The sequence below is a fragment of the Genypterus blacodes genome, unplaced genomic scaffold, assembly GCF_046128005.1.
Source record: "Genypterus blacodes isolate CSIRO-AG114 ecotype Tasmania unplaced genomic scaffold, CSIRO-AGI_Gbla_v1 ptg000003l_1, whole genome shotgun sequence".
In the NCBI taxonomy this organism is placed as follows: domain Eukaryota; kingdom Metazoa; phylum Chordata; class Actinopteri; order Ophidiiformes; family Ophidiidae; genus Genypterus; species Genypterus blacodes.
In genome coordinates, this window is record NW_027466817.1 from 4,859,654 (window position 1) to 5,003,832 (window position 144,179).

At 42.7% G+C, this 144,179-nt stretch overlaps 1 protein-coding gene across 3 annotated transcripts; it reads left to right on the plus strand.

Annotated features, from left to right (window-relative positions):
- Positions 1 to 30,320: 30,320 nt before the first annotated feature.
- Positions 30,321 to 93,492, plus strand: clmpb (CXADR like membrane protein b). 3 transcript variants are annotated; one of them, XM_076145050.1, is made up of 8 exons: positions 50,711 to 50,824; positions 53,083 to 53,137; positions 77,526 to 77,677; positions 81,705 to 81,906; positions 84,345 to 84,512; positions 85,822 to 85,944; positions 87,337 to 87,481; positions 88,487 to 93,492. In XM_076145050.1, the coding sequence occupies exons 2-8, from the start codon at positions 53,110 to 53,112 to the stop codon at positions 88,821 to 88,823; spliced, it is 1,155 nt and encodes a 384-aa protein (XP_076001165.1). In that variant the 5' UTR covers positions 50,711 to 50,824; positions 53,083 to 53,109; the 3' UTR covers positions 88,824 to 93,492. The 3 variants fall into 3 exon arrangements, with proteins under 3 accessions (XP_076001157.1, XP_076001165.1, XP_076001174.1); XM_076145042.1 differs by lacking the exons at positions 50,711 to 50,824; positions 53,083 to 53,137 and adding an exon at positions 30,321 to 30,747; XM_076145059.1 differs by lacking the exon at positions 53,083 to 53,137.
- The last annotated feature ends 50,687 nt before the right edge of the window (positions 93,493 to 144,179 follow it).

Sequence of the window (144,179 nt, forward strand, 5' to 3'; positions counted from 1 at the left end):
CCAAGCAGCACTCGCTATGGGAAAATGACCCAATATTAGGCTATGCACCGCACCTATCATATTGTATCTCCTGCAAAACTGATGATGCCCTGACACCTCTGTTGACAAGCGTAGATTCTGTCCCACATGCTTCAGTCCTGACGAGATCCTGAAAATCCTGGACACATTGTCTCCAGCACGCCTTTGGACATCCCTCAGAGGCTAGCTGAGGGATGAGTGCAGAGAGGCAAAGAGCCAATGAAGAAAGACTGCTACGAAAAAGGCTCTTAGCAGCTCCTTGTGTATGCACTTTGATGTACACAGGGAAAAGTGAATAACAGAGAGGTTTTCTGAGAGGTAATCAGTCGGAAAGAACCTCTGGGGTCAGAAAAGTGAGAAAGTGTAGTTACTTTCCCAGGGACATTAATTCCATCCTCTCTGCCATTTTTTTGTGAAGGGCACGTCAGATTCACTTTGTTATCATCAAATGACTCTGTTTAGCAGTGGGCAGAGTATCCGGCTGAGGGCCAGTCAGTCATAAATGCACATACAGCAAGAAACAACCATTACTACACCAAAACAGCCCTTGTTGATTACAGGGAGCATTTCATTCCAAGTGGTAAAGCCAATGAAGCCGTTTAATTAATGATGATCTATAATGGCGGTGGTTCCCCAGTATCCCTAACCTGGGAATAAAGCTGTCATTTTCTCACTTGGGGTGATAAAAGCCGACATAGTCCACATTTACTGTAAATGAATACTGCATATGGCCCTGCAGTGGGACTGTGGGCTTTCAGTGGCTTTTTGCCTGAGCTAACAGGGAAAACACTGATCCCCTATGCTGATGACTGTAGGAAAATGCAAAGGGGGGGAAAAAGCCCTTCAGAGAGAGGTGCTTAGTGTAACAGTATGTTATCAGTGAGCCCATCAGGCCAACTTGACTGTTTACTGCAATTACGATGTAAGCTGTAATTTGCTATGTCGTTCTGCAAGTGTCTTCTTTAGTTTGGTGCCATGCGGTAGCAAGAAAGAAAGAAAGAAAGAGAGAAAGAAAGAAAGAAAGAAAGCATCAGTATTATAAGCCTTATGTTTACCATGAAGCCCCTCCTTGTTTTGGTGTTTTGAGCCCCAGAAGAAGAAGAAGTGCCCCATTTGCCAGATCCACACATGGGTATGACTCATAGTAATGATTTCCTAAAGCATGATTCAGAACTAAATGGGCAGAGCCAAAAGGTTGAACTCCTTGCATTTGCATTTACTGCATTGCCCCGTGATATCATACAAGTATCATCATAAGACATCTTATCTGCTTTCTCTCAACCAGGCTAAAGTGTTAAGACATAAACTGCTTATGGATGATCGCCACATCTCTCTCTTTCTCACTTCACACACACAAACACACATACACAAACATGAGCAAACACAATTCAAGTGTGTGAGACTGAAATGAATTTACAACCCAGAAATCTAGAAATACAACTTTATTTATATATTTTGTATTTAAGGATGAATTTGAAGGTCATGCCTATAGAATCCAGATTGTCACACACACTGGTCCGGAACTGCTTGTTGTCTGTCTTGTAACATTCTTCAGTCAACATGTGACACAGTAGAACGTACCTACACACGGTAGCCTCTAACGTGAATTGAAAAGACCATCTATCATGTAATCTCCATATAATAATTAACGGGGATAACGGCAGACACTTTCACTTCACTCACTTTAAAGTGAGATGGAGAGATTGAGAGTCAAATGAAATCCCAAATCCATTTCACCCGCCACCGCATGCAGCCAATCACTGCATCTGAATCTGTGCGCACAACACAAAGGAAAACACGTTATCTTTTCTCCTGATAATGCATCCATTCAATTCATATTCAACATATCACACCCTGTTTATTTTTGTGAGATGAGTGTTATATTTACAACACAGGCTCAAAAATTGGCTCGACTTCAGGGTTGAATGTGTAACTTGGCTGGCGCTGCCGAGTAAACAACAAATAGACGGCGCGCATTAGGAAAGGTCAAACCTCATTAATTGGCTGTTTAAGAATGCAGACAGGGTTAATGTCAAGGTTGGAAAGATTTCTATCAAAATGTAATTTTCTGCAGATTACTGATTATCTTATGGAAATTGTAATTACTTTAGTCACCCACCAGAAAGAGTCAAACTGGGAGAACATATGATGACTCTCTATTGCTTTTGTAATCATCTTGGAATAAACGGAGAAGAGAATAGAAACATTAACACAGAGATGCTCCCCACTGAGGCTAATGTATTCTGTCAAATTATACACATTCATTTATACAATATTACTATCTCAAAACCTTTTCCCTGCAGAAATTCCACCAAATAATCACTTTAAAAGCATCTGTCTCCTGATAGGAGTTTATATAATAATCACAATATATCACAATTACCATATGTTCTAATTGCATTTCATCTATTTCCTTTGACCTGATGTGTTTTCATCACATTACTTTCTGCAATGCAAGAAGTGCAGCATCTCAAGAGAGTGAGAAAGCCTCAATCTGAAACTCACCAGACCTCAGCCTGAATGCTTCATGTGATACAGTGTAACATGATTAGAGCCAAACATCCGAGTTTACGCCGAGCGGATCCACGACTGAAGTGTAAACAGAAGATTTCCTGCCGTCTCTGCGGGCTTGAAGCTTTGGTTTTTGTCACATTACCTGTCGTGTAAACTGCTGTGTACAGAGAACAGCTGCGTCTCCTCTGCTATTATTCTTTCGTAAGTGCGTGACAGAGCCAAGGACAGAGACAGAATGGTGCTCCGATGCCTTTATAAGCCGATGGAACGGGCTCTTTCCTCAGTCCACATACGTATGAGCCCAGGCAAGACCTTAGTTTTATCAACAATCCCATGTGAGCTGCCTTGCCTGCTGAGTCTCTGTGTCCTCTGTAAGCGCTGTCATATGCCATCAGTGCCACCAGCTTCTCCTGCTTCGCACAGGACGTCACCTGTCATCGTCTCGTGCGGGCGTCCAACCAAAATAAACATTACATTACATTACATTACGGTCATTTAGCAGACGCTTTTATCCAAAGCGACTTACAATAAGTGTGTTCAACAAAGGTAGATAAAAGAACTTCAGGTCACAAGAAATCGTAAGCGCATTTCCTTCCTAAACCAACAGCTAAGAGCATAACTAGAGCTAGAGTAGAAGTGCAATAAGTTAGGTACTATGATGAATGAGAAAAAAAAAAAAAAAAAAAAAAAAAAAAAAAAAAAAAAAAAAAAAACAAAAGGACAGATTAGAAATGAAAGATTAGAAAACAAGAGCATCAGAAGAGCTAGGACAGAGTAGGTGATGTCCTAAGAGGGAGGATCCGGGTAGTGTTTCTTGAAGAGATGGGTCTTCAGCCTGCGGCGAAAGATGGGTAGCGACTCCGCTGTCCTGACATCAGTCGGGAGAGCATTCCACCACTGAGGTGCCAGAACAGAGAAAAGCCGTGACCGCATCGATCGCAAGCAGGGGCCGCTGAGCGCCGGGGCAGCCAGTCGCCTGGAGGCAGCAGAGCGAAGTGGTCGGCCGGGGGTGTAGGGCTTGACCATAGCCTGGAGGTATGAAGGAGCTGTTCCTTTCACTGCCCTGTAGGCTAGCACCAGAGTTTTAAACTGGATGCGAGCAGCTACGGGGAGCCAGTGTAGAGAACGGAGAAGGCAAGTTGTGTGGGAGAACTTGGGAAGGTTGAACACCAGACGAGCAGCAGCTTTCTGGACGAGCTTCAGAGGTCTGATGGCGGAAGCCGGGGCGCCAGCAAGGAGGGAGTTGCAGTAGTCCAGGCGGGAGATGACAAGAGCCTGGATCAGCACCTGCGCTGCCTTGTCGGTGAGGAAGGGACGGATCCTCCGGATGTTGTAGAGGAGGAATCTGCAGGAACGCGTCACCGAAGCGATGTTTGCCGCGAACGACAGTTGGTCGTCCAGGGTCACACCCAGATTCCTCGCGGTCCGAGTAGACGTCACCACGGAGTCATCTATGGTGATGGCCAGGTCTCGGTGCGGGCAGCCCTTCCCTGGGAGAAACACCATCTCAGTCTTGTCCAGGTTGAGCTTCAGGTGGTGCTTCGACATCCACCCCGAGATGTCTGCCAGGCAAGCAGCGATGCGCGTCTCCACTTGGGCGTCAGAAGGAGGAAACGACAGAATCAGCTGGGTGTCATCAGCATAGCAGTGGTAGGAGAAGTTATGGGAGTGGATACGTCCATACTTTCCTCACCACAGGCTCATCTCCGAGGATGCCTCACCAACAGATGTCCAGGGATTACCCCATCCCAGTGGAAAGACGCGGGCCTTGTTTTTGTTTATGCCTTTGCTTCACTCATGAGAGAATGTCAAGTATTTTTAGATAAGCTGCGGCAGGACGCTGAAGGAGTAAACTGAACAGGACTCCCACACACTCACACACACACACACACGCACAAGATGTTTTTTCCCATTCTGACAGCAGGTGAGCCAATGTGGTATGGCTCTATCTGCTTGTTAGACATGTGAACATTGTGAGAATGGAGGCACACGATGATTCACTTGTGCAGACTTTATGGAGCCGGGCCGCATCAGTTCCATGGCTGTATATTTCCAAAAAATACCCAGACACCCTGGTTATAAGTCTATGAATAGACACACCACAGGTATTATTATAGGTCATGCAGCTCGGAAATTTAGTACGATCCACGACCATGCTTGCTATTGTTGAGATGCTGTAACACAATTCTTTCTTACTATGTTGCCAATGAACACCGTTAATTAATGTCTCATCAGTTAATTACATAAGTGTATCATTTGTGTACACATGCTACAGATTGTGATCTGATCTGATCCCTGCAAATGAGCTCATATTAAGACACACAGCTGTAAACCAATTTCATTCAATTCAGTAAGATTGACATAATGACATAATCCGATTCTTACATTGCCCAAGTATGTGTTAGTGAAGATACAGCAGTCAATGTTGTTGGTGTTGCATATAATGCTTAACATTTTAACCCAGTAAACAGCAGGTACAACATGCAAAACATGTGTCCTCTCATTTACATTTTAGTCATTATACTTGCAAAGTACTTCATTAGTTGTACGTATGTCTTATTTTCAAAACATGTATTTAAATTATGCCGTATGTCTTGCACATGTCATTTATGCTACAAAACACAGTGTAGTGTACACAGTGTATCTGGCTCTGGCTCTTTGTGTGTTTTAAAAGCTCTTTTGTCAGTTATTCCTCTCCCACAGGGAAATGTGGTCAACGCTATCTCACTTTCCTCCACAAACTATTTACGTTGCCTGCCTCCCACACGCAGATTGACCCTTTGTTTCACTCAATTGAATTTGCAAATGATTCAATTGTGAAGGTAAACCCAGAGATAAATATTTCCAGACTGAGGTAATTGCGTATCGATGGAGATGTAACAGTTGTCCTGCGAGGAGGCAATGCTTCGGCCACTGTGATAGAGGTTATATGTGTAATAGAAAAACACACACACACACACACACATCAGACATACTCTTATGGCCTGCTGCTTCAATGCAGGCAGACTGGCCAAGGTGACCCTCTTAAATGCATTTGCTGCTCCTAAGTGTGTAAGGCTACGAGCTATGATGAGCTCTAGAGACACTTGTTTGCTCACTTAATGCGGCGCTATTTGGACAGGTACACACACACACGTCTACCTCTCAGAAACCCTGTGTCCTGTTGAAATCTTAGTGCACTAACATATTATTAATTACAGGAAGACTTGCGACTGCGGATCCTGTGGTCGTTCTGAGCTCTGTTTGTTCACGTTTGGAAGATCTAAAGGAAAGGATATTATTTTTAATCCTTCAATTACACAGAAAGTACACAGGCACATTTGTGAGGCCTGCGCATATTGCCACACCTTAATCAGTGATGAATAAAGCAGACTTTTTCTATCAGACGTGAGTTCAAAAACATCTGTTGTGACATCATGGATTCGGGTGTGGCTGAAAGCATCACATTCTTGACCAGATTTGACCCATAGAGAGCAGGGTTTAACAGTTTTCTTTTGTGTCTTATACCCTTGTCTCATGTCTATTGCTATGTTGCTGTCTTTGAGCTGGCCATACAGTACATAACCCCAAACCAGGTATCATCTATACATGACCAATCTATACATTCAATTCAAGTGTAATATTAAGGTGCAGTCTGAGTTTGTTAATTCCAAGCTCCTCTAAACAGAATGCACTAGACACGGAAATGAAGAAAGCACCAGTTAACTCAAACATCGACACATATACAGTATATATACCTTCCTAATATGTAATTTAAATGCTTATCCATTGGGACTTAAAGACAAGCTGTCTTTCTCTGACATGGGGCTAATTAGGACCACCATCTTATATTTCAAAGGTCACAGGCTTCCCTCCCTCTAGTGCTCCCACAGCTATAGAGAATTATCCTTCATGTATTGGCATTACCTTGTTGACGGAGGAATGAGAATTCATTCAGTGAAGCGTGACACCTTTGGGTCAGTTTGGCTGATGAGGCCCGTTCTTGGGTTGCCCTTGAGGGAGGACTCCCATAAATGGCGGCTCTTTGTCTTCACTGATTGCTTAGTTAGTTGCTTCACACAAAACAATGTTCAGAAGCCAAATTCAGTCTCATTCCCTCTTACCTCCCTCTGGCAGAGCGACAGCTCTTTCCTCTAGTTGCTTAGTGCAGGCTAATTACAATAACTACACCTGCGGGATCCATTTTTCAATTTGACACTTTGGGTAATAGAGAGCGGCGATTAACTGCTGTGATTCATTGTTCACTACACTTAGTCATGTGACAGGATGGGAATTTCCTCTGCCTGACCATTTAAAAGGATGAGCAGGTTGAGTCGCAATATGCTGATGGTTTTTCCTTTGATGTGAATTGTGGTCAGTAAGGAACAATGATGTAAAGCTCACACAAAATATTTTCTCACCAATGTATTTATATATATTCTTAAAACGGATATGTACACAGAGAATGCCATGACGTGAAATACACAAAGCATTTTTATATTGTACATGGAGACAGCTCATTGCATATTATGGCCACCACTGAGTACAGTTATGCTAAGATTGGAACGAGTTTAACATCATTTTTCTCTTGACAGTAATTATGGTTAAGTGTTCTATTATACGTTGCTTTTAACAGACGCCTGCCAGCCAATTAGACATCTTCCACAACCATTATATAAACCTTGCTCACTGTCTGTCTCTGGTGACATTGGCCACTAATGTGTTTCGAGTAAACACACCAGCTGAGCAATTAGCCAGAGGAATCCATACACCAAACATGTCCCTAAGCATGTTAGCCCACCTCCTAACCAAAACTAATTATAACAAAGTTTGACTTTTTCATGAATCAGTCTCCATGTGTGCCTGTGAGTGACACCTGCCAGTGGAGCAGGTCTGTCTCTCCATTTACAGATTCTGGAGGGCAAACCTGCCTCGGCTCTCTGCTCAAAATCCTCCCCTTCCTTTGTCCTTTAAAACCAGGGAGAGGGGTTAGAAAAAATCAATGTTGCTTTATTGTGGCTCCACATCCACACATACAATAGGATGGCGAATGCTTTGTGGGAGGACAGCACCACTCAGGGAGGGGCTACTCAGGATATCTACAGGAGATCAATACTAAAGCGAGAGGGAGAGATGGAACGATCACTAATAGTATTAATAAGAAAGTCACTGTATTAAGTAACAATGAATTTCTGGAGCACCGCTTTGTTGAAAACTCGGCTTTCCGGTTCATTGAGTTATTATGATGTTGTCGATCATCTTAACATTCCAGCTGTTTGTTTGAAATGAACAAGAATGTACCTAGAACCACCGAAAAATAACATTTCAAAACCATTTCCCTCCCTGTGATCTCATTTTACTGCTTCAGCAATTGTAAAGGGATTAGATTTGGCTGTGCTACGGTCATTCAGAGGTCCTATTATATCAAGAGTTGAAGAAAACCCCTGGGTATGAAGGGGAAAGGGTTTGTTCCCTTGCTGAAAAATGAAAACGCCAAAAGTAATCACCCCTTTGACTGACGAGCGATAGAGAGCAGAGAGGTTTTCCTTACTGCCCCATTTTAGATCAAGGAGGCAAAGTCAATGTGTGATGCAGGAGTCAAACCACCTGAAGTCTGGGGATAGTGTTGAATAACTACAAGAATCGGAATCAAACTTAAAGTAAGCAAAAAAATAAAAAAAAAGTTGGTTGAACAACTCTTTTCCAGAAATGTTGGGTGGCTTGGAGATGAGCAACATTGTGTAAAGTCCTTGAAACCTAGTTGTTTCCCAGAGTTAGGGAGTGCGCTGTCAAAAGTGTCCTGACGCAAGACACAGAACACCTACCTGTTACTGCAATGTAAACCAATGTCAGCTTGCATAATGTTGAAAATATACAGCATGTAGGAAATGGAAAATGTTACACAACTTGGTTTTCAGAGTTAAAATATACAACCCCAGAATACCAAATACAGTTCTGCAGGGATCTGATGTGAGAGAGAGAGAGAGAGAGAGAGAGAGAGAGAGAGCTGTTGTCATTTTTAGTTTTATGGAGTTTTTTTTATAGCATTTCTACACTCTTTATCACAATATGATGAGACATGCTTTAGAAAACACAACCAATGGTGTTCAAACGTCCACAATAGATTTTGCAAGTGACATCACCAATCACTTGATGGTTCCTTTATAAGCCATAATTGCAGTCAGTTCTTTACAAATGGTATCACCTGATGTTGTCGTAGAGGGAATGTGTTTTGTGATATTACTATATCATATGAAATGTCTATTATGTGCATATTAGTTTTTAAGATTAGTGCTTTAATGGACGGCATTTAAAAAAAAAGAGTACAGTGTGCACTTCTATAGTTCATCATCATCAAACATTTTATTTTTAAGCCATTCATGTTGAATTTAAAAGCAAATCTGATGATGAAGCAATGATAGATGCCAATTTGTTTATTTCACATGTCAAACTAAAAAGCAGACTTTTTTGAAATACTTTTTACTGCATTGAAACTGCAACTTAGAGTCAAATTTAATGACTGTGTCTGCCTCCCATATTTATCTACAGAGCCACAGAGTTGCCTACTTTTCCTTTACACGACTTAAATCCTCCAGTGCCCAAGGACATCAGCTGCCCTGTTTAAAACCTCCATCTGTCCCGTCCCATCTGTGAAGGAACCAGGATGTGTTCACAGGTGAACTTGAACCGTGATCAAGGTGAGCAACCACCTGCACTGCTAAGAGAGTTGGGTTTGAGCAGATTTTGGACCAAAGTCCTGTTCTCCGGCGTTATCATTAAAGTTAAATTTCAGAGCAGAGAGCATCCTCATGTAACTAAATGACGATCAGGTTTTTGCAGCAGAAACTGTCAAATATACATACATTAACACACACGACACAGTAAAAGATCATTTTCATGCTTGCCTTTTCATTATTAATAGAAGAACCCATTTTAAACATCGACATTTCCAGGAATTCCAGTATGCTAACCAGTACACTGACATAACCAAGAACTAGAGACAAGAAATAGCTCTTGGACTTAAATTAGAAAATCTATTACAGTACTAATCAATGTAAAAACGTTCAAATGTGGTGCCACACACACAAACTCACACACACACACGCACACACACACACACACACACACACACAATCAAACACACATAGACACACACACGCACGCACGCACACACACCCACACACACACACACACACACACATTTAATGCTCAGTTTGTTTTGTTCTCCTGTGGCATGATCCACATTTAAAATCATATTTTATTTACTAGTATAAGCCATCTTATACTGCTGCTTCCCTCTTATGTTATTTCACGCAGATGACTGCTTTGTAAAGATATTTGAAGTCGCTGAAATGAAAGAAAACAGCGTAGGCCTCATACTCCTCTACACCCTGTTTTTATTTTATTATGCACTCTTTGTTTTCCACATTTTCCATTGTGTTTGAGCAAAAAAGCAGTGAAAGAAAATGTGCCCACACTCATGTCAACCTTGCAACTTCCTTTTTTGCTCGCTATGTTTTATTAACGCTGCTGTCAATCACACACTAGTGCCAATCACTACATCTACATGCACATTAAAACTTTGATTACACTCAAACGAAGGCAATAAATACAATTTTCAGACCTCATATAAACATCATAATTACACTGAAATCAATAAAAAATCAGCATATACTTGATCTGAGTAACAGTTATGCATTTATAAAGTCATTTGCAGACCAAAAAATTATGCCGTGCACGTAATGAGTGAAAAAAGGCTAAAGACAGAGATAATGAACCTTTCCTCCATCATTTCCCTTCATGTTGTAGGATTGTGTGAAACTCTGACTCCAGCATGTCTGCGTTAAAGACGATCCTACAAGATTTCTAATCTCTCCTGCCTCCTGTCTTCTTCTGAATATCAATCTGCCATCCCACAGGCGAAATGAGACGTGTAGCTCTTATAGGATTTCTTTTTTGTAAAGAAATGCAAATGCAACTATTCAACTGTTTGATAAACCACCCACAGCAGACAGGCACACATTGGAAACAAGCCTCATTAAATGCCTTTAAAATCATAAAATAGCAGCAGCTTGAGGCAACAGGAATTAAAAGTAGATTAAAAGAAAATACTTAATGCATCTTCTTCTCATTCCCTTTGTGGTTCTAGTTTTCCAAACTAACGTATATGTATGACCAGTACGCAACCACACACACACACCAGAGGTCAGATAACCCAATTCACTGCACGTGTGTTACATGAAGGGCCATCTAATCCTGTTGAAGCCTGCTGACATGGACAATTCATAATGCATATGAATTATAAGCAGAGATCTTTAATGTTGTCATGTTGGCTTTTAAGTCAGAGGTTAAATATATCTACCTTTCAACATCCAAATTTTATATATGTGCCATTTGCTCATTACTAATCCATATAAGGAACATGCCAACATGCTGAGAAGACAAAGTGCTATCAGGCATTTCTTTTTCCTACTGTCAGCAACATACCAAGGAGGGATGAGTTCATTAAGTATTCCTCCTGAAGCCATAGTTCCTCTGACTAAACCTTCTGACCTTTATAATTCAATCGACTCATTCATGCAGATGTTTGTTTTCTTCGGTCGACTATGCAGGAAGAAACCAACTAGCCTTCAGGATAGTGCATCAATCCATTATTGAAAATGCTCCAAACCAAGCATTGTCTTAGTCTTGGCTTATGTCCTATTAAATAATAACGCTAAGTCATTAAGCAGTCAGACCCATTCAAACTTCTCTGGTTTATCCATGTTTAATGATGATCCCAAGGAAATTGTTAAGACTTGCAAAGTAAAAATCGATCTCAGCAGCTATGCCTGTGTAAACATCTGTCTTTCTTTGCCGTAAGATGCATTCAGGTGCATGTGAATTAGTTTATAAATTCTGAGGCAAAAAATATTGCCCTGTAGTCTGGATTCTGTTTTTAGCTTTTAATCTTTAAAGTGTGCCTCTGTTGTTCTGTTGTCAATTTCATTCCTCCCAGCAGCCTTTCAGATGTAAGTGTGCCTGTTAGACACAGAAAGCCCTAAGAACTTCAAGAAAGTTCCTGTCATCGTGTAAAGTGAGTGAGTGATTTACAGCACATGAGCTGTGGATTAAAGTGCAGGTGGTGGAACATAGCCTACAGAGATCTTACTCATAGCTATAATCTTCTGTATCTTTCAAACGTCTTTCCGCAAGTGCTGTGCGTCCCACTTTACAAGATACAGAGAGTTCCTGAGGGGGGATAGAATGAAACATGTTATGTTAGACTTTTATATCACATAGAACTTGTAGGTAGACACACACAATCTCTCAATCTATCAATCTATCAATCTATCTATCTATCTATCTATCTATCTATCTATCTATCTATCTATCTATCTATCTATCTATCTATCTTTCTATCTATCTATCTATCTATCTATCTATTTATCTATCTATATATCTATCTATCTATCTATCTATCAGATCAGATCTCTTCTTTAATTTAACTGTATTATGACTTCATTTCCACACTGGGTGAAAACTCTTGTATCTCACCACATAATTCAATGATGACAGGAGCGCAGTGCTTTTACCAGCTTTTACAGTAATACTACAGTAAGCATACTGACAGTAGTTGCTAAGTCAAACTAATGAGTGAAACTAATATTTTCATCTGCACTATCTTTGTGATTCTATTATGCTGATCCCCAACTATATTTAATGTTTAGAATTGATTGGACCCTTTATATTTGTATGTCCACACTGAGATTGATCAAACCAGCAGCTTTGCCCCTGGCAGTTGGAAATACAGTCTGTTTATCAGGAAGTGAAGTTTTAAGCCCTGCAGAGGACCAGACTGGAGCCTCGTGGCAGCTCTGCAAAAGGGGTTTTTATTTTTAGCAGCCGAACAACAGGAAGGAGAAAAGGAGGCCAATTCTACCTGGCAAGATATGTAGGAATGATGACATGGGCTCAGTGGAGCGTAAACTGAACTGGAGGAGGTTGGTGCAGTTTGATAGGACGAACACGGGGGGGAAAACGTGACGTAGAGAGGAAAGTCAAGCAGCCACAGAGGTTCCTCCAGCATAAGACTCTCCTCAAAAAGTTCTGTGAAGGGAAAATGCCCCGTGGAGCAACTTACTCCTGACTTTATTTCTTCCTGCTGAGACTGAGACCTGAATTCCCCATCACTTGCATTACTGATTTAAAAGCCTGGTTGGTGAATTTTGAAGATACAGGAGATCATTTAAAAATGATTTACGACCAAATGTTCTGCTTGCTTCATCTTGCTTCTTATTATACTTAATGATGCCTGTGTTCACTGAGCAGTACATTCTAGCTTCCCCACAACCAAACTCCAAACTCAGATCTCTTGTGACTATGGCATACTAAGTCATTTGACCACATTCAAATAATCAATCAACAATATTTTTGATTATAATTATACTCCATAAACACATATCCTCATCCTAATAGTTCAAAATAGCCTAGATACTTGGAACTATGCATGCTGTAAAGCCTTCTTACTCCTGAGTAGCGATGCCTCTCATGGCTGAGGCCCGGTGCACATCTTTGCTGAAAACATCACAATATTATATTGTGGTAATTATGTTTATTTGGTATAAATTATTGACGATCAGCCTCCCTTAAAAGATAAGTGAAAAAAATTGAACATTATGCTTCCTTAAGATGTCTGCAGGCTGCACCTCTGCAGGTTTCTGCACCTCATAGTTTTGTAGAAGCATAGTTTTGCCCATCCGAATTAAAATGGAACCCCAGCATTTTCTGATTTAATCCAATCTGAAGAACATTTCTGACAAGCTCGATTTGGGAGGCGCAAAACTCACACAGGGCTGAAACAGAGAGGAAAAGATATGTTTTCAGATTTAGCCAGCTCACAGTGGACATGGCCCGAGGCTGTTCCCCTCACATATGAAAGGAATCTTTCACAAGCAGACTGTCTGAACCCTAAAGTTAATCATTGACATCTCCAAGGATTCTCCAGAGCGAGGAAATGGGCTTTCCTGAGTTTTGTATTTCTCATATTTCCACAAAACTCTTTTGGTTAAGAAAAATAGACCTGCTGGGTTGACAGTATCACTTCAATATGTAGAGCACATGCATACTGTAGAACACACAGTAACTCCTCATCACACTCAAGGTCCATTTCTGGATAAAATATTTGGATAACTCACAAAACTTTCACAAACAGTAACTTTGCTTATGTGATGTTCACATTCTAGATAATATCAGAATATATCAGTTTTCATGTTTGTATTTACAATCTACATCATCACCTATTACAACAGAGCATTGCAAACTTATTTGTTGAAGGCAAACCTACTCTATTTTAACCAACTACTAAGTATTAATTAAAAATGCTTGTGGATCACTGTAATAGTAAACTTCACTACATAATTCTTAACTCTACGACTTTAAATGTAATAGCAGCACAATGACTAATAATCATCAATACCTGTTGCTCACCAACACTTTGTTAGAGACTTGAAAAATAGTCAAAATTCAGCGTTCACCTCCATAAAAAATAGCCACAGTGTGTAAACTCTTCACACGCTGAGTGAGATATCACAACACTGTGTGAAACCCTGACTTTGAACTGTATGAGGTTTCTTAGAATCAATACAGAAATATCCGCTTGACGCTCAGCAGGTTCCAATGTGTACTTTAAAGTAGGCCAGGAAAACTTTTACAAAGCACTCGCCGCTCTTTGTAACTCTGGTTTGTAATAATTAGGAGACAACCCCCCTTTATCAAATGGTCTTTGCAGTCAAGTTCAGACTTTAAAGATGTAGGCAAATGTGATTCTGAAGCCTTTTCATTCAGATAGATGAAGGTGGGACAGACAGCCAGTGCCAGTGGTGGTTAATCGGAAAAAGGTGGGAGGAATCCCGGTGGGCCGCTGGTTTTTGTGATATAAAATGACTTTAAAAATAGATCATATTGCAGCAGTGGGTTGCATGACTTCTCCTTTCTCTCTCTGAAGCAGCCTTTCCTCTAGTCATGAGAACAGGGCCATACTTATACATTTAATTGTGTTGCCAAGCGACAGTCATATGCACTGAAAGGAGATGATGATGTCTCTAAAGGAAGACTGTATAACATGTATTGTGTATTTTTCTATGATTTGACTATGACTTTTGGACCAAAATCATTTATTTGCATGTAACACTACCATTTCACTGATGACTTGATTCAAATTTCACTCAAGGTGCGTGACGCAACTATAGGACAGAGGCTTCTCAGTAGCATTATCTGCCAAAAGGTTTTTACATGACGAAATGTCAGCAGTGAGACGGCGTAAACGACAACATGTGCTTGACTTGACATCAGTAAGGTCCTTGTACTAAAACACGTGTGTTTCTGGGAAATCGCACTCCTGTTTGACATCACACACACAACACTGTGCAGCCTTCTGAGAAAAAACAACGTCTCAGCCCAAATTCCACTTGGTGTTCCCACCACCTGTATCTTGCGCAGGCCATTGCCAGAAGCTCCTCTTTGAAATACTGCAAGCACTTAAAATGCAAATAACATATCAAGCTGAAGTATACAGCAGCCTGTTTAGGAGGCATTTTTGTAGATAGAGATTAGTGAATAATTTATTGGCACATCCAATCTTTAAGTCACAGGGGGAAGCGGCGTGAATGCGTGTATACTTGGCATACAAGGCAATGCTGAAGAGGAAGGGGAAGGCCTCCTCTTCTTTTCATTACGCCGGCAGATGGGGAAATGGATCAGGCCCTGCATTCATTAGCGTACAAGCAGAAGCCACGTAGACCTCCGGTTCCTCACCTGTCAGGGGTTTCACACAGGAGGGTATTTATTAAGAGGAAATGAATGTTCCCCCTCATAAACACCCCTGATTTCCTCTTTCTCCAAGCATGACAACTATTAGCAGTAAAATGGCATTAGGCGCAATTAAAAGAAATGATGGGGAGGTAATCAGTGGGTGCCCATGAGCTATCGCCTCCATAGATGTGGCTGAAATATGTATAAGGAGAGGAAGGCGGTGGCTCTTGACCAGGTTCAGCCTCTAATTAAGAGCAAATGTTCTCACTAAGTCAGCTGTCATGGCAACAGCTTGATAGTAAAAGTTCAGGGGACGAAAGGTCTAGTTAGAGACTCGGAACAAGGTGATATATGTGCGTGTGCATGCGGTCTAAGAATCACACAGAAGACTAGGATTTCTACTTCGAAATGTGTTCTCATGCTCGTGCACATGCTTAAATTCATAATGTGCATTGATTGTACTCTTTTTTTCGTTTGTTAAAGTGCCTTTCATCTCTCATGGAGATTAATAATAGCATTTGAAATCAAAATACATGCTGTACTAATTAATTAACATCTTATATTCCATAACTCTCCCTCACTTGTGTATTTTTCTTGTTTCAAAGTGAAATCGATAAATAATGCTTTCGGCACCCAGAGTGTGACTGAAATGTAAATGGGATTTGTTGTTGGTTTGCCATGTTCCTGCGTCACTATCTGGTCTTCCAGGCAGTTATATTTGAGTCTAATTTGGGTCACGACTTGCAAGGTGTTATTTTTAAACATCAACCCCTTCAGCCAATGTCTTAGCAACAATAAACAACCAGGCGTGATTTGCATTTCTGAGAAGACAAGTAGGGCGATTGGTGTACATTCTTGGTCCTATTGCTGTCTTCATTTACCTCTTAGATGCTTAAGTTATTTAGAGGATGTTTTGTGTCGGACTTTAGTGGATTGATTGCAATGTAGAGCAACTATAGGGCAGGAAGTGCTTCAAGCTGCCGCGTGTCTGAGCACCATCACTCTCATTTTGTCACACAAACAAGTTTTAATGTGTTTCTAGGTTCCTTGTTACAATCCTGTGTCTATAATTGGAAGCTGAAACCTGCACTTGTCATACTTGCTCCAGAATTTCACTTAGCCATTATTGTTTGGCTCTGGTGACTTACCACAGTTCATCACACTGAAATGTGAAGAATTCCTTCTAAGGCCACAGTAGTGCCTGTGTTCCACTGGTGGTGTTTCTACTTGACCCCTTTTCCTTTACAGAATGTAAGTAGGTATTTAATAGCCTGCTACTATTCAGGGCATGTCAAATCCAATTAGGCTGCTGAATATACTGGAGTATGACCCCGGACATTTGAGATTCAAAAAGCCTCAACTCAGACTTTCAGGGGGAGAAATATAAAAATTGTGATTTTGTAAGATTAAATGTGATTTTCTCTATCTTTTTGTGTTTGTAATGTCCACATCCAGGCAAACTAGTTTCATTAGAATTACAGTATGGTAGTTCACACCTCCTCATTGTAACATATGCTAATGTCATTCCATTCTTTAATGCATCTGGCTTCCAGAAACGCCCTCAGATATGTTTTTGTGGAAGCACCAGTTGGAGAAAGTGTGACCCACGTGCAGCTAACAATGGCCCCCAGGTGAAATGTGCATCCAATTTACGCCTTCCAATGTTTTATTTTGAAACAGTATCTCTTTGAAATTACCAAGGCGGAAAGCAAATTAGAAATTATATTGCAGATGACTGGTTGTATTTGTTTTCCTTTTGCATTCTGAATATCATCATCATGCCGTGTTTGAGTGATGCATTTTTATGTAAACAAATCATGTCTGCCTCTTCAAGTGGGACAGAAGCCCACACACCTTTTGTTTGAGATTCTTCAGTATTGCTGCACACCGTCTACCACATCTAACACATTTTGCTTCCTGGATTGCATGATAACCGCTGTCAGTTCAACGGGAATCCCTCAGGATCCATCCAGGAAATAAAAGTATTCCTTCAAGCATGAAGGATGTCAATGCAATGTCCTGATATATTTGCAGCTGTTTGGCCTGCCAGAGGAGGAATACACATGTATTCACCACTCACAAACTGCAAGTGACAGTGTATTACACATCAGTAGCCAGATATGTAAAATTTCTGGGAATCAGTTCCAACCTACACAGAGCCAGAATCATCTGCAAGTCTAATGGGTCTGGCCTGGGTTTTTCCAAAGTAAGGGATGTCTTAAGTGAATTTAAAGGACCTACTTAGCATTACACAATTTTGGAATACATCATTTGTTGAACTATTCCCTCTCTGTGGTCGTGACGCGTCTATAGTTGTACTTGAAATGGATGTAATTCGAGTCGTTGCTGTGGAAGGCCGCAGAGTCAAGCGGGCCAAGAATCTGACGCTTTCCTCCGTGTTCTCTTCCTCTCACTCGGCCCCAACTTCATTCTAAACCGGCTCAAGGTAAATTCTCGCAGCGTGTGTTTAACGGTACATGTCTGGAGACGACTCCCGTTCGCCGCGGACGAGCCGGCCATATATCACTGTGCCATATTTGCTCTCCTCTTCCTCCTCCGTTTACTTCAACCCTGTCTGTTGGAGCTCATTAAATAGGGATGAGGGACTGGGTGAAATGAGCAGCGTGTCCTACAGAGGAAGCTTGTCTTGCAGAAGCATTACCATAACGTAGCATATTTATCCTCCAGGCAGGTTGGTCGTGCCGCTCCTCGCTGTGTTTGCTGTGGCCCTGAGCTGTGTGTGTGTATTTTTCGCTATTATTAGGAGGAGAACTGCTGGAAGCTATAGAAAAATGCGAGTAAGGGCAACTATTTTTAATGCCTGGTGCTTGGCCTTCATCCTTTTTTTTCCTCCCCCCCTCCCTCTTTTTTTCATTTCCATGCATGCTGTGTGCTCTGTTGCACCATGTCAAATCAAACCGTGTGCTGGCTGGGCATGGCTGCACTGCCCCCTCTATCAGCCCCATCTGCCCTCTACACCTTCATCCCTCTACATCCGTGCGTCCTCCCATTACTGCTTACAGTCTACGTGGCAAATATAGGCACTCACGTCGGCTGCCGGAGGAAGAGGAAACAAACATTTGGAAGGTATTTGTGTGCTATAGGTGCTATTTTTGGGAGCTGTATTAATTTGTCTTGGCCAGCAGTAATTGAATGTGACTGCTGAGCCAGGTGTTTAAATAGTTTCTCGCTGGAGGTATGCAAAAAAAATCATCCATTCATACAGTCAGTGATATACATAGTCCTGGTTGACATTGCAGAGCTGATGCGGGCAAATGCACCTCATCCACTACGAAAGCGCCACAAGCTGAGAACTGCAATGGCTCTCCCCCTCTCTCTTTCTTTCTCTCTCTCTCTCCCTCTCTCTCTCTCTCTCTCTCCCTCTCTCTCTCTCCCTCTCTCTCTCTCTCTCTCTCTCTCATCCCTCATCTCTCATCTCTTCATCTCCCTTACACGTGTGGACTCTCGTTCCCTCCTGCTCTACTCAAACATGTGTCCTCTCAGTTTTGTTTGACTATCATTTCCTCCTCTTCCCCCCTCTAGCTACAGAAACACTTCTGTTCTCGACCCTGTTTTGACTCCCAACCGTCATTTTCGCGTCCTGCCTAAAGAGAGGAAACAGCACCACCGAACTCACCCCCCGCACTCCCCTCACACCCCCTCAGCCTTCTCACCCCCTCCATGTTTCAGCTGCTTGCTTCTGACATAAAGGCCATAGCGGTATCAAAAACCTGTAAAAGTCATTGGATAAGATCGTCTTGTGATTGTCTTGATCGTACCGTTTCCGGCAGACAAAGACTGGAGAATGATACGACTGCGATCATATCAGCCTCTGAAAATATCGGATTTGTGAGCTGTCAGAGCAGCGGAACAATGGAACGCTCCTCCATTGTACCTATTCATCTGTAGAAGATAGAATGGTGTATTATTATGTAGCCTAACTGTTCTGCATCCGGTAAGTTATTTTTGGTGCTGAGTGTGACAGGTGTAATTATGGCCGCCATATGGTCTTATCTGTATTTTGACAGCGACACAGAGGTCATTCTGCCACCCATGTTCCACGGTGAAGTTAACCGTGTTGTCAAGGCTACCGCATCCAGAATGTGCGCCCGGTGCAAAACACATCATTTCCCTGCTCTATATTTTCTTAAATCCATCGCCACAACCTATGATTCATGCCTCGGCTAACATCTCGCTCCATATTATTACTACCTTCTCTACCTCTGATTACCAATCTGTTTCTCAGGTGGGTGGTGACTGGAGTTGCCAAGTGTTAAAAAAACAATTCAATAATTCTTTCCTAATTCTGTTGTTTTGCCGGCATCAATTGTCGCACGCTCTGAATGACACAATGAACGTTTCACCCGACAAAAAGCGGCGACGACGGAGAGAATGAAGGTTTTGAAACACTGTAGAGAGAAAATGAAAGATGAGAGAATAGAAGTGACAGACTGAAAAGACGGGGGAAGTGCACAGCTGGCGTCAGGCCCGGCGAATTCATTCTATGAGCCCAGAAAATCTGTGTGACGAGGGAGACTTCCAGAAACTTGTGTATGTGTGAAATGTAACGGCAGCAACGGGCGGCGTTAGAGCACAATGGAAGCGAGCCACCCGTTTTAGTGTGAAGCATCTCCTCCATTGACTCAAGTTTGGTTGTTTATAGCCAATTTGATATGCATGTCTGTTAGCAGCATTAAATACAGGCCTGTTATCCACCTACAGCTCTGACCCCGTGTGCTGCAGACCAGTGCAGTCATGCATAAATGCCAACTCTCCCCGTGGGGCATGTTGTGTACTAAAACTACCTTACATTCAGTAAAACTAACCATCATGATTTTATAGAAGGTTGTAACAGTAATGTAAAAGATAGAGCAATTTAACTGTGTTTGTTTTGGTTTATGCATTTATATGTCTTCATTCATATGAATCTGCCTGGCGGTTCATTCCGTCTGATGGCAGATACATAGAGGATTTATCTGTATCTTCCCTCCGTATCTCTTAAATACACTTGATGTTGCTGTTTCCGTGTTCAGCAGCCATGACACGTTGTGCGATAATGAGGGAGGTGATATTTAGTGGGTGGCTCTCCTGACTAAAGCAAAGTGACAGCTACATGCTAGGTTGTAATTTGTTTCTTATAAATCCCCAGTTTAGTGTCAAAGCGCATTACATGTGAAATTATGTCACGTGTTGTAATTCACCGGTTGGAAAACAGCAGCTTTAAGCACACAGGTCACTCCGGTCTCAAGGACATCAGTATCTCCACATATGAGACATGGGTGTGTCATGCATAAGAAGAATGAAGCCACTGTGATGTGATGTGTTAATTCCACATACAATGAATTCATTACTGTCAGGGTTAAATGGTCAAATTCATTAAACAGCCTGATCTGAAGCCAACAAGGCCGCTGCAACATTTACTGTCTTAGGCTCAGGGCCAGAATTCACCTGCGACAACAAAAGAGTCAAGAGCTGCTTCTCCCCCGATGTATTTAAGTCACATGCGTCCATGAGGTGCAGAAGGCCACAATTCCTTAAAAGTATTCAGGGAACTGCAGAGCCAACCCATGATTATGACATCATGCACTCCACCTGTCAATCAGTGAGCCCCGTAGAGACACAGGTGTCGCACAGTACCTCATCTCAGCCATCAACATACATAGACTTGTAATCAATCGGGTAAGGCACGCAATTAGGACTTGACAAACAACATCCGACACATGTGACATGTTCAGAGTTGAGTTGATTCAATTATGACTGTGCCTCTAAGATGAAATAAGGCTCAACAAAATGTGCAGTGCAACTTTTGACAAAAACATCCCGAGGCGTCTTAATAACACGATTTCTTAAAGAAGCGCTACTTGATTATGAAGTAGACTTCATGTTTATCATTATTGAGGTGCAGCCGTGATGATGATGTTTTGTTAAAGATGCCACAGCCAAGTTGAGGCAAAAATAGAAGAGTACTTTGTTGTTTTATGGTTTTGTTATTCCTCTCCTCAATCCTCAGAGATTGGAGTTGGAATGTCCTTAACGGTGGAGGACAAGATCGATTTCCAGGTCACAAAAGGATCCAGGAACAATGAAATAAAAGCTTAGGAATGTACCCACAGTTAACAATTTGGGTTTCAAAACATCAACAGTGAGCCAGAAATAAACCGTTGTGAAATCCTTTGGAAGTAAACATGTTTGGGAAATTGTGCTTTTACTTTTGTGCGGTTTGAGCGTTTGAAAGATTGAAAATAGACACTTCAGACTATTTTTGTGGGGCGAGGTTGAGGCAATCTATATTTATCTTTAGCTGCATAGGAGAAACATCCCAGAGGACTGTGGTACTTGTAGCTGCATTTGATTGTGTTTCTCTTGTCCACATCTCTGGAGCCTTTGCATCAACTCAAGCGTGATAGTTTCCACAGCGCATGCCACTTTCCCTGATTGGAACATGATTGACATAGGACAACGACCGAACTTCCATTATCATATTCATTACCTGGGTTATTGGAATCCACGCGTGTAGGGCTGAGTTTCCACCCCCTCCCACCAGGGAAGCAGGCCGGTCCTCCCTAGGACACCTCAAGTTCGCTCTCACCGGAGACTGTTTGCCTGTCATAGTTCCACTCTCAGTACGACATTGTGACATCCAAGCTATGATTGGTTGCACACATACACAGCGAGATCCCATCAGGACAAATTAAGAAGACCATGAATAAAGTTTTGCGATGATGAAGGAGCAGGAGAATCAACTCAGACATGACAGCAGCACCTCCAAGGCCTGAGCTTGAAATGATTTGATTTACCACAACTGACCAACCTGGACTCCACAGGAATGGTGGTGATTGCTGTTGTTAGAACCAATAACTGAAGAAGAAAATGGGGTGATCTATCAATATTTCAGTGATGAATGAAACCTGTACCTGGGGTCAAAAGGTCATGGCAGAGATGGAGGATTTTTTTTATCAGTGATCCGTGTGCTTCCACCGAGGTCAAAGAAAGGAATTGTGTGCAAGTTTGGAGTAAAGCGACTGTATGATCTGTCTGTCTAAGTTCATGAATAGACAGATCAGTTGATTGATTTGGATAAATGTCTCAATCCTGGTTGCCTGCAGAGGGTCCTGAAATCCCCTCAGCATGATTAGCAGCTACCAACTGAGATTGCTAAGCAGCCCAAGCGACACATACAGTATCTTACAGCTCAGACAGAGAGGGATTTGTGTGAATGTGTGTGTGTGTGTGTGTGCGTGCGTGTGTGTGTGTGCGTGTGTGTGCGTGTGTGTGCGTGTGCGTGTGTGTGTGTGTGTGTGTGTGTGAAGTATGTTTATATTTGTGAAAGATAAAAGGCTTAATAACCTTTGATTCTGAGCCAGCTGTTGTAATTGTTTGATCCTTGTTGCGTTTTTAGAGGCAATGTCACTTTACATAGAAATGGCTCCCTTCTTTAACCTTGATGAGACAGAGAGATTTATCACTGATGTTTCATGGGAGTAACTCGGGCTCAGTGAGGTGTAGCAGAGACATATGATCTGTATCACTAGAAATCCCTGCACACTGAGACTTCTGTTTCACATGGTTTCGCGTTTCCCAATAAGAAGTGTCATTTCTTTCTGCCGAATTTTCTCCATTTCTCGTCATTCTACCTCGGTCAGGCTTGTCAAAAAAATGATCTTGCTTCACTGGTCACCGCATCAGTCACGCCTCAGCCCACCGTTGCTCTGGAAAATTGCCTGGGCTTTAGAATAGTCTGGCAGCTCGGGGCATATAACTTTCTGTGACCAATACCTTTTTTTTCCACCTTTGAAAATAATTAGTTTTTCCCCAATTCTGAGGTTAGTCTGGCAGATCATTCAAAGCATTGACCAGCATAATCCTATAACAGTTATCGTGTCTAGTCCCACACTAAAGCTACTTTTATCCCTGTTCTGTTTGTGTGGCTTTGGCCCTGTCTGCAAAGTGCAAAGTGCTTCACTAAATCACTCAATCCTTCTCATAGGAGTAATACAGTGTAATCTATAGTTTGTGACTACCAACCTGACAAATGTAAATATGCTACATTTCCTATATTGCTTTGTTTAATCAGTATTTAATCAATTAAAATGAGTAAAAATTGCATTATTGTGAAAATGTAACCTTAACTATGAGTATATTATTTCACATTAGCAAATAAATGTCATTGATTCTTACTATTTGTTGATGATAGTGTTTGCATTCTTCAATGGAAAAAGAAGGAAGGTAGTGAGGATTTCAGCAAATTCTACAAAACGTGTAAATGTTTCCATACTGTAGCTTTATGATTTGTAGGATTATTATCTGTGTGAATGTCAGTATGAGTGATCGTTCCCATTACAGACAGTCATTTGATTCAATGCTGAAATATTGGGTAATGCAGATTTATGCACGTAACACGAACACTTCTCCCGCTAATGGGAGACCGATATATTATCATTACAATGCAAGCAGGGACGTTCGATTATGCAGATTTTTCAAGAACGTAAAGCTTCTTTCTACATGACATCACTCCGTGCTGACAAATTGAAACAGAGTCCCTTTGGCTTTAACTGAGCGAAGAACCTTATGGCAGAAATAATCCTCTGAAAAATGCAATCACACATTTGACCTTGCAGGCTCTACCGGCCAAGAGACCATAAAGAGGATAGAGAAGCATCCCTCCGCCATTTAACAGACAAATGGAACGGGTTTGTTCAAAAGCCCCTTGACATGACAAAAGGAGCCTTCACCCTTTAACACACAGCATCCATTTGAGTGCCCTTCATCATTGGAATGAGAAGCGTGTCTTTATGTGTGGATTCACGCTCGGAATTCTGTTGGAGGCAGATTACTCAAATAGTGCCACTTAAATCATTAACACCCAGTATGGATATGCTGAGGGTAATTTTAAAATATGCCCCGAGGAGTTACAGTCAAAGTGTTTATCAGCAGCCCCGGTCATTTCCCAGAGTGATGAATACAGATCTGTGGGAGACAGATGCCCCCCAGCTACACCAACACCTGACATACAGTATGATGCAAAGCGTCTGCTGATTTACACCAGCTCTCTGCCACCATAAGGCTCACATCACTCATCCCCCCCCGCCGCCCCCGATCGTCACGATGGAGCGCACTTTATCAAGGAAAGGGCAACGTTTGGGTGGCGGTTGGGAGGAATTGGAGAGGGAGGCGGCAAAAGGGTGTGTGTGTGGTGGATTTCTACCTCAGCGGTGTAACAACCACTGTGAACACATTGACCCCCCCTGCTCCCCTCTGCTTAATCCTCACTGAAGATAGCCTTGTTTGTTCAGGAGATGAAAATGAGCGTGCAAGTGCTCTGTCTCATGTCAATAAACCTTAGAAGGCAAAAAAGATCAATGACTGAGAAGGGTTTCAATTTAGGTTTAAATTGAAGTCTACACAGCTAATTCACTTGGTTCACTGTGCTATCCTGAGCTCATCACTGATGGCAAAAGCTGCACATACACACACACACACATACTTGTGTGCATTAACATGGTTTTCTTATTTTATGTTTCATTGTTTCATTAAGAGTTCACTTAACAGAAGATTCAATTCCTTAAATAAGAAATGCATTGTTGTTTTCTGTGAGGAGTGGATGTGCAAAGTGAGAGAGGATTCAAATAAAGCAGTAATAATTTGCTTTTTATTGCTAGTAGATTGTGTAAATAATGTATAATACCAGTCATTATTTGTATTATTTGCAATTGCAATATTTCCTATATATCAGTGAATAATTTCCCCCAGGGGTGTGCCATTAAGTTCTATGCTCCATCTATATGCAGTCGATTAACCCCGGTTCATTTGTGATTCTCCTATATCTTCAATATGTTTATATATAATAGGCTGTACACGTTAAGCTATAGTGTTGGTTACCCGCCGTCGTCTCTCCTGCAGCCTGGAAAATGTTCTCTACCAAACATTTACATTGAAAGTACTTTGGCACTTCTGTAAATGAAGCGTTTTTCGGTAAAACTTCCATTGATTTTTGCCAATGGTATATTTTTCAGTGATATCCACTTTCTGCAAGTGAAGTTAAAAGTAAATGTTGATGATCAAGATAATGTTGGAGCAAATAGGGATTTTACAATAAATGTGATTGAGAATATGGAAATGGTTTGGTTGAATATAGATGAGGTAATTACCACTCAAATGTTAATATAAACAGACTACAAATAGACTAATAATCCATAAAATCTGTGATAAATGACGAAGTGCATGGCAGTGTTAAATCTCTCCACAATTCAGCAAGGAATAATGTTGTCATGTCCTTTTTCTTTTATGATTATTGATGAAGGCTCTGTATCTTTCACAAAGGATTGGAAAAAGCTTTTTTTTTAAAATGGCTTTTGGCTTTTTTCACTGATCTATGACAATACAACAAACAAAGATGTTGTAAATTTGCCATTGACATCTGATTGCAGGGTGATCTGCACCATTTTTGGCTTCTTTAGTGGCCCAAGACAGATTTCAATTTCCCTGTTATACTCAAAGTTAAATCTGGTATTTATTGAGCCAGTATTAATATGACACTAATTACTTCTGAAACCAAATTTGCAAGCAGAAGCAACATCTTGGTTGGAGGCTTCTCAAGGGTGCTGCCCAAGTCAGGGCCCCGTTTCTCTCGCTGTGACAGTTTTGACTCTCCCACAGGTAAACGCCTGCTCTTGAGGTGATTCATATTCATTTTAGCTAATGCATTACATAACCCAAAATAACAGATTATTGCACTTGTTAGACTTAAGGAGAATTAAATCATTGCAGAGAGACTTTCTGTTATAAAATGCCAGGAAGTGTCAGTTGGTGTGTTTACATACAGCGTGACACTTTTGTTGTAGGGGTGCTGGGTGCTCATTTATGCCCTCACACTGATGAAAAACATGTTTCTGAATTGACTCTAATTAAATTTTTGTCAATTTTTGATGACTTCTGTAGACATTCAGGATGCAACATTTTCCTGTGTGTGCTGGGGTGTAAAATGGGAATGGATTCCAATGCAGCATGCAGCGCGGTGGAAATTATATTCAAACATGATTGATCTGTTTATCCTGAAATGGAGCAGGCGACAATTTAGTATTATTACCCTTCGAAAAGACAGTCATGAGATTTAAAAGAAACAACTATCAATCTTATCAGGCGCTTTGAAATGACGTCGCCATGTTTGTTTGCTTTATCCACTCGTTCACTCTTGATCTGGTTGATTAGGTCATTCATTCACTCATTCATTCAGTCGTTCCTATTCAGCTGATTCATTTACCTATTCACAAGGACAAACAGCAGACGCAGAGTGGCAGATGGAAGCGAGTATGCTGTTGGAATTCTGCTTCCCCTTTTAATTAGAGCATGAAAACATGCTTTTAAATTCTCCCCATCTCTGCCTCATGTTCCACATAAACAGACTCACAGATGAATTGAGAAACATCTACTTTTGAACTCACTTGGCCTTTCAGTACTCTGCGCCCAGAATATAGAACAGTCCCCGGGTGCTCCCTCTTCCTGGTCATAGTTAGTGACTGATTGGTATGGATGAGACGACAGAGAAGTTAGGCACTGATATTAATATTAATACATTATAGGGGAGAGGTCAGTATTAAATCAGCCTTCATTCGATTTCCAAAACGAGCTGACACACAGTCCTCACATATTATCCCTCTATATGATGGTGTAGCCACACATTCAGCATGGCGCAGCCGTTTTAGCCGTCAATCATCAAAGTTTTAGTCTCCATTGACGTCAACATCTCTGCTAAATGTTTGACTTTCTTCGCCTACTTCACCACTCATCATTTTTGTCAGTTGTTTGGCTCAGTGAATGCCATCAGCTTCTAAAAGTCTCTCTCTGAATGAAAACAGCTGCCGTCTGCTGCTGGAAAGAGGCCTTATAAGAGCATATACCACTAACCTATATGGCAAATGGGAACTAAATGGTAAACAATGAAGTAAAAGAGGCTGAGAGCTGCACAGGCCTGCAGTCTATCTAAACACTGAGCAGACAATGGATGAATGTGAGTACGATCTCAAAACTGACAAAAAGGGGACGAGAACAATAACAACACAGCATAATAACATACTAAGAAACTGATCGATGTCAGCACTATACCTGAAATGCTAAATAATCATTTAGAAATTGACATATATAGTGTATAGTATATAGTATATAGTGTTTTGTGTGACTTTGTGTTTGTGTGGATCACTTAACTTAATTAATTAGTCCTCATGATGTAATCTAACATTGTTATATGCAAAAGAAATGAAATATTTTTGTGTGTGAAGGCTCCTAATTGACCACATGCAAGTACTGTATTGTAATTCTGCAACATTGTTCTACTGTTTCAATGCATCTCCTCGCGGCTGTCAAGGCCTGAAGAGAAACTGAAATAATGAATCGGAATACATTTCTTTTATTGGCATAAGAAGAGATTGACAGTTTGAAGACTCCCGAGGTGAGGTTGCTTTGTACAGGAGGGAGAGAACTTTACTGACCCATAAACAAACATCTGATTTGGATCAATAAGCTGAGTGGCCGGTGCCGCCGTGAGATACTGTCCATAAATCTCAGAGGGTCACCCATTCCCTCATTAAATTATAAAGGAGCTGTAAGCCATGAAACACAGATGTGAAGCATCTAAGAATAGGGACGCAAAAGCAAACAATTTATTTTACAAGCCATATTGTTAATCAACAACGCTTCAATATATAGGCGTTTGTCAATCCTGGAGGTCAGGACAGCTACAAACCCTTGCAACATGTGCAAGATTTGTGTGTGTGTGTGTGTGTGTGTGTGTGTGTGAGTGTGTGAGTGTGTGTGTGTGTGTGTGTGTGTGTGTGTGTGTGTGTGTGTGTTTGTGCGTGCGCGTGTGTGCGTGCGCGTCAATGAAACACTTACACCTGGTTGTGATTTCATGATGAAGGAGGTGCAGCTGCTCTAAAGTGTGTGAAGTAAACACTCTCCAATGGTGGTCCGTCTCAGCCACCAGGTGTAGTTGTCCGTTTTATTGCGCGCATTTAAATTGCAAATCAAATCCAATGTGCGTAAGTAAAGAGAGCCTCAGGCGGGACATACAAGCCGTGTCGTATGTCTGGAGGTTTTTAAAAAAATCATGGACCTTGCACTTAGTAGGATTACAGTTTCATGCACTGAGGAAAGAAAGACACAAGAGAGGAGAGTCTGGAAACATCGCCATCATCACCTCATCCCACACAACAAACGCTATTCATTTTTAAACAATACACCAGCGCGTTTCTTGTAATTCCTCATAAGAAATGGTTGTATGCTTTCAGCACACTGACAAATGGGGGGGGGGATAGAGAGTTGTTGTGCTCTTGGTGATGTGAAACTAATCAGGGAGAAAGAGCAGTTTCCACGCTGGTGACTTTTCAAGGCCCCGTGGTATAAATATCAACCATCTGTGAGGCCATCTGCATTGGGGTGCTACATCATGCAGCAAGGCCAAGCCACCAAACGCAGACAGGTCGCTTCCCGTGTGGTACAATCTACACTGCATATGAGACAAGTAACCCGGGGCAGCCGAGTCGCTACTATCAACACCGACTCCATCCGTCCCATATCTCATGTAGTGTTGTCATCTGTTAACACACGAGTGAGGTTATCCTTTTAAAGGAGTAATCACAATGACCCCCGGTGCTGTGTAACGACTTGCACAGCTACACACTTGCACCCTGGCACCAGATCCTTTCCTCCTTTGGGAAAACATTGAACATAGATGTGATATGAGTGTATATTTTGGCAATCAAACGCATTCTCAGTCCAGTGTTTTCATTTAAACTTAGATTACAGTGCAATTATGGGGCTGTTCTGCACGTTGTGGTGATTGCGCGAGCAAATAAGTCTGTTATAACCACCCATCCATCATAGCTTGACAGCTGATATTGAAAGAGCGCACAGCAGGATTTGCTTTTGTAGTTTGTGGCGTCGCGCTGTAGCTTTGTTTTCTGTGAGTCTTTTCGGAAGAAATGAGCCGCAATCCGACTGTGACTTTCTATTTTCGTCTGCAATTACAGAAAGGAACGGAGAAATGCAAGGAAAGAACCCTGTTGTGTTGCTGTAAAGAGAACACAACACAATACAGCGCGGTACACAGGACAGGAAACAAAGACGTCCCTTTCGCCAGTTCTTATCTGAATCCTGCAAAATTAGTTACTTGGAGCCTTTGCATGTATTTGATGCTCTCATCCCTTTGGGTATGTTTGTGCGTGAGAAAGACTCAAAGTCGACAGGGCAGAGGGGGCCAGAGAGAGAGAGAGAGAGAGTAAAAGAGAGAGAGGGAGAGAGAGAGAGAGAGAGATCTGTTGATTGTTGAGACGAGGAAGAGGAAAACCAGCATATAGTCCTGAGGTAAATGAGGTAAACACACTCCCGTATGCTAACCTCATTTAAAACACACTGCTTTTTGATGTATTCTACACAAACCCAGTGACAGTATTGAGGATGTTGGTATTAGTAAATACATTGAATATAAAGTTGATAGATTAAAGAATACGTTCTGATGTGTTTGCGAGACAAAAGTGAAACCCAAAGGAATGCTGACTGATTGGATGTAATTCACAATAACACAGGCTAGGGGGCGCTGGAAATGACATTAAAACAAACTAACTGAGCATCTACATATTGTTTTTAATGAAAACTGTTCTTTTGTTAGTGTTAGAACCAATCACAATATATCCGCAGATTTCAGACATTAAAATTGTCCGCACAAAACTCCTGTCACTGGGAACGTGCCACTTATGGTACACGTAGCACAGTTTGAGAACCCTCCCATATCAACGCAATGTAGTAGGTTTGATGGTTGTTGTTGTGCCATTCTACCACAAAACAAGTGTTTATATGTAAGGCTGTATCTAGTTACACATGGTTACACAGTGAAATGAAGCGTGTCAAAGGAGCCTGAACGCTCCACAGGACTGCAGGAGGATCAGGCTGTGGGAGAGAACTTCAGACTCTAGAGGTCTCCATCCTTCAGCATCCCTCACCAGCCACCACCTCCTCCTCCTCCTCCTCTCCAGCATTTTGTGCCGCGGAGGCGTAAGGGAGGAGAGTACTGCCGAGGAGGAGACAGGAGGGGGGGAACCCGGAGACAACACGTCCCACCGCCAGAGCAGACACGAGAGAGACACAGCCACGGAACTTTGATTTGACGCCAAGTACCATGAGCAGGACGACGAAGTGGACGATCCGCGTTTGTTGTCGGGAAGGTGCAGACGTGCGGGGCGTGTGTGTGTAATATGTGATGTCCCTGGACTCACACACGCTGAGTGAAGATTTATTTATGTCTGATTTGTCTCTTCGCTTGCCGATGGCGCGCCGCTTCGCCGTGCCGCGCTCATGAACGTGAAGGCAGCAGCCTGAGCGCATTGTTTCCAGCACCGTTACATGTGGGATTTCCAGCCGTGATGTCTGCAATATTTCGCTCTTTGTTTCTGGGTAAGTCACTTCCCATTCCTATAGAAATAACCTTAACATTTTTAAACAATCAGCAAAGCGTCTATATGTTATTATTACGATTATCTAAGAATGTGGCTCAGGTTGTGTGTTCTGTCTGTCGCGATCATATGTGATTTTTTTTTTCTTCCCCCCTTTGTTTGTTGTCTGGAAAATGTTTCCAGCCTGCATCAGAAATTGGGAATGATGTCAGAATTTGGTTTCATGTGGCACGCATGCAGGGATCCCTTTATGACTTTACGAGCACGAATTAAGAAACTGCTGTTAGAATTTAGGCGGATCTTACAGGCACCAGTTAGACTTTATTCCAAAACCACAGATGGATTTAATAGTAAAACCTCTGAAAAGGTGGAAACACGTCGGGGGTAAAAGTTCACTGGATGAAACGAAGACCCCTCCCTTTGTTTGAGACTCTATCCAGTTTGGTTAACACTCATGGATGGATGAATGGATGAATAACATTAATGAACAATTGAAAATGTATAAAAATAGGTTTATTTACACTAACCACCCAGATCACATCGTTTGAATATCTCTTACCAGATGTTAAAGGTTTGTCAGAATAATGCAATAATGACTTTGGCGTTGGAGGTCCCCCGCCTGCACACAAGTCTTCCTAGTTGTGTTTTTGTAATGAGAGTCTACAGGTTATAGAGTCCGTTTTTGGACAGAGCACACACCCCAAGATTTCCAGCCTTGTCTGCTTTGGTTTGGTTCCAAGTCGTGCTGCTTTACACGCCATTTGTGGTATCAATATTTTCATCCCAGTGGATCATCAGCCTAAATTGGATAGTAAACATATAGAACTGAAGTCATTCCATTCTGGCTTCTTGTGTGGTTTAGGACAGATGCCAAATGAAACTTTAATCACATAATATCCTTATTTGAAGTTATTAACACATGTGGAATTATATATGCTTTAGTTCTAATGATGGTCATTATTGTGTGCTGGTGGTGCTGGTCACTGATCCAGGCTTATGTGAACGAGCTGAGTCGGCACTGAGTGTTCCGCAACCACGTTTTTTGGTTTACTGCATCAGCCACGTTCTGTTTGCTATTGATTCAAGCTCAAAGAGGTAGATTATCTCAATAACAGAGCTTGGATGATGGCGGTGGTGGTGATGATGATGATAAACGCCAGCAGTTGTTACTTGGCGTGGTTGTGCATGATCTGGTAGGTCAAAGATGGTTTTCCCTCTAAATTACTTTCTATTGCTGCCATGGTAAAACATTTCCATCCTGAAACACTAGAAGGTATAGTTATGTGAAACAATATATCCTTTTAACACAATATTATAAGGAATAATATCCAGATCCAGATCCAACCTACGTCATGTGTCTCATTTGAGAACAACATTTCTGCAAGTCAGCCAAAAGAGAATTTTAACCGACCAAAGTAGAGATTTATTAACTCCCCAGGCTAAGGAATGTGCTGAAGGGCATTTTCCGAAAGTTTGTCTATATTAATTCAAGACCAACACTGAGGCAAAGCAAAGAGACAAAGTGGCTGTTTTGTTTGAAAAGAATCAATAGTAATTAATTGGGCCTCATTTCCTTTTCATTTGGCTTCGGCCTCTCAAGCACTGAGATATCCTCAATTTAATATCTGTCGGAGAAGTAATATCCACTGTCCACATTACTGATAAGGACCGCAATTAACCGACCCACAGAGTTCCGTAGCTCCTGCCTGTAACTGTGCCTTTGTAAGAAACAGAACAAGGTCAGATGAGTGAGAGACAGGTTCAGCAGGTAAAAGAGCCTGCTGATGGACTGCCCAGCCCGGTCCATGTGCCACTGTTAAACCACTCACAATCAGGGAATGTAAAAATGACTGTCCTGGAAGTAATAACGCACTATAAGGCACCTGACACAAATGTTATAGGGATGAAATGAAGCAGCTTTGCAGCCATGGCACCTGCTCCTTAATCTGAAAGTGAGTGGATTGCCATCGTGTGTTATTTTCATTGTCTTCATTCTTCTTTCGGCGTCGCACGTGCATATTAGCGAAAGATGCAGATAAAGAGCAATGGCTCTAAACAAATTCTGTCCCCATTCTATATTTAGCGTGTCTGCCGGAGTAGGCAGGGGATCTCTGAAATGTGAAGATGACAGGAGGCTCCGGAGCCAGAGGTTATGAAGTGACATGGTGATGTGTTTGTGTGCCTGAGTCGCGCGCTAGCACAACACCCAGCCTCAGACTTCTGACATTCCTACAGTTCAGAGTCCTTTTGATATTCCACATGTAGGTACGATGCATTCAGGCTACATCAGGATATTTTTACACACCTTGTATCTGAGTGTCACCTTGTGGCATGCATTTAGAATAATCAAAGTGTATATGCTTAGGTAATAATTGGTTATTTTGAGTATGTTTTGTATTCTGCATTATTTATGAAGGGGACATTTCACTTTATGCTTTCTGTGTTCTATTTCCACTTGTACCGTCTCTCACTGAAGCATCCTGGGACAAGAGCTGCAAATGAGCTAATGCTAGAAGCCTCACATACATGACTTCCGGCGTTACATTCTATGTGACACTGTTTATGTACAGTAAAAACATTTTGCACACTGAGTGAAAACAGACTGTTTTTGATGGCGGTCTCCTTAAGGTGCCCTCGCAAAAAAAGCCTGATGTGTTATGATTGGTCAGCTGCGTCAGGCCTGAGCCGGCAACAACCACAGACTGTTAAACATGGACGCAGGCCAAACATTCTCTCACTAGCCTCGCACTGCGTGGGCGTGTTGATTTATCCATGTTACCGGCAGTTCAGGACCTATTGGTTTGTTGTTTCTCAATGCAATTCATGACTTCCACTCTGTCTTTCTAAATGGTAAAAACAGATAACTTCCTGTTAATTTGGTGACCTTGGCATCTTGTATGTTGACAGTCTGTGAGCAGGCGTCAGGATGCATACTGCATATGTATTCACCAATCAATACTGAGTACATATTGCATTCAAGCCGCATGACATGACTGTACAATTCAGCCTCTGCAATCTAGCAAAGAGCTGGCGGCGTTATGCTCCCAATAGTTTAAAAGACTTCCCTTCCACCTTCAATGTCAGCGATTTGACATGCAGAACAAAGTGTAAACACATTTCCATTGAGACAGGATTGTGTTACTCAAAAAGCAAATTCTGAATGGCTCAGCAAGGGCAGGGCGTTCTAGAAGGCAAAACACCGATGGAGGGTGACTGAGTAGCCCCTCAGATGAGCCCAGAGGTCTGCTCATCCTACTAGACCACTGACCCGTATCATTATCAAACCCCGCTTTGCCTCTCAAGTCCTTCTCCCCCCCCGATGCATGCGGCCTTTGAATGACAGCGATGCCTTTCTGAATAACAAGGCGTCCTTTTGTGTACCTGAGGGATTCTTCATATTTCATTGATCGCGTTGCTTTTAGTCAGAAGGTCTTTCCATTCTGTCGCAGCAAGCGCTGTGTGTCACGCTCAGAATGAGAGCGTTTGTAGGTAAGAGCCTACCTGTTTGTACAGCCTGCGCTTTCATTCTTACAGTAGAGCACCTAGGCATGCCGTATTTTTATAGCGGGACATTTTCATTCAAGCACTCATCGCCTATTTTTACAATCTCTCCTTGTTTGACGGTTTCCACATCGCTCTGCCGCACCCGTCATTCCCAAAGCTTTATTCTGTGTAGGCCTTTTGTCACTTTGTAACTTGTAAAACTGAAGACATATGCCCAAACAGAGCCGGGTTTGTGTAGCGTTCCTGACCTATAAACCCTTCCCCTTTTCATCCTTCACCGGCAAAATCATTGCCAGATTATTTTGGAACGTACGAACAGGAACTGCCTCTTTCACTTTACTGCTAATCTTTGACAGATGTTCTGGAGAGGCTCGTGTTCACATTAACTGGAGACACATGCGCAGGCTACACATGACGCCACAGTAAACAGATATGCTCGGGGCACACAAATGAAATGTGTCTCTAGAATCCATACATGTTACACCTAACTGCTCTTTCCATATGGGAATGCTGTTAAAGAACTCACTCACTCACTCATTTCTTAACATGGATTTGGTTAGAAAGGTCAAATGTGGACAAGAGAAGAAAACTTTCCCCTTATTTGCTTCATGAAGACATATATTGTTCTTTTTTTTAAGGCAGTCTTGTTTCATTCATTCATTCAGTGACCACATATAATGACTACAAGATGCCAGTATGGACAGAAATCCGTCTCACTTCGTCAGATAAATAAGTCAACCCCTTCGCCTCAGAAATCTCCAACCAGCTCCTGCTGACCGAAGCAGAAATTGATTCACTAAACCGTCGAGATTAACTCTAGAATAATTTGGCTCTGTGTTTTTCAAATGATCTTTACCAATTTGAAATAGGACCGAAGAGGAATCATTCATTTAACTTCGCAGAAATAGAACACAAGATCAGATACTCAACAGCTACAATAGAACGCTGTGTACAATCTATACAACCATACTGCACTGGCCTCTAGTCCTCTGTAATCTCATGGCTGTTTCTCTCCAAAGGCGGGGATTTCTGCCTTATTTGCTGTCGTGAATAACCATGAAAGTCAATGGAGCAAAGGGAATTACAGTGTTAGTATTTTTATTTAATTTCTTTCATTTAAATCAAGCGTTTTGCAGTTTGCAAAGCATAAATAATTAAATGACGTTACGTGATTGTGATCAAAACGAGGAGATAAATGGTTGTGTTATCAGCGGTGGGGGGTATGGGATTGATTCCCTCTGCTAGTCGTATTTGCAGATATTGTCAATGCAGCAGATCCGATTCTATCTGTCACGCCCGTGTGCTCTTCAACTGTGTGATGTAAATCCTACAGAAGTTTTCAAATTGTTTGTTTATCAGTTGTGGGGGGTTGAGCTGCTACCATCTGAAAGCTGCGGTGCGTTCAAACGCTCTCTGCTTTCCGCAAAAAAGGGCGGCGTGGAAGAAAGCTGCCATGCTTGTCTTCACTAAGCAGAACATGCTTTTGATGTGTTCCCCCTCTCTCAAACCAGGTATGTCTGTGTTTTCTGTGCAGCCGGTGATCCGACTGTGCCAGGAAATAAAACTGCTCGGAGAACAAAAAAGCAAAAAAAACCCGTTGCTGAGGCGTCTTTCACCTTCAAGCAGCTTTGCATCCGCTTGCATCAATGACACAAAGGAGTAAAAAGCAAGCAAATTATGGATTAATCATTTACATGTACGCTGTGAGCAGCACAGGACCTGCTTCAGTTGTGTTACAGTTGCACTCAAGCATTCCTAATCTCCAAAAAATAGCGTGTGTCTCATCAAAAACTTCCCCTGTCACCTGAAAACCATTTTAACATGTCCAAAGTTGGCCAAGCCTGAACACCTCACGACAAGCTGATATATTATCGTTCTACTTTTGATTAGACACTTTGTCATTTTTATTTCTGGACACCCGACGACCAAATTCCTCAGGATTACATTTTTCAGCAAATGACAAAATGTCTTAAGCCCCAGCAACTAGTATGCCAATAATTGTTCATGTCTTAGCAGTCACTTAACACTATAATTGGTCATGGGGAGCGTCTGTCAGAACCCAACCTGTGTGCGGTCTCTCGTCTCACAGTGTGATTATTGATCGTTATGTCCAAATATCGGGTGGACATTCAAACAGTATCATACAGCTTGAGATGAGAATCAGCGAGAGATTACGGCTCACAGCCAGGCTGCGGCTGCGGGGAGGCATCCCCATAAATCTTAAAGCCAAGGATTTTTCACGCAGCCAGTGAGGAATCCGGGAACATACATTTATTTTCTTTACCCAGTATTGCACAGATGCACAAAACATTGGCGTTTTTTCCGCTCTGCATGACATTCAGCCGTAATTCAATTCCTGCAATTGATTGCAGATGAACAAGAGCAACTTGTGCCGCATCAAACGACGGCGGCCCAGTAGTTTCTTTTTTTTCTCCTCCCTCTCTTGCTTTTTCAATTGGAAGCAGACTGAATGAACAGGAGGAAATGTTCCACGTCGCTCTATTTAGACGCCTGCTGTTCCTTTCAATTTGAGACAGTCTATTAGCGCAGCAAGCAGGACACTCCATTACGTGTTTTGAACCCACATGCTCCATTGTCTCACTCCATTTCCCCTTTTCCTTGCCACTCTCCCCGAAAGCATTAGCGCCTTTAATCAGCAGAGGCCCCTTCTGCCCTTCAGACATTTATCTTCAGCCCCTTTTGGTCGTCAGTGTACTGCCTGGAAACATGTAAAGATGGATCGCGGTTGAAAGGGAGAGAATTCCGTGGTCATTGATTAGAATGGTGGAAAACAAAGTGGTTTACCTGCAGAAGACCTGAGTGCCATCTGGAGGGTCTGGAGCTGCTTTCTGAGTGTGAGATTGCTGAAATCAAGACTTAGCCACAAATCCTTTTTTTAGATACTTAACTGACCACGGAAATTTACATTTAATTTTATTTTGGTTAGAAGAAAAAGTTGATGATGCTTTAACTTTGAATACTGTCCTGAATCTGTTTATTGGAAATGACCTCTAAACACTCTTAAAGATGTGTGTTTATTGTGCTGATTAAATCCTTTATAAAAGCGAATTCCTTGCTCATCACAACCACATAACCTCATTTAATTGCTGTTCAGCGTCAGTAGGAGCTGTATAAAGCAACAACGTGGGTCCTGGTGTGTTTGCCAGTCCTGTTCTCTTCTGGTGGAACGTGTATGACGGATGGTTTAATTACGCAACCACAACACCAGCCATTTGGCCTTTTCATGCCACAGTGAAAACATCGCACACTGGATATCATTGATCAGCTGCAAGGTTGTCCACAATTAAGTTTGCAAATGGCACTGATTGCCGTCCGGTTCTCCACCTTCAGTTTGTCATTTTAAAGAGCGCCGCGCCCTTTAACAGCCCGGGAGACTCTGTTGCACCTTCTTAAACTGTGATCGGCCTATCACGGGTGCTGAGGAAGCTTTTTCCTTCTCATCCTTTTCCCAGCATAGCAGCTCAGAACAGATGGCACCACCACCTTTGTTTTTTTTCCAAGCTGTTAGTCTTGACTTGTTGATGAAATGGAGCCTTTACGGTCCACTGCCCATGCAGATGTGTAAATGTATGAGCTTTCCTCCCTGCAGTCAAGTGGGATTTGACCTATAAGCTGCTAGTACCTATAGATGCTACAGTTATACCTGACTGACCTCATGATGTTATCAAGGAAAGAGACACTCAAAGACACTCTGTAGCCCTTGGGTAGTCCTGTTCCTTTGGTTGTCTGAGCTCACTCCACTACCGTAGAGTTCCTCAGGGACTGGCAAATTGATCCTTGCAACTTTCCAAACAAATCTCCCAACTCATCCATTGGAAGAGACGTACATTTATTCCCCCCTGAAGCGTACGTAAAGCTCGAAGTCTTCTCCTGCAGTTGCGCTCCATGCTTCATACTTGTCCTGCCTGGCTCGTCACGTCGTTTCATTCCAACCGACTGTAGACGACTAAAGCTTGAGAGACAGACAAGGGCTTAGGACCGGAGTTAAGAAGCCTGTCGCGGTTTGGCGCGATTGTCCAAACTGTCGCGCTCTGAGTGAAATTGTCTCATTATCGTCGCTGCACGAGGAAGGTGAAGCTTTTTTGTGAGAATTTGGGCAAATGAACGCTGCCATTTTGAGTGAAAACATAAGCACGGCATGTCTTTCTATAAGTGATTAAATGTGAGGCTTTTGGGAACTATCTCTCTCTCTCTCTCTCTCTCTCTCTCTCTCTCTCGCTCTCTGCAGCACACATAAATTTCTATAGCGTGTGTGGCTTTTTTTTAAGAGAGAAATCAAGAGTGTTAGCATTTGGCTTGATTTGCTGTCTGTGAGTGAAAAGTTGCTGTGGAGGAAGAAAAAGCGGCGTCTGCAAATTCAGCCTCTTAAAATAATTAAAGTTGGCATGATGACTCTGCCTTCTAGATTGGTCCAAGCTCAAAAAAGACAGTAATGGGAATTACCATGCACCAACAGCAAGCAGGGTCCTACTGTCTAATTCAGAATAATGAAGGTAAGAATTGTGTATTGATAGATAAAATGAAATCACAAGCAGATTTGTGTCACTGCGGTGTGAAATAAAGCTTTGACCGCAGCCCCCCATAGTAGAAAACAAACATTTTTCCATTTAGGTGAGGGAGATGCTGTTTACTCCATTAACCTTTCCTCTCGGTTGCACTCTTGACATTGAACAATGGGGAAGAGGCCGACTCCTTGCTGGCCCTTTTGCTAATGAGGCAATTAAGTCTATCCTGCCTTGGTTGAGCAAGGGGCAGGAAGAGCAACGGCGAGTCATCTGCTGTCTCAGCAAACACCCAGCACCTAAGCCACGCCGCGTACGGAATACACAACAACCCGCGCTCGCCCCGTCGGATCGGTGGACCAGTCGATGCGGCCGTCGTTTGTCAGCGTGACCCTTAGTGCTGCCGGAGATCACAGGCAGGATCAGGGCGTATTCATCCAGGCACAGACACTGCACATGGAACAAAGCACTCACAACAGTAAAACAGTGTTTGTGCTCTGCTTAGAAGCTTTTGTGCAGCAATGGTGGGTGTCTAAGTATTTGCACTGTGTTTTGGGATGAAACAAACAGCACTTAAAGCACTGTGCAGGGAGCAACTCTTGGTCCTGTTGCTGTGACTCATTGCATGACAACATCCATTTCAGAATAAAACTAGTACCAGTTAGAGTTGTGGAAGAAGTATTCAAGTGCTTGTTGTGATCAATGGTCACTGTGATTACTAAATTACTGACATTTCATCTAATACACATACCAATGATACATTTATCCCGCATGTAAATATGCACTACAGCTCCATGGGATGAAAGTAATGCAGTAAAAATATTCTCTGAAGCAAAGCAGACGAATGCCCCCAGATAAATGAAAGTAAATGTGCTTGATAACTTTCCACCTGTGATATAGTTCATATTTTGAAACACTTCTATCAGATCTAATACATTTTTACTTTCTGTATGTCATGCAGTAGATATAACTATGGTATTTTTGGATCACAATGTTCAGAATTAGATCTCTGTTTGGATAAAAAAAGTGTAGTCTTGGTTGTCAGCAGCTTATCCTGGGTGGCTGCAACTCCTATTTCATTTCAGAGCCTTTGTGTGTTGGTTCAACTCTGCTCTAGCGTAAAGCATTTACTATGTTTCTTTTATGATTTATTCATGATGCTAAAACAGCTGTGGCATGTTGGCAGCCTGAAAAGAACATCGGTCTGCCCAAGTCCGCCGGCAGACGTAACAGACGCTGCAGGTGGAAGAATTCAGGTTAGGGAAGTGAGAATGTTACTCTGATCCAAGTCCCATAAGACCTATAAGCACAGCCAGGCGCTTCCTCTCTCCCTCACTGTATGTGTACTGAGGACTCGCAGGCATATCCTGTGTGCGAGAGCGGGAGAGGGAAGGTGTGCGTTGAAGAAATGTTTGTGTTTTCAGGTTCTTGTTAACGCAGAAATGGCCCGGAGCTTACCTGCATAATGCGTTCATATTCCGCATCCTTTCGAAAAAACAACCCTGTTATCCAATTAATTAGTTTGACAGCTATTAGCACGTCTCCTTCCTCTTAGCCCAGTGACCGGCTGTGAGCATTTGCTGTGCCATACAAAAGGGCCAAGCATTAGGACCTAAGTTAATGTGTTTAAAGGACGCACAATTCTAAAGAGTGATAACGGAAAGGCTTACGGCTGCTCAGAGGGGATTAGGGGACGTGGCTGTCTGTCTTAAAGCTCAGGCTTAACCATCATACTCTCTATTTTCCCCAATCCTCCCTCCCTCCTCTCTCGTCTTCCCCCTCGCCGGTAATGAATCGGCAGCATTTCCTGACACGAGACATGAAAGGGAACGTCTCACTTGGCAGCGAATGAAGATGGCTGCTCATTAGCTCCGGAAAGGTGTACCCAACCAGAAAGATCCACAAAGAGTTTGCTCCAAATCAATGCCTGTCTTCTGAAGCCTCCGCTATGTGGCTGCCACAGCTGATCAGGGCGGATTCACCAACGGCTCACATGAGTAGGAAAATGTGTACTTAAGGCACCCGGATTCACGTAGAGAGTATGCATGCAGAAGTGAACATGATTCCCTTTAACATACTAGATTTGAGCTCTGTTGTGTAAGTTTGTACTGTCCTGTTGAAAGGAGTAGTCCAACATCTTTGAAAATACACTTATTTGCTGCCTTAGCTTGCATTTCCAGGCTGCATCTTTTGAGTAGAAAAAAACACTGCAGAGAGTTCTTAAAAGCTGCCAACTGCACTTTTTTTACTTTTTTACGGTTTATCTTTTTTACAGTTTATTTTGCCCACTAGTTTGATTCAGCTTTGAGCTTTTTTGGCAGAATTCTTGGTAAAAAAAAGAAGTGTACTACAAAATGTTGGCAAACTACTAAGAGACAGAAGAACATCAAAAAAAGCTGCTATGTGCGAACACGCCCTCACTGGGAGTTTCAATTTCATGGCATGTGACAGATCATCAGGACATGTTTAGCACAGCTTAGCACAAAGACCGGAACCAGAGGGAAACTCTAACTGAGAGCAGAGAGAGATGAAATTGTTGTCGTATATTTTCTTTGCCACATGACCGAGCAGGATCAGCACACAGATCTCCACCGGTCGGTGTGAGAGACGGACGCCTCTGTGGTGGCAGGATAGGAGAACTGCTGGCCCATGGTTTTCAGTTACAGGACGTGTAGCGGGTACAGTGACAAGGACAACGGGAAAAAGTGTCCAGTTAGCACCGGGCCTCCACCAGCCACTGACCGTGTTTGTTCGCTTGTGGATTGAATCACTGACGCCGGATAGAATGAGTTACAAGGCTTTGCTGTACAATACACTGGACAACAGAAACCTCCTTTGCTCACACGTATAATCACATTTTTTCTCACTGCTGAATTGATTCCTTCACATTTGATGGAGACTGAGCCTTTATAATGGTATAACACAGATAAATGGCTCATTCATCCAAAATTCAGCTCACATAGTGCAGCAGCAGGCGGCTCTGCAGGATTCCTCTATTCTATTGTTCAAGGAAGTGTACTGAGCATGTGCATTAATGTATTTGAGTCCCTGTTTAAAGCAATCCATTGGCAGAAGCTCTGGGCACACAATGTAACCACTGGCCAGCCTTTAACTCAAGAACAAACCCAACATGTTTTTTTTATATTACAGGAAAAAAACCTTGGTTTACTCTTTAAATTAACTGAAGAATATGTTTTTTTATTGTACATAGTTAAGATCACCATGAGCAAATCATACTGTGTAATTTTATCATTTGTAATACAATTTTATACAATTTCATTCATTCATTCAATTTTACTGTAGTTTACATATTTTCTAGTTTTATATAATTATCTTCATTTCCAATGATATGCTTGCACACACACTGTTTGTGTGTACAAAATCACAAAACATTTACTGCACATGCTGTAAATCATCATCTGTATTTCTCTGTTGTCGTTGCTGCAGCTGTCTCTTGCACAGTCGTAACATAAGTCAAATGCTATCTAGACACTGTTGTTTACAGTGATCATGTCACAAAATTGGAAGCAACTTTTACTTGAGCGGCCACTTGCTTTGCTCTGGTGCATACATATGCAAATGATTTTACCTCTGTGCTGTGTCATACTGTACCGTCTCACTCTCCTAGGTACATGTAGTGCTTGATTACCTTCTGCAGTTGATTTGGTGGAAGTAATGTGCCGTGGTGGGAGGGGGAAAAAGCTTTGACCCGCCTGATCCCATAGGTGGTCAATTTAATCGCACGCATAATCATTTGAATGCATTAGTTAGCAGCACATAACCCTCATTATTTCACCTATTTTTGTTTTATTTCACCTCAAGTTGACCTCCACCCCACCAGCCCCACACATTATTTATTTTTGCAGATTTGTCAAATTGTACAGCAATAGAAATCTGATCCAAAGGTAGCAAAAGGAAATAGATTTTGTTTACTAAACCAACCCCAAATGGCCTCTGCAATGCCATTGTTTTCCTGCATGGCAATAGAATGCAATAGAAGCATGAATGATGTTTCATGAGACAGACCTGCATGGTCATTAATCCTAATATTTAGACACTAGCCCCCATCCACTCCCAGCCATGACTACAAGTAATCATAGCCATACACCCTTGTGTATTGTCCTGCAGGAAAAGCACGACAAGCGCAGAATCGCAGTCCATCAATCTAAGAGGCCTTTTTTTTCTCTCCTGGCCCATGTAGGATTTTACGTAGCACCCTTCCCCCATCCTGAGGGAATATGTTTATGAGCCCTTCTTTACTGTCCTGTCTCTTCGCAATCCCCTACCCCTCTTACGAGACACGGGGTCTGAGCGGCTGGAGCGTGCACAGCATTCCGCCGCAGGGTCGTGATGGATGGCCTCTCTGCTGTACGCTCCTTGCTCACCAGAGGCTATCCATATTTCTCCTTCGCCGCCTGTACGGACCGGCATCTGCATGAGGACAGCGTGGATACTGACTTCTGAGGAGCATTCGATTAGATGTAATGGCATTAACCCAATCTGATTACCAAAAGATACCATCTGTAATCTGTTGCAGTTACTGTAAAAATACAGTGATTTGATTACGGCTGCTTTTGATATTTCTGATTTTAAACAATTGGGTGGTTTAGTACAATTTTGATGAGAGAGACACATTGAATTTATGGGATTTTTTCATTTCTTGCATGACGTTAATTTAACTAGAAATGTGAGGCAAATTACAAATCACTCATTACAATTTTGTGCAGGTAATCAGCAGTTTAAGAAATTGCATTGGAAACTAATCCCCTTAATCCTGAAATGGTGTGCTGATTGGGACTGGTGGGGGATTTCGGTGGGGTATTAGCAATGGGATGACCCAAGGGCCTTATTGGAGGCTACTGCTCGGTCATGGAAGGAATAACCGCTGCAGGGCGCTTCGCATGGTTGTGCGCTGGTGCTTTTGGGTCAGAGACACATGGGCGAGAGAGGGAGGGGGGGAGAGAGAGAGGATCTGTCATTGATCTTGTGGCATTAGCCCAGGCTGCAGTCATAATGAAGCCCGTGCCTGTGTACAGTGCGTGAGTGTGACTATTTGTGCACGTGTGTGTGTGTGTGTGTGTGTGTGTGTGTGTGTGTGTGTGTGTGTGTGTGTGTGTGTGTGTGTAACTGACAAGCCATGTAAATACACATCTGCATCTGGAGTGTGTATATATCCAAGTGATTAATTATAACTCATGTGGACATAAATAAATCATTCAGAGACTGTGTGAACATGCATGTGTGTGTCTCCCTGTGTGTTTGGATATCCCCAGATGGCCGATTGTGAGCTTATTTCCAGTGTGCTTGTCTCATATTTGTGCAGATGTGAGTACAGGCATGTGTGTATCCCCATATGCCTTTATGTGAATATAGGTATGCATTGTCATTGTGTTACAGTGTGTATGTGTTTCCCTGACTTTGAGTACATGTTTGTGTATGTGTGTGTGTGTGTGTGTGTGTGTGTGTGTGTGTGTGTGTGTGTGTGTTTGTGTGCGTGTGCGAACAGTGATGAAGCAGGAGAGGCTGCTTGGCGACTCATCCATCATTTTCCCCCCTGGCCCGCGGTGCCCTCAGAGGAGCGCTGTGCTGTCACAGTGACATTGGGCTCATTTTGGATGAGAAAAATGGTGCATCCGCCCCCAGCGTCGCCACAGCACGTTGCCTCTCCTCAACCCCACCCACCCCCCGAGCCAACCAGCCAGTTTAGACGCCGCAGTAACAGTCCCTCTAACCATCTCAGGCACATTCTCCCTGCCGTCGCCTCCGCAAACCAGCATCAAACGGGGACAGATTGCTAATCAGAGCCGGGGCGCCTTGGAAGGGACGACATTTGTCCACAGACATTTAGCGGAGCTGCTTCAGGTGCGCTGTTGCCCTCTCTGACCCTCCCTACCCCCACCTCCTCTGTCCCTCCACCCCCACCCCCACCCTGGATAACCTTGGACTCCTCCCTTAGAATCCTTTACTAAAGTAAACATATGACCAACATGGGCGGGGGATGGGGACGGAGCTATTACAAGTAAAAGTGTTGCTTGCAAAATTCTATTTAAGTAATAATGAATAAGTAAAGCTCAAGTGTTAAAGTACAAGTGCTAAATGTGAGAAATGGTCCCTGTCATGGTGATACATTATTGATGATGTGTTTTTCGCTCAACCATGTGAATAACCTTTTATCTCCATAGTGGAAGACTTTGGAGGGAAAGAGCAGAAATGGAAGGATTTTAAGATTTTTATGCTTCCAGGTCCGTTGAGGAATTCCTTGCCAGAATAAATTTTCTGGCCTGTTACTATAACTGTTAAAAGAATACACTGATTAAGCTCCTATGGTGTGTGTCGAGCAGGGAGAGCTGCAAGCGGTGCAGCGGACCAGGATTGAGAACCGTTGAATGGATTGTATCACAAAATGAAAACACATCCCGAGCAATTGTTTTTCTGTTGAGTACTTAGTGGAGTAGATGTAGTTTCCACCTTCTGGTTCATCAATGCAGAGTGTCTTTCCACAGTCTTTCCATCCTGCGTCTCTCCCTCGCTGTAATGTACAGGGTGAGTCAGCATGAGCAACTGCAGTAGCGGCCCAATCAATCTGTTTACACTCGCCTCTGAACAGACAATGCCAACACCACGCCGCCAAGCCACTGCTGCTCTTCGTGACTCAATGTGTGTGTGTGTGTGTGTGTGTGTGTGTGTGTGTGTGTGTGTGTGTGTGTGTGTGTGTGTGTGTGTGTGTGTGTGTGTGTGTGTGTGTGTGTGTGTGTGTGTGTGTGTGTGTGTGTGTGTGTGTGTGTGTGTGTGTGTGTGTGTGTATGTGTTTGTTTCCTCATCTTCCCTTATGGATTTGCCCATGTAGGACAGTGGTAGTACCCAGTGGACAAACTTTCCATCGCTGCTAAGAATGACTGTCATCACTGAATATCTGAATATACAATACAGTGGTAGCTATAGGGATGAGGGGATTAAGAAGGAGAAAAGAGAGTGTGTGTTTTTGTGTGAGAGTGAGAGAGGGGGAGAGAGAGAGAGAGAGTTCTAATGTATACACTGGTTGAGTTTGTCTCAGTTCCAGGTCAATATGTGCTGCTGCAGTACACCAATACTGATGCAATACTGTCTGTTCTCTCTCATCAAGTGTGTGTGTGTGCGTGCGTGCGTGCGTGCGTGCGTGCGTGCGTGCGTGCGTGCGTGCGTGCGTGCGTGCGTGCGTGCGTGCGTGCGTGCGTGCGTGCGTGCTTGCTTGTTTGTTTGTTTGTTTGTTTGTTTGTAGGGATTGGGGCTGATAGCATATATTTTGTAGGTCCTCAGCTCCCTCTGGCTAGTTGATTGTGGTTTGCAGTGTTTGTTTATGTGACAGCAGCTACGTCATAGTATGTCAGTATAACAGTGATGTGTAAATATGTCAAGTGAAATATTTTTACTCCAACACCTTCTGTCAGCACAGTGATTCAGTGCATTTTAGACGTGCAAGAGTTTTATTATCATTTAATCAGCAAATATCCAAAAAATGGTGAAATAATATTTTCTACTAAACAAACTTCAGTGTGTGAAAACCTTATAAGTGTAATTTTATCTATCATTAGCAGATATCGTCATACTGCACAGGTTAATCTAATAGTGATGTTGTTTACAATCAGTACATTAACTTGACTAAACTCTGCTGGTAATGGTGAATGTGCTTAATCTTTACTTTTACTTTATGAGACCTTTATTGCAGGGTTTCTTCTCGAGTTGTCTCCCGTTGTGCTAATAAGACTTTTACTTAAAGAAGGGACTGGTATATTTCTTCCGCCCCCTGGCAGAAAGTGATAAGCACATAAACACATGCACAAATAGCTCCACCACCAGCTCCCATTTGTGTAACTGCAGTCATCACATTTTAACGCCATTACTCCACGAAACAGCACCTTGTTATTGGATGGGGGGGGGGGGGGATGGGAGGAAAGAGATAAAGAATGTAGGCGAAAGAGGGATAAAGGGGGGAAAATGGTGCGATGAGGAGGAGGGGAGGAAAAGAGGGAGAGTGGGAGGGACGGGAGGAGGGATGAGGGGAGGGAAAGGGGAGTAAAGGGATTGCAGCAATGCTGGCGTCCTGACATTCTCCTGCGTCCTGTGTCTGCAGCAGAAAACACTTGCTAATCAGCGCCGCCACTTCACACGCAGCCCCCCCCCACACACACACACAGGGAATGCAAACAAAATATCTAAACACACACACCAGCACACACACACAATTTCAGTCAATAAGGCTGCTTTCATAGATAACCCCTCTTCAGCTGACAGGAAACAATAGCATCAATCCTGATCCAACAAGAGCTGCGATAGACAGCCACATCCTTCACCGAGCCCAAGTCAGCACATTACGCCCTCTCTGCCTCTTATCCAAGCCATAGTCTTATTTTAAACAGGATCCATTTCTAGAGTCGCAAGTATCCTGTTAGAACATTCTGGTCTGTGGCCAATTGATCAGCCTGTTCTGTCAGTGGCGATCAATTGCCATCCGTCCTCCTCTATCGGAGATCTCGTTTCCCCCATTTGCCTGTAGCAGCAGGCCAGGCGACCTCCTATTCCCACCTGACCTCACCTTTCCCATAAGTCAACCCGAAGGTCAATGGCTGTTATTAATTTGCGTGACCTTGTTGTGTGTAATGTCCTATTCAGTCTCTGTGCAGCGCCGCCCCTGTATTGTCTTTCATACAGCCCTGAGAATAACTTCCTTCCTGTGTCGGAGATCAATATTGTTGCATGGGCTGTAAGAAATATTACGCCATTTCCCTCGCAGTAATGACAGGAATTGTGGAGTATATGCTAGCCGACCTGGAATCAATAGCCCTAATGTAAATGTAAAGTCCTCCCTTCCTGTTTCAGTGATGGTATTGTGTTTGTTTACATACATTTCTGTACACTAAACACAGATTTCCATGTGAGAAAGCCACACATTTCTTTCGAATAACGCAGCCGAGCATTACTGCATGGCTCCTTATCACAGCTTCTTGGCATGAAAGCGCGTCAAATAGCATATTTCAATCATTCTGTCACAGGAGAAGTATAATCATTTTCTTCTACGTGGCATATGTCCTTCTAATCCTTATCGCGCCTCAGAAGCGAAGGTCATTGTCAAAGCCAAGGGGCGATTAAGTTAATCCACTTGTTTTCCGAATCCGATTTACCTCATATTCCAAACCGGGAGGAACAATGTTGCGGCACAAAGACATCAAGATTAAAGCGCTGCGAGCAGTAAGGAGGAGGAGGCAGCTATTATCTGTCTACATCATCTGCATTCCATTCTGCCCCCCTGCCCCCCCCCACGCACTTCCCAATTCAGCGGATTTCTAATGACTGCATTCAAAGGCTATCTACGCCAGATGGAGAGAGAGTGAAAAAGAGAGATAGAGGAGCAGGTACCAGTTTAAAAAGCAGCATGATCTCTCTCTGGGCCGTAGATCGATCTTGTGTGCGCCGCTGCAGTGAGCCACCAGCAAGGCAAGGCAAGGCAAGGCAAGGTGTCCCGGTGAGCGCTAGCCAGCCTGCTGCGGCCCGGCCCGGCCTCGCCGAGTTACGCAGTGCAGTGACATACAGTAGACTTCATAAGGAGATCCCTGCTTTCAAGGAGATGGGATATGTACTACCGCACTGGGCACAAACAGATGCTCCACAGCTATAATAATACACTGTATATCTGTAAGTACAAGTATGCCCGTGTAATGCTGTGTGTGTTTTGCTGCTCAGGTCCATAAGTCCATAAATTACGTTGAACTTCTAATAAATCTCAAGTTAACTATATTTTAATTCAGCGGATGCAAATCAAATCATTAAAATGCATCATCGTGCGTGAATAGGATTTTCATTTTTATATGCATACGTTAGAATCACAAGTAGGTGGGTGTGTGTGTGTGAATACCCATGCAAATGTGTTACGTGCGTGTTCATCCCTAAAGTATGTCGTGCAAATGTGCATTTATGAATATTTGTGTATAGATTTATTACTGTGCGTGCGTGTGGCCGCATTAGCGTTACCATTAGCTTCTCCCTGTCAAACCCAATCACTCCTTTGTCGCTCTTCTGCATCAGTGTCTCGTGGCACTGAGATGCAGAGTGAAGGTAAAGTGTGAGAAATGTGGGGGCCGGGGAACACGCTACTCACCTATTAAGTCAATTACAGCTACTCTGAAATAATCATTCCACAGAGCGCAGATACATACAACCATGGTATTACAGGGAGGTGCACAGACTGCAGTTAAGGGCTTTACTTTCCTACCTCTGGATGTCCCGCCCTGAATGTTCCTATGGTCTCCATGTTACTGGATGTGTCTGTTTGTTCTAAGCCTTTATCTTTTGTCAACCAGGAAAATTCTGAAATTTTTGAGGAGGTTTTTTTGTGTCTTTCTTTATACCCTGAGGCAAAAGTTGTTTTTAAGGGGTGATTCATGTTTTGGCCCTCACTTTGCCCCCTTTGCCAATAAAGTATTGACCTCTCCAGATGGACATAAAGTACATAAGCAAGTGTATGAGCAACACCGCCCACATAGCAACTGTGCGTGTAAGCATATGCATAAGTCAAATCTACTACATGTCAGGTAATTGTAGTGGCATAAATTCAGCACAAAGCAATAATTACCACTGAAGTTTAAGTAGAAAATATAAAAAATACAGTAACATGACTCACGTCCCACATCTGCCAAAGACAACAACAACGTCTCTTTGCCATAGCGTTGATGCTTTGGAAGTGTGAGATCATCTGCGATCGCTGGGTGTTGACGATGTTCAGCCATCGCAGCATGATGAGGAAGAGACAGAGTAGGGAGGGAACCAAAGGAGAGAGAAAGGGAGGGAGTGTACATGTGCGGCTGACAAATAAGCACAGTTGAAAGGGAAGAAGTGCAGATGTTTAGCAGGTCCTGTTGTGAAGCGCTCAGTCAGTCATAATAAACAGGCCTAATGCACAATTAAAAACACCTGGAGCCCCTCCATCAGTTATTAAGTCAAGCCCATAATCATTGGGGGGCAACTGCACCGAAGACCTGATAGCTCTGTGTGTGCGTGTGTGTCTGTTATGGTTTGTGTTTGCGCATGAGTGTGTATTATTATTATTCCCTCTGTCTGTCACTCCCACAGCTTTGCAAATTAAGGTGTGACCGAGCCAGAATGAGGTCTCCCCGACACCAATTACTCCGCTAAGCCAAACATCGTAATAGGCGTTTCAAACACGCACGCACACTCACTCACATACACACACACCCACACATACATACTGTTACTTTGTCCTACCTGCTCTGCTCGACACAACTTTCTCGCCGTTCAAGTCCATTTCCCCCTCGTACAAACCCTCACTTTCACACATTTAGGATACGAGAGATGCGCTAAAATTACAAATCAATTACAAACAGTGAACACCTCTGGCTGTTATTGGCAATATTATTAGCCCATTTCAAAGGCAGAAAAGGGATCAATGCTAATTCTAATCAGGCTGGAAATGGAAATCTGTTAGTGTATCAGTTTAAAAATAAGGTCTGAACTACTTTAAGCTGCTGGTGGAGCGACTGGGCAGAACCTGTGAGAGTTGTCCCCATTTATTTCACTCTCTAATGGGGAGTTAAATACATATACGAGGCTGAGCCTTTCATTTCCCCCTTTTGTTTGCTTTGGACAGTGAAGATTAAAACTACATGTGATTCACAAAGAAAGCAAGAGACCTGGGGGGCTTCTGCTCATACTGTCTAAAGGGGCTTTTATCTTCTCCGTTGTTCTCGAGTTCAGACCAGGTTAGTGTGTCTTTGCTGTTTTGAGCTGTTTGTGTTACCGACCTCAGGAGGTGAAGCAATATACCATCAGCATTTTATTTGTGTATTATGCAGAGGTTTCTTTGTAATTTGGTTAATAATTCACCTCAGCTGTGCAAAGGTCTGGCGTGTTTGCAGCTCGGCCCTTCTAAACTCTGGCTGACTTAGCCTCATTTAGACAAGAGAGCAGAGAGGATCATCAATCCCAAGATGTACGAGCCGCACCAATCTAAATATTTTATCAACCGCGATTCCGGAAGATAGCTGAGTCTGAGTGAACAAGGTAACGTTTTATTTCCACTTTGTTGAACTACAATCTTAGTTTTGTGAAGAAAATCCCCATGACTGCATCCATCATGGTTCAGACCGAAATTAGTTATGATAAAGCATCCTCATTACAACCCATTTCCTCACTTTTTTGTGTTCCGGAATACTATTTATAAGTGATGATTTTGATGGTGGCCAGTGCAGGAGTTGATCCTTATCACTTTCGCTCTGGCGGCGGTTACCAGATGGGGCTCTTGGTGGCAATTTGTAAGCACTGGAAGGCGACAATACAGCATCGGGCTGTGTGAGGCAGGACCAGCACACTAATGACAGTAGACGTGTTGAAGTGTTAAACCTCATCTCCCCCACACATCCTTTAGGGTTTTTAGCATTTATGTTAATTAACTTGCTTAACAGCTTGGCTGACCTCCTTTCCTCCCCTCTAATATGTATTTCCTTGAATCCTGCCGCCTACTAATGATCACAGGTGCTTTAATTGGGGATGACGATGGGTTTGGGTTGCTAAAGACCCTTATTAACTGATATAGTAAGAGACGATGATGTAAAACACCTTCTAATGTTTTTCTCTAAGCATCCTGGTTTTCGTTTTCAGCGGGGATATGATATTGTTTGTTCACCCTCATGCTTCAGGTGAATCCATCCGTGGCCCTGACTGTCCAGCTAGATCTTTGTCTACTTTGAGATTCTGTCCCTGCAAATTACTTCCCGCCTTCACCCTGGGAGCTGAAGCGCAATGATCCATTTGGGCAAGAGAGACGCCGCCCCCATTACTGTCAGACAGCGCTTGGCACCACTCACGCTGCTACACTGGTCACACACAGAACAGAACGGGGCTCATTTGTACATGAAATGGGCTTTAAGGGGTTTTAATCTGCTGTAATTTGAGAAATTTGGACAGCCGCCTCAGCATCCTAACCAGGAAAGACAGCTCTATTTGTTTTAGCTCGATTTATAAAAACCATTGTATCAACAGCCTCTCTTGGAAAATTAGCAAAACACACTGATCGTGATTTAGTGTCTGAAGAGGGGGATGAGTCACAAAGAGAGCCATTGAAGAAGAGCCTCTGAGGGTAACTGAGTGGTTTAAGCTGTTTCATCCTTGGCCTTTCTCTGAGGAAAAGAGGGTGGAGGGGGATTGATGTCTGCTCAGCTCAAGATGTGTGCAAGCTGTCAACCATTCAAAGGACAGAGAGAGAGATCAGAGGAACCACAAACTGGGAAAATCTGCTCAACAAAACACATTCTTTTGCAATTTCTCTCTCCCTTGCTCCCTCTCTCTCTCTCTCTCTCTCTCTCTCTCTCTCTCTCTCTCTCTCTCTCTCTCTTTCTCTCTCTGCATACCCAGCATGTCTTTAATGCCTTGCCAACGCGTCAGACTTTTGCCAACTGCATCTTGTGTAATCAAACAGTTGTGAAAACAATGTCAGTAATGATATAGCAGGGATAAGAAGCCGGTGGCGGCACCACATCGACCTTTTGCACAGTTGACTCATTTACTTTCCGTTTAGCTCTGTGGAAGCTACCGATTCTGACACCTCAGCCCCACTTTCACTGCACAGCCGCTAATTTGCTGATCACAATAAAGCTGCTAACAATCCAGCGAACACGGAAAGGAATATGAATCTCCTGATGATAGCGCCAAGTGTGGATCCTCTTGGGTGCAATCGACATGTTTGTGTCGTGTTCCCATCAGTGTTCATCAACTCATCCAGTTGTAATGTCTTACTCTGATTAAGAGCGTAACAGTAACAAAATGGCTAAAATCTTCAAACTGTCAATTTTGGACTGATGTGGTTGAAGAAATAAAACAAAGGACCTCATTCAACTGGTATGTTACTGGTACTGAACCCAACAACTGCTGAGAAATTTCATCTACTTTGGCGTAACAAAATAGGAAAGTTTGTAACAGAAGCCAAAAAGCCTGTATGAGGGCTCATTGGAGAGATGGTATCTTGTAGTTTCTGGAAATGTGCTTATTTCATTGAAAGGCTAAAACTCAACCTCACCTAACCCAAACTTTGGTTCTCACCTTCAGTAAGTCATGTATTATGTATATTGAAAAGCCATAAATACTGTGCTCAATGTGAGAACTGTGGAAATCGCAAGGAAGGAAGGAAAACGGTTCTAGTGAGGTGCTAGGAGCGTCATAAATATTATGGAGACCAGGACGAAGGCTGCGGCCCAAACTCTGGTTAAATAATTCACTTTTTGCATCTGGAGACAAGAGTGTGCAGTTTCTCTTTTTTTTACCAGAACTGGAAATCTGCGCAAACCTCAAACATGAAGTCAACTATATCTGCATTTACAGGTATGTTCAACAATACTTCCAATTAAGGCAAATCAAATCCAAATGTCCTATTAACACTTTAATAATAAATCAGCATGCGCGCTTTGTCTCAGATTATGTGATTGTAAATCGATTTACTCAGGCAGGTAAACATTAGTCACAGTAAGACGCCTCTGCATGCGTTTCCTCCCCTGGCAGATGCTCCTTCCTTTCCAATTACGCATCATGTCATGTATATTTGGAGAGCAGCGGCATCCTATTAATTCTCTCCATGTACGCACAATTTTTGTCATAATCACAGTACGACCAAAGCTGGAGTGTGTGTATAAATGGAATGAGTAGCGGTCGAAGGTGAGGCCAAATGTTTGCAGACATGAAAAGGACGTCCTCCTCAGCATCAACTGATTCCAGATGTGCTTGCGTCTTTTACTCTCTTTTACATTCATCCTGTCACGCTGTTGTGTTTGGATGGCCTGATTCACGAGGGACAATCTCTCCAAGCAAATCACAGGCACAAACTGGGTTTTATTTGTTCCCTTGTGTACCTTCACACTAGCCTCATCTGAATTCAAAGAATGCAAGAGAGAGAGAGAGAGAGAGAGAGAGAGAGAGAGCAGGTAATCACGACCATTAGCAATCATGACTGCAGCATCCGGAAATCTTTGCAATCATCCCTGCAGAGGCCCTAGATAATCTTGATTGTCTCTCATATCTCATAGTGCAGAATCGAAATATATTATCGGCGACGCTAGGGTTAACAGATAATAGTTCGACTGCCAGCAATTGATCCAGTTGAGAAGCTAGATCGTGTCCACTGCTCGTTTATCAAACAACCATGTCTGTCCAAGGTTATGCCTCCCGTTGGCCCGTGGTTACATCACCCTGGGTTTATGGTGCATCATCTTGCTAACATGTCACCAATGTGCCTACGGGGTCAACCGGGCGGCTCGATCGCTGACCTTTCAGGGTCTGCGCAGCCTCGTTTTCCAACCCAACCCCTCGCCACCTTAATGAAGGATGGCCTGTTAGCGTCACAGGGAGCACCCATGCGTCCCTGACACTGATTAAAACACAGCTTGATGGGCTTTATTTACTGCGCTGCACGTGTGCACAATGCATGTTGTGGTTTTGTGCGGCTCTGCCTCAAGGACGCCTAGCGCCAGCAGGTTCCTGGCCTCGTAACCCCCCCATCCCCCCAGCCAGGCGATGGATCAAGGGAGGGAATGAGAAGGGGGGAAGGCCAATATGGCTGTCATTCCTTTCTGCGGCGTGTCACCTCTTTAGCCTTGGAGAATCGCTGGTTGAAGGTTGAAGGCTGCTGACATCCGCTCAGACCATGATATGACAGAATGTGTGCCTGTGTATTTCTGAACGTGCTTTGTGTCGCCTTCTTGTATGCTTTCCTACTCTGTGTGTGTGTGTGTGTGTGTGTGTGTGTGAGCGCGTGCACCTTGGATGACATTGCAGCTGATAGCTTGTCACTGATAGTGGCCCCACCGTGAAACGAAGGTCACAGCACACTCTGGGTTTCATCTGGCCCTCATAGGAGCACTGCTGTAGCTGTCAGCTAATGAGACAGGAGAATGGAAGGGAAGAGAGAGAGAAAGAGAGAGTGAGCTAAGAGATTTGAGAGGGAGTGAGCAAAGAGATTTGAGAAAGAAAGGGAAAGAGGAGATGGTGTTTTAACGAGAGAGTGGAGAGGAGCGAAAAGGAGAAGATTAGAGAGAAATAGAAGCGAGTGGGGGAGCGATAACAGTGGACGGAACAGGCAAAAGAAGAAAGGGAGATATGAACAGCAACAACAGAAAAATGGGGACGTCGGAGAGAAAGTTGCTCTCGTGGGAAAACAGCAGGCAACAGGGACGAGGAGTGGAGAAAAAAAGAAAAGAAAACTGCTTCGGCTCCATCTTCAGCATAAAGTGTGGCTCCACAGAGCAGCACAGAGTCCTCCTGCAGTCTGCCATGACCACTTACCGGCTGCACCACACCCACCCAGTGAGAGCATCCTGCCCCCATCATCCCATCAACCCTACGTCTCACATTTTCTGTCTCTCTCTCTCGCTCTCTCTCCCTCTCTCTTTAACGCCCTGTCTTGCTTTCTCTTTCAACCCCCTTTCTGACTTATTCCTCTTGTTTCTTTCATTCCTTGAGAGAGAGAGAGAGAGAGAGAAAGAGAGAGAGAGAGAGAGAGAAAGAGAGAGCTCCCAGACAGTGCCTTGAGGCCACCATACTCAGGAATGATGGATTGGGTCGAGGGTGCATGCTGGAGGAGGGGGTTGCGGAGCACTGCAGTGTAGCATGACTGATGGGAACACGCATTATTTTCCTGGAGGGCTCGGCCGGCGAGGGCCAGGATGTAGTATATCGCTGCGCGCTAAAAGGACCTGCAGCACGGAGAAAGGGGGCCCCTTCCATAATGGTCATTGTGTAACCCTGAATCATGACCTACTATTTCTATCAGTGTGTATTAGCTCATCACAGCGGCACAGGAGAATATTGGCAGACGTCCAAGCGGCGCCGTCGTCGTACCCTTTGGCTTCCCGATGGCTGCCGCTGGAATCCTCCTTCTCCTCCACGGCGCTCTTAAAAGCAGCCTGCTGGAGAGAAATAAGGTTTTTTGGCTGAGATGTCGTCCGGTGACTCACTCTCACACTAGGACATCATCGCACACCCACTCTCCTCGCTGTCGTACATCATACACATGCATCACCCAGGTCACCACCTACCCGGGACTCTGCCTGTTTCACTTCCTTCTCCCTCCAGGCCGAGCACACACCCAGCATCGCCCATTTACAAATGGCCGTAAAAGATCTAGACCACTTGCCTGGCGAAGCTTTCAGCTGAAGTCATAATGTTTTAACTTTAAATCAATAGCCCGGACTGTGAATTCCTGTGACTTGATAAAAAACGTCTGTAAATTCCCCCTCCATTACAAAGCGCCTGCCGTGCTATGTATGTGTACTGTAGCTGCCGACCGGCTTATTCATTTATAATGAGGCGGTTATGACTCCCATGAGTCACGCTGGAGACGAGAGTCTTACTGTTCAGTCAACCAGAACCTCCTGTAGGAGCACGAAGACTACAGGGATGTACAACCGTTACAGTACTTGTAATAATTCTTCTGTTATGGTACATTAAAAATAACTCCGTTTGGGTGTTAAGACTCGAACTTTATGTATAAAAGACAGGCATAAGACAGATTTTTAAATAGGACCAATTTCCATGATCTGTTATTATTTTCATTCTTTGCTTTAATGTGTAAAACGTGCAACTTTGACATACATTCCATATTTATCACATTATAAAAATGACAAGGGGGGCATTAAAATCCTGACAGCCTGTAAATTGGCCCCTAATGACACAAATAATTTAGAACAGATACACTCTTGTATGGAGTTGTGAAATTCAGTGTTATTACATTGCATAATCCATGCAAACCCTTTATCCACTTGTCAACATGAGCAGACAGTACATACCTGTAAAACCAACACCTCCATGTTTGTGATGTGATTCAAAAGGTGTAAGAGCCAAAGACAAAATAGATGATTAGTAATTCATTCGGTCCATATTATTCTGAAATGTTTATAAATCTGTTAGTTTAGGTTTATGGCATCACTGTTGTATCTTGTAGTTTGATGACATCACTGCGTTTGTTTAGATCGCATCATTGTTGTTTTATTGGATGGCATCATTATTGTTTAAGGAGCTTTAGAGTTTGATACTGTTGTCAGCAACACTGGAAGCAACACTGTATTTTACATTTGGCACATTATAAAGAACATTTGAACGGACGCTTGACTTTGTAGTTTTGTTTTTTTCTGACTAAACAACACAAAGGGAAGTTGTCTTCTGGTAGTGCACGTGAGCAAACACTGTTTACCAGGCTCACCCAAGAAGTGACACACCTCTGCAGAAGAGGTGCCCTTACAAAAAGATATTCTTTACTTTTGAGCCGTTGGCAGTCAGCAGGGTTAAGGTTTCATGCGTTCTCCACAGGGCTGTCACACAGCAGCCATCTTGATTCACCATGGATCCTCTGGGAGTCTCTCAGGTGTTTTGGAGTCAGGGAACAGAGGCTTTGCGAGGGGAAGAGGCTGGTGCCAAGCGACTCAAACCTAAACACTGTGGGAGCACTCTTCATCCCCTCTGTCTCCTGCCTTGTGTTCCTCTATTCTTTCATCTTTCCCTGCCTCCCTCTGTCACATTCCTGCTCTCCCTCACTTCTTCGTCTCTTGACATTTTCCATGTCCCTTCCTCTCCCTCTGTCCCTCTTGCTCTCTCTCTCTCCTCCCTCTGCTGTATCCTTTTCTTGCTTTTATCTTTTGGTTCTCCATATTTCTCCCTTTCTGTCCTTCTCTCCTCCCCTGCTGTGAACTAGCGGCAGCACAGAAAGCTCAGAGCCTGAGGACAGGATGTTAGGAAGTCGGCTCCCATGAAAAGCAATGGGTCTCCACCATGCCTGTATATGGCCAGATGACCGGCCAGTGGTGTGTGGGTGCATCCATGTGTGTGTGTGTGTGTATCTATGGGCATTTCAGCAAATCCACTACAACAACCCCTTTTTTATGTTTGTGCGCAACCATACGTTTTTGGGTTTTTCTTCTGTGTGTGTGTGTCTGCGTGCATGTTTTTGAGCATATGCATGTCAGCTTGTGTGTGTGTCTGTGTGTTTGTGTGTGTGTGTATTTTTGTGAGACCGCAGCCCAGCAGCAGGCTGACGTGTGCCGTCCACAGCCACAGGGACCAGAGGGGTCTGCTCTCTCTCAGCTAATCCAAACAAAGCTCAGGCTGAGCCAGAATAAGGAATGTCTGCACTGCTGGCCATAGCGACACAAAGGGTCAACCCGGAGTGTGTGCACGCGTGTGTCTGTGTGAGTGTTTGAGAGAGAGAAACAGAGAGCAGCTTGTGTGACAGCGTCCTTGCATTTGCTTCCCCATATGAATAGGAGTGTTTGTAGGCGAGTGTGGTAGCCTGTGTGTTTGTGTGTCTGTGTCTCAGTATCCTCACTTTGTACTGGAGTGGGAGCAGTGTGTTAACTGGCAGCAGCCTCCTGGTGGGCGGGCTATTCTTATCCACAGACTTACCTGATTGCCATGTATAGTCACAGAGCGATGATAAATTCACCCTTGCTGGAACACACTCAGTCTGTACCGGGATCATACCCGAGGGGAAAACACACTCAGGCGCACACACATAAAACACCATCCAGAATGTTCTTATTCGCAAGATCGACGTGATCTTCCGTTGTGTGTTTATCCGACTTTGTGTGTTTATCTGGCTGCGAGTGCTTTGTTCCAATATACCAGGGTTTGTATACAAAAACAGCCAATTTCAATCCCTGAAAGTGGAAACCTAATGGAATATTTTTTTCCAGCCCAGTAACATTTGCACAGCACATTTTTTCCTTTTGGCCTTTTTCCTCAAATTCCTGTTGCATTTCAAAACCTAAACCACTGTGGATCTGCTGTTTCCTTGCGGGTGAATGGTGAAATGCAAGACACGGTTTGGAAAAATTGACAGTTTAGCCGAGGCACAGTGGTCGTTAGCCGCCTGTCAATGACAAGACGATTGCATGTCAGGGGGGTTTTCCAGCCGTGCCGCTCTGCACACACACAGGGTTTGAATTCACGGTCAACTTACTCCAAAGATCTTAGAATGTTGTCACTGTGGAGTCTTTACTCGAAACTCAATCACTTCGGCAGGGAAGGCAAAACCCAGGACCATGTGTTTTTAATGGTTTTCGCACGTTGAACCGCACCAAGCGATCGCAATCATTCACCTCGGGAAATACAAGCCATCCCCAAAGAACTCCCTTTTCCCGTAAGAATGTAGAAATATCATCACACCCCGATGACGCATTGCCTCGTCAAATGGGACAAACAATAAAATTGAGTCCAACTTTCCCCGCGGTCCGATTTCAAACACGGCAAGAGCTCAAGAGGCTATTGTGAAGCCGCTATCACACAAGTGGAAACACTCATCACGGACATTACTGTGACTGTGGTCTGGGGAGAGGCACTTGGCAATAAGGTTGGCATGTGATGTGATACGTGTGTGTGAGTGTGTGTATATTTAGATGTTTTATTGATTAATCTAAGCTGAGAAAATAGATGGAGTGCTGAAAGATGACCTCATCATAAGGTTTTTGTGGGCTGTGATAACACCCTTTTTTTGGCTTTGTGTGTGTGTGTGTGTGTGCATGTGGGATAAGTCCCTAAAGCCCATACACTTTTGAGCAGCTGTGGCTGGTTTGATTTCTGACCTCTGAGTATCCTTGTCTATTGTATTTGGTTTCTACAAAGTGGCACACACACTTCAGACAGATATTACCTTTGGACTGTATGGAAAATGCCGGACTGTGCAGCAACTTAACAGCATTTTTCCAGCACTGGAAACGTTCACCTTCTGTTCAACATTCTTTCTCACATCATTGTGTAGAATAGCAGCTCTAATGAAACCACGCAGGGCCGCTGCAGCTCATTTACGACCTCCATCGGTTCATTTGCGATGGGCACATTTTCAAACTCTCTCTGCTGTAGCGTTACTGTACCATAGCTTAGTAGCAAAAACAGAAACTATTTAAACACTCTCAAACCACAGACACATATGTTTAACCTCCCAGCCCTAAGCAACACTGCCATTTCACAACAAGAGCCAATTAAAAGCCAGTGACATTCAGGCGTGGGAGACATTAAAACTAATTCCAGCTTAAAAACAAAACAAAACAGTGACATTAAAGCAACAATGGACCAAACTCACACACAGGCATCAAGACATCGCCTCCAAGCTATTAGATCCTTCGCTGAGGAATGTAGCTTGCACGCAGGAAAACGCCTAGTGGGAAGTGTCCCACAATATGGAGCCCTTCAAATGTCATTAAACATTATTCTCTGTGCGTGTAGCAGTTGAGATCATCTAAGTGTACTGTACAGAGTAGCTGGGGGGGAGGAGGGAGGGGCGTCGCCTCTTTGCAGCCGTGATCAGAATCAGAATCATCCTTATCGCTGGGCACATTAACATGTTTTCTGCATGTGTAATGCACATGTTAAACACTGTATGCATACAGAACACAGGCCTGACACACACACACACACACACACACACACACACACCTGGCCTATGTTTCTAAAGCCTTTGCATGTGTAAAGGTAACTTTAGATTATCAGCACGAGGTGAAAGTGTTCTCTCCGCACTCCGACGCATGCAGATGTTGTCCCCACCCTTCTTCTTCTTCTTCTTCTTCTTCTGCATTAGCGTACGGCAGCAGGAGCTAGCTCGCGATGAAGGACATCTCAGGGAGAGTGGGCATTAGGGTTTGAAGGTCGTACAATGGAGTCCGTAGCACATTGCTTAGGGCAGCATTACTCTCACACTCAAGTGAACGTGCACGCGTGTGCATTTGTGTGTGTGTGTGTGTGTGTGTATGTGTGTTTGTGCTAGGTACGCATAATGTCAGAAGTGTGTGTGTGTGAGTACATTTGTGCACGTGTGCTCACGCAAATGCATTGTTAGGAAGTATATGAGGGCATTCTGTATTTATGCTGTGTGAGTGTGTGTGTGTGTCTGTGTGTGTTTGTGTGTGTGTGTATGTGTGTGTGTGTGTGCTTGCTCCCAAAGACCTCGCTCCAGGCTAAACTGTTCTGCTCATTAAACCATACAGGAGTCGTCTTCCTCCCCGGCACTCTGGCACACGGACTCTTAATCAGCATACGTTAAAGTCCCGTCGCCCCTGCTTCCTCCGCTTAGCCACTGAATGAACATCTGCATTCAGACGTCACACACACACACACACACGGCATTGGTGACCGATCTCAGGTTAGAATGAAATCTCCTGCCTTTCTTGAGCGACCTCCCCTCGCAGCCCCCTATTAGCCGAGGTTCTCATCCGCAGCCAGGATTGTCACATCACATCACTGGGAGGCAACACTAATAGAAATATTAATATGGGGAAGATGAGAGAGAAAAGCTTTTTTCGCTCGCTCCCTTAGCTTTTCCCCTCAGCGAGCAGATTAGTGCCTAATCCGCCAAGGATAAGGGGAGATAAATTGCTCCTGATTGGCTACATTGGGATAAATAAACACGCGTCTGTCTCAAAATGGATCCACGCTGCAGAAACAAGTTTCAGCAAGTCAATTATTCTCATGTTTACTCGCAAATACGAGACTAACTTACTTACCATGAATAATTGAATTTAGCCGACGGGGTCATGCTTGTTTTCAAATGCAGTTTGATTTTTCTCAATGTAATATTTCAAGATAAAAAAAATATATTTTAACTGAAGATACTTTTGCACTACATCTGAAGTAGCTGCTACATTTTAGAGTTATTACCTGCAGTTCCTGTGTGATCTTAATCTTGGTCAAATCCAAGAACACTCCTAATTTAGTCGTCATTCCCGGTGTTGTAAGGATGAAAAGGGAACGGTTAAGGACAAATCAGCACGTAACACGGAGGAACAACACTTTCTTCGGTCTCAATTCAGGGGAGAAAATTGTCATCGTTCTGGCGTTGGCCCAGCCATGCATGGTGCAGCGATTAGATACTCTTGGATGAGCAGGCGCCATGCATGGGCAACGAGTGTGTGTTTGCAGAAGGACTGTTTGCGAGTGTGTATGTGTGTGTGTTTGTGTGTGTTATATAGGAGGTCAGGGGTTGTTTTGGATGTGAGAGACGTGGGACGTAACCTTTTTCCCTCTCAGCTGCCGGCCCGCAACGTTTCCCACCGTACAAGCATTGAGGCAGGCGCGAAGATGGTTGTCGGGCTTGGCGAATGCCCGTGTACTTCACAGCATAGGTCCTTCTGAGGCGATGTGGCGTGAACAGGAGCGCGCTTGTGTCTGCAGCAGGGTACAACACACAGTGTGACAAGTGGTCTTTGAACAGCTCCAGACACCTTCCTCTTCTTCAAAGGTCCCTCAGGTTAGATTGTAGGATCTTTGATTTTCACTGCTTCTCTTCAGTGTTATCATTTTCTGGATCATTAGCACAAACTCAGATGTTTTTCCATGAATAAATGATTTTGTGGTACCATTTAGATGCCTTGTAACAAAGTCTTTAAGCAGCCAAAATGGGAGTAATGGTCCTAAACATAAACAACGACTTTTTCAACATTTCTTTGCACAAAATTTGCTGTCAATTTGCTGCTCTGTACTCTGGCGGCATGCAGCGCAGACTTCACTCCACGTCCTGACGTTTCATCTCCTCTACGCCTTCTTCAGAGCTAACTGGGAGCACGTAGTAATGTGGTTTTAGTCTTGTGCCAGATATGGATCGTAGGCTGTCTTTGGTTGTGAAAGAGCTACATGGGCTAAATCAATGGATACGTCACACTGGGATCAGGGAAGACTGTTTTGGATCAATAATCATAGTTTTGAGCTGAGTAAGTGTAATCATTTAAGGTCATTCATAAGGAATGTAGGTGCAGTGTTCTAGTGAGCCTCATGTATGTAGATGTAACAACACTGCCACCTTAAAGAAGATGATTTTTGTAAAGTAAAGAATAAGAAAATACAAAAAAATGTTGCAGATTTGGAATCTTGGAATGTCTGTTAAGCTGGGAAAGAGGCTGGAATAGTCTATAGACCAGTTCACTAAAGAGTATTTACTAACCGATTGCTCTGATGGCTGACTCTATAAACCTGTGGTGGTTTTTCCCCCTAGTGACATAAAAGTCAGACTGCCTCAGAGTAAAACCTTCCCTCCCTGTTTGTAAATGATCTGAGACTGAGCAGACACACAGATGGGGCCAATAATTTTCACCTGGCTTTCTGACTCACTCCTCAAGATAATAATAGTTATGCCAGCAAAGTGTGCCCATGGAAAATCCAGATTGGCGTCATGCAGAGGCCCCAGCTCGTTTCTCTCCTTGTAATGGTTTTGCTGGTGCTGGTTTCCACAAAGAAGAACTAAAGAATGAAAAAGTGGATTGTTTGACTGAGTAAAGACTCTTTTATCAGATAGAATGGAAGGTATTCTTTCTGCTATATAAGGTGTCCATTTTTATTATGACGACGGCAAATGGACGTGACTGTACTTTATCTGAGTGCACATCAATTTATCAGTTTCATTCTACATTGATGTTGTCTTCAGGTTTAGTCATGTCAAATTTGAGGTGAGGCAAATTTAGACAAGGAGGACAACTAAGAGGCAAAAGAGGAAAACTATTGTATGAATGAGACAAACATTAGTCGACGTGCTGTAGAAGACACAGTATGTACAATTTATGTACTCGTGTGTGTGTGTGTGTTCCTATAACTGTATTGTCTGATGCACAATAAAAGAAAAACACAACAATGTTCCATTTTGGGCTGATGTCTCATGTTGAAGGCCGACATCTGTCAGCACGTTAGAGGCTTGCCTAATAGGAGAAAAGTGTTGGAAATACAGCTGAGCTTCTCTTTTTTATTTATCTGATGTGTTGGTAGAAATGGAAGAGAGAGTAGGATGGGGGGAGAAATAGCTTCCCTGAGTGAGCAGAACGTTCTCAGTGGTGCGCCGCATAAACCTCTCACTGGTCAGCGGCTGTTTTTAACCTTTGTGTGGGATCCAAAATGCCAAAGAATCGAACGTCTTTCATTAATCTTCAGACAAAAGCGCCTTGCATCAGCACAACCTGCAGAGTGCCGGCTAAATGAGAATCCTATCCCAGACTTTTGGGAGGGGGGGGTGGTGGTTGTGCCGCATGCGCTCCTGTTACAGCACACCGCCGCTGCCACTGTTTTCCTCCTGCAACTTGTTCTCCTTTTAATTAGCAAGGAAATACTGCCTGAGGGCTGACGCGTAGAGGGACAAAGCACTTAGCATGTCTGGCCATAACTAAGATTCTCAATTCTGGTTCCTAAAACAAATCCATGTATTGCTCGCTCTAGCTCTCTCTCTCCCTCTGTCTCTCTTTGTCTCTCTCTCTCCCCAGGGTTTACTTCCTCTTGCCTGAAAGGAGCAGGATGTTGATTATAGCTTGAAGGTGCCGCACTCTGCAGACTGCGTACGGCAAATGTGCGGTCAAATTTAAACGAAGGGACTGTGTGTAATGAATTTGCAAAATACACGCGCAGAGGAAGAAGCTTGAAAAGCTTGAAGGTGCAGCCTGAGACAAACTACTACTATGAAGTCTAAATTAAAGTCCCCATACCTCCACTCCCTGTCCAAATGCTATCATCTGTTAAATTACTACCTCAACTCAATGTCACATCCTCAGATACACATGATATGCTTACATCCTGGTGTTTAATTCACTTGAAAATTGAGCATGGAGCGCGTTTCTCTTTTTTTCCCCCTCGCTCTCCCTCTCCCTGTGGCGATGTCACTGGGGATTAAGTCCACAGAGGCCGAGGGGCCCGTTTGTGATTCATCTGGAGGGAAGCATGGAGCTGGTAGTTGTACCCACAGGGCAAACAGCTCGCAGGCCACTTCCCCAACTCCCCCACTTAACGCAAACACAGAGCTGAATGTTTTTGTTTTTTTAATGGTCCTCATTCCGGTTGTTTAGTTTGGATTTCTCATAGATAACAACCATAAAGTAATCAGATAGAAACAGCAAAGTACCCTCAAGTGTTCCAATGTAATCCGTCACCATACCTCCCAGAATGCATTTGACCTCAAAGGCTGCAGTTGCATGCACCAGGTTTTGAACGTTACAATCAAACAAATCTGACAGTACCCACAAATAATTTTCAAGATTGTGAAATAAACCCCAAGCTAAATTGTCTCCTTTAGATGTTTCACAGTAAGCAATCAGAAATGTCTCTTTATATGGGTTTAAGCAGATGTTATATTATGTACAGTATGTATGTACTGAGAGAGAAAACACACCGCTTACAAAGTTGATATGCAATTTACAAATCACAACTACAAGCTTTTTGACTTGGCTGAAGAGGGCAAACGTTTGGAGAGGAGGAAGAGATTTTTCAAAAACAAAATGAAAGCGAAAAGGATATTTACAGGACTTGTTTGAATCCTTTGGTCACATAATGAAAGGTTTAACCCATATAAAATCTCAAAGGACACATTTATTTGGCAATGACCCAGTTTATTCTGATCATGTTTACGTCAGGCACTTCTAATTCTGAATGGGAAAATGGGCCATAATTATTATTTTATTAAAACGGTCCATATGCACACTGCTTTAATTCAGTTTGTGTTAAATCTTCAACGTTGAGGCAAAAATGCACGTAAGATGTCCCCAAAGATGGAATTTATAGGATTACATGGTTATAAATAGTATAATCTGTTATTTTGAGTAAGCATGCAGCAATTTATGTTGATTTCAAACTAATTATGGTGTTTACATGACTTAAAAAGTCCATTTATTGCCTCAATCTCATAATCGAAGTTTTGGAATATTACAGCCAACTTGTCCAGGTTTTCCAAGGCCTCGCTTCCCTTCTTAATGTCTCTGGAGGATCCACGGGGGATTTCATTTGGGAAGCAGACCTTAAATGTGTTGGATTGCATGTCAGACTTTTAACAAGCTGTTATTCTTCACACAGTTGATTAACAGCTGCAATAAGTGCGCGTGTGTATTGTGGTGAGGCTGTTTAATAAGGCCTCTCACAGTAGGTAAACCGCAACCTGTGCAAAAAGTTAGTTTGAAACACATGTTCAGCCGCAAGACGAGTGAATTGCGTGCCAGTTGTGATTTTGTGTGTGTGTGTGTGTTTCTGTGTCTGTGTGTCTGTGTGTGTGTGTTTTCTCGCTGTGTTTGTCTGCTTTGTGAAGGAAAGTGGTTTGATATCACAGTGGAACAACGTTATTCACCATCGCTGCACTGGTGTCAAGGGAACTAACATATCACCGCCATTCAGTGGGACTTACTGTCTTCTTTTAATTGCTCTTTTAATTAACTTGTGTTTAGCCTCCGTCTTGTCAGAGGATGCCCAAGCATGCCATTTAGCACGAGGTAATGAGATTAACCTCTCGTTGACCAAGCAATCGCAGATTAAACATTATGGCCAAATGAAATGAGCTGGGCTTTATTTACCAGTGTGTACAGGCGGGCGGCAGGCAGCCGAGCCGCAGCTCTCTCAGCAGCAACATAGCTAAAATGTCAAGGGGATAGCGGGGAGTGTGTTTGGCACGGAGTCGCGAGTGTGGCCGACCAGCTGCATGGGAAGGAGAGAGGAGCAGCCCGAGCTGGAAAATAGCACGAAATGCTCCCCCTCTGCCTTTCTATCTCAGGAGAGGCCATTGCAGACAGTCGATGAAAACAGGCCGCTAATCAGTCAGTCACACTCACACATGTGTTAAGCTCCACATACACACACACATATACACACACCGGCATCCAGACACTGGTGTCATTTAATGTAGACTCATTCCTCTTCCCCGCTGTCTCTCTCTGGCCACGTGTATTAAGAAAGAACACAAATAAAACCCTCTCACAAAACACACACACAAAGTTATGACCTCCATTTTTAAGAAGCAAACATTGTGCAATTGTGCAAACTGGTCAGAACAGGAGGAAAGATAATGTAGCTGCTTATTCTTGTCTGGAGTGTTGCGAAACAATGATTCTAATGTCTATAGACAGGAACATGATGGAAATGATGCCCAAGTGGTCTCGGGAATGAGAAGGAATTTTCAGGAGATTTCTGGCTGCATGCCTCTTCTGCATATTCCACACTATAAATAACATTTCTCTTCAAAGAGTCTTTACAGGCTATGTGATATTTTATTGGACTCTCAACACTCTCAACTACACTTGATGCTGTCCAGACTCCATGGGGCAGATCCAGTATGTCAACAGATCTATTGTGTATTTCAGACATGGAATTGTATCATATAAGAGACAAGACAAGTACAAATAAAATATAATGAAATAAAATAAAATAAAACAAAACAAAAATAAATAAACACATACAATACAATAGAAAAAGCTGGATTTTAATGTGATCCATGTCACATTTTGTATCTGACTGATATGATGCAAGTATTTCTTGCTGCTTGCCCTCATTTGCTGTGCTACGTCAGTTAAGCTTGTGTCCTACTTTATACCTCCTCCCCCTCTGTAACCCCTAAAAAACACAGTGGAAGGTGACAGACTTCTCCTTGCTTTTAGGCAGAATCTTATTCAATTAGCCTCATATGTAAATGGATGCAGAATTATTTTTTAACCCCTCTACTGGGGCATGATGAGACACGTAGATACGTTAGTCGTGACCTTCGCCCTGTTTTCTCCACGCCTGTGGTGCGTCACTGCAAGCAAACTGCGAGCGGAGTAAGCGGCCTTGGCCCGGCTCGTGCCCCACCTCCTTTTAATCAGGCTTTGGGGAGTGAAATATGGGCCTGGCGAGCAGACTGGACCAGAGCTCCATTCATCTGGTTTCAATCTCCTCTCCGCCCTCGGATGTGGCCGCGTGGGCATTCCTTTTCTAGACATTGGGCGGGAATAACTAGGGCCAGGGCAGCTCAACAGACAGGCATATTTGTTTAGAGTTATGTGTGTGTGTGTGTGTGTGTGTGTCTGTCACTGGGATTTCAACCGGCTGTGGTCACTTCAACTGCAAAGGCTGTGACTCTTGTGTTCTTGTGTTCTTAAAAGTATATTCAGGTCAAACACATACAATTGGATTCTTTCCTTTCTTGTCTACACAAGACTTTGGGCAATGCGATGACACATTAATATAGATTTGTGGGCTGATATGTTGTGTGATATGTTTCTACACCTTTTCTACAAAGCCAGCTTTCACACCTTACCTGTGGTTGTATTTGGTATATTGTGGTTAGCGATGCAAATCAATGGGCCGGATTGCTGTGCAGCAATATTGGATGGATGCAATTTGCAGAGGAGTGCTATGGAAATGTCTGGGTTTAGAAAATCAGCAAACGCACACCTATATGTCAAATGAAATGCTCAAATTAAAAAATTACTTTGTTTAATTCCTGCTATTTGTTACTGTGGGTACGTCATGTGCCTGTTCCTATTCACTGATAAATAAACTGTTAGCGTGCTAGCTTAATGTCTGTATGTGTGTATATACGTTGTTGTGCGTGTGATGGTAACAGGTAAATAAGTGTCCTGCACAAATGGACGCAGCTAATCATAAGGACAGATGGTTGGTTGCGCCATTAGCTCTCCTAAATGAGCCTAAGTGAAGCCTTTCCTGGAACCGTCGCAGGCCTCCCCCGCCCCCCCCCCCCTTGACCTCCCTCGCCAGCGTGCAGCAACCACTCTGCCTCTGTCAGCTGCCTAACACCCTTTCACTTTGCTGCTGCCAAAACAGACGTGACATCTGCGCACCTCTGGGGAAAAGGCAGCCGTCGCCGTGTCCTTCCCAGTCACAGGCTAGGATGGATGGGTTAGTGCTTTTGTCCTTCGCAGCGGTGGCGATGGTGGAGTCTCATTTTTGACTCACGGCGTCCCCCTCTGCTTTGTTATTTTCTGCTTAGCCGATCGAGTGAAATGATACATCAGATGCGTGCCACAGGTTCTGCCGACAGCGCTAATATGTCACTGATGTAGCGTGCTAGCAGCACAGGGGCGGATGGAGAGAGGGAGTTAGCGTCCCGTCTGTTTTCAATTAGCTGATGAAATGTACAACATGGGAGCTGCTCTGCTGTGTTCAGTTTCTATACTCCGCTGGATCTTTTGTATTCGGGGTCAAAATTGCTTGTTTGACGGAGGAAGAACAGGAGAGAGAGAGAGCAGCATCCAGAACAGCTAATGCTAAGCTCACAAGATGTAGCACTTATTTAGTGTTGCTCCAAATTTAGCGCTAAGTCTGTTCTCACATTCTCTTGCCACAAAACTTAACACACAATACAGCCCACCAAGAGCTTTTACTGTCTTCCCACAAGCTGTTAAATGCTTCTTTGAGACACCAGTGGAGTATTGAATTGCATTTAATAAAAGTCAGAGGCGTTGTACTTTATAGTGCACGAGGCAGAAAGTATTTGAAGTTTTCATCGGTCACACACTATTGTGAAGCATCCATCACCGGCGGGCGCCTGGGCAACCACGCCGCATTCCACTTCCTGTGGTCATACACCTAGTCAGCTCTATTTCCAAACTAATGGATATAAAAAAAAATTGCAGATTGCAGCAAAATGGACTTGGCAGCACAAAAGCTTATTAAGTATCGATCCGCTGAGGTCAGTGCCCATGTCCAGCTACTCCAACAATGTGAGCGCACTTGGTTCACACACTTGCCAGCCACAAATTGAGATTAGACCACATAAATAAGTGGGAAAATAGAGCTGCGTTTGGTATCCCTGGTAACAGAGCAGCGCCCAGAGCTATAGTGCAATGTGCTGGGAAAATTGGCAGGTGAAAGAAGTTGTTTATCGTGCACTGCGGGCCTGGTGGTTGTTTATATCATAGCTAGACCATCTGTCCGGATTCCAGCAGCGCTTATCCGATATAATGTCAGACCAAACCAACGCCCACCAGGAGAGCTTTAAGTTGATCAGCAGCAGGCGTACCTGTCTTCTACGGTGCGTTAATGAATGCAAGCTCGTCTCGTTTCTGATTGCACCATCTGCCAGGCACGCAGGGTCAAACGGAGCTTGAACGCGGCAAGATGTCAATGACCAATATTTTCCCTTTGTTCACAAACTCCTGTGGAGAACAATAACCTGAATACTAAGAAATATAATTGGCTCTGTGCAGCAATGTTAAGAAAGTTTGGTTTGCGTGGGAAGCCAAATTTGATTTCTGTCAGAGCAAATATAATTTCCGTAAATGGATTTGGATTTGTTTTGTTATGATATCCCGAATCGCTGAGTTATCACTTTTAAACAAAGCAATTGTTTTCTCTTGTGCGCATTCTGGTGGAAATCAGTTTCAGCAAAAATGCTTGTGGCAACAGCAAAACTGTTTCATTCTAAATTCATCTGTGGATGTCTTCATGTATCAAAGGATTCATCTCTACTCTGTTCTCCTTTGAGATGTTTATTTGTGGGGGGGACGCCGGGTTTATCCAGGCTATGTGCACATGAGCTTCAGGGAGGATTGCCCTTTACTCGACACACACATACTGTACACACACACACACACACACACACACACTCTCTCTCGCAGACACACATCAGCTTTAATAACCTCACCACAAAAGTTCCTGCAGATATTAACAGGACTTTTCCAGCACAGGGATGAATCATGCTGAGTCTGCTTCCTTTTCTACCACGCTCAAGTCAGCTCAATCAACAAGGCCTTGAGATGTAACGTGGCACCGATTGGCTCAAACATGGCATCATAGCAATTGACAAGGGGGTCAAACGGTCAGAGGCAGACTGTTTAAAAGACCACAGAATTTATTGACGACATTCACAGCTAATCTCTGAAACAATAGAGTCCCAGAATTGGATTGTAGAGGATGTCCAGGCACTCACTTCCATTTGGTCAGAACACTAAATTCTATGAGATTTAGAGAGCTCAGTGCACAAGAGATCAATTTCTCTAATGAGCCAGTCTGTCTTCTATTCAGCATCCATGTAATCCATCAGGCCATCCGTACTGTAACAGAACTTTGCTTTAATTGTTCTGCTGGAACAGACTGCAGAAAGCAATTCACACTGATTGAAAAGTGTCGAGCTACTTTTTGTTTGCTGTCCTGAAGGGCAGATAATCCATAATTTCGAAAAAATATCTGTCCTGTAATGATTCTTATCTTACAGCTGTTTGTGCATTATATAGGTGTAAAATGTAACGATTGTTTGGTGAAGCAGTAAAGCATGACTGGACTAATGGCATAAACTCTTTGCTGCATGAACCTCCATTTTCTCCACCTCTGAAAAGCACATTCGGAGACACTCGTGCAGAACAAAGTGAGCAAGCACACATGCTGGTTTGTTTAGGCCTTGCCAGATGTTGGGAGGATCTGTTGCTGCAGCATAATACAGAGGTCACTGTCCAGGCACCATTTAACAAAAGTGTGTTATCTGTTGCAAAACAGCCCGGATGACATTTGGACATTGTTTAGTCAAAGTGAAAAAAGGGAAAAAATGTTTGTTTGCCAAAACTGTGAACGTTTATCCCACAATTCCAGCTAAAGACACTGAAGACACAGTGGTGCAATTAAAAATGTATAAATGGGAACCATCTATTCTGAAATGATTAAGTGGTTTTTAATTAGAAAAGAGAAAAAATGACCTCCAAGCATTGACAGTTTTGTCTTTGTGCTGGAATCTGGAGTCCTCCGCTTGTCACTTTTTCCACTCGGTCACATGGTTTAACCACGGTTTCTACAAAGCCACATGAAGGTGGAAAGAATAGAGAGTCATTTTCTTTCCCCTCTCAAACGTTATTCCAGTTTGTGCGAAGAAACACAGCGCAGGCTCAGCAGAAGACGGAGATGGCACAATGCCTCTCAGCCGCACGGCAGGGTCTGACGTGAACGATGGTGGGAAATGATAAACGGTACTTTGGACCCAAGTGTAGCCCTGAAGTCTCATATGAGATGCTCTGTGGTCTTTGAGCTGTTTCAGGTTTAAACCAGAAGATTTATAGAGCAGCAGCAGTATCTTGGACAGCTACACCCGTAAATGTGTGTGTGTGTGTGTGTGTGTGTGTGTGTGTGTGTGTGTCTGTGTCTGTGTGTGCGTCTGTGTCTGTGTCTGTGTCTGTGTGTGTGTGTGTGTGTGTGTGAGACGCTACCAGATGCAGAGCTGAGGAGATGTGTATAGCACTGTAAGCAGGTTTCACTGACTCCCCTTCCCATGGGAAATTATGTAATTAGCTTTTTTCTCCATCTCCTCCCCGCATACTTATTTTGCTAAGGGAAAATGCAGAATACTTTTGGGGAATTAAAAGTGCTTGTCATGAACCTATTTTAGGATCTATGTTGGTGATCTGTCAGTGGAATGGCATAGTTTTTCACTCAATATGACAGTGATGATGAAGCCTTGAAAGGGATGCTAATGAAGGCAATAAGAGCAGCTCGAGGTGAACATTTACCACAGGGCATTACATTATTCAGACTTTAGTGGCATTTCATCTCCCTTTTCCTTCCACCATCGCCTCTTTCTCTCTTTTCCCTTTTTTCCCTCGCCCTCCAGGTTCAACGGATTATCTTGGAAGTGATTCCACTCCTTCTTTTCCTCCTCACACACACCCGTTGCCACGCCAGCCAGAGCTGTTAGGAGCTGATCATCACAGGTGAACTGTCAACAGCGTGGCCCTCGTCTTTAGATGGTTTCCTTTCAGGCTTTGGTGGGTTCACTCCACCAGTGGCCCTGATATCTTACAGCACTGCGAATGGTACATTGAGAGAACGAGAGAAAAAAAAAGTTTGATGTCAGCAGAAGGGAGTGCTGGTCGTTGGGTGTGAGGCAAGGAGGATTATGGGATTTTATCCCTTCAAAGAGCCAGCCTCCAGTCAGTGAAGAAACAGCCACTTTGATTTTCACAGGAGCAAGATATTCATGAGTTGGACTTTGAAACTACAGGGTTCGGAGTGCAGTCTTCATCTGCAAAATGTGTGTTTTAATAGTGCTTGATAACATGGAACATTTAAAGAGATTTGCCCCTTAAGAAGCTGTAATTAAAAAAGAAACCCTAGTTTATGAATAAAGGTCTGTTTTATAGATGGAGCATGGGATCTGTTTTTGTAGACTTTGGGTATAAACTAACATCTGGAGGCAGCCTCTGGTCTGCTGAGACATCTGAAGAGGTTTTGGTGTTTCAAGTTGTGAGTCTCTTAAATTCTCAAAGACAGCGGGAAAAATGGAGAGATGAAATATTCCCTCCCATCTCTTATATGCCACGTCGGTGCTTCTATTATACGCTGTACGTTGTCTACTTTAATAGCCAATTCAGGTCACAACAGAGTACTGTGCTTTGGGTGGCACCAGCCGCTTAAACAGCAGGCTGTGCTGGAGTTTTTACTGTCTCATCATTCCTATGCTACTCTCAGCATGTCCCCAATTCAGCTTAAAAGTATTTCTACATCAGCAGCAATAATATGCGTGCTATATGAATATGCAGGTCATTGCGCAAACATTTCCGTTAGTAAGTATCTATGCATCCATCACAACACAGCACAATGTATAAAAGAGTTTGTACACAGACATTGATTAATGTCACCATGTTGCCTTGACTCCTGTAATGGAAAAATACTATATTAATTGTAGCTTGGCTTTATACACTAATAGAAATGTACTAGATACGCTCGTGTGCCTGTCACTGACCGAAAGGGAAGACATCTTCTGAACAACGACTTTCCCACTTCTAACTGAATCCCTGATCAGATCATTTGACTCACACTTCCTCATAAGATGCACACTTGCTCTTTCGGCACAGTCCAACCCCCACCTTTGGCCTTTCCTGCTGACACAACGGATTTCACATATCACACAAACAACACACCCACCGAAACATACAAAAACACCACGCACTCACATCTCGGGCCACTCTCCTGCAGACAGCCCTGCTCTCTGTATGACCTGTGTATTGAGGCTCAATAAAACTAACTCAAAACAAAGACTGACTCTGTCTCGAGAACTTTTATTGACAGAAATTGCCACCACACTCCTGAACTACTGTGCAGAATCAAAATGTAACTAGAGACCATGTTTTCCTGATCATGCACCAAACGTCCAAAACATCTTTGTGTTGATATGGCGATGTGTTGTCAGCACAAAATATAGACCCGTGGGTGCCCATTATGCAAACAGGCCACGGTGGCGTCGTCTTTCTGACAGAGCTCGTGTACACATGAAGCATCATCACACACACCAACCGCCGCAAATGTCCACAAAATGTAGACGGCGTGCACATATAATGCAGATAAAAAGCAGGGTGCATGCACACACACACACACACACACACACATGGCAGGAAATTGCAGACAGTGATGCTGTCGTAGAAAGCAACGATTGCAACCTGTGTCTGAAAACACCTTTATTATGGTATAATCCATCCCCCACACCAGTGACTGCAGTGAGCACTCAAAATAAGGCTCTTTCCCTCACCTGTTTTTCTCTGTCTGTTTCTTCTCTCTCTCTTTCTTGCTCTCTTCCTCATCTCCTCCATGTTTGAGCACCAGAGGTCATAAGCTTTGGCCGTGGCAAAGGCACCAGCCAGGCCAATGTGCTGACAGAAGGGATATGGGGTTTTGACTTTGGGCAGTGTGAAGGATCCATGCTTGCCTTGTTTGTCTGTCTGTCGGCCTCGCTGGCCACACTATAATAAGATTGCAGGGTTCTGTAAGGCGGATTTACTGGAGCACAACTCCCCCTAGGGCCTTTTCATAGAAATTGGTTCTTCCATATTGCACCCTCGCCTCTCTGTCTCTCTCTCTCTGTCCACCCCTCTCTGTCTCTGTGTCGCTCTCTCTTGTTTGTTCTAAATCTACAGTGTTTGCTCCCACTTTCTTTTGTTAATTGTGAAATGGTTCTTTCCTTCTGTGGGTAAAGATTGAAACTAGCCAAAACACACAGACAGTGTGGGTTCCCTGCCGATATTAGTTTGGATGTCAAGGGACAGGAGCCAGAGAGAGAGTGAGTGAAAGAGAGAGAGAGAGAGAGAGACCTGTTATATTCATCCCACTGCCATATCACAGCTGCCCTCCACCTGCGATTCTCCATGTTTATTTAAATGACCTTTCTCGTGTTCTTATGGAATCTCACAAAGACGTGTGAATACATTCATACGTGAACACACAATGTGAAAAACAATATTTGGAACATGCATCTATATCTATGTTTTCTGCAATATTGCTTTCAAATTTGTTCCAGGTCACTTGATAATAAATATTGCACCATCCCTCAAATTAAAAGCCAAGGTCATGACCCAAGCTTGACTGACTAAATCACTCTTCCTGTCATGCTCTGTTGCCACAGAGTGCAGAATTGAATTGATGTTGACACACACGACGGGGTCTTGTGGTCCAAACCGACCAAGCTGTGCACACTGTGCATGAAGCCACACAAATGCAAGTGCAAACTCGCATCAAGCCAAAGCTTATTTTGGCTACACTGTGTCATCCATTCCACTGCACAAAAGCTCCTCTGCAGACCAACAATAAGCACTGGGTGGGGAGCAATTGTAAACCAATGAAAACCCACTCTGATTTGTTTGCCAACACTTTGGCATACAAATACATACACTTTATGGCAGACTTAGCCTCTTAGTTGGACGATAAAGTATAACAGTTAGGAAATGACCCCACTTAGTGACTTCTTTTAGCCAGTCGAAAATGGAAATACATCCCAGCACCCAGCGTTTTTTTTTCCATCCAGGTCCTGCTTTTTAGGTTCTCTTACCACATGTGCTGCTCAAGGACTGAGCAATTAAAGTTAAGTTGTGGGCGAGTAATGGAGGCCTGAGGAGGCTGCTCACGAGTGCAGGAGCGCTGCTGAGTAGCGTAGCTCGCCCGGGAAAGCAGAGCAGAGCCGTGCAATCGGTGGGCACAAGGTCTCCCTGCAGACCTCTGTACCACCATCCACCATTAACTTGCATCATTAAGTCCAAAGCACACACACATACCCTGACCCTTCTTTAAACTGCAACTCTCTGTCTCTCTCTTCTCCCTCTCTCTCTCTCTCTCTCTCGCTCTCTCGCTGGCTCCTGTCCCTTGACATCCAAACCAATATCGGCAGGGAACCCACATGACAAATTACTCCCAAAATGCAGCATTAAATAGTCATAAATGGGGATGCCTTCCGGGTGGCCCTTTTTTTCTGCTGACTAATGATTTGGAGCTGTCAGTGGTCCAAGACAGCAGAAGGACCTCTGCAATTTATCCTGTCACCACCGGTTTGCTGTAGGGGCTTGCCAACACTTGGGTACTGTAACATCCTGTTTCTCAAGTTGGCGGTTGCCACAATTGCCAACATTAAACTTGATTGGCGGCGTGTTGTCCCGAAGCGCGGGTTTATAGTGCAAAAAGTCACAAAGCAGTGATAGAGCTTAAACAAAACTTGAAGAAGTGCTGAATTCCACTCGACAACGTTGTCTGTGTGAGTGAAGCTCTTTTGGAAGCAGCAGTTTAGTGCGAGGCTACACTGCGCCTCTGTGTACTGTGTCAGCACTGACTCATAGGTTTCGAAGCACACAGCTGACATTTTCATTGGCTCAGAGATCACTTATGGGACTGGGTGTTGGCTCCTGTGAGGGTGGACCGGCGAGCGAGCGAGCGAGCGAGCGAGCGGACAGGCGCTGATGCGTTCACAGGCCCACATTTGGCCTCCAGTGGAATGTTTGACAGCATGTGATTGTGTCTGCTGTGCACAAAGGCATTCTTGACCGAGAGGTATGGGAGGATCCAAGCCAAAATAGACTTAACGCACTTGGATCTGCGAACGTACCTCGCTTCTTTTTTCAGATGTGTGCAGCATACCATGGTCTATTGAAGGACGTGCTGTTGTAATGAATAGGAGTTGTCCCGGTATTACAACATGGCCAATGACGCACAATTCCCATCCAACATCTGCCAGGCTGAATAACTTTATTTTAAGCTCGCAAAATTCCCGGGGAGCTAGTGGCTCATTCGGCAATTCAATTAAAGGCAGCAATTAAGTTAAATGTTGGAGTTCCAAAAATATCTGTCACGTTTGGGCACATAAGCCCAGTGCAGCTCCTGGGGCCTCTGTGTTATTGTTCATTCTTCCCTACCAGGTGGAGGGTGTCGAATATCCGCACATTAGTACGACACCCCCTATTGATGCGCGCTTACACATAAATACAAACACACACACACACACCATATCAAGAGCTCCAGCTTCCAGCAAATCCCTGTGCCGCCTCTGGCTAATTCCACTCAAGCCCACAGAGCTGTCCAGCTTCCTCCAATAAATTAGCCTTACTGCTCCCCACTGAGAGGCCCTGACAGTCTGGCCAGTAGCCAAAGTAACTCACACACACGCACACACACATACTAAACACAGATTCACAAGTATTTTTTGCTATTTCCTGCAGTAAAAGAAGCGGGGTGAATTATATTGCACGTGGTAATAGCCCAATGCGAAAAGCATTCACGTTGTCTGTTTGAAGTGCTCATGAGCAAGGCAGTAGAGGTAAAATGCCTGGTGAGGAGAGTGTGAAATATATGATTTGCACCTGCCTATCACAACTCTTCTCAGCCGTTACTGTGAAGGGAGTGGAAGTGAAAAGAATGTGTTGTTGGTCCACTATCACTATCATCCTGATGCAGCTGTCCACTTTCATATGCCAAACTCTATTTAACCGGAATTCTCTGTAAAAAAAAATCCCTCCTTGCCTGGGCGTACTGCTGGGAGATATCTTACCGTCTGTCAGATAACGATTGTGATTCTGGGTCATATCTCTTGCTGCGTCTTCCGTCTCAATTTCCTGTGTCGCCGTGGTTTTGCTTCCTATCCCGAACATCTGCCTCTTGTCTCAAGTTTGGATCAAGTGTCCTCATCTGACATCTCTCTCTCTGTCTCTCTGTCTCTCTCTCTCTCTCTCTCTCTCTCTCTCTCTCCCTCTCTCTCTCTCTCTCTCGCCCTCAGTTATGTTCAGCCTGCTGTCGGTGGGCGCCCAGACGGAGATGAAGACTGTTGTGGGGGACAACGGCACCCTGCCATGCCACCATCAGTTCTGGAAGTCCAACTCTCTCGACATCGAGTGGCTACTGCAGAAACCAAACTCCAAGCAAAAAGTGGTGAGATAAGATTCCTCCATCAACTTTCTATGTTATGTCACATTCCTTCAATCCCTTTTTTTGTCCCCCGACTGTCCTCATCCTAATGCGTCAGTCAACCCAAGAGGCAAAAGAGTCCCTCGACAAGTGACATAACCGCACCAATGAAACGAGTTTTGGGCTGAAATTACTCTCAACTGACACGAAAAACAAAAAGACGCTGCCTCTCTATTGTCACTGTTGCGCAGCTTGATTTCTGTTCTCTTGAGAAGTGAAAACTACAACAGGGTGCTTTTTGAATGCTTTGGGGCGACAACACACACGACTTGGAACGTGTTTCTTGTGGCTTGGAAACGGTGCGGTTACAATACAAGCAACCAAACAACAACGCGGAAGAAGTTAATACATGGATGTTTAAGTTACTGCTGTTGTATTGTCATCTTCTCTCTCTCTCTCCCTCACTCACACACACACACACAGGGACACGTCTCTCTTTCACTTTCTCCGTTTGTGTCACGCTGATGGATTTCCAACAGGAGTCGTTACAGTTGCACATTAACCGAAAGCCCAAAGTTACTGTGGCACTTTAGCTTTTAGTGTCTTTCTCAAAGGAACAATCACGTCACACAGCGTCCGTCCTCCAACTCATTGTGTCATTCTAACCTTGGCCCCTCACTTATTACTTTTCTGTTGTCTCCGGTCATCTCTCCTTTTCAGACATTCACTATCCTGATCAGACAAAGAACTGGGGAGACATCAGCAAACAAACTGCTGAAAACTCTCTTCAGCCTTAAATAACAGTGCCACTAATCTGTCTGTAAAAGCATCACCTGTCTGACAGTCTTTAAAAATGGCCTGAACATGGTTTGGTGTCTCACACAGCCTCAGTGGACGTCATGATATCCATTCGCTTGTTTGATTCATCGCCTTTCTTCAACCCAAATTAAATGTAGTGTCTGATAACAGACGGTGCGTAAAATCTCAACAGCTTTCTGTCAGAAGAAAGAGATTCCGCCACTCTTTGGAAGTCATTTGTTAACGCGCTGATGTGTTGGCGGGTACAAAGAAATGTAACACGGTACGCAAGAGGAAAAGGGTGGGAGAGGGCGGAGGCGCGTGTGTGTGTGTGTGTGTGTGTGTGTGTGTGTGTGGTGGGGTGGGGGGTTGGCAGCCGAAGAATGAACGAAAGGGGAAAACAAGTGTCTTACGCTTTGATGATTCAGATGAGGCGACCACATTGCGATGAATATTTAACAGGAAGATAACATTGAAGGCGCCATTAATTAAAATGAAACGTCTGAAAATTTGATGAGGAGAAAGAGAGAAAGAGAGAAAGAGGGTAAGAGAGAGAGAGCGCGCCTGTAGCGGAATGATTAAATCAGACGTTTGTTCTGCTGGAAGGACACGAGTGGGAAAAGAGCAGCTTGTCAACATTTAGCCTCAGTTAGCGAATGCACAGGATACATGTGTTAAAGACACCGAGGGGGCGGAGAGGGAGCGCGGCCGGACCACAGGAGAGAGAGGGAGACAAAGAGAGAGAGAGAGAGAGAGAGAGAGAGACGCAAAGATGAGCTAAATTTTGTAAGATTCTTGACCCCTTTCCTTCCCAGTTGAAAAATACAGAGTTAATAAAGATTCCTAAAGGGAACCATCCATCGTATTATTGCAATAAAGTCTTACCCACTAAACAGAAGCCAGGAAAGAAGGCTAGGGCACTCGGTTTGGATGCATGATTCTCAGTATGCACTGAGTAAACAAACCCTCTCATTTTAATTGCAAACTATACTAACAGCCACGGGCCGCTTTCCCAAAGTCTTCCTAAACTCTTCACACTCGCAAAGACCTCGCAGTTCTCACTATCTCAGTTTGTTTCACGAGCATAACCAAAACATGAATAAATTAATGAAACAGTAGTCTACTCGTATATCTGTGAGTATATAAACATCCGCCCATAGGCAGATACATAAAATATGTCCTGTTTAAGTGAAGGTGTCAGGGCCGCATCACTGTGCGCCCCTTGGCTGTGTGCGGCTGAGGGTTTGTGCTCACGAAAGGAATTGTCTGTGTGTGTGTGTAAATGGCTCGTCGTCACCTGCGATCGCAGCAGGTCGCCCTTCCTCCCCTCCCCCCCCTCTCTTGTTCGGTAGCCAGTGATGTGCTGTGGCACCGGCGTTTAGCAGTCCCCCATCTGCAGGCTTTCACTAGCCCTGAGTAATAGGCCAGTGTGACAGCTGTGGTTGTTTGTGTTTGTGTTTATCTGCATAGAGCGAGCGAGAGGAAAAGCAAAGAGAAACAGGAAGAGGACAGAAAGAGGGAGAGATACTGAGGGAATGGGAGCTTCAATGTCCAGTATAGCATACAGGCAGTGTGATTACGGCTGTTATGGATCTCTCTGCGCTGTAATTTGAAATGATGTTGTGTATCTTTTTAATGGCCCCACACACGCATGAAACACCCACGGGCTGATCATTGGGTGACTGTACAGTCACCCAAGACGTCAGGTCCGTTAACCTCAACAGATTCAAAAGCGTTTGTCTCATTATAAGCCGCAATTTCACGTTTTTTAGTCGGATTCGATCTTATATGTGAACACAACAGGCAATGACAGTAAAGGTTTCTTGGAAAACTTCTCAGTAAACTTCTCCACATTTATCCAATTTGCAATATCCGAGTCTAGCCGTTTTAAGGGGCTGCAAGGTGTTGACAATTAACGAAGATGGCACTGTGTGTGTGTGTGTGTGTGTGTGTGTGTGTGTGTGTGTGTGTGTGTGTGTGTGTGTGTGTGTGCGTGTGCAGATAATTAAAAAGTCCAGATTTGGTTTGTGTATATAACAGGATTTGTATCACATTTAGGCAGAGATAATAATTATTTAAACCACTTAATTTGTATTATGTCTCTATGGGAGTTTACAAAGTAATATTTGACGTTTTGGGCTCAAACTGAGCCATGAACAGGGACTTAATGATGCCTTCAGGAAGTTCAAAATGTTCACACAAAAAAAGTTCACAAATGAGACATTTTCTCCTAGATCAAATCATGAGCTGTGACAGTTTTAAAATGTCAGAGCTCTTTTTAAGTGCTGTTGCTTCTGTTCTCTACCTCCTTTCCCCCTAATTATGACATTCAGACGGAGAAAACTGAAAAATTATTCATCAGATTTTCTGTCAGTTGCCTAGTAACAGTGTGCTCGTGACACAAACTCATTGAACATTAAAGGATATTGTGTACACATGTGCCTGTTCATGTTGAAAATACAAACTCAACCAAAGAACCGAAAACAAGGAAAAGGAATCACAGTAACCTCTTTAGTTTGGGTTGGTTAGTGTCATTAGAATACAGGTTACGAATTGATGAACTGGACTCAAAGCATGTTTGGGATGAACCCTAACAACAAACATTTTACCCAAAATACGAGTGATCTGTGAACATGATGCACGTTTAAGTCACACTGTAGCTTCATTTTGGAGAGAATAGAGCATAGAAACAGAGCTACTGACCTTGATGGATGTTATTCTCTCTAATTCTCTCTCTAAAACAGATAATCTATTATTTGGGGCAGAAGTCTCAGTATCAAAATAGAAAGAGCATAAGGAAATAACAGCATGTACTGACAATTAGCTAATTCAACTCTTTGTTTGCCAAGTAATAACACGATCCTGTAGTGTAGGTTTGTTCTTCGCTTGTGTTTACCAGCCTGCCTCTCTGCCTGTACAGCATGTAACTTCAAAACAAATATTTTTGGTAGAATTTGCTGAAATCCCGCATTCCATCTTGATAGAGATCCACACTGAGAGCTGTGTAATGCCTCCTGCTGAGGGCTGTATCTTCCTTTTTGAATGTTGTCTATTCACACTTACAGAGCAACATTAGCAACCAACAGTAGTTATCTCCACCTGGTCATTGAGAGTCAGCTCGGTTTTGGTTCTCAACGCTTTTGGACTCCGTTTATCACAAATTTAATGTGGCATTGATGAGATCAGGTTAAAAAAAATGTATAACCAAAATATGGACTAAAGTAACCCTTACATTTCTCTTCCAAACCTGCAGATCATTACATTCTTCGGAGGCCAGGTGTACACGGAGGGCACGGGGAGCGAGGCCAGTCGCCTGTCCTTCGCCGGCGACTACCTGAATGGCGATGCCTCCCTGCTGATCAGCGACCTGCTGCTGACCGACTCTGGGGACTATTCCTGTAAAGTCAAGACTGGGGGGAAGTACCATTGGAGCCAGGTCAACCTCATTGTGCTGGGTGAGCGTTTGCAGACAAATTTGCCACACGCACACACTCAGACGAGCACATGCACATACACACATATAAACACACAGGCCCTAATCACAGGATCATTAGCCTGGCACATTTCCTCTGTCATGCTGACTGATCTAATGATTCAATTTGATTCAGACAGCCTGATTTGATTTTGGTCTTGCTGTTTGGGTGTGCTTGGATCGGTTTGTTGATGAGGTGAGACCAGAGAAATGTGCATTCTTAAAGAACGCAGAGTTGATTTATTAAGTTAGAGTCTAAGTTACGTAGACGCGAGTATCAATTTAAATTATTTATACACCTGCAACGCAAGCCGAGACATTTGCGTTAACGAAGATCTATGACAAAACAGAGGAACAGGCCTTTGTCTCAGTGTGAGGCGCATACTAATTAAACTCAATAGTTGAAAATGTTTTATTCACACTGACAATAAAAAGTGTCAACAGCTATCAATCTAACTACAAATACACATATTAGGAAAATCTGATTAGCTCCGGCAACTGTGGCAAAGCCTGTTTTGGCCCCATAAACCAGATCAAACTCTTCATCATATTTGCATGATTATCCCTCTGTTTCCCTACGTCGCTTTAGTTTGTCTCATTTGCTTGTAAATGGCTGAGTTTTAGCACCAATTCTGTGGTTTGATGTGTCTGTTCCTGCATTTCTGAAATAGCTGAATGTCTAAAGGACAGACGGCAAAAGGGGAGTGACCGCACCTCCAAAGCCACGGGCCAAGAATCCAGATCTTTCTCAATGTCAGAATAGCAGGCGATTTATTAAAACATCACGGAAGCTTAGTTCAAGCCAGTTATTGGTTTTCTAATGGAACAATCTGTTAATCCTCTCGCTCTCACTCTCCACTCTCCTCCGTAAAGACGTTTCATTGAGTTTGTGACTCGATTTTTACAAATTGCTCTCAGCTTTGCGGTGACACTTTCGATTTTGAACATTTGCATTTGTTTCTCTCGCTCCCTGTGCTAAGATAAGAGTTTGGCAGCCGAGCTGGCGGCTGGTTTGGCATGAGGGGAGCGAGTGTGTGTGCACATGCGGGAGCACCAGGGTTTGTACGCACCCCTAGTGTTTGTGTGTGTGTTTAGGTGCAAGCTCGCACGTTTCATTCCTGATACCGAAGCTGTTACTTTCCCAGTTTATATTTGCATGTTTGCGTGTGTGTGTGTACATGTTTGCGTGTGGCATTCTGTGTGTGTGCTACACACTGCACTAAGGCCTAACTGACCCTGACGGAGCTGTGAGATGCGCGTCAGAGCTCTCTGCTCAGCTCTCATTATATTCTTCACCGAGTGTGTGAGCAGAACATCGGCTGCTGCTGAGAGCAGAGATGGGGGAAAGGAGGTTAGAGGAACTAAAGGACGCATACACACAAGCTTTCTGTGTGTATAAAGGGCTGCAACCATAACTCCCCACATCATAGCATTACTGAAAGACTGATAGAGTAAGTCTGCAAACACACAGAAAGGGCCAAAAGTCAGCATCACTGACATGACAGGGTAACAACAAAAACAATGTTAAATTTAGCTCACCGCTGATCTAAAAATACCGTGTGTCACTTGAGAGGGGGAGAGTGTGTTTTTCTGCTGCTTACACAGCTTAGCAGTGCCTTTCAGCGTATATCCAAATAGAGCAACTGTACAGCGCTCAGGGCTCCTGCTATACTGGACTCAAGCCTCAAGCTACTGGACTGTGACCAGAACCTTTGACCTGTGGGGAACAAATGACCCCGAGCAGCAGCAGCCAGTTTGCGGTCACATTGATCCGTTCCCTATAGAATAGCGTGTGTGCATACGCGCACGTGTCTACGTGAGTTTGTCTGTCACCAGCTCTGAGAGACAATTAAAGTATGATGATGGCAAACTACATTCACCGTCATGAGGTAATACGGTGATACACACACTTTAAGCAGGGTAGAATGAGGTAAAGATTGTGCTGTTGTTGATTATACCCACAGTTCTGTTATCATCATCATCGTCATCATAGGCATTATATTATAGAATAACATTTAAAAAAGGAAAATCTACTGTAAATCGTAACTGAAGCTTTTCTCGTAATGTGTGTGTGCTGTTTTGTTGCTGGATAGATTATTGCAGAAAGATACAGCGAATGTATTTGCAACTGGTAAACTACAAGAGCGTCTCAGGTTTTGCAGATTTCATGAGTGGCAGCGATTTGGTTCCATCCTGGGTTTTGTCCGTTGCAGAGAGAAGTGACATCATGTCGTATGAATTCAGCTTGGAGAGTTCCATTTCCACAAATCCAGTGACAGGAATAATGAATGCACGATGACAATGTCAGTTTAGATATATTCTTTTTTGTCACTCCAGGTTAGACAAATCTTTCAATGCCTGAGATCAGAAATCTGTTTGTTGCAGTGGATAAATCAAATATTCTGTGTGATTGTTTCCCAGTCAAACCATCAAAGCCAGAGTGTCGGGGGGATGGCGAACTGGTGGAGGGCAGCAACGTCAGGCTCAGCTGCAAATCCAGCGACGGCTCCGATCCCATCAGCTACAAGTGGGAGCGAGTGCTGGACAAAGGCAAGAGCCTGGGCAAGCTGCCAAACCTGGCACTGATAGGTACGGAAACGACTTGAAGCGCCGCACTCGCACGCCGATTCACCTCCAGCCGCAAGGCAGAGGAATACTACCACCATTCATTTTCATATCAGTGATTTTTATGGGATGTATTTATCTGGGGAAGCGTTTTGCTGAAACGTCTTTTCCGCCATCCACCCTCACACTCACACACACACACCTAAACCTGCCCAGCACGATAACTTATGCTGGTCCCCGAGTAGCTTTAGCAGGGTAGTTTCAGTTAAGGGACCTTGTCGAAGGGCCCTTAGAAGAGTGTAATGCTGTCCCACTTGTGATTGTGCATGCTTTTATACCCTTTAGTCATCTATTGCTGCACCAAATTAGAGCAATAAGGCTGTCAAAAACCACCGCGTCTGAAGAGAACATTACACTGTCTGCAAGGAATCCAAGCGCAGGCCTCCGGTTTCCTCTCGCGCTCTGTCAGAATGATGACTTATATAACCACTCAGACCTCGGATGACGCTCTGATCCGATGAAGACCTCTGCTGCGCTGGAAAAGTATTTTATTTGCACGTGTGACGGCGTCGGGCACTGACTGATTTCTTTGGTTGAATAGGAAATGCTTGGGATGGTTCACATGTTTGACACAGACCCAGACTTGTTAGTACTTTTGATCTGGTTTTCCAATGTTAGAGTATTGGTACATTTATGTCAATTAAGTAGAGACAAATCAACGAATGATCACAAACAGAGTTAGAATAAGTTCATTTTGACATGTTTAGAGAAGAAAAAATAAAATTGATAATCTCAAAGTAAGATCTTGATTTTGACTTCCTGTTTGTTGCCCTGCGGCTTTGCTTTTTGCATCACAACCTAAATGCCTAATCTAAGCTCAGGTACTTGAGGCGGGTTTTGCCCAGGGTGCAAACCTGGCTGTCTTCCCCCCCCCCTTCCCAATGTTGAACTGGCATCGACGACGCCACATGCCCAGACACAAAACCCTCAAATTAATGACCTCCACGCCACAACACCTGTTCAGTGTAATTAGTTTTCATTGGACAATAACGCACGGCGTTGGCACCCATTATTTATGGGTGCACTAAAAGGTTATATCACATGGTTGTCATTGGCGGGGGTGTCCCATGAGGCTGTGTTGCAGTTCCAGACAAGCTCTCTCTCTCTCTCTCTCGCTCTCTCTCTCTCTCGCTCTCTCACTCTCTCTCTCTCTCACTCCCTCTTTCTCTCGCTCTCTCTCTATCTCGTTGGCACAAGCCTCAAGGTCAGGCTGCCTCGTCCTGCTTCCTCCCCCTGGTCCCAATTTACCCATGTCTTGTCTTTCTTCCTCCAGATCTGAAGAACCCGGAGATTGTGACTCTGAGGAATCTCACCATGGACAGCACAGGCGTCTACAGGTGCACTGCGCGCAATGACGTGGGGGAGGAGAGCTGCACTGTGGAGGTTTCAATGCAGCGTGAGTGCGGGGATGGGGAAGGGGAAGATCACTAGGCCGTGTTTGCCTCAAATCAGTGAAACGAATCTGGACGAGAAAGCTGAATTGTGAAGAATCTTTAGAAACTTTGTAATGAAACCCTGATATTCTAATCTTCTTCAGGACAGAAATCCATTCTTTCATTTTTAAGAACTCAGACACTGATGACACTTATGGTAAATTAACAGCACATGTTTAAGTCCAGCTCTTTAATCAAGGTTAAAGGACGAATTGAGGACTTTTTAATCTTTCCTGAGGCATCCTTTCTACAAGATTTGCACACATTTGCCCCCTTGTCTTGGGGTCAAGCCCAGGCCACAGATTCTAATGTTTACTGCTGTGACGCCTCCCTTTTTTCTCTACCTACATTTTTCTACCGCTTAACTATTTTTGTAATTTAGTTCTTTCCATATTTTGCCCGATTTAACTTTTTCCAAGCCTTCAGTTTCCTCTGTGGTTATTGTCAGTGCCCAGTAGTTACGGAATTTGGTTCTGAGAGTTTTGCAAGACATCATCCAATAAAAAGACAAAGACAAACAATCTACAGTGCATTTCTTCCGCTCTGGAAAAGAGGGCAGTGACAGTCACGGCTCTGGCAAAAGCCGCTTCCAAGTGACCAGCAGCCTCTCCAGTCTGAGTGACAGGCTGTGGCCACCGTTGGAACCGATCCATTGAGCCATCAGAATGTTCTCCTGAGCAGAGGGAGACCTGCATGCACTGATTGGCAGATTGATATGGAAAACTTACAAGTAATTTTAATTTTCCATCAGTTTTCCCTGTTTCGCTCTCATTGCCTTCTTGAGCCAAATTCTCCTGTTTGGCGTTGCTGTCACTCAAAATCTCCGGTTTGGTTGGATAGTTCCATTACATATTGGATAATTCCATTCCGCTGACTTCATTCACTCCATTACTTCACATTATTTCCCTTAATTCCAAACCATCATCTTGTGCCAATATTCCTTTCTTCATCTGCGTGTTTGGCTTCATATCTTTACTGGTTTTCCAACGGGGACCACTTACGCTGCAGCACTGAGAACTGCACTGAGCTTCAATTGGTTATCACCTTCGCTGTCCACAGTTGTGTTTCACTGTCACACTAATACATTTCCAGAGAGGCTATAGGGACTCTTAGGGTCACTCTGAGGGAGGTGTGAGGAAAATGACACATCTAACAGCTCAGCAGAAAGCCTTTGACAGCCGCCGCGTTAATTGAATCTAGATGCTGTGGCACAAATGCATTGGAGTGGTGAAGCGCTTCCAGCATGAAGTCGCTAAGAATTCAAATTCCTTATAGAACCTCAGCAGGACCTATTATCACTGCATGCTTTACTCATCACGTTTCTCTTCTTTCTTGTCCCTTGTTCTCCTTCACAGCAACGAATAGGATAGGTAAGCAGATGGTTGGCGGACTGGCGGGACTCTCCCTCGGCGTCCTCATTGTCATATTTATCATCTGGCTAGTGTTCCGGAAGAAAGAGAAGAAGAAATACGAAGAGGAGGAGACTCCGAACGAGATCAGGTTTTTATCAATTTACTTTTATGTCTGATATTTTTTTGGCCCTTTGAGCTTCACAAGTGTGGATTTGTGTGTAAAAACAGAAACAACTACAACTTCCTTTCATTCTTCCCTTCCTACCCTGTTTACATTTGTGTGTGTGTGCGTGTGTATGTGTGTGTTTTGTGGTATCTGAACTTGTATATGTTCATTCCTCAGTCACAATCCATCTTGCAAAGCTGGACCCTGTGGGCCACTAATGACGCTTGTAAAAGCAACAGCAGTGATTTGGTGACAGAGTGGAGTCAGTGTAGGTGCATATTTCCCAGTGTAACAATGAATAATGCAGTGTGGGAGAGGCACAGGTTTGAATAAATAATACAAACACGATTAAATGTTTCCTCTCTTTATGCCGTGTTAAGAGTTTAAGCCATTCTGAAGTCAAACCCGAAACCTAGACCACCAGGTTCAGTGAAGCACGGCTCTTAGATCAGTTGTTGGCTTCCTTTTAGATGTTTTGTTTTGTTTGTTTTGTTGGTCATTTATACTTATTTCTACTCTTAAACACAAAATCCGTGCCCCCATATTCCCTCATCTTTTATTGTCCCTTCATATATACATTCTTGGACCCATTTAAATATTTTATTTGTACACCTTAGGTAATTTTACTGTAGTGTATTATTCTTCATTAATGTGATGTCATAAAAACAGGGGAATCTGCAACTTCTGCTTTGTTTAGTTTCTGCTAAATCAGTGATTTTTTTTTCATTAGCTGTTGTATCTGTAATCTCAGCAGATATCTTTGTTTCATGAGTCTGGGGGCCGACTGAGGAATTATCTGAGGTCACCACACAATAGAGGCCCCAGATGAACACGGAAATGAAAACACTGTTTAGTGCTTTTTATTGCTTTGCTGCATGTGTGTGTGTGTTTCTGCCATTTCTGTCTTTTTAGTGGTACGATAAACAAATGACATCATTATTTACTGTGTTTGTGTGTGTGTATGCGTTTGTGTGTGTCTAACCACAGAGAGGATGCTGAGGCACCCAAGGCCAAGCTGGTGAAGCCAAACTCCCTGTCCTCGTCTCGCTCGGGCAGCTCGCGCTCCGGCGCGTCCTCCACCCAGTCCATGGTGCACAACAGCGCCCAGCGTGGCCACCGCCCCCGCCCGCCGGCCGTGGCGGCTCTCAAGGAGAACGGACAGCCTCCGGGCTTCCCCCAGTCCCCTCCAGCCTACACCACGGTGGTGCCCCCTAAGACCACCGAGCCCCCCACCACTCCCAAATTCAACTCCAGGAACATGACTGGGCCCACACCCCCGACCCTCATGGTCCCTGCCCAGACCAAGGCCTTTCAAACTGTGTAGGACTGAGAGCCCATCTCCTCCTGCAGCCATGTGAGACTCCCGCCCCTGTCACATCCCCCCTGGACCCCCGTCCCAAAGAATCTTCTGTAAACATAGAAATGCAACAAGTAAAAAGGATGTAACGACCAGATTAAATGATATGAGCCCAAAACTTCTTTTAATGAATGCATACTTAAAGAAAAAAGGGAAAATAAGACATTCTTGCCCCATATTGAATTATATAAAACAACAAAACAAGACCTGAGCAGCAACACTGGGTATGTCTCATGGCTGAAGGCAGAACATATTTTCTGAGTTCCTTCTTTTGGATTTGGAAGGCAGGAGGAAAGCGCTGTATGCAGCAAGGTGGAAGGAGCCCCCCCCCCCACCACCACCACCACCGCCACCACCCCACCCCCCACACCCATCCAGTGGAGCTTTTTATTTATTTATCAAATCAAAGGGACAGGCATGCAGAAGAAGAAAGCAGGGTTGGGGGGGAGGTAACAATGTTGGCTGGATAATAAAGTCAATCCAGACTGAGCCAGGTACCAATGGAGTCATCCTGCTGCTGAGCTTTGGTTGTCATGGAGAAGATGGATACAGATGGCATGGAAACAAGGAGGCAGAAAGTGTGCAGCAGCGTAAGACAGATACTGATCTTGTTGAGGAGGAGGCGGGATGAGGTGATTCTCTCATTCATGTCATGTCACCTCGGACTCGCCGCTTCCTCCGAGGCACCTGCTCAGAAACCACGCGAATCCCCTTTTTGCCTCCTGTGGGTCGGGCAGATTGTGCCTGTGCGTGCTTCATCTGCCTCCACGCTCTCTGTTTCTCACACGGTCGTAAGAGGCAGACTACGAACCGTGATGCTCGGGAGTCTGACTTGGCTCAGAGAGCAGTTTATCTGCTCTGCCGCTCAGCAAGTGAAACTTCAGGTACAAGGATGAAGCGTCGACGGCGGAGTCAAATCAATGCAGTTGTTAACCTGTCTCCATCTTTGGACATCCTTTTTCTTGTTCTGAATATATTCAGCGAATACATAGTATCTTTTAGGCCTATAGAGAATCAATAATTTAAATATAGAGGATAAGCATCTTTTAGACCAGCTGGACCAGCTCGTTTTCCTTTTTTTCCCTCCTGTGTCTCTAATCTCTGAACAGGTGACAGACAGCTGTGTGTCCACTCATCCATCTGAAGAAGTGCCACCAATCCCTAATGGGTTAAAATTGTTGCTTTTATTTTTGAACTTTTATTTTCTTGCTACGTTTCTGAAATGTTAAATTGATACCAAAATCTGTTACAAAAAACACCAAGAATGTGTGAGGAAAAGTTGTCAATCTCATTTTCAGACGCTGAGTTGATATTGGAGCTATGGCACAATGAACCCCACCCTGAATTTGGGTTTTAGAATTGCTTTGTCTGAATGAATGGAGAGGGGCATGTGTGTTATCATTCTCTCTGCTCTTGTCGGATCCATAACAGTGAAGTAGCGCTTGATTGGTGCCTGGAATCATCTACTCCTGCTTGGTTATTGGTGGAGCCAAACCCTCTTTTGTCATATCCTCAGACAGACCCAGTGCGGTTTGATTGAAAGTAGCTGAATAAGGGCAAGTCGCCTATCTAGTGTGCCTTTGCAATCCCTATTCCCTTTGATGGTTTCTTTCTCTGTCCTTATCTCCAGCGCACCAGTGGTTACGTCTTTGTTCACATCCAGCTTTGAGGGTCAACAGTAGCAAAGACTGAGAGAAACAAGTTCCGCAAAAACCTGAGTAATAATACGAGATGTAGCCGAGGAGCACCAAGCTGAGTGCGTCATCCATAGGGAGAAAGCAATCCCACGCCACGGGACAGTGTATATTCTGTAATCAGCCTTGTTTTATATTGTACATAGAGATAGATATACGCACATGATGTCATCTAACTTAATTGATAAGGGTAAGTGAGGGAAGAAAATACTCCCCTCACAAAATGGGAAAACCTGAATGTGACTTTAAAACACGTGTGTTTATTGACCGTGATGTTTTCAATATGTTAACGTGTGGCTCAGGATGGTAAAGTGACCGTCTTGGTTTGATTCCTGGCTCCTCCTACAGCCTGTCCAAGGGTTGTTGAGCAAGGCACTGAACCCCTAACTGCTTCAGATGTGCAAGTTTGCTCCTTTCATGTTATGCCCCCGTAAAATCACCACAAAATACTTGAAAAGACAAATGGCAGGGTTTCATTGAAATGAAATGTGAAATTCATGGTCCCCAGAGGATGAACCCGATGGCTTTTACGACCCCCTTGACTTTTTCTACAATACCACTATCAGTGTCAAGTATCAGGTGTCATTTTGCCTGATGCATTTCCCAGTGAAACAACACACGATTAGCAGAGTTGATATTTGTTCCGCATTTGACTTAAGCCCAAAAAAAAAAAAAAAAAGAGTTTTATTTGGAAACAATCATGTAAGAGAAGCGCACGTACTTTAAAGCACGCGTGGGTTTTCACGTACAACTTTACTATAACTGAAGGTAGGAAAATGCCTTTTATATTCAACAAGGGACGACGGTTTGTGTTTGACCAGGGAATCTACTCTGTGTGTGTGCGTGCTCGCGTGCATGCATGCATGCTTGAGAATGTGTGTGTACGTCTGGGTTTGTGCATGTTAATTCGGTATGAGCCCTCGGGCCACACCCACACATCTCATGTTAGCCATTCAAAGAGTGAGAAGGATCCAGTCAGGCAGAACCACGACCCACAGCGAGACGACTGCAGACTGGCAATGTTTAGTTTGGATTTCACTCACTGATGTGCCCCGTTGAACTTGGCTTGGCTGACAACAGTCGTGTTTTTGTTTGTGGGGGTGGCGTCCTGAGACGAAGCACATCCATAATTCATAACTGTCGTCAGCTCTGGAGGCCTCTCTCTCTCTCTCTCTCTCTCTCTCTCTCTCTCTCTCTCTCTCTCACTCTCTCTCTTTCTCTCTCTCTCTCTCTCTCTCTCTTACCCGGTATCTCTTTGAATAGAATGCACAAGGCCCTGGGTGCACTGTAATGGCATTTCATGGCACACAGAATACAAACAGGTACAAGTTGTATATACACACATGTCAAAAGGGACAGATACACAAACACACACTCCCACACGCAATCTGCACACAGTGAACTTGCACAACTAAAAGCCCAGACAGTTTCCTTGTTATTCCTGTTCCTTCCGAATCAATTTGATGGATAGAATGTCTGGAGGAATTACGACTGACGGATGGAACCAACGGACGAAAATGCAGCACAGAGAGGGACACTTGACACCTCATCTCCCACATACACGTGTACACACACACACACATACTCACAGAAACACACACACACAGCTGCGTATTAGGACGAAATAGCATAAATAACTCTCCTCCTCTCTCTATCTCTCACACTCGCTTACGTGCAAACACACATGCACTCTGGAGACCCACACTGCTATGCATCTTTATCTGGGAAGCAGATGCTTTTTTCAAGGGTAATCTGCAAGATGAGTATTGGGAATAAGGAGAGGTATAACAGGGTTGTTATTGAGCCAGGGCTACGGGCTTTTGCCATTGAAATCCTCCCCCAGCCCCCCGACCCACCAACCCCCACCACAACCCCTGATGAAAGTAGCAGTAGAGGTGGAGGATGGGATGATTGTCTTCCAGCTGTTAAATTCCTCCAATCTTTTTGATTTGCTTTCCAGCAACTGCAAGTCTCAGGTGGCAAATCCCCCAGTTTATGAGCTCCGGCGTTGTATTGCTCCACTCATGTGTGCAGCTTTGTGGTCTGACAAAGTTTCTCTCGCTTTCCAACTGAATCTTAAGGAGCCTCTGTCGGTTCAGTAAGGCTTTGGAGGGAGAGAAGCGTCACACTCCTCAGTGTGTCGGCAACGCGTCCAATGTTGTTATTCTCTCGTACAATATCCATCAGCACTATATATTGTAATATTATCAACACACAACGGTGCAGTAAATAAGAAACCATTTATGATAGGAGTGCCAATCTCATGTAGCCGCAATGTTTTATGTTCTATTAATCAGTTTAATTTCCGATGAAAGCTGAGTTTGTGGTTGAGCGTCGTGTCTCAGTGTGAAGAAATGAGATGGAAGGGGTGGATAGCAACATGAAGGAGGAAAGCAATGGTACCTGCATGTCAAAGGAGATTGAGCAGACAAATGGGAATGCTTTGCTTTGATGTAACATAACTGTATTCAGTTAAAGAATAAAAAACGGAAAAAAGAAAAAAAACATACAATTGTAAATATATTCACAGAAAATTTTATGAAGCTTTATTTCTACTTTGTCTTTTATTTGGGATTCTTCATACATCCCTGTACTTTGCACTTTTCTGTGTGCTGTGCTCATGGTGGACCCGTGTGGGATCTGTGTGTGCGGGCGGCTGTACCCCTTCGCCTGCGTGATTGAAGTGTCAGGGAGGCAGTTCAACATGGCGTCCAAACAGGAAACATAAAACACTTTGACTCTTTTTCTTTACGCTCATCTGTCTTTATGCCGTGGCTTCTGTTTGGTTTTGTAAAATGGTACAGAATTTTTAGTTTTTCTTTGTTTTTTTCTTTGTTTGATGAAAACAATCCATGTAAATATCACAAGTAAAAAATGTATATTTTTACGACTTCTGAGTTATTACTCTTTCATTTGCAAATAAAATATTCAATGACAACCTACTTAGACTGCTGAGATTTTGATTTTACGTCAAATTGTGATTAGACTAACAGACTGACGGCCGATGGACTTTGACTACTCAAGTATTTGGGATAATAAAAAGTTGTTTGGGCAGATATTTCCAATTTATTTATTTGGAATAATGTTTTGATGGACACTCCTGTAACAATGTGGTGGACTATTGCAGTAGTTGATATATTACATCTCTATGGCAACAAGCTTAAGAACATCTGCTCAGTTATTTTCTACCCTTTTGAACTTCCAGTGGTAACTGTTTGTTGGCTCACTCTCATTCTATAGCAGGGCAGTAACTATATGTTGTGGGAAAAAAGGACAAGAAGTGAGGTTAAAAGTGAGGCAGTCAAAAGAGAATTGAAAAATGATGAAATATTTGAAGACTATTCTGTGAGTTTGGCTTTTAGTAGAAAAACCGCCTTTACTTCATGATGTATTAATGCTGATTAAACATGTATAGTGGTGGTGTTGCATGACACATGATACATGCATTGACACATGCATTGATTTAACTTAATTCCAGGTCTGACTGAAAATCAATGGGCAGACCTCAAACTTGCATCAGGTCAGTAGAGGGAACATTTAGCTGCCTGTGGTTCATGTTCTATAGCAGCAGAGAGCTTTGTGCCTGAGCTGAAAACTCTTCATAAGCTTCAGTCACATGTAGAATTTCCACTGAAAAGTCTTACTCCCAGAACTTGGTTGGAAACGTAAACCGAGAAATGAAAAGCAATCAAACTCGCGAGAACCTTATGAAACTTGCACTTTTTATAAATTACGTATTTTCATTTATTAAATTAAAACTGTTGTGAAATCACTAAGTCCACAAGCTAAAAGGTCAAATAAGTAATCAAATCCTTTACGTGCTTTAAATACTCAAGCACCGGTAAAAATCTGCATTAGAATTATACTCGTGTAAAGGGAAGCATTGGCTGTAAAATGTCAATATTCTTGATGGAAATCCATGACAACTGGTTGTTATGTTTTTTTATTTGATTTGACTGAGGTCCCACTGGGGCAAGGGCCTCCCTATCTCTCCCTCTCCTTCTCTCTCTCTCTCTCTCTCTGTCCGTCCAGGGCCGCAACACTCGCACCCCTGGCAACGAGGTCACAGGTATCTATTGACCCATCAGCCAGTTATTGACTGACGTTCATCTCCTCCTTCGGAAAAGTTTCTTCTTATGTTGACAATCCATTGAACTGCAGAGATGAAGCGTCTGTGTCAAGCCTGGTTAAAGTGATGCGGTGTGACTTTATCTCTGCTGCAAGGATGCCCAATAAGGTACGACAAGGAGCTGCAAAAGTGGGTTGCACCAGTGGAGATAATACCCTGAGTAAATGCACATGGATAAGCCATGAGGGATAATACAATTACTGCTGTGCTCTCCGACATCTGTGTGTTGGGGAGTTGGCTGCAGACTGTGTCTCTAAATTTACATCTTTTCAAAGTGCAGCATCAATATTCAGCGATATCAAATTTTCAAGGCCAGATCACATTTCCATGCCTCTCTGTGCCCATTGTTTCACACCATTTGCCATGTGTGGTGACACTGTCATCCACGCCTCTCACTGGCATGCCCCCACGCAAGCATTACACACACACACACACAGCACACTCTCAAATCATAGCATACATAATCACGTTGACATTATTTTGCTCAGTGCCAACATTTTCAATATGAAAATTAACCTAATCTACATTGAAATGCAAAAGACCTGCAGTTTAAACAGAATAGAACAGATTATCTCGTACATGTTGTGATTAGATGCACATTTTAGAAAACATTTAGAACACGCGACTGTTGTAGCAGCATAATGTGTGACTACAACAAACCACTATGGAAAATGGCTCTAATTAGCCCAAATCCATAAAATATGACATATCATATGTCATTGTACAGATAGGACATGTTTTTGCCGTAAGCACGTATCCTGCAGCATAATTAATCGAAATTCATATTTGCTCTTGGTCTCCCTTTGTAATCAGCAAAGTAAATACTTGTAGATTGCCACACAAAGCCATGATAATTGAAGGCACTTATATAATTGCACCCCCTGGTGTTGATTAGGGATACAACTCTTGTTATCTGTGACTCTGATAGGCACTTAATGAGATGAGAAGCATCATAAGTCCAACATTATACACCATTAAAGGAGATTAGTTAATCAAAAACCTCCAGGATCTATTCAAATTCACTGAACTTACATTAGGCGCAAAGAGAGCTGCCAGGAAATTAAGACAAGCCAAGAAACTTTGTTTAAAAAAACACACAAACATGTCCGCAAGTCTGGACCATATGTTGTTCCTCTCAGGAAATTGGCCTTATCGCTGATCACCAGATCTCATTGCCTGGGTCCCCACAGATAACTCTGATCTAATTTCCCCCATAACCGTGTAAGAGAAAAAAACACAGAAGAAGAAAAAGCCCCCAATGCATCTGAACCTATTTCAATCCGCTTATATAGCGATCCAGCGTGGACATTGAACCTGTAAAGCCTCTGAGTGAAGCCAAGTATTGATACATTATTTACAAATAATGTTTTGAATGTATACTTGTATTCTTCATTTAAATGTCTGTTTAGCATTGTTATATCTGAAAATGTCTTAACGTGTTTTATTGTGGAGCTTATCGAGTCTCCCTCATGAATGAAATGTGCTGAATAAATAAAGTTGCCTTCCTTAGAATTGCTTTATATTAAAGTGCCAATAATTTGATTCTCATTGGCTCAGAGCATGAGTAGCTTTGCTTAAAGCGCCCCCTAGTGGCATGATTATTGTGTCCACGTGTAGCAAAGGGTGAATAGTGAGTAGGCCTATAAAAAAGGAGAAGACAGAGAGTTTGTTGTGATGTGCGAAGTGCAGGATGTGCGATAAATATAAATACATTTAATTTGTTTAATAAAGAGGTGATGAGGTTGACGCCCTTCCTCATTTCCTCCCTGTGTTTCATTCATCTAGTAGCTTTTTTTAATCTGTGTTTAAACAAACTGATGCGAGTATGTTATGCTGTGCCACACTGCAGAGCGTATGTTGATACATCTAGATCCCAGTTATCAGTCCTTTTTTGGTCATTTGGTGTGTTTGAGTCCTCTGACACTGCATGGTGACCCACTTGGAGAATATCCTTCACTCTCACACAACCGCACTAATTACAGCGCTGCTATGAATTCAGATAGGGAGATGAAGATAGAATGCTATTTTTGACACTCGCTCACTGCCGCAATTCCACTTTGAAACCCAACTTCTCTCTGTGTATAGATTAACTATATTGAGATGATTCATTTGTGGAAGCTCAATTGCTTAGTAACCACCTGATGCCATCTGACAGGCCTGATTAGGATTAATGCACCCGTGATTCCTCTGATGAATGCTAACGTCCACTTGCATTGTGCTTTTCAAACATTTCTATCTGTGAAAAGCTGCTGTATGATTTGTTTCACATAGATGTTGCCCTCATACTTAATTAAGCCTGTATGTGTATTCTGTGAGAAATGCCCAGAGACTTCCTTAGTGCAGGAGAAACACAGTCAAGAGCATATTTGATTATTTAATTAAGACATTATTTGATTCTCTTTATGTAACAAGGAAAAGCAAGAAGCATGAATATCAATTTAGAAAACTAGAGTCTTAATTCTGAAAGCTATTAGTCTGTCCAGTTGAACAATGAAGCGATTAATGATATCTTTAAATGGAGCCAGCAATTAAAATGAAGTGTGAGCTAAATTAGCCAAAGGAGATGCATTAGCCTATAAAATGTATTCTGCATTCCAAAGAGAAGAATCACTCAATGGAGGATTTCACCTTGTCACTATCTGGGAAAGGGATAACTCCCAAAATCAACACGCATCTGAGTTATCATACAAGAACAAGAATTGCATTTGTTTGCATCACTTTGTCAACATCACACAACCGTGGCAAGACTTTATTCTCCTTTTGGATTTGACTTGTGCACCAGTGAGTCCTACTGGTCAGTGTAATGCCTGCATAGAGGGGGACACGATCTGGGGATTTACTGCATTACAGTCCCCCAAACATATTATTAACACAGCATTAAAACTAACTTGAACTACACTTGAATATTTTGAGTTTTGTCTCTATTCCTCAGTTCCCTGAAAACCTAGAGGTCTCCGGAACTCCACCTTGTTACCATGAGCGCTGTCACTTTCTCGCCTAGCCTACAAGAGCTGCAGCACTGTGACGCTCCAGGTAAAAACTGTGGCCCACATTCGCCATCCTGCTCAGAACACACACGCTGCGGCTTTCTCTCAGAGGGAGAATCGCAAGAAGTGTTTGTATCTTCAGACTGCAAACAACATGGCCTTTGGGAATCTCATCCCTCAACTGAGGCTGGAGGAATCCGGGGAGGATGGACTGTTCAGGAGCATCGCCCTTCGCCCTTTCCATCAGCGGGGAAAGTCGAGGTCGCCGTCCAATGACAGAAAGCAACACAAGTAAGAGTTCCAACAGTATTTTTGCTTGTTTACGTTGAGTAGCAGATCAAGGAATCTCTGCTTTGTGGCATTTTATAGGAAGTTACAGTTTACTTTGTGTACATGTTTATGTACAATAAATATTACAGAGCTAGTTTGACTTTTGTGGTGTGAGAGTCAATCAGTGAATTCATAAATAATGTGAAAAGATGTATCTGAAATGTGCACTAGAAACAATATCTCATCATTTCACAATGACATGGTTAATGATTATGTGGGAGAGGACAAGTTTGGTTTAGATAACATATTGTGAGATACAGCAATGCATCATTCTCTTTAAACCTTTTGAATTACACACATTTTGAGTGAAACATCTCAATGATTTGCTGTACTAGGTAGCACACGCAAGCACACATGCTTTTCTTTTACGGTTATGGTCTATCCGTGTGTCCCAATTTGATATTAAATGGAGCATTATGGAAGTGTTCAGGGTTGATACTGATTACAGTTGTGACATGTTGTGAAAAGTGGTGGGGCAGTTGCAAAAAAAAAAATCATACTTTGTCCTCAATTGTCAAAGTTTGAAAGACGTTTCCATGGCGTATTAATATTTCTTGTGTGACAAATCATTGCAAACATTAGTACTGTGTCATTTTTGACACACGGTATGTTTCTATGGTCATGTCAAATGTGCGATTACATCTTGTAAAGGGCTGAAGACTGAAAATTTGAGAACCTTGACTCCAGCAAGATGATAACACATGACCATGATGTGAGACAGAGTTATTGCTGCTATTATGGCAGCCGTCAGCAAGGGCAGTTAGGAGTTAGTAGCCACAGTGGTCCTGTGATTAGGCACCACCGTCTCGGTCTCTTCGACACTCATCAGGCCCCTCTAATGTCACGAATCTGTCCGGTGACTGTGTGTTGGAGTGATGCATGCCAACTGTATCACAGCCAGATTACAGAACCCAGTGATAGCGTTACTTTAGAGCTCTCAGGGGCAACAGTCTAATGATGGAGCTCTTAAAGAAAGCCTCTGGGCTGAAAAAACATTTTTTTTCAACACTTATCCGACTATCCAAAAGTGTGAAAGATAACAACGACAAATTCATTTTGGCATTCCTACACTTACAGCAAGGAAATCACTTACTTCTTCCCTGTGGCGCTGCTTCAGTGTTGTCCCCTTAATTGCATAGGACACTTTTAATACCACAGAGAATATTTAGCATGTTTGTGAGTCTGTGTCCCGCTGTATTGCTTGGAGCAGTATATACCAATCACCGATCACCTTTAATGCGTGACAACTTGAAGCACGTGTCCATTCTAGCACATTTTATAAGTAGCAGTTTGTCCTGTGGTGCTCTGGTTTTACTGCTGTGGCCTCTCACCAAATCCCAACTTGGTGAAGAATGGTTGTACTTATTTAGAAAATGTGATATTCAGCTAGTTTGACTGAATGGCACTGGGTTGTCACTTGTCAAGGTGCTTGTCCCCGGTAGATATAATTTGAGGTTTCACGTAATTGTGGTGCCGGCCCCCTCTGGCTGTCGCTATGGCTGTATAATGTCAGAAGCAAATGTCAATGCTGTCTTGCTCTCTGGCCTACATCACCTTTACTGATGAATGGTTGTTCTTATAGGTTTGTATTTGGTAAGTTTGTCTTGCCGTTGTGCTAATAAGTCTGGCATGAAACTAATTGAAGGCTCGTATTGTGCTACTCGGGTGCTATTGAGGTCAACTTGCATCCAGTCCCTGCAAGTTGATTAAAATTGCTCATAGAGGCGCAGTAATAAAGATTTCATTGAAAAAAGGCCTCACCCAGTCTGACCTCCCTCCAAACGGGCGAGAACGGACACTTACATTCACCATCAACAGAATTAACAAGCACGGCTGCCAAGTGTGATGTAACACCAATTTGGGATGCTTAGGAGTGGGAAGGAGGAGACGGATGCTTGAATGGGTGAAACAATAGCAACGGTGTTTTGTAATACGGTGACATTTCTCACCTTGCGTTTGATATATTGCAAAAGAGTGAAATGTATGTGATGATTTATGATCTCGTGCAAAAGCCGGTGCCAAGGATGATGTTTATGGATGAAGTTGAAGGTGTGGTGGAATCTTTGTCGTAAAGATGAAATGACTGCATCGACATAAAGCAATGACCTCAAAGCCGAAGCATATTTTATGGAACATCATTTGAAGTTGCCGCCAGTTTAGAACATCTAGAAAGTATTTTGCAACTGTTTACTATCTACTGCCTCAAACCTTGTGTACTTGTTCAAAGGTCACATCTAGCACGGATGGTGATGGGATCAGGATGAGGTTTATCATTCTAGTATCTCTCGCAATGTATTCAGAGCTGTCAGTGCTTTTGTTCTCTGCAAATCCATTCAGCTTATAAGGCAGCGTGTCCCATACTGACCGCTGCAGGCCTGGCTGAAGTGACTGCAGCTGACAGTGTCAATAGCAGGGAATCCCCCACACTTTCACACATTTAATGGCCCTATTTTTAAGAGTAAACAGCCTGCTGTGACAGAAGCAGGGATGTGACCCAGAAAGTGTTTGTTTTCTTTACCATCACGTGAGTCAAATAAAACATTGCAGATGGTAAATTGGGTAGACAGTGGAGTATACACACACACACACACACACACACACACCTTTCTTTCTCTGGATGGGCAGACGTGGTTGTCCAGGTCTACAAACGGTTCAAATGTCGGTCGTGAGAAACCCTGAAAGTGAGACATTCGCAGCTGCAGTAAAATAAAAGAAAGCTGAGGGTGAGATGATAAATAATCAATTTGATTTATTTAAAAAAAGTTCTTGTTATGTATACTTGTGAAGCATCATCATTAAGGCACAGCAACAGTTGATCATACTGTGTTTCTCCCTATTGGCAGAAGATGGGGACTGGGTTTGATTGGTCTATTATATAAATTATGTGTGTTATTTATTTGTCCTCTATTTGTAGTTAGACAAGCCATGAGTAAAGTTTCATAGCTTCAGTCTTCCATAATAAATATATGTTTTGCTGTAGAAGTGTTGTTGAATAAGGAGTCTAGCCACACTCTTTGTTGTATTGGCAACAACTCATTTAAATAATTGAGTTTTGTCAGTGTCTCTGCTTCCACTGTCCTGTCTTCTCCATCATGGTGCTGTAACGGAGATGCAGTGATCCAGTCCGAGAATCAGGGCAGTAATGATGACAGGAATGCTGTGACTAAATGAGGCAGATGCAAGCTTTAGTTGTGGAACTGATCTTTTCCTTTATCCCTGCAAAATCTTCAGCACCAGTTCCCCCTGATTATCCACAAACACACAGTAGCTAAGATTAAAGTCAAAATGTGAGTCACTTTATGGCTGCTGTAGGAAACAGGCTCGCCTTTCAAAGTTATCGGCCTGATTGCTGACAATGGAGAGAGATGAAACTTTACTTGCACTTGATTACAGTACAGGAGAAAATTAGCATTTGCCTGTTTTTGTACTTTGACAATTGTCTGCAAAGACAAATCCCACGCCAGGGAGTGGGTGTGCTCATCCAGTCAGCAGTACAAAGGGTTTATCTTCATTAGAGCTGTGAACTGACTGCAGTCATGTCGTTGTGCAGCCTATTTGAAATGATCCTGTGAAAGGTAGAGTCAATTATTTTTCTGTTATGTATCAGCGAAATGTAACAACGATACATCTCGCGTTTGCTTGTGTACAGGCCTAGGACAATTAAATGAAATTAAGTATTGTGTGAGGAATAAAGCCAAAAGGAATGAGGATGATGATGATGATAATGATTATAATGATGCAGGGATAATGAAGCCACGTCCCAGTTCAGTGCTCCCCAATGGTTCTAACTAGGTTTTGAGTATGTCATATGTTCACACCGAAAAGGTAACAAAATAGATCCATGCATAACGGAGGGGGTAGAATAGAATTAGGACGCAGTGTGTGTGTGTGTGTCTGTGTGTGTGTGTGTGTGTGTGTGTGTGTGTGTGTGTGTGTGTGTGTGTGTGTGTGTGTGTGTGTGTTCAGAGCCTTGAAAGGTGGAGTCCTGCAGAACGGATTTCTGCCTCTTACTCTCACATGTGACCCATATATTTGATCATAACAATGTTACTTAGTTGTTTCTTTGTCTTATTCTAATTGACAGCTGATAGAAAACAGCAGCTGTACGTGTGTTGATCATGCCGTTGTGGTAATAATCCCTCATAGCAGAACAAGATTTGATGTAGAATGTTCTGCCGCCATGGGAACGCTATCTATTTCATACACTAGGCCGTTTCCATTGTTTGACTGGAAATCAGTTGCTGGTTATGTAAACACTATTGCTACTGCTAATACTCTTACTATGCTCTTAAAGTTTAAGCGCATCCTCAGAGGAGATCAAAGCTGTTTTTTTTACAATGCAGGGAATCCCCAACTGATGAGGCGAGCTGAGTGGAAGTGAACACACACCAAATTCCAATATTTCCCAACAAAGTAACTCCTAAATTGCATAAGAGCATCCAAGGGAGGGATTTAGCTTACTTTGAAAATGGGCTGGCAGAGACTTTTCTGTATACAATAGTAGACTTTCATGGTTAATTCACAGGTTTAAACCAACCAAAAGCATGTTTCCACTGTAGGTTACAGTGAAGAAGTCACAGGCATCCATGTAAACTGGATATTCATGTCCCTTGAATGGCAGAGGGACAGGTGGAAAACTCACCATCTCAAATTCAGATGCAAAGTCCTGCTTCTAATTCGATTTCCTTCCAAAATTCTGTAGATGGACAGAAATAAACCCACATTTGTGCACAGATAACTATTGACGCATATCACCATCGACGTTAACTGTGATCCAGAATACTGATACTTAGTTAGTCTCCTCTATTTACTGATCACTGAAGAACAGCAGAACGATCAAGCACGTTCAGTTAAGATCCTTAAGAGCCAAAATAATTACACCCAGATCATCTAAGTAACAAAAGCCATAATCCTACTCAAATTCGCTGCATTCTGTTGGTGTTAATCTAGCAAAGCTCAGCCCCGTTAACAAGCCACAGCCGGAGAGATTAGAAACTGGAGCTTTTTATTGGATCATGAGGCAGAAGTTTACCCATATTAATGCGATGCCATATGTCATGGTAAGAGCTGGGGATATGCCCCGGCTGTTACAGGGATAGAGTGTGTGTGTGTGTGTGTGTGTGTGTGTACGTTACCATTTACATAATTTTAGGCTGAATTTGACTTTTTTTTGTTCATTTAGCATAAACAGACAGTAAACAGTTTCAGCATCACCTACGCATATTTGTGTATTCATGTGTGTAACTTTTCAACTCCTTGTGGATGGGAATGTCATTAATTTCTATTAGCAGCTTTACATTCTTGGAAATTATTTTACCAAAACCCCTTAATGATAATAAATGGAAGGTAGAAGCCAAACCAGTGTTTCACGCATTCAGATCTGTTATGATGCTCTGTGTCGCATTCACACGTCAGCAAAGCACTGCACGTGTCAGCACACTGTTTCATAATACCGCGTGTGTGTGTGTGTGTGACGTTCAAAGCCTGGAAAGTGTTGCTGTTGCCGACTGCAGCCTCAGCATAACTGACTCGCCGCTGCTCCTCCAAGGGCGTCGGGACAGAGCTGGGCTAACCTCAGGGCCTCGGCTAATGAGCCAGTGCGGGGAAATTGATTTAGTCTCCGCCTACCAATCACCATCCCAGGCCCGGGATAAAACAGGGGCGAGTCCCCCGGGTCACAGCTCAGTAAAGCCCTCCAAAGTCATTTCCTTTCTTCTGACTGTGGAGCCGGATTAATTATAGAGCAAAAAGAAAAAAAGATCAAGTCTAATTAGTGAACATATTGAATAGATGCAGTCCAGCACTGTTAGCAGATACTGGACCTTAATGATTGTGAAGATGTGCCTGGGCTGTAAATGTGTTTGTTCAATGCTGCTCCTTCTTTTTTCTTCCTTTTGTGTGATTTGTGTAAGACTTGTAACAATCATAAATAGATCACTTGCAATGATGTAGGTCAGGAGGTAACGTGTTAATGTGCTTTGTTGCCCATCTCTATTAAAGGTTTTCAACTAAAGAAGGATTTATTAATGATCGCTGAGAGGAACATATACGTGTCAACAGCGCCGTAGTAAATGATTTTGATACGGCAAGAATTCCAAATAGTCTGCAGCTGTTTGTTGATATTCTTGATCGCACTCTGGAGTTTTCCCAGTGATTTGTCCAAACATTATCGGGAGAAGGCCACAGCCTGCTCCAGGAGTGTAAAATCTGTTCATGCACAAGTGGTTTGTGGATGCTTGTAACATAGCAATGTATACAAAATTCCGCTTGATCAAAGATTGTTTTGCATCCTTTCCTTTTGCATAATCATTTTCCATTTCCACCAATAACAGTTTACTCTTGTGTTCTTCCAACGGTCCTATGGTTGAACCACTGTCACTACTGTCCACATGGTGGCACAATAGCATTACATACCATTTTACTATGACGCTCTTTATGGCATGGCAAGAAATGTTGGGGATTTTAGGGTTTTATAGGGTTTTTTCAAATATTTTGGGGAGAGAGTCTGAGTCATAAATCTTGCTTTTCTAGTCAGGTTCATACCAAGACTGTAAACAAGTTGAGCAGTTTTACAGCTGCAAGGCAATCAGACATCTCTGATTCTCAATGCATCACAGGAGCACAGTCATAACCACACACACACACACAGACACAAACACACGTCACAATGTTTCGAGGGCCACTTAAAGCCTTTTACAGCCCGGGAGGTTAACTAGAATGTGGGAAATGGGCATAAAAACTGTCTTTTAGCAGCACTCACGGGTAATAGACATGACAGCGACGAGGGATGGAGAGTCTCTCTGTCTGCTGCTCTATTGTTTTGGATTGTTAATACGACTCAAGGAGACTTTAAAGGACATCTATTTATGGGACGTGGATCACATTTAGTCACACGCCTGAAATCACATTTAGTCTTGTTTTACTTGTTTGCATCTTCACACTTAATGAGGCCGTGATTCCAAGACAAGCTCATGAGAATAAATCACATTCACATTGCATTTCACTATGCGGAGCAGGACGACAGCCCGTGACAAAAGTGTTTGAAATATTGATGAAAGCACATTTATGTTTTCCTCGCGGGTGTTTGTTTGGTGCTCATTATAACTTTCACCAGGAAAATTAAGGCCACGGTGCTGCAGCAGATGGAATCATTTTTCTGGGTGATAATGAGACACACGTCGTACTTTCAAACATAATGCACTGTAATGCTTTGGTTATGCTTGATATTCGCTTACATGGCCTTGTGATACCTTCAGGACTTGTATTTGTCTGTCTAATTAAACAGCTGTCATAGAATGATGCTGTTTGAGTACCAGGCCATTCATTTTATGGGTATTGTCCTGTCAAACAATACCAAAATTGTTTGCTGAATAAAAACGCAACGGTGGAACAACAGCATATTGATTTCAAGTAATCACGCACAATAGAAGTTATTGTCCAGAAGCAACAATGGCGTGTGTGAGTCACTAGTTCCCTCCCCTTGTAGATACAGTATATCTGCATGTTATCTGTTCAAGATTTCATTAATGGCTCAACAACAGAGCCGCCAGCCTGAATAATTCACAACCCAAGGCATCAGTGGAGCATATACAAACACACACACACACACACACACACACACGTTGGCACATAATGTCCTTCCCTGCCTCTTGTTCCCTCTCTGACTCACATTCAGCCTGTGCAGATCGTGTACTCAGGTCTAGAAATGGCCCCTGTGGATTTGAGTACCGTCCATCCTGGTTGAAGCAGAATCACCCTGTTCTGTCTCACCACTCCATGATATGATGTCACATGATTACATCTCAGCACCTCCACAAGACTGCCTCATCTAAACTTATCATAAAATAGTTCCATCATCTGTAATCATATGCAGTCTGATTGATTTCCCCTCGATCCTGCTGAGGTTTAGTTTAGTTTATCTATTTGCACAAGAAACAAAACAATAAAAACGATAATGCATGAATTCTACAATGATCAATGGTACGATTAAATGGTACGATTAAAAATTCATATTTGGGTTTATAAAGGAATCTCGCCAAGCAAACAAAGTCAAACAATAAGACAAAGTGAAAACTGCATAATCCTTCATCTAAAACAATACAGCTTAGATAAAATATAGCAAAAAAATACATAAGTAAAGTGCCAAAAAATGAACTGGCGTCAAGTAGTAGGGGAGGCAGTAGCTCAGTCGGTAGGGCTTCCGCTTGGGAACCGGAGGGTAGAGTCCCTGCCGAGGTGCCCCTGAGCAAGGCACCGAACCCCCAACTGCTCCCCCCTCTGTAATGGGTGGTATGTAATGTAAGTCGCTTTGGATAAAAGCGTCTGCTAAATGATCGTAATGTCAGGTAATGTAGTTTGAGCCTTGAGCCTAAATTTGAACTTTGTGAAGTTGGAAGATTGTGTTTTTATTCCACAATCAGATTCCTCTCTCTCTGATGGAACCCAGACAGTACCAAAGTGTATACATCTTTGCAATGTTGTTATTTATGCAAGCCTCTGAAAGGTCTAGAAAAAATCTGTACAAACTTAGATATATAGATAAACAAAGACATGTTTCATATACTTTATGTTTATCATGAGAGAGCAAAGCTGACTTATTACACTGATTGATTGCATTGTCAATGTTGCTCTATTAAATTGGTACGTGCCCCAACAATACTGCAAAATGTGAGAGGTGGGTAAATTATTGTAATTAAGGATAAATAGATGCTTGAACCAAGTCATTCTACTGATGACACCCAGTGATTTTGTTCTGCTACGGGCTTCTTTTAATCGTTCCACCTTCCTGACAAAGAACAAAAAGAGAAGGGGAATGAAATGTCACTCAGTAACAATATCTCACTGTGTTCCGTGACTTTAATCCCTAATTACACTCTCATTATTGTGTCCTTCATTCACGGCCTCAGAGAGAGTCAGAGGTTATGCTGAGCACTACCTGGTGCTGTTTGAAGAACGGTAATTGAAAATTTGTCATACAGTTCTATCAGATCAATGCTATGAAATGTCAGTTCAAGACATTTACCATGGAGGCGACCTTTCACTGTGCTGAGCTTCAACCATATCTCTTTATTCTCTCTCCCTTGATACATGTATAAGTATAATGTGTCTAAATTCTGACCAAAACCCAAACCAACATTGGGATCATTTTAGGAATACACTGCCTTCAGGTGGCAAGTGATGCATTTGGTTGATGTCTGACTTGTGTGAGTCATCAGTTGCATCTCTTATAGGAAGGAGTTTAATTTGTAATATTTTTATGTTCCTGCAATGGTAATCAGGATGAGTGTTGATCTTTTTGCTGTGCCGTCAGATTTCATTTCACCGATAAGGCTTCACTTAAAGGTATCTAATCCCTATTCTTATGTAGTCCCCAAAATGTAGATGCAAAAGAGTGGATGGGCTGTAAATCCAATAGTGATATTATCAACACACTTTAATCTACATTAGTAATAAGCAACCCTTGCAGAATGGCACATTTCCTTCTGTCATCTCCCCCAACTTTGACGCCCAAAGGTCACGTGATTAGATAGATGTCACCTTTAGACCCAGTTGGGTGTTATGCTTCATCAGTGAGGACCAGTGTACTATCAGTTCACAGACAGCAGGTGATGTGTTTCACATTGTGACAATAGGAACAGGAACAGTAGAGATTTACTCCAAATTGATTAGTGATTGATAATACGTCTTCTGTTTGTACAGCCACTTATAAGGGCTTATAAGGGCTGGAGCTCCTGCATTAAGAAGTGTGACACGGTTATATATTCTTTCTATTGTGGGAAAAAACACATTTAATTCTACCATTCAGTGAAGTAATATGATGAACCAAATAATGAGATGTTGACTTAAAGTTTAGTCACTTAGTCACTTCACACTTCGTACTTGCTTGTCTGTAACCATGAGAAGTGCAAAATCAGAATCGTTGGAGATCCAATTCGTCGATGAGTCATCTCTCCGTTGGAGTGCGAATTAGTACTTAATATAACTCACTTATGTTGACGCCTTTGTAATTACCATATGCAGGGGTAATCCATAATAACATTAAGAGGATATTAACATTTTGATATTCAAACCAAGTCACAATGACGAAGGCAGCTACACCAATGAGTCAAGTTAACAGTTACAGGAGAAGATTAACCACTCACAGCACCTGACTAAAGAACACTGAGTGGGACATTTATTCAACAACACTACAAACCGTGATCTCAACAAGACCTCTTAGATTAGAAGAAGAATACATTCAAGCCAGGATGAGATGTGTGACGGTTGGCGTGGTTAGGTTCCTGATTTTTAACAGCACGCTCATTACATCATCTGATACTGTCTTCTATCAAAAATACTTGACAAACAAAAAGAAAAGAGATGAATTCTACCTCAATTTTTGTGAACCTAAACCAATAATGCAGTTTCCTTTTGTATACACAGTATGTTTGCCTATGAGACTTCATTTACCCAAAGGTTGTTTCCTTAGGCTGGACTTCCTCCAGCCTAGCCTGGACCTCCCAGGCTCCATATTTCTTCTAATTTGCTCCAGAAAATGACAATTCATTTTCTGCTTTGTCTCTGTAAAGCTGCTGCATGTTAAGGTAATCTTTCAAATTTATTAATTCATTTACAGCCTCCAGATAACTCTGGACAATCAACAACCAGCTGATTGTAGTACATCAATGGAGCCTGGACTCATGAAGTACCAGCTACCTGTCCAGAAGTCATAATTTCTTCTGTAATGTCCAGTGTGTTTTTCATATTCTGTATACTAAAAAATGTCTTGCAGTAATCGGCCCACATGGATATTAAAAGGTTTATATTCCAACTAGCAGTCAATATTGATATTTAGCTGCCAAAAAAACTCACACTGAGAGGAGAGGATATAACATCAGACACCTCAATTGATTTTGTGATTAGAATACTTTAAATTATAATTCAGTTATTTCATAAATGTTTGTATTATTTGAAGAATATATTGAAAATAGGCAATCAGTACATCACATTTCCATGGTGATATATTTGTGATGATAATCTAAGGGAAATGATCTTCCCGACACAATTAGCTGTGTTTGTAATGCACTTAATAAGCAAATGAATGCTCTAAAGATTTGAAGGTGTCTATGATCCGATCAAGCAGATCAGTCAGAGAAGAACTTTTTAAGTGTCTCAAAACCTGGCAACTAGCCAAGTAAAGTTTCAGCCAGATGTCACCTGTATTTTGCGCGGTGAGTGAACATGTGTCTGCTGCCAGGGCACTCGGTCAGACTGACATTTGTTGTGTGGTCATGGTGGCATGGCAACATTCACACTTTTCACAGTAATTGGCTCTGCTGTCAAGCGATGGACTCAGGGGGTGTCGACAGAGAGTGATAGAGAGAGAGAGAGAGAGAGAGAGAGAGAGAGAGTTATAACACCAGATCTTAATAAAAAACCAACTGGAGGAAATAATTTGGACAGACCCGTCAGTCTGACATAACATCTGTGAAATGATTTTGCAAACATAAATGGAAAAAATAAATAAACTTGAGCCCCTGGTGTGTTGATTATGTTTATAAGTTTAAGAAATAGTCACTCTGAACAAGGCTGTCAACTGAATTTTGGTTACTTCTGTTAGTTGTGGGTGAAAGCGCCTGCAGTGAGATCCAGGGAACCTTAAGGTGTTCTGAGAAAATGGTAACATTCCTCAGGCACCTGTCTGTACAAAGACAGATAAGACAAGATCCACCATCCCCCCCTATAGGGGGAGACCCACTATTCAACCACATTCTACTTTTCTGACTGACATTTATTGGATTTCTTGTTGCTTATTGCCTTACAAATATCCTATATGGAATAAAGTAGTTGTAATGTTAAACGTTGCAGATCATTGACTCCACTTACGTGTAATGAAAGTATGATATATCACACAGGGCTTCAGCATTAAGAAAAGTTAATTGGACAGATTGTTCTCTCATTAGTGTGTGTGAGAAAACCTGCCCTCACTTTACTCTTATAAAGTTAATTCAGCTTTTAATCAAGAGGAGACAACTGAATTTCATTCTAATTAATACTGCATCGTATCTAGGGAAGTAATTAATGTTCTATAAGGACATAAAACCTTGGTTGGAAAGCATCTCTGACAGTCAATAGTCAAGATCTGAAATAAACACGTTAAGATGGGGTTTGATGGAATACCAATTGCACTACTCCTGTTCTTAACCTGAGCCAGAAAAGCTTAGATTGATTCTCTATTTTCAATTTTTTCTTTACTTTTGTTTTTTACCCAAACAACAATAGCTCTACTTCCACTTCTGTCTTCCTCTGGGGAACTATCTGAAACTTTCTCATTCAGATTTAACTTTCAAGGTATTTCCCAAGCCATAAGAATCTGAGGTGTGTGTGTGTGTGTGCGTGTGTGCGTGTGCGCGTGTGCGCATGTGCGCATGTGCGTGTGTGTGTGTGTGTGTGTTTTGTTCCTTCTTAGTCTCTAGCTGCAAGAACACTGCAGGTGTTTTGTGTCTCTGTGGATTTTCCAAACCTTGGGCTAATCTACAGATTAGAGCTGCTATGGTTACTTTTAAATCACACAATCTTTTTAATCTTTGAAGCTTTTCAAGGCTACTGTTGATTACAGTTTCTAAAATTTTAATTAGTGTTACACTATTTGATTTTACACACATTGTAACACGCCTTTGTAGGTTTATTGATGTTGCTACAATATTTATAATAACTCTAATATTGTCTGACAAGGTCGTCGCATATCTTCATCTGGGGTTAATTTGATGGATTTTCCCGGCATAAAAATTTGACGGGGGCATCAGTAGCATGTACACACATCTCTCCTCTGTGTCTAGCGGTATAAAGTGGCGCATGCAAACGTGTGAGTGTGTTCCTCCACTGATTACGCCCGTACCCTTCACAGCCCACGTGCCAGCCATTCCTGATAACACCAAACAGGTGGTGAAATATTAATACCTTTAGATACAGTATGTACTGGTAAACGCAGCTGACCTTTTTCCTTATCAACCAACACAGACCGCAGTGATCAAACAACAAGCAAACAACAGTTTCTCCAATGACATGTTCAAGGAATGAGAAGAACTAACTAAAAAAACAGGACCTGACCTACTACAATGTCTCCAGTCAGCAGGTTCGGAACATTTAATTGAAAATAGACGACACACGTGAGAACGTCACATCCAATAAACTAATTAAACATTGAAAGATGAGATGAATCGCATCATTTTGTTCTCAGCAGGACATTTCCCCTCCGCCTTCTGAAGGCTCAGGTCACTCCGGCCCTGTTTATGTCACCTAGACAACTTTGTCCTTTGTCCCATCTCATCCCAACTGTTCCCATCAAGGTAGGTATGTAGCCTGCAGGATATATTGGGAGTTGATGCCCTTGGGATGTGAAGAACAGAGTGCACTTTTACTGGAAAATCTCCTATCTCTCTATCTCTTTTACTCTTATGCATTACTACTGAAGGCTTAAAATAGATCATCTCCAGAGAACATCCAATCACACGTATGGTCGCGTTACACACGCAGCCACTCAAGTGGGAGCATTGTTTCCGGTTAGTGGTCATGGGAACCTGGCTAATTGACAAATACAGTGCTTTGATCTAGAGGAATTATTTGTGTCATTATATAATTTCTAACAACACAGTGAAGGAAATACTGAAGTCTACACAGCTGCTCGTTACGGTGTTAGTGACTTCGGTCGTGGCTGTGGAAAGTCATGAAAATATACCAGTTTACCTGCAAAGGAAATAGGAACCAATTATAGTGGCAAGAACCACTGCAGTGTGTTAAAAGGAGAACAGAAATCAACCCGAAACACATGTTCCACCAAGAAGGAAGTGACATAGTATAGCAGAAAAGGAGTCTACCGTATCAGGTATCAGGGTGGGTGACAGAGCCAGAGTGGAGAAAGCATGCCAGCGCCAGTAGAGCAGGATCAGCAGAGAGAGAGAGAGAGGGAGAGGGAGAAAGAGAGCAGAGGAGAGAGAAGTAATACACAGGGAGAGAGAGCGAGAGGGAGAGAGAGAGAGAGAGAGCTTTGAGCAGTGCAAGGTAGTGCACAAGCAAGTCGCGATTCCTCAGGAAAAGGGAGGCGCGTCCCTCTGCCTTCTTGTGGGGGATTTGAATGAGCTTCAGTCAGACGGAGGATTCCCCTGCTTGTGGAGTAAAGCTCTTTCCTCTCATGCAGCGGAGCACTTTGTTGTGAAGCAAGAGTGGAACACAGGAAGGAGACAGAGACAGAGAGAGAGAGAGAGAGGGAGAGAGGGAGGGAGAGAGAGAGAGAGGGAGAGAGCAAGATTTGCACCACTTCCTTTGTGCCCAACATGCTTGACAGATGGCACTGGCCGAGTGATCTTTGACTCCTGCCCGGCGACCGCTCGTCCCTGGGCTTCACTGAGGTAACGTATGTCAGCTTACAGCGACAGGCTCCGCGCTCCCACATGCATTCTACTGCACTGTTTGCCTTGATTGTGCCTGAGTGAATGTGGCCAATGAATTCCGTCTGACAGCTCAATGTGCATGCAAGTATGACTGATGTTTTAGTTTACAGGCAGCTCCAAGAGAGGATGCAGAGAGGTACTGTAGTTGAGAAGCACTGTAGCTCCATCACCACCACATCAGCACCTGCTCACAGTGTAGATTACCTGGCTCAGCTCATGGAGGTATTTGTGGAATGATTTATCGAATGTGTACAGTGACTTTTTTCAGAGGTCAAGAGCAATTGTGGCTTCCACTGACGTACTCATGGTGCATGCTTGGGTGACTTGCATTGCAAAAATGACGCGTGGACATTGCCAACTGAAGGGCAGCACCCTGCTGCCAGCACTTTTTTCTCCTGAGTCTGCTTCCACCTGCACTTTTTCTTTTCTTTTTTTAAACCGGCCATCTGCTGTAAACTAAATTGATGTTGCTAGTCTCCGTGCTTCCATCCGTGGCGTAAAGTAGTAGCAGGAGCTGGTGCTTAGCTGGAAATAACACCCAGTGTCCCTTGATGGAAATTACGTGGGGTGTTGCAGGTGCTGCACCGTCCCGTGAGGTGTAACTCCAGAGAGCTTTTAGGATTTGTGCTGATGTCATATTTAGGAAAAGGTGAAGTCGAATATCTCCTTTCACGTTCCAAGACCCAGAGTTGTAATTGTAAGGCATTTTTCTCCATTGAGATGCAAGAAACAAGTTGTCTGTCATCTCTCTTATGAGACTGAAAATAGCACATTTCATAAGAATAATTACTATACATTTCAGATAACTTATTGTAATCGGACTCATTTATAGAATACTCCTTGATACCCGATCTATAAGCTTGGATCTTTGAATTCTGTTGTATCTTTATTTGAACTTTTGAGTGAAATTCAAGTATAACTTCAAATCATCAGACTTTCTGGACGTTTGCCAGCCTTTTGCTCTCAACACAATGCAGGCGATTTTCTCAAACAATCCACACTGTTGGAACTGTATTGTTTAATTTCCTTTGAAAAATAGATGAGAGTCTCTCTGTAATATCTAGTGAAAATCTGAGATGCTTGAATGTCGGGAAGTTTGCATGAGAAACAATAGCTGAGCAACTCAACAGGGTCTCTGTAATAAATCACACACCTTGCCTCTGAGCTCTCTCTCTCTCTCTTCATCTCTGTCTCTCCCACTCTCTCTCTCCCTCTCTCTCACACACGCACTCTCACTCACACACACAAATAACAGTTACAATGAACGCAGTTTATGCTAAATTGTTTTACATTATTATCAGGTGGATATATAGGTGACATGATCAAATCTCCCCTGGTTCAAGTCTCCTTAACAAACAAAGGTGTCCGTACAGCTTGTTTACAAGACAGTGGCCGAGTCTGTAATCTCACTCACGACAACAACACTGCCTAAAAAGGAAATCAAACATCGATTTCAAGTTTAAAATGCAAATTGAATCATCTCCAGGGTTTAAGGGAACATGGAGGGGGTAAGCAGCATTTGTCAGCTAGGGAAAAGCTGAAAGAAAAATTATGAATTTCAACCAGTGAGTTTTCAAAGCATTACTTGAGAAGCAGCAGAAGTTGCAGAATTCCCGCAGCACCCCAAGCCAAAAATTGGTAAAACTTTAAGTTTTCTTAGCGGAAAATAGAAGTTTGAGGAACTTTCTCGAACTTCACAAAAAATACATATAACATATATATGATATGTCAAGAGACTTGTATATACAGTTTTCTATACAAATATACAAATTCTTAACTTGTTTACAGTCCAGCTTTATGCTGTGTAGTCACAAGATGTCTGCTTGTTTTCTTTTAAAAGATTTCAATACAACTAAACTGGTACACTGAGAACATAGATGTGACTATAATTGTATGTATGCACTTTACTGATGAATACTATACAGCAGCCATTTATAACGCAGCTGTGACCTTAGGCATGCATGTGTACTAGAAATACTACACTTTGAGCTCATTAAATATTTAGACAACATGACAACCTCGATCTCTCACCCGATCACAATCACCTTATAGCCTGAGAGTGCTCTGAATTTAGGAAGATGATGAAAAAAGCTGATTTCTTTCTGGACAGACTGAATGTTGGATTGATTTGTTATAATACTGTGCGTCCTTCAAGGGCATTATAGAACAACATATAATTCTTAAATCTTATCTGTTATTCTATAAAGCTGCCTCTTGGTGGTACTTTGTCATTGTCAGTTTAATGGCTTTATTTTTAGTGACCATTGACTGATGGACTTGGTGTGAAGCAAGATTGATGTCAGAAGGCCCACTGTGTTGTCAGGGTCACACTCCTTGCTGGTGACCGTATTGAATCTCACACCATTAGCTTTATATTGAGACTCTCTCTTCCCACAGCAGGTGACAGGGCAGTGGATTTGTCGTCTCTGAGGTCTTTCGTGTTTGAACTAATTTTGACCTAAACGGCGGATGTAGTGTAATTGTGAGTTGGATGAGTGTGAGTGAAAGTAGAGGTTTGCACACAAACTTTACACGCATACTTTTGACCTTTTGCACTCAATCGAAAATCATTTGTCACACAATCTAAAGGCTTTTGAACCCTCTCAAGACTAAACTACACTGAAGGGTCCATTTGTGTTTCTACTCTACCGTTACAAATTCCACAATAATTCTGAGGTGACCACATTTTTATTTTATTTTATTTTATTTTATTTTATTTTATTTTATTTTATTTTATTTTATTTTATTTTATTTTATTTTATTTTATTTTATTTTATTTTATCTTATTTTATTTTTTAATGTTCATAAAAAATAACAAGACTAGCAGCAACACTAAATGAGTTTTAGTTTTGAAGCAGCAATAACTCATTATATTACTGCTCTAATATTAAAGCTGTGGGTGGTTCTAATTATTACTATTATTCGTGGCTTGACCATCTTGCTCTGGGTGCTAAATGTTGGTTGTCTGGTTTGGCCCTCTGTCCTCAGCATGCTGCATTATCATTATCTCAGCACCAGTGCAATCCGCCATCTGGAAGGCACAGATTTGATTGCCCATTTTTTTTTTGGTGCAATTCTTTCACTTTCTCTGAAGTCAGGCGTTTACATGCAGTAAGGACTCAGAATCAAAGCCTTTTTTCTATGTCATAGCATGCAATATATTCAATTACACACAAAGCTCAAGCCCCGTTTGAAGCTGTATCCCTGTGTAATCCCCATACTAATAAACATTGTTTATTAGCATTCCCTGACTAATCACATTCTCACCCCCCTCATACAAATCAAAGAGCAGAGGGGTTCGCATGGTTGGCATGTTTGTCTAGTATTAACAGGTGTTAACGTAAGCTAGAGTGGCTTTTATTGAGGATGCATGCTGGGGTGTACTTAGTCCAGTTTTTTATTAATATCAGCTCTTTAATCATGCTTTGAATTATGATTTAGAAGACACACGGTAGGATTTACGACAGCAGGTACTGATTTACTGCATAGAAGTTACTGTGTGTGATGGACGTTGGTCAAAGTTGTACATTCATTAGAATTTAATGTAAATTACCTGTTTGTATGAATGAGTTTGTCTGTCTGTATGTGAACTCGGTGACAAATGTTATATGAGTTGTTAAATGTAACCTTGCACAAATAGAGGACTGATGGATGAAATGAAGTCTGTGGTTCAGTTTGTTTTGGTGAGACCTGTGTATTGACCACGAGAAGGAAACCCTCTTGTAAAGCAGCACCCTGATCTCATTGCATTCGTTTATTGTTTTTTCCACGGTTGCATTTGCTGTACTGTGAGTACTCCTCGAAGGTTGTAGACTAAACAACAAATCTTGGTCCTGGGGGGAAAAATGTCTTTATGATTACTAAGCAGAAGGAAAGGGAAGGAAATAGCCTTTTAAGTTTGTTGTGGATTATGTCTACAGTTCTTATTTTGTCTCTTGGAATACAGCGATAAAAGAGCCAAAGGTGTTCCCTCTGTTGTCTGAGCTCCTGTACTGGGGTCTCTTGGGAAACCTGTGTTTAGATGATTGCATGTTCTGATAACCAGCAGTGCGCAGTTGTGGTCAAAAGCTGTCGGTTGTCTAATTGATTCCTCTCCACAGCACAGTCAGCGTGAGAAGTTACAGTGAGGAGGCGGTTTGACTCATTACAGTGTAAATATGACTTCTTCCTGAGAGTAATGGAGGCTGCATCAGGCTTTGTATTCCCGCTTTGCCATCCCCTCAAATAGAAATTACAACATTTCACTGATGATCTAACAAATGCAAGGGGAAACCATTTTAATTTACCCCAGGGAAATTAACCAGCAGCTAGTTCGCAAAAACGACTTCCTACATATGTCACACAGGAGAGCGGAAGACGGGAGACGAAGAGGTGGGATGAGCGTCTGGTATAATTAGCAGTTGTCATCCTCGTGCTTTTACGAGAGAAGAAAAGTTTTGATTTGCTGTCCAAAATGGCTTTGTGGGCTACACAGGACAATAAGTCTTCATTAATCCAACTTTATTCGCAGCTGCTGTGGGAAGCTATTGAATCTGACAAAACGTTATTCTAAGAATAGATCTCATATCTCAGCGACACCAAAGCCAGGGAGAGCAAACTGTTTGTTTCTGCTGATCGTGACCATAATTCCCTCATGAGACTCAGCTGTGTGTGTGTGTGTGTGTGTCTGTGTGTCTGTGTGTCTGTGTGTGTGTGTGTGTGTGTGTGTGTGTGTGTGTGTGTGCGCGCGTGTATGTGTGTGTGTGTTCATCCTTTTTGAGGTTCTGCCTACCAAATGTGCTTATGTGCCTTTAAATTTAATAATGAATGTACACTCATATTATATATTTATATATAGAGAGAGAATTTTCAGTCTTACTTTCTGACCATTCCATGCATTGTAAAGCAAATGAGATAGTTTGTCTTGGAGTTATCTTGGTGCTATGCAGTATGTAGGCAACAATACTTGCAGGTATTTTTTCCTCATACACTTCTGAATCAGCTCTTGGGATACCTACATTTATTACATACTTAATCTCACCCATGGTACACAAACACTGGCTCATCACATATTTGGCTAAATCACAATCCCCAACTCTTCTTTATTGATTTAAGTGTGTATTATGTGGACCCATGGGAGACAACTGCACACATCTTCAATCTGAAAAGAGATATAAACCAAGAATGTCAAAAATACTAATGGATTTAAGCAGTGACATTACAAAACAATACAATGCCATTTCTGTTCTGGAGTTGGATTCGATGAATATGAAAGGAAGGGCCCAATATATAAGTTTTATGTAAGGATGTCATATTTCCTCATGCTCATTTCCTTTTGTGTTTACATTTTGTATTCCTTCCTTGTTTTCCCTGTGTGTTGCAGACAGAGACTGGAAACATCAGAATCAAGCATATCCTGTTCGAGCACATTGCATAAAATAAGAGAGACAAGTCCTCTCTTTGTAATTTTACTGAGCTGGGAACTTCAAACATACTTATCAAACAGAATGCCTGTTCTGTTTGATACATACATTTAGTCTTTGTTCACACATAGAAGCTCGGAGTGATGACGCACACATATGTTCGAGTATTTATCATGGTGAAAAGATAAGATAATAATACTTTATTTTGTCAGATCACATGCAATTCCCCAATGTTACCACACGCAGTTGGAAATTCTTCTTGCACCACCTCTTACATATCACACACACAAACATGAATTTCAGAGGGGATGCAGGGCAGCCATGATACAGTGCCCCTGGAGCAGTTGGGGGTTTGGTGCCTTGCTCACAAGCACCTCGGCAGTGCCCTCGAGGCAAACTGGCAATTCTCCAGGTGCCAGTCAACTTTCTTGGTCCATACAGACCCTCCAGCCCTCCAGTTCCCAATGGACTGAGCTACTGCTTCCCAAAAGTTTTATCTCCCTGTCGGGGAATCGAACCCCGGTCTTTAGCGTGACAGGCGGAGATACTGTCCACTATACTAACGAGGACCACTAGACAAACAAGTAATCTTGCACCAAAAAGTGGACACCAGAATAACAACGCATATATCTTTTTCAGCATTTTCTGCACTGGCTTATTTGTTAGTTCCATTTGTTTAACAATCGAGCAGAGGACCATAATGCCAGCATAGGGAAGTGCTGATCCAAAGGCTGTAAATTATTTTCATGTCGTCAATGAATTGACCATCTGGCTGGTGTGGTGGTGCCATCCACCCTCCATCTGGAGCTGTTATATGAATCGTCATCACAACATTATTCTATTTAATTTTCATCAGCGGGTGTCCTCAGTATAGTCATGTTTTTTATCATATTTTGATCTATCATCGCAAGTTGTTTCAACACCAGTACCCGTGTTGTAAAAATGTAATTTTAAACAGTGATTCATCATCTCGCCTCATCTGTGATAAAAACCCCATGAGCCATGGCGTCACTTGTCACCCTTGATTAAGTAATGATATTCATGTTCATCTATAACAGGAGCAAAGTAAATTTCAAGTTGCTGCGCTATGAATGTGTCTCCTTGATTATGAGGGATTGCGGCTCAAAACAACAAAGGCCATCGTTGACGTTGCTGTTTCCTTACCACTAGTGGGGCAAATTGTAAGGTTTAACGATGGCTATTTCCGCGCATCTGAGGTTCAGCTATGTATCCACATTGGCAACATGGCTCTACATCAGTGGTTCTTAACCTTATCTGAGGTACTGAACCCTGCAAGCTTCATCAGTGCATTCACCCAACCCTTTGTAATTAGAAAAATATAATATGATATTTTATCAGTGCATCAGTTGCACACAAAATCACTGTGTTCAAAGAACAAAACCAACAAAACGTGAATTTCACACAAAACCATAACTCAATGGTTATTTATTGCAAATCAATGTGACTTTTGCTGTTGCCTTTTAGATACAAGTTGAGAAATGCGCGGCTTCACCTTGGGAAGTGCTACTCTCATATCATTTTCACAACAAAGTCTGTTCCTTTTCTTAGTTTTCATGTCTGCCATCCTCGAAAAGGATTGCTCACAAAGATACATTGTAACAAACGGTGTGACTATCTCAAGGGCTTTCTCAGCAATAACAGGGTATGGTACGATTTGGTGACACCAAAACGTTGAGGGCGTTGTTGTTCTGATGAGTTGCTGTTGAAGCTGACTCTGCTAAAGTTCAATGATTTTGTCGAGGTATTCAGCGTTCACATCTGCTGTTGCAACACTAAACGTGAGCGGCTGTCTCACCCATGCTGGATATGACTCTGTTCTGTTCTTTACAATTTTCATAAAACACTTTTTGTTTTTACGGCATATTGCGCTGAAGGCCCACTATGTTGAACTCTCCCTCTGTTGTATTTCCTTCTGGCTATCACCGTCTCATCAAACTCCACTTTTTTGCTGGGACCTCCAATTTTAGTTACCTGATCATCATTTTGAACAAGGAGGTCCCGAAGAAACTGTGACCAGTCGGTAAGTGTACTTGGGTACATTCAGCTCAACAGCCAGCATTTTTGAAGGGGCATCACGAGCCCATAGAAAAGTAAACAAAAGCAAGGTGTCTGAACGGAGTGAAGAACCCTCAACTTCTCCCCTTCTCCTTTTTGCTGCCCGCTTGCTCATACAAACCCATCGCAAGCCGTCAAAAGTCTTTCCCTTAATTAAATTCATAGGTTGAGAATGACTCACCGAACCCTTGGGGTTCATTGAACCCAGGTTAAGAACCACTAAATGTCATATGGCATATGACATCACATCCCATATGACATCACATATCTCACATGACATCACATCATCCCACATGACATCACATCATCCCAAATGACATCACATGGCATATGACATCATGACATCCCACATGACATCACGACATCACATGACACCCCATATGACATCTGGACCATAGCTCAAGATATCCCAATATTGCAATTGACTTTGGGTAGTAATTTGTCTAATGTTTGATTTTGTTGAGTTCGCTTATAGCCCTTACAAAGATGCTGTTTTTCAGTCTGGTGGTGCGCGTGTTCAGTGATCTGTATCGCTTTCCAGAGGGTAACAGACAGAACAGGGAAGCCCCTTGGCAACGTGGAAACCCGCCTCTTCTTTGTTGGTATTTTTCCACATGGCTCCTCACATTCACTTCCCTGGCCATATAAGGCAGTTGGGCCTCGGTCGCGAGCGTTATCGGCCTAGCTCTCATTTCCCGTTATTCTGCATTCTGACGGTTTTAAACTTGCTACATTTATCCACTTGCTGCATTTACCTGCGTAGGCACAGCTGTGGTCTGTTATCACTCTTTTGACTAGACTATTCTCTGCTCAGTTGCCTAGCTGCGGTCCCGCCTGCGTGACCCCTCTTTAAAGCATTATACACACATATACAGTTGTTGCTCACCGGGAGGGCCCTGCTACTGGTAGCTTTTGCATTCACACATATATGATCATCTATATAAATCCCACACCCTGCGTGGCAACGAGTCTTAAAAATGTCTTGCATCCTTGGATTGTTGGGTTTTGATGGACAGAATAGTGGAGCTTCATGTCAAGAAAGTAGTCCAACATTACATCTACACTGGCCCCCATGTTTCATGTTAGACTGAGCTTATTCTGCCACTCAGCATGGCGCATAAACACAGAAAACAAATATCAAAGGTTTTTGACAAGTTTTGCCATGTTTGTTTTTCTCCAATAATCCTCAATCCATACACAATTGAACTGGAGACGAATAGGATTTGACATAGTCGTAAAAATGTTGTTTTATTTGCCAGGGTGGGATGAAACCATTTTTTACCATTTGTAATCTAACACGGCAAAGAAAAATTGTGTGTTGCAAGTCAATTGCTAGTGTGAACCGGGCTATACTGTTTGTGTCTTGACCTCTGCCGAACTTAAAACTGCACTTCTTAAGACCTTTTACAATGGTCTTTTCAGTGGTATCGTCACAGGAAAACACCATTGTTGCTCTCCTTCACCTATGTATATAAATTGTAAAGCCTGTTGTTATGCTATGATGTGGCATGAGTTAGTTTCAATCTTACTTCAATTATGTCTTGTAAGTATATACACCAAATGGATATGAATGATGTCCTGTATATATGAATATATAAGTACAGTCCATTTACCATGAATTATCTATGAAGTAAAAGTTATAGTGTAGTTATGAATTAAGCATATTTTAAGATAAATCAAAGTATATTAGCATTCATTCTTCAGACTATATCTCTAGTGAGCATATGTCAGTATATGTGCATAGAATACAGTATCCTGTCAAAGTGCAATTCTTACATTCTTTGCCATGCATTAAATTCTTATGAGTTTGTTTTTGCAAATCAATATTTCATAGCAGCCCACAAGAATTCCAATGGCAAGTTTAATAAAAAAAAGACTCTCTATTGATTATAGAAAATGCAGGATAGTGAAAGATCCATTACTGTCAGAAAGTAAAGTCTTTCCCATTAACAGCTAATTAGGAGTTGATGTTGTGGTCTTCAGGGAGAAGCTGAGCATCTGAATGGCGCTGCAGCTGGAAAGGTTGCTGGTCTTTTATCTGTAATTACCAGCTTGTTGCTACTTTCAGATGGTCGTTCCTGATGGCAGCTAATCAAACATCAAGTTTATTCACTGAGACATTAAAGTAACTTGCAAGAGCGTTTCTATAAATTTCAATCTGGCAACTGCTTATTAGATTGAGTTATAAAGTTGCGCACTCTCTGGGTGTTTGAGCTCATATTTCATCCTTTCATCCATTTCAACTTTTGCCCCGCTTACTCTTTTTTCACATTCGTAATAATTGGTTGTAGGTTCAATTAACCAACCAACCATCCTGTTCATTTCCCTTCTTTTCATGTATAATGGCCCCTTTCCCTGGACAAGAAGTGCTGCAACCGATTTGAAGCAAAGAAATCCCCCCAACATGATTAACACTCAACTGCTCCACCATTCTACTTTACATAATTACTGGGAAAGTTCTGCGAGCATGAAGAAGGTTTTGCACTAATATGGATGGTTATAATTGCATACCTGTTCAACCAAGAGAATGTGCATGATTAAACATAAAGACGGTCATGCTCTGGAACTGCTCGGGCTTTGTTACGGTTAGACTGAGTACAGCTTACAATCGAAACACATTATCATACAGTACATATCTTCATCATGACGTCATCATATGAGCCATGTCTGGATCCTGTCTAACCTCGTAGATCAGCAACACCATGAGTCATCGTCACATTTAAGATATTCTTTTTAAATCCATATCAATAACAAAGTAGAAGATGAAACATATATTTCTTTGGAGCTGCAACTGAGGCTTTTCCCGAATGTTTTCTGCTTTCAGTTTAATCAGTTGCATTAAAAATATCAATACAGAGATTATAAACTTTTGGAAAATTACTCATTCTGAAGTTCTGTCCTGCGGTATACCATATTTCCCTGCACGCCCCGACAATGGAAACTTCCGGAAGGTTGGATCGACTTGAAATATTCGTGGCTCATTATCTCTGCTGAGCAAGCACCTCTGGGCACTGCGCCGTGCGGACACTGACGGAGCCTCCAGTCCCCCAACAATTAAAAATCAATTTCTCTAATAACAGAAATAGCCCTGCACTGCCAGATGACTTTAATTATCCAGTACCCCCTTTTATTTCTGCTTCTCACACCCTCTCAGCTGAGTTTAGATGAGTTTATTTCTGAAGGATCATACAAACGGGTGTCTCATCCTTACACCCTTAAGTGCGACAACACTTAGTGAAGTTGTAAATGATCAGATTCCTTTGTCGGCCTGCTCCTCTCATATCCGATCACCTCACCTCAAATCAATCTCAAGTCATTTTTATATCTAAGTATTCCAATATCATTTTATTTGCATTTTGTTTGCATTGCTTTATGTAGGGAATCTCATTTGTGACAAAGCTCACAGACTCTCCATGTTTGTATTCAGCTTTTCTGTATATTTATCTGTAGAAATAGGAACATTTGTGACCAGAACACAATGGTTTATATCAACTCTGACCTGAATCGTGGTGCAATTTGGAAAGCGTAACAATCATGATGTCCATGCACACGCAAAGGTCTGACATGTGCAGATTCTGCGACATATTGTGTTTGCGATTATACAGCTTCTGTTTTCTCGGTTGTGTAGGAAGAAAACAGATTGTCCCCTGTCTCTTCAGAGTGCAGTGCATGCTGTTCCTCATTCCGAGGGATGTGTGAGGGATTTCGCACATGCACAGATCGGAAAGAAGCGGAGGCTTGTGGCCAAAGCTTTTTACGAATGCCAACCGCAGCTGAAAAAGCCAGTGATTGTGTAGTTGGCCGCGTAGTTTGATCAAACAATAAGCAGCCAGATCCCCTGAGGTGCTTCAGTCTGGCACTGTGATTCATCTCTGTCTCTCTCACACATACACACAGACACACGCACACACACACACACACACACACACACTACATTGAGACTTCCATATTTCATACTTTGCTGCTGCTCTGCCAGATTTCAAGTCACTGTTAATCCAGCATCAGGACACAATATTTTGTCATTGGACGAAATAAAAAGTGATATAATTCATTTTGTTACCCGTGACTCACCACTGGATCATTCATAACAGTGGCAGAGCAGTGACATCCACATGTCATTTCATCATCTTCACAAAGATTTATGACCTGCATTGTACTGTGTAACAATATGTGGAAAGAGATGAGGATCGCCTGCTCCAAGCTGAAACAGACACATTTTCACAGCACAGAACAAAAGAGAAAACGTCTTTGCTTTGTTAAGTTGCTTTATTAACTGTGTTTTCAGAGCGTCATTTGTAGAGGAATTTGCACATGTACTGCATCTCTAGCACTACTAAAACATGACATTCAGGAAAATGTGTTTCATAAAAATAATCTTTAAATAAATTCCCTATATTGACCCCACTGAGATAGTAAATTCTTGTACAATGAGATGTAAAAAGTTTGACCCCTCTGCTCTATAACCTACAATGGCTCCCTGTTAAATTCCGCATTGATTTTTAAAAACAACTCCTTGTAACATACAAAGCCCGCCGTCTGTATACTCCTCAGCTTCTTACTGCATGTTGTCCTCCACAAATTATGTATGTGTGTCTGGGACACCTTATGGTCCTTCCTACGTAATCTCTCACTTATTTAATAGTGTTTAAGTCAGCATGATGTGCGATTTACGACATAAGAATGAAGTGGTGTGGTATGATTTGTGTACGTGCAGATGGTCCCATTGTTGGTTTATTCACCATGTGATACACGACAAACCTCTTATGAAATGAGAATACCAGCATAATTATAACTCACAGTGGGGACATATTTTCAGATGACTTTTTATGGCATCATTGCCTGCGATTGCTGTCGACCGAAAGCAGCAGGAAGCAGTGGGGGTGGGGATGATGTGACAAAGGTCGGTAGGATCTGAGCTGGTGACACTGCTGCAGCAGGACATCAAATTGGGGAAGAATTTTTGTATTGTTATTCAATATCAACGATTTTCCTATAACTTGTTATATTTATCTGTTGCAGGTAGCAGTAACTTCTCAAACATGCTGTGTTAAGAATGAATCTTTTATGGCAGCTCTTCTGGCTATAAATCCTTTTTCAAACAAAGATAAAGAACATTACACTGAAGATGTACCATTCAGGTGCCCACAACTGGCTGAGAAAGGGCTTCTACATTGTTACCGTGGAAACTGAGCAAAAGTGCCACCACCCCACGCACATGTACAGTATATTTATTCTTCATTTCTTATACACAAAGTATATGTGAAAGAGTCTTTTCATTGAGCGGCGCTGGAAAGAGGAGGAGGAGGAGGAGGAGGAAGAGGAGGAGAAAATAATGACAGATTCCTCCTTGTTCATTCCTCTGCTGCTGCCACATCAGAAGCTGAGGATGAATGTGATGATGGTTTCGTGCTGCAATTACTTTAAAGCAAGTGTGGCACAAAGCCTGCAGGTTATATGGTCCATCTCTCTGTTCTCGCCACATTCTTCCTTCATTTTCTCCACTTGTCATCATTTCGTCTTGGCTTCTGTCTTCCTCGTCGGTATTCACAAAAATAAAGGAGTGAAAGTGTGATTTTGTACTGGTGCTGCGGATCTCAGATGGCTTTAATCGGGAAGCTGTTCTCTGTTTCAAGTGACCGCTCAGTAATAAAACAAAATCTGACCGCAAAACCCGCCCCAGTTCCCAGCTGGCCTGCAGGACGTAACGGTTCATCAACTCTGCTTAAAGGGACATGGTGACATTTTGAATTGTACTCTTTAAACCCAAGACAAAGACTCCATCCCTAGACTGGCAGAACATTCATACTTATCAGATAACATACAGAGAATAGACAAAATATCAAGAACACTGTTTAACGTGTTTGTTGTGCTGTTGTGCTGTATGGTTTTCCCTCAACATTGTAAGGCCGTGTTGCGATTTAGTCCGGCCGTGTACTTTCAGCGTGTACTGGCTAATGGATAACTGAGCTGAGATCTTTACGAGTTCCTGAGCGGCCCAGTTGGCAGTAATATGGTGTCTGTGAATGGCAGAGTAGTTGCTGAGTGTTTGCTATGAATTCATCACAGTGACTGCACATTACAACAACAGCACCTACAATACATTCCTGTTCCTCGCAGCAGTGACTCACTGTCAGATATCGGTTTGATACTTTCACTGAGAGCTAAGCTAAGCTAAACTTTGACCAGCTATGATCTGATCTGATCTGAACTTTAATCATAAAGTCTTTATTATTAAATTCCTTACCGTTTAGTTATATACTGTACAAGGGACAGCTTATCTCAAGTGCCTCAACAAGGTTTAACTGCATCCATATTTCCTGTAGATAATTGACCTGCTTTGATTTTTTTGCTGTGTAAATATCAGATTTATGTTTACTTCATTGCCATTCTTGTTTTGTACCATAGTGTAAAAATTAATTAACCGCCTCAGTGAATCAATCTTAAGCTCTGTCTATCTGTGTGTTTACGCTTTCTGTGCCAGAACTCAACTGACACACATGATGAATGTACCCACTGCGTATTCCAATAAGCTTCATCCAAGCATGTGCTGCATAATTACATACTTCTGTTTTTAGTCCTGTACATGTAGCCTGGGATGATCTGACGCATGTGGTTGTTAGATGTTTGAAGTGACAGGGGGGTTTAAATTATCTATAAGGTGGCTAAAGAGACGCATTCATCTGAATTTGGCATGATTTCTAATTACGCCGCTCCAACAATGAGCCTTTCTCAAAGGCTCTTGTTTTCCTCAGTTTCCCCTTATGGCACTGAAAGATTTGAATTGTAACTGGATAATAACTGAAGAACTGTCTGTCCCCTGTCTTCTGTCCGTCTCTCAGTCAGTCTGTCTGGCTCTCTCTCTGTCGCCTGCCCTTCAATGGAAACATTGTGTTCTGTCGAAGCCGAGGACCAAGTTGTTACAGCTCTCTGCACGCACCATGCACAAGTCACACTCAGAGAGGAGGTGCAGGAACACACACACACATAGACACACATATATCCAGAAGGATTTAGTCACACATTGTCAGGCAGACGGCCCACATTGTTTGTCTTTAACCTTTAACCCTTTGTTCCCAAAGAGGCATAAAAGGTCAGGTTTCGTGATCTGTGACATAACAAAATCACGGCAGACAAGTAATGGTCTCCCTTCGGTCAGTTTCTGAAAAGGATCTGTGCAGAAATGCAACTTGGACTGATCCAATTGTGTGGAAAATACTTCTTATTGCACACAGAGCTCCAGCTGAAGATGTGTGGGTAGGTAGAGCCAGTTATGATATGGATAATGCATGATACGTATATCTATGTAAAAATCATTTTATTCTGACTGCATTTCACTGTTACTACTTAAAAGCATTAACAGAAAGTCAGTCCTCAATGCAGAGTATAAAAAAGTACAAAAAAGTTTATTTTAATGCCAATAAGATAATATATAATTGTCTTATTTTTGACTTTACTCACGCTCAGGTTCTTGCTCTAATTTCTCCTGTGCATGCATACCTTGCATCTTAACATTAATATCGTTTACACAGAAAACTTATGGAGTGAGTGAGTGAGTGAGTGATTAGTTAAGTAAACGCTTGTACTTCCGGTTTCTACATACTAAATTGGCCTAAAATGTAAGTAATTAATTCCATAACAAAGTGTCACGTTTATTGGAGACACATGTTTTTGTACTGTGTTTTTTGATTATTAGGGACATTTTCATTTAATTACAAAATCTGCAATTATATCACAAAATAGGTGTGGAAAAATTGATTTTTAAATACTTTAATCGCAGTTACACCCTCATGAAATCTTTAAAATACAAACAATGGTCCAGCATTGGATCACAAATATGAGCTACGAAGGGGAATCGAACCACTGAAACATGAAAACGGGAAACCATGACGTATCCAGGCCACTAAGAGGTTAAAGAAGGAGGTCAGTGGAGGAGCTTTGGTTAGACACTGATAGGTCACCGCTCAGTGGTCAGGATCCCTGGTCTCCGCCTCCGAGCGCTGATTTGAGTGTGTTGCTCACCGGCCGCGTCAGCATGGAGACAGTTCCCCCAGGCTGTGCGCTCTACCTCAGGCTGAGCGGCGGACGGATAATTTAGGAGACTGGAGAGGTCAAAGCGAAGGTAAAAAAAACTCCCGGAACTCAAACAAATACACTGCAGAGATAAAGTGACGACATACGACGTTTACTGCGGTCAATACAAAGCGCGTTAACATATACTTGTGTGTACGTGTGTGTATTCGTGCTGATTTAGCACACATGTTGCTGCTGCTGTGTGTGTGTTTGGTTTATCTACACACAAACTTTATCACTTTGCAGTTTTCTCCGTCCCTTCAAAGCGCGCGCTTAATGTTTCCACTGTGAATCATGTGACTCAGCGAAATCATTTATATTTATCTTGTTGAGTGTTCGACGTGTTTGATGTATAATTAGTAAAAACCTGAGCCATAACTGTGCAGGGTAAATGGTTAGTAAATGCTTAAGCTGTGTGTTTTCTGATTGGTCCCGGCCAAACTCAGTTTCAAACTCTGCCAGCAGGCTTTGAAAACGACATTTCACACCAACTACTCCCATGTCGATTATTTAGCCTTAAATCAAAACCAAACCAAAGTTAAACTCTGCCTCTAGTGTTCCATCATAGACTCACTTTGTGCTTACTTAGGGGGCCTTTTGTCCTGACTGCTGGGCTACATGTGCTCTATGTACTAAGATGTGACCGACTGATGGGTACTAGTTGGTCCTTGTCACTTTGTAGTCATGAAAGTAAGATTGAGCATAAACACAGGCGGGTGCCAGCTTTTAATGTATCAGTTATACATATTTCAGCGGTGTTAGTGTGCTGTGAGATAAACTAGTTGGATAACTTAAATGAATCAAAACATAGATTCAGAGGAGTCACTATCATAACCATTGAGTATATTGTTGTGTGTGTGTGTGTGTGTGTGTGCGCGCGCGCGCGTGTGTGTGTATGTGCAAATGTCATATGGAGAGCAAACATCCCCACTGACAAATCTGGAGCAATCTATCTCTTTCTCTCTCTCTGTGTCAATCAAAACATACATGCATCCCTCATATAACGTCATAGTTCGTGTGTGTGTGTGTGTGTGTGTAATCAAATGTGTCTCTATCGCGACTCTATTCATGCTTATCTAGCTTCTGTTGATACAGACTGGAAATGCACAGCTGATAGCAGTAGCTGGTAGCAAATGTCAAAATGAGGATAACACAGGTTAAAGGAACATTTTAACATTTAGTAAAATATGCTGCTGGACATGAGAAGGCTGATGTCGTATGTACATCAAACACAGATGGACCATATGTATTGCATTGACATTTTGCAGTTCATTTATATGTAGGCAATATTGTCTGTGCTTCCAGGTTAACACACTGTTCCTAACTCCATCAAAAACACACACAGATTACTTGGTTGTACTGATGACTAAGCAAACGACATCAACACAAGTTACAACGCAATATTTTATATATTTTTTTCAGTATGTGAACATGTCCTGTGGCACACTTGGCTCAAAGAAGTGACTCGCTCCCACTGAAAACAGAGTGCCAGTGTGCAGTGTGTGTTCCTTGTGCCAGCTCTCTCTCTCTCTCTCTCTCTCTCTTTCTCTCTCCCCCTCTCTCTCTCTCTCTCTCTGAATGAGACCACTTTGGATGCATCTCGCAGTCTAAACTCAGTTTCCGACTGTCTCTCTTCTTTTCTCTCAGCTGTTTGTGGCTGTCAGCCCTGGGAAAATGCCTCTAACCCCAAAGGAAATTACAGTTATTGGTCAGACTGTTCTGTTACTCGCCGTTGTCATTTCCTTAATGTCACATAAAGTTGTTTTTATTGTCGTAACTTCTATTTAATTGCGCTGGGAGATTTTTTTTCCTGCATTTTCCCATTTTATTTTTGGCAATACAGATTATGTCTGTACTTCCCATGGAATAGAGTTCAAGCTCATTTTGTAAGAAGACACTGTACATCTTCAAAATCACATTTAGAAAATAATAAAGCTGGACAATGGAGCTTCTGACAGCTATAAATAAACAAAAGGTTTGCGCAACTGAGTAAGAGATGTAAGTGGGAATAATGTTAGTAGGTCACAACAAGACCCAGATATGTAAAAATAAATGCTGAAGTGTAATCAATGTTCCAAGTCGTCATGCAATAGATGGATTGTGAGTCTGTGGACATGTTGATGGGTCTAATTGTTTCACGCTCATTCCTTAGATTGGGACGGAACAAGTTGTGGACATGATATCCTTGTGTCCTTATCGTCACACTGTCAGTTCAGGCCTTTGCAACATGTGACTGTCAGTGAGAATTGTGTCTTGTCTTGCATATCTGGTCCTTGCATATCTGGTCCATAGCTGCTGCAGAGACATTCCAGTTAAGTGGTTTAGGATAAGATATTGGAAGACTGTCATAGGTGTTAGAAGAGCACAGCAGTGTGACCTATATTTAAATGACGTTTCTGTAAAAGCTACAGCTGTTTCCTTTATCGGAAATAGTCAGTAGATCAGTCCTGTAAAGTACCGGTGTAGGTTTTGCGGATGGTGGAATCTGAGCTGATTTCCTGCTTGATTTGTATGGAAAGGACATTCATCAGTGTGATATCTGTTGATTTGGCAGTAAACTTAATAATTACTGAAGGGCTTTGGGAGTCCTAAGGTCACACAAATAGACTTGTGATGAAGTTTACCAACTCGGGTAAGTTTTTTTGAAAAGCGTTTGACACAAGGACAGATTCTCACAGTTATAGGTCAGTTAAAGTGGGGTGTTGGAACAACCAGATGAAAATCTATACCTACAAAACAAAGGTCACTGATGGCGTCAACATCAAAAACAAGAGGTAGATTAGCACGTCAGAGCCAAATACAATGTCTCATCAATGCCTCGTTCTGTCAGACAAATACAAAAATAAAGCAATGATCTCACATGCAGAGTTTGGACTCATCTGGAACAGGACTGAAGGCAGAACGTCTCCTCGCCGTTTCGAAGAAGCCAGTTGTTTGTTCACAGTGTCACTGAATTCAGAAAGGATGCCGGTAACCATGTTGTCTCTGAGATTGGCAAATTTATCAAACTCTACCTAAATGAAGCCGTCTGTAATCAATATACTTTAGTTTCAGCCGTTGCTTGACGGATTGTAACATTTAGCGTACAGTATATACCGTCAACACAGCGCACACAGTGTCTTCTACTCCCCATAAGAACTGTGCTTGTTTCTATAGTGTACCAGAGCTATTTATAGAAGGCAGTGTGACTAAATACGAGATGAAAGCTCTGGTTTTGATCAGGGCTGCAAGTCTCCACAGACACGAACTGAAGGGAAAGAGCCCGGCCCCATTATATGATGAGAACAGCGGGGAGTAAGCATTGCCTGGCAGCTCTGATTAAGACAGATGCTGTCAGGGCATTTAATAATGTATCATGTTTTTTCAAGCAGCTGCACATTCAAACGGCTGTATATATTTTGGCGAGTTTGTCAGTTATTGTAAAGAAGCCAGTAAACGCCCTCAAGGTTTGTGGGGGAGCCTTGGCCTAGTCGTTTCAAGTACAAAGACGCTTTGTGGGTGTTACATAAAGTTAATTAAAGTCGCATATGGCTCATGGCGGTGAATTGACTGAACTTCACTTTTTTTACATGAGTAGGTTGTCTCTTTTATCATAGCTAATCAACAATGCCGATAATATTTGCTTATTACCCAGTCAGCACGTTAGAACATAGAGCAATCATCTTTGCTGCATGCTGCACTTGAAAAATGAGGGTTTGGATTGGATGAGGTCTCCACAGAATCTGTAGCTTCAGACGCTGCAGCTTGGTCACATCCATCATCCCCGGTTAAGCGGAACATGAAGGAGTGTGAGAGTGATCTGTCGTTTGTAGGCCGGTGTGATTGCGTCATGAAGCGAGGGTGGGATTACTGTCATCGCATGACTCAAACAGCAATTATTCGAATACTCCAAACAGGTGTAGCTAGACAGCGCAGCGACTGTACAACCTACAGGCTTTACAGTGGAAACAGTAATTCACATCTATTTGGTCGGGTTTGTTTTGACCTGTGCCAAACCAGTCCCAGGGACTTGTGTACCGAAGAAACAGCTCTGAGCTGGGATAAAAAGGTGGTCTCTGTTTTCAACTTCCTCCAAGCTTGAGAGCAATCCAAGGCAAATACGAGGAGAGAAACGTTTTGGAGGTTTTTCCTTGCAAGGGGATCCGGGGACATTTGGTCGTGTGCGACTGTAACTACGGCAACGTGAAAGCTTAACCTTTGATCGGAGCAGGAGGATTTGACAGCCATGTACACCGCTGTCTCAACATCTGATTTATTGCGTTACTGTATTCAAGCCAAAGGATGAACAGTTTAGTCGACAGTGTTGCCACGGCGTTTATAATGTAGCAATTCAGATGTATAGTTGCGGCATCATCATCATCATCAGCTAGAAGGAACGATGGGCATGGCAGCATTTCAGAATTCATTTGTCAGATCACTGAGCATTATCCCGCCCTTCTCATATGCCCACACACTTTGAAAGTGCGGTGAGAGAGATAATTTGTAAGAATAGAGACGCGTGAAACAACAGAACAGAACTTTGACGGTCAGAATTGACGCTTGAAAGTCAAGTAATCACACGGTTCTTCTGTCTGCCGGTTCAGTCCCCGTGACGGAAAACTGCGATCCGTCTCAGCTGTAACAGCAAATCTGCTCAGCGGTCGGTCCATCTGTGTGACTCCAGTAATGTACACATGGCGAAGTACACAAAACGCACACACACAAGACATCTAGACTGTTAAGGTCCTTCCTGCTGTGCCCTGTTTTTTTCCCTCAAATATTATAGTGCAGTTATACCACACAGGTGTATCAACACTTCAGCAGATGACTTCAGAGTCGAGTTGTCGCCAGGTTCTACTTCAGCAATCTCTCATCGTCATGCTCTTTTCTGATTTATAACTATTTTAAAAAAAGGATGAACGTTTCCACTGATTTCTGTTTGACCCGTGGCTGTGCTCAACAATAACATCACCTGTTCACCTGAGTTGAGCAGAGCATGTCCTCAGAACGTGTGAAGCGGTAAAGAGAGACGCTGTCTTCTCTTGATTAATGCATGATGTTTCCCTACTTCCACGCTCAGCCTCTCGGCCAAAGAGTGTGTGGCGTGTGTGAATGAATGTTTATAAGCCTTCATGACTTCAAGCAGAATGTCAGAGCCATTTTGAGACGGACTTAAGTACTTCTTTAATCCTTGCATATTATTTTATATTTTATCACAAATGCACCTTTGCAATATTTAAATTGTTAAGTATTACCTCCTGCAGTACAAAGAACAAACTATCATCGGATACCATGACTAGACACAACTTTGCCAAGGGTTTATTCATTTGTTCTAAAGTACTTGAGTGAGCATATCTACCGTTGTAGCATTAAACATTCATGAAACATTTATGCGCTTAAAATTTAATTAAAGCTTAATGTTTGACAGGAAAGAGCTGCTTGGTCGGTCAGCTTCTCGCCAGCAAACTGTGCTCCAGGCGCAAAGTATTCCTGGCTTTTTGTGTTGACCTTTAAACGGCACAATTCCCTTCGTCAAATATTTGCCCACACATCCACGACAAAAATTCATAGGGAGCCTTTAATATTTGGCCGTCTGTCCCTGATAACACTGATAGCAACGTTTGAGTTGACAGATTTGTTCACAGGTCTCTCAAATCACTTATAGAAAGTCTGACAATTAATAATCTGTTCTTTGCCAACCTACTACATACCTGACAGAGTTACTTTACCCTGGAAATTACTGATTAAAGACCTTTTAGGCTCTTATTTGAGTTCTAATCACCGCTGGGTCTGTGCCTTCACACTGAAACTACACAACCACATGTCACTAATGATATTTTGACAGTTGCAGATGATTCTATTGGCACTGTAATGAGAGATAGAGAGAAACACGGAAGGTTGTATTATTGTTATTATTGTTGTTGTTGTTGTTGTTAAACTTTTTACGTAGATCCTGAGGTTAAATAGGCAATATGAGGTACAAGTGGATTAAAAGTGAAACATCAGGAAGCCACGGCCTCTTGAGGTTGTGAGAACTGGGCACAGTAGTGTCGACGCAGAGTCCAGGATGGCATCAGTGATGTTGATGCGATGATCTCATAGGTACAGTTTTTACAGTTTGGTGTCATAGAGAAATGTAGGCTACTACAGATGGCATCATAGGCTGTGGTGAAGAGAAGGAGAGAAGAGAGAAACAAAAAACAAAAACAAAGAGAGGAAATCCCACCCAAAGACCCGTTTCAACCCCGTCCTAGCCCGTCTGGGATGTAAAATGAAATGAAAACATAAAAAGGAACTGTTCGGTGTTCAGGTTTTCAGTCACTGGTCTGGTTAATCTCCATTTATATGCAGACTAAACCAAGTCATAATCCACATTTTTGGTCATATGACATTGCATTTCATTGGGGTGCTGATGTTATATCTACGTTAGAGTTAAATGATGTTTCAAATTCCACTGAGAAACGGATGGTTCGGTATTTACTTGAGCTGAATTGAGAGATACGGGGGCTCTATTTTTACTGATCCAACCCACTCCAACAAAAGAAATCCTATAAAAACTTGACAGGTTTTGTTGGAAAAGACGGGCTTTTTAATCACATAAGCCGCTTTTCTGCTGCTTTTAAATCCTCCGCCTGCCGTCTTTCTCCCACCCCGTCCTTAGAGAAACAAGTTAGTGTCACTGTCAAATCCTGTTTCTCTCAACCCCCCCGGGATCGTCTCCAGAATCAGCCCATTTCTCTATCCTCCTGGTACAGAAAAGGTTGTTTCATTTTCCTCTTGGCTAGATTCATGCAATTTGTTGTGTATTCTAAGTCACAAAGCCTTTTTTCTCTCTTCGATTTCCCATTCACACATAGGACAACGTTCAATTATGCCAGAATTACACAGGATCCCTGTTAAACTTCTGAAGTGCTTGTTGATGGCTTACAAACCCAAACACAGTCTGCCCCCTTTCTAGAATGTTATAGAAGCACTTCCTTAGTTTCAGACCACACAATTCTCCATCTAAAGGAAATGTAGGGAGGTTTGGCCCACACAGTTGGAGGCCTTTGGCTCTGAAACAGCTTCGCATGCTCTCTTCCCTCATAGCAAATTCTGTCTGAAACCCCTTAGTTCAAATAAAAACTGTTTTACAGTGTTGTTTTCATCAAATAACTAGATTGATAGATTATAATTACGATCGTATTCATATGTATAAGACAAACAGGCATGCTGCGTTTGAGCATGAATACAATAGTGCCACCTGCTATTTATTGATGATGTCATAGATACCCAGTTAGGAAAGCTACACATGGTGTGAGAAGACGGCAGATGGACGTGTTTACTACCTGCTGCTCTCTTTATTCTAACCCCGCATCTCTCAGGAGAGTCCAAATCAATTCTGACTTTGTGCTTTGCTGTGGTTTCTACTTTCCCACATTTGACATTTGAAGCATCTAAAAACTGACAGATGCAGTCTGTGGCTTTAGGGTTTCTCCTTGAACTGAAGAGCAAGTCTCCAGCACATTAGGTTTGCATTCAGCAGATATTTGGTGAGAGTTTTTGCTTGTTTTCTGATTCTTGAGTTCTTTCTCTTAAGGCAGCTGAGCTTTACTTCCACTAAGACATCCACTCTCTTCTGTGGCACCGATCTAAATGATGTCATCTGCTATCTAATACGCTAGATGACACTGGAAAATAGAGAAAGGTGTACATGAAAAGTGCTTCTTAGGGTTTGCAGGTTTTGCAGAAAAGGTGTTTGCAAATGATGTGTCTGGGCTGGTGCATGGTGGTGGTTTTAGGCAGTGTATATTGAGTAGATCTGTGTGTGTGTGTGTGTGTGTGTGTATATATGTCTATATACTGTATATGTAGACATATATATATATATTTCCATTCCACCTGAACATGTGCCTGTGACTCGTTATAATGGTGCCTGCTTGTGTCTCCGGTGCATGTTGGCCTGATACATTCTTGCTCATCTGCCTGTGTGTTTGTTTGTGTGTGTGTGTGTGTGCTGCTGCTGCTGCTGCTTTCCTAATCCATCATCACCCTCTGCCTTGCCTGTACCTTGCAGCCCTATCACCTCGGTCTAACCTGTAGGCAGTAACTACGCGGGGACGGCGTGAAGACGAGTCAGACCGAAGACAAGACATCTACCTCCTCCAGCAAGGGCAGCAATAGTGACTTCCTCTGCTGCAGCAACATCAAAATGAGCACAAAGTGACCCCAAATATTCTTCAAGCCTTCAGCCATCATCGACAGCGGTGCCTTCTGCTTTTAGCATCAGCAACAGCAGCTACAGTACATGAGCAGCGTCAGGAGCTTGGACAGCGGAGTGTGTAACTTGGCCTCTCAGTCCCTGGGGCGGACCTGCAAAGGAGTTCTGTTACACTCCCTGGCAGGCCTTATACATGTTTCATCTGCTGCTCTCTGAACAGAAGCCCCCTTTGTTATCTAATCCAGCCCTCCCCTCTCCAGCCTGAGAGACTGACTTGGTCACCACAAGCCTGCACTTCAGCCAGCAACTGAGTCGATACATGTGAACCCAACAGAAGAGGGGTTGCAGAAGGACTTGGTCAAGATATCCACCGTCAGGACTCGCCGGCTTATCTTTCAAACCGAACGGCGGCACGTGCAGCGGGTCTGTAAGCTTCATTGGACTGTGTCCACCAAGGAACTACATTGGAACTCAACTTCTCTGCTGTCAGTAGTCACTAGCGGTTGCTACTGCAAAACAAACAAATCTGCAACTTTTGCTGTATCCACAGCAACCAAGGATCTCAGAATAGTAGTGCTTTAGGGGTTGTATTCGCAATTATAGGGCTACTGAGGACCATGAATGACACTCTCAGACCCCCTTCGCTCCAGGTGAGTGTCCCAATCGATGCCCCTGGATACTCAGACATAGGAGGTAATGTTGTGTCGGATGGTTCCGTGCGTTCCGCTTCCTCCACCCCGACACTCCGCCGCAAGCGCTTCAAGATGCGGCGCATGAGGAACGTGGCCAGCGAGAAGGTGCAGCTCGCCGACGCTCACCTGGTACCTCGGTGCAACTCCGCTTCCAAGGAATACCTCCAGCTGCCTTCCATTGAGATCACGCCCTCCAGCGATGAAGACGCGCCCTCGTCGTGGTCGCGGTGTTCCACACCCAGCGCATCTCCACGTCGCAAGCGCTTCCTGCTCAGGAAGTGGCTAAAGGTCCGAGAGAAGAAGGAGCAAGGCAGTGAGAGCAGGTTGGTATCACGCCGCCCTACTCACCTCTTCCTGTTTCCCTTTCTCCCCACCTCCTCCTTAATATCTCCGCGCTGCTTCAAGGCTCTGCTGCTACTTGCACTAATTTGTTGTGTCACTAACTCAGAGTTGAGTGGTTGCCATGTCAACGCATGGTATTTTAGAATATTTGATATTTGGACGTCGTGACAACGAGGTAAAGGTGTTGTGTAACTACTCCATGACACACACAAGTTGGTACAATAATGAAGTATACAGATAAAGTTGTTCTACAGGCTGATCTAAATTTAGTTGTGCTTATTTGCAAAGCCACTTCACCGTACTTATATATTTATACAGTGTTACATCTCAGCTGCTGAGACTTTGCATTGGCTGCTGTGTGGCCTCTTATCTATCTCAATCATGTGTTTAAACATGTCATTAGGTCATTATTTTCCAGATTAGTTTGAGTAAAGTACCTCTCACACTCAGCACCAATCTACAAAAGACACCCGTTTCAAATGTTGCAATGGTTTCAACCCCCAACCAAACCTTTAACCCTTATATGGATCGTAAAGAAGGCTTAGCTTAAACGTTCAAGAAATGGGTTGTATTATCGGCCACTTGGGCTAAAAAAAAAACTATTTATAGCAACGATTGTTCAAGTTCTCTGCAAAGTGCGAGAACTGAACACACATTGACACATTTCTCCTCTTTGAAAATGAATGAAAATAATGAGAGAGTTAATGACTAAAGGCTCCAGAGACAATTGAGCAGTTGAGCTGATAAGAGATCCAAAATGAGTCACGTCTCGTTCTTTCTTCCCTGCGTCCTGACGGACCAGTGACTGATGTTAGACAGGAACAGGTTGATTGCTCACTCCATAGGCGCCTGTCTTTCTGAGATGAAGACAGCACCCCCCCCCCCCCCTCTAGAGACGCGTCTTCGTAACCCTGACGCGTCTCTGACTGAAACGAGGCGTCATTATCCCTTCCAACGAACCGTGAATACAGTTGTCGGTCGTCCCCGCTGGGTGTGAGGTGGAATGTTGCTGTGCATAATATTGTAGCTTTACAGTGACATGTCTCCTGTTGTTACCGTCTGTATGGAGGATATGAAGCAATTACAATTTCAAAGATGGATGTGGTTGATGAATAATCCAGGTTTAACTGTTTATATCTGTTTAATTATGTCACCGCAGAGGAAAGTCACTTACAAAAACTCTCTCTCTCTCTCTCTCTCTCCTTCTCTCTCTCTCTCTCTCTCTCTCTCTCTCTCTCTCTCTCTCTCTCTCTCCCTCCCTCTCTCATTCTGTCTCTCTCTCACTTGCTCACTCTCCCACTCCTCTTCTTACTCCTTTCTTCTTCAATGGACTGCTCTCTGTCTTCCTCATAAAGAAGATGACGGTCAATAAAAGAAATCTTTGCTGAGACCGCCACCTCACAAAATAAGTTCAAAGTTGTTTATAACCTTTCCCAAAGTATTTTCTGTACACGGAGAGGAGCATAAACGAGTGTGTTCCACCATCGCATATTCTCCTCAGAGTGGAGCCTCTGAGGGCTTTAGGGATATACAACTTTATAAAGTTATATCTGGATTTGGTGGATTGTTGGTAAGATTTGCCAGGTGTCATTCTTTCTGTATTTCTATTTTACCTTCTTTACTCTTTTTTTTTAAAGCCCTTTTTATTAATTTTTATGCAAAAACAAGATTCCAAATGTTCTCAAAAATCTGTTTTTCATGGACCATCACTCTTGGCTTACACACAAAGAATGGGAATAAGAAAAAAGGCATAGTACATAAGGTTTTGCTGACATTAGGTAATGTAGTGTGCATCCAGACAATCAGCAAGAAAGGAAGCAGAGTGAGAGAAGAACAAAAACAGAAACGTGCGGATAGACAAATCAAAGAACGTCACACCGCTTTCATTTACATCTTTAAACGTCTATCCATTGGTCTGGGACAGAGTTATTACAATGATCTATACACGGCTGCCGTAGCTTATAAAACTTGTTTGTATTCCCTTCTAGGTGAAATCTAATCTTCTCCATTTGCAGAGCGTTGCATTTCCCTCATCAGTGCTGATTGCATTGCAACGTCTTGTTCGGTTCCAATTTAAAAGTATTCATCTGCCGCGCTTGATAGTGGGACAAACACTGTGTTCTTATCTTGACTGATTGAAAGAGGAATGCCAGACACTTTGACTGCAGGGATTGATCTGGGTTGTTGGATCTCCCTCAGGCCTGAGGCTGACACATTTTGGATCAACATCTTCTAAACTCTCTCTATGGATAAACATAATCAATGTTAAGTACTTGATTCATCACCACATCTCACTATTCTTCTGTCATGCCTTGTCTTAAATGTTCTCAAGTCACGCTGCTCTTTGTAGGCATTTCTGTACATTTGTGCTGAAACGTCCCTATGTGTTTCAAATGTGCGCGTGTCAGCGTGTGTGTGCTTTGCCGACACAATGGAATGTGCTGTTCTGCAGCCTGATAAGGGCAAGGCTATTTTGAGGAAATGGGCCAGTATCTTTCTTCATGCTTCACTGGTTCCACCTCATCCTAGCATTTTAAATATTTCAAATACAACCTCTCAAAAAAAACACATGGCGACAAGCAAAACATGACAGGATGTGTTCTCGGTAAATGCATTCACTGATTGACTGGAAAATGTGCACATCCACTTTTTCCACTGTGGTAGTTGTAGAAGAAAGAGTGATGCTAGCACCAAACCAAGTGTGTTCTCTTCAAGGCTGGGGTACTTTCTATGTTGGCAATATACCTCAAGCATTTTGTTGCTGTATTTCACACTTGTTTGAACTGTCCCACTCTTGACTGTAACTTGTTTACAATACTGCACAGAGTGTTTTGTTATGCCTCTTTGCTGTCAAGTTCAAAGCACATATGACATCAATGATGCATTAGCAGTAAATGATTCAGTGGTGCACCGTGTCATTTCAAATGACGTGGTGCACCACTAAAATGAGCTCCAAAACGGGTGTTCTGTGATCTCAATTTAACGTCCATTATAGGAAAAGTTTGCAGTTGGAAACACACCAAACCAATTGAAATGATTATTTTCACAGTAGATGTTAATAAGGAAGATGTACCTTTACTCCAAAACTGAGTTACTTCATTGCTAATACCACCACTTTGTTTTAAACTATATGTTCGTAATGTAATACAATGATGATACAAAGTTCTATTTCAGTTTCCTTTAACATGCACCGTTCAAAAGGAAATGCAGTAATTTTAGTTAAACAATATTTTTATTTGCACATTTGATTCCTTCAACATCAAGCTGCTGTTAAACGGCTCCATTCAGAGCCAACTACCAGACTTACAATGCAAGGTGACCTTGGCTTTGCACTTTGTCAACATAAAGTCCATATTTATCCTTCACAGTGGCACAAATGTACAAATGGTGCTGTATGCAGTAATTAAATAGCTGACCTTGTTTATCTGTGAAGTCAGTGCAGTGAAAGCTTATATGTTTTCAATGTTATTACAGGTAAATCACCTTGTCTCACTCATGCACTGTTTTTATTCCATGGGTGAATTTTTAAAGCCGACTTTTACTGCTCTTGAAAATGCCTGTGACCACTGAAGTGAAGTTGTGTTACTTTGACCAAACTTCTTTGCTTTAGTTTTGTGTCTCAGCAGCACCTTGCAAGAGAAATGATCAGCTCCTTTAAAAAAAAAAAGGAGATCATGACAGAGAGGACAAAGTTTGATCCCTGTCAAAATTTCAATTTTTTTTCCCCCCATTGTGGTTTCAACAGCCCTCTGCTTTTAGAAATCAGATGGAAGCATCCTCAACGGAATTGGACTGAATTAATGAAGACCTGTGCTGCCTTTATTCTTAAATGTCAGCGTGTGAATGGAAATGACAGCAGAAGAGACTAACTTGAATGAATATCTATAATAGTAGTCTGACTTCAGTTAAGTCCTTTGGATGTCAAACTCCTCACAATCTTTGGTGATTAGTCTTTATGCATTACACATCTTTCTTCCTGTGATATCACTATATGGAAGCTTTTACCTTTTGCATAGTTTATGTCATATTGCTCCCTCTAGTGTTCTTACTGTAAATGTACACATACAGGCCACTACAGGGCAAAACTGAACGTGAGGTTGTATAAATATGTATAAATACACCACTGGCAACAAAATGTACAGCAGCAAAAGAGAGGATCAGTCAAATATGGACTCTTCAGGGTCGCTGGCTTGAAGACCTTGAAAAGAAATAAAACAATTGCACTGTTATAGTAATACACAGAAATATACTGTGTACACATTAAGTTCACTTTGTATTCTAACTCCTCCATGCCATTATCCTTTGTGCCATGCAGCAGCCAGCAGAGCAGTCAGCAGAGCAGCCAGCAGAGCAGCCACGATGACGACAATGCTCGCTTCCTGATTCCCTTCATCCGAGAGGAGAGGTGAGCAATACGTGTGTGTGCGTGCGTGCGTGCGTGCGTGCGTGCGTGCGTGCGTGCGTGCGTGCGTGCGTGCGTGCGTGCGTGCGTGCGTGTGTGTGTGTGTGCGCGTGTGTGTGTGTGTGCGCACCTGTTGAGCCCCGGCCTTCACTTGTTGGTCACTCTTTTCAAACCTGTGCTTGGAGTGTTGTGACGTCAGTAACAGCAGCATCACTCTGCTCCAACATCCGTTTGTTTCATTGTGTTCTGGGTTTCAAGTTTTGCTTTCTGACTCATTGTGTGCAGATACATTTTATAATACCCAAACCAGAACAACCAGCCAATGAACAGGCTGGAGGTGAGGCGGAAAGGTCACAGTTTGTTTATATTGAATAGAATAGAATAGCGTTTATTGTCATTGTACATGATAATACAACGAAATGCATTTGTGCTGTGCCTGAATCTTTGAACAGTGATAAATAAACAGCAATAAACTATAAATAAACAACTATAAGTAAATTATAAATAACAATAAATAAACAGCACACAGTTCCATTCATACATTAAAACATAAGTGGTCCCAATAGCTCAAGATGTCTCATATGACATGTCTTGTCATCATCATATGACAGCATAATATCATATGACATCACATGACATCCCACATGACATCATGACATTCCATATGACACAATGACACCACAACATCACATCACACGACACCCCATATGACATCACATGATGTCATAGCTGAAGATGACCATTGCTCAGGATGCCCAATATGTCCTAATTTGTCCTAATATATTGTCCACGATATAAACAAACTGTGACCTTTCGACCTGTGTATAGGTGCTGATATCATGATTATTAGTCTTGATTACTGGTTAAATGTGATCATTTGTGATTAATTCCCATTTTTAAACTTATGAATATGAGATTGTTTTGCTGCCAATCAAAACCGGTGATTATTGCTGCGCTCCGGGGCTTTTTATTGAGTATTCAAAGCATGTCATTTACAAATGCAAATGTTTTCCCGCTAAAAGACAACAGGATGCTGGTTCGCTCGGCATGATAAACTTAATGCAGTGGCTGTATTTCAATGTGAACCGATAAGACTAAGATGACAATGTTGCTCAGAAGATGCTGTTTATAGAGATTTAACACTTGTTTGTTACATGACATAATATTTCAGTGCTTTGTGTGGCTTCTTGTAGTGGAGACTGCAGAGCGTAGCACTGCCCTCTGCTGGATTGTGTTCATCACGGGGAAACAAAGAGATGAAATTACAAATTCCTGTGTGTGCTGCATTATTGAAGGCGGTGTGATATACTGTAGTCAAAATGGTTGACTCAGCGTCATCATTTTTGCGTTTGTACGTCTTACATGAGCCATCAGATGTCCTCACTGCTGTAGTTTAGCCATTTCATTGCTAACAACAGTGCATGTCTTGGGCTTAACTGTGTGGCAATGCTAACGGAATGGAATGTAAACTAACTATCTTGACTCATTATGTGTTTCAAAAAAGACATGGGCCACATTTATCGTAGTTTCTTTTCTGGTGCCATTGCCTTGATTGGTGGAGGATTGGACATCTAGTATTTCTTTTTTCTCATAGTCATAGTCTAGTTTTCATATAGTCATTAGTCATATCCCCTGCTGCTGCTCCTGCAGTCTAAGTGATCATAGGCACAGGATGAAGAGGAGCAGGGAGATAGATACTGGGAGGAAACAAACACACAGAATGATACTAGGGACTTTGGTGCTGCATAAAACACATCATCGGTATGAGTCAATGTGAAGCCATTGAAATCAAAACCAATATGGAAGTAACATTAACAGATAGATCTCACCTTAATGTAAATGTAACCTTTTAAAATTCAAATTAGAGTGTTTTTTTAGTTTTAGTTTCGAGTACACATGTCCACCAAGATGCAGCACTTTTTTGAAGAATGACCCACAACAACTCAACTTCTGCAGCAAGTTAAAGCAAAACCTGATACAGAAATATGCAAACGCAAAAAAAGCAGCAAAATTGGTGCAGGGGTGATGAATGATGATGGAAAAATTGCAGGGACTTTGTAAATGTAGAAAGTGTAGATATCCTCCTATAATAACCCCCCACTCAGCTGTCCCGGTGCTGTAACACCTCCACACTTTTGACTCTGTCCCGCACTCTTTCGTCTCTCTCCTCCTCCTCCTCCTCCTCCGCACTCCTCACTCTGTCGGAATTAGGAAGGGTACCTGTCAAAAGCCTTATGGGATCCCGTGCGGCTCCTCTCTTCGCTCCGCCGGTGTTAGTTAGCGAGGGGCGTCTGCAGCAGCTGCAGGGGGAGCAGCGTTCTGTAGCCGGGCTTTAGAGGGCACGGAATGTCATGTCTCCTCTGCAGGTAAACAAAAAAAAAAACAGCTGCATTTCTGCCCCGCAAGGCTGCTGCACTTTACCGACTGTATCGCTCTGCCTTCGTTTCTCTCTGTTCTTCTGTCTTGCCTTGTTTTCTCTTTCACGGCTGCGGACCGTCTCTGTGTGTGTGTGCGTTGCTGCAGTTTGCTTGAATGTGCAATGCGTACGTGTAAAGCTGTGTTGCCTCGCACAGTGGCAGCAGGCTCTCAGC

Excerpts from the sequence above, each read along its gene's own strand:
- clmpb (XM_076145042.1), top strand. The coding sequence starts at position 30,717 with ATGTCTGCAATATTTCGCTCTTTGTTTCTGG. Across the intron at positions 30,748-77,525 it reads ATTTCGCTCTTTGTTTCTGG|TTATGTTCAGCCTGCTGTCG; the intron begins GTAAGTCACTTC and ends TCTCGCCCTCAG. Across the intron at positions 77,678-81,704 it reads CAAACTCCAAGCAAAAAGTG|ATCATTACATTCTTCGGAGG; the intron begins GTGAGATAAGAT and ends CCAAACCTGCAG.